The sequence below is a fragment of the Myotis myotis genome, unplaced genomic scaffold, assembly GCF_014108235.1.
Source record: "Myotis myotis isolate mMyoMyo1 unplaced genomic scaffold, mMyoMyo1.p scaffold_m19_p_7, whole genome shotgun sequence".
NCBI classification, from domain to species: Eukaryota; Metazoa; Chordata; class Mammalia; order Chiroptera; family Vespertilionidae; genus Myotis; species Myotis myotis.
The window spans coordinates 91,552,198-91,690,981 of NW_023416379.1; the positions used below are offsets into that span (position 1 = coordinate 91,552,198).

The 138,784-nt window shown below is 57.1% G+C and overlaps 2 protein-coding genes and 1 long non-coding RNA gene across 4 annotated transcripts; 1 reads left to right on the forward strand and 2 right to left on the reverse strand.

Moving 5' to 3' along the window:
• Positions 1 to 9,438: 9,438 nt before the first annotated feature.
• On the forward strand, positions 9,439 to 94,630 carry CPNE5 (copine 5). Of its 2 annotated transcripts, none has more exons than XM_036317588.1 (22): positions 9,439 to 9,684; positions 23,990 to 24,030; positions 24,773 to 24,819; positions 44,668 to 44,771; positions 45,241 to 45,280; positions 45,491 to 45,567; positions 47,231 to 47,290; positions 49,254 to 49,298; positions 49,606 to 49,669; positions 60,277 to 60,380; positions 64,624 to 64,728; positions 72,607 to 72,648; positions 74,441 to 74,516; positions 79,849 to 79,902; positions 83,839 to 83,900; positions 88,109 to 88,155; positions 89,651 to 89,886; positions 90,643 to 90,770; positions 90,975 to 91,077; positions 91,647 to 91,704; positions 92,072 to 92,145; positions 93,036 to 94,630. In XM_036317588.1, the coding sequence occupies exons 1-22, from the start codon at positions 9,590 to 9,592 to the stop codon at positions 93,264 to 93,266; spliced, it is 1,893 nt and encodes a 630-aa protein (XP_036173481.1). In that variant the 5' UTR covers positions 9,439 to 9,589; the 3' UTR covers positions 93,267 to 94,630. The 2 variants fall into 2 exon arrangements, with proteins under 2 accessions (XP_036173481.1, XP_036173483.1); XM_036317590.1 differs by having other exon boundaries at positions 9,444 to 9,684; positions 89,705 to 89,886.
• Positions 73,849 to 80,148, reverse strand: LOC118660333. The gene is made up of 4 exons (XR_004968871.1): positions 79,826 to 80,148; positions 78,124 to 78,888; positions 75,325 to 77,285; positions 73,849 to 74,644 (listed from the first exon to the last, which is right to left on the reverse strand). It is a non-coding gene; the product is annotated as an uncharacterized LOC118660333 (long non-coding RNA).
• A 6,138-nt stretch (positions 94,631 to 100,768) lies between the features above and the next one.
• On the reverse strand, positions 100,769 to 130,833 carry RAB44 (RAB44, member RAS oncogene family). Its single transcript, XM_036317963.1, has 15 exons — positions 130,433 to 130,833; positions 121,690 to 121,801; positions 120,112 to 120,286; positions 118,311 to 118,454; positions 117,576 to 117,666; positions 117,116 to 117,211; positions 115,315 to 115,499; positions 113,538 to 114,320; positions 113,437 to 113,446; positions 110,272 to 110,959; positions 107,707 to 107,788; positions 106,578 to 106,692; positions 105,442 to 105,543; positions 103,054 to 103,130; positions 100,769 to 101,494 (listed from the first exon to the last, which is right to left on the reverse strand). The coding sequence occupies exons 1-15, from the start codon at positions 130,718 to 130,720 to the stop codon at positions 101,404 to 101,406; spliced, it is 3,039 nt and encodes a 1,012-aa protein (XP_036173856.1). The 5' UTR covers positions 130,721 to 130,833; the 3' UTR covers positions 100,769 to 101,403.
• Positions 130,834 to 138,784: the final 7,951 nt, after the last annotated feature.

Genomic DNA, 138,784 nt, shown 5'->3' on the forward strand with positions numbered 1-138,784 from the left:
TAACCCTAAATTTCTAAATCTAGGTCATTCTGAGAAGATTCCTTCAGCTGCCAAGTCTCCATTTAGGATGGCATTTTGGAAATTGGCCACTAGAGGCCACTGTGAATACAGTTTGGCCTTACAGCTTCTTCAAAAGGCAGAAGTCTAGCCTGGCCTTCCATGATGCTAAGCCAGGCCTGCCACCCTAGGAGGCAGAAAACCAGCCACTCAGACTTCTTCTGGCCAGAATTGAGGAGGTGCTCTCTGTCAGGAGGCCGGCCAGCACCCCTTCCTGGGTACTGGATCGGGTGGTGGAGAAGTCCCGTTCATGGAGGGGTGGGGTGAGCCCGTGCGACCAGGCCTGATTCTGTAGCATGCCTCATCATAAAGGGACAATTCCCCCCAAGCACTTAATGTTCCACTTCACAGTTGAATTCAGTTGAATTCCTTTATTCAACAACTTTATTCAACAACGCACAAAATTTGTGCAAGAGTAGGCCTTCCTTCCCCTGGCTGCTGGCACCGGCTTCCCTCCAGCACCCGGGATCCGGGCTTCCCTCGCAGCCCTGGCTTTGTCTGTTAGCCTATTAGGTTTTTATTGTTATAGATAACTCCGGAGCCCCTCTTTTGTGCCCAGCAACAGCCCATGTTTTCATGGAACCAGAGAAAGTCAGCCAGAAGGAAACTTATAAGAAAACAAGTTATTGTTGCCCTTTCTCTGTTCCATGGTTCATAGAACCTTCTTATATATATATTTTTTCTCTTAATCCTCCAAACCACCCTCTGAGGTTGGCAGGTGAGCAAGCTGAGGACCAGAAGCAAGTGGCACAGAGCCTTGTACAGGGCTGCTTAGCTAGTAAAAGGCACCCCAAGTTCAGCCCCTGTATCTCCTCCTTCGATATAGGGAGGAAAATGTGCAGAGGAAGAATGATCCGGTGGTGGGGCCGGGGTTAGAATTGAATCTCCTGCCTCGCAGGCTGGGCTGGCAGACCAACTGCTCTGTCCCAGGCGTCCCGAGGCCAAGCCGCTGGGAGGCCCCAGCTTAGGCTGTTCCCAGGCGCTTTCAAGCAGAGCCTGCACCAGGCCTGCCCTGGCCCCGCCGGACGGAGCGGGGAGGGAGGGAGCACAAATGACCCTAATCAGTGTGTTTATTGGATCATAACTATTAGCCTCACCACTCAGCTAATCGCATAGAAATCACTTTCCTCTCCGGGAGGATCTGGCCGCAGCTCCATTAGAAGCTGCTCGCCCCGTACCTGCGAGGAAGCTGCACGGCAGAGGCGGCGGGGGAGGGAGAAGCAATATTTCTGCTTCCTCATTACGCTGACGGGGAAAATGGCCATTTCACATTCACCGTATAAGAAAGGCCCCCAAGGGGAAGGGAATCCGAGGCCCACAATTGTCTTTTGGCAACATTCGGCTCTAAGAGAAAATGATTTTCTTTGTGACTCCCTTTTTGAAAGCATTTGTGATGCTATTAAAGATAAAACAAGAAAAGGGAAGGAACTGGAGACTGGGGAGCACACCGGCTGCCAGGCTGGGCCGTGTATTCCTCTTGGTCCTCTCCGACGGCCTGTGAACAGGCAGCACAGTGTCCGTTTCATGAAGGCTCCCGGGGCAGGGCTGAGCTTCGAGCTCGGGGCCTGCTGTCATCCTGTCATTCCCTGAACTCCCACCAGAGCGGTTTCCTTACCTTTCTTTGCTGCCCCCTCCAGCCCAGAAAATATGGAAACTGGTTTTCAAGCCAGATCACTGTTTGACCTTCACAACCTTTCCCAAGTATCCGTCCGTTCTTCCATCTGCAGAATGAGGGGCCCAGACAAGAGGGATCCCTCTGGTCTACACTTGGATGATTTCCTGCCCGGCCAGTATGGCTCAGTGGTTGAGCATCAACCTATGAACCAGGAGGTCACAGTTCAATTCCCAGGTCAGGGTTGTGGGCTTGGTCCCAACTGTGCAGGAGGCAGCCGGCCAATGGTTCTCATCGTTAATGATTCTCTCTCTCTCTCTCTCCCTCTCCCTTCCTCTCTGAAAGCAATAAAAATATATTTTAAAAATGTGTATATTTAAACTTGGACAATTTCCTAATGCTATTTTTCTTCCACGTAACTCCCAGCACACCTGCATCTCATACCACTTGGAGGGGATGGTGGTATGGGTATTATTATCCCCATTTTAAAGCTGGGGGAAGCTGAGGAGCAGAAATACAATGAGGGGTTCAAGGTCACTACATGAGCGGAAAGACAACCGCAGCCTTTTGCCCCCGGGCAGGCGGGCAGGCGGGCAGGCGGGCAGGCGGCCCTGAGGCTGTCAGCAGCAGCTCCCACAGCCCAACCCTGACCTTGCCCTGGCTCCTTCCTGATAGATTATCAGAGAACTGGGGACACATGCTTCCGTAATCAGGGCAATTTTCCTTAGCCAGGGGTGGAGGAGGCCATATGTGAAGTGTGTCTGATGAGCTCCCGTTCCAGTGCGGGGGCCCAGAGGTAAGAAAGCCAGGAAGTCACGGCCGGCTGAGACGCAGGCGCTCGGGGGCAGGGCAGGCAGCTTGGCATGAACATGATGTTAGAGCTTAAAACGTGTTTCAGCCCTGGCCGGCGGCTCAGATGGTGGGGCGTTGTTTCCAACACCAACAGGTTGCGGGTTTGATTCCTGGTCAAGGTACATACCTAGGTTGCAGGTTTGATCCCCTATCGGGGCGCATGCAGGAGTCAACTGATCAATGTTTCTCTCTCACCCTCTCTCCCCACTTCCCATCTAAATAAACCAATAAAAACATGTCCTTGGGTGAGGATTAGGAGAAAAAAGTGTTTCACCCACAGTGGCTTTCTGGGCTGCCCCAGTGCAGGTGCAGCCAGGAGAGATGCTAAGGATCAGCAATGACAGAATCTGAGGGCTGGGGTGACCCCCGACTCCCACCCATCAGCCCAGGTGGGGAGGGGCAGGAAGTCTGGAGACCTAGGCCTCCCAGCACCTGTGGCAGGGGAGGAAAGGGAGGGGCTTCTGGGACTAGAATTGGTCAAGGCCTCCCAGGTGAAGTCAGCTCTCCATCGCACCCAGGCCTGAGCAGGCCAATCAGGGAGGCGGCAAGTGTGTTGGTGGAGGCTGGGCCTTCAGGGAGGGACTCTGCTTTTACGCTCCTAAGGAAATGTGAGGACTTATCCTCTCCTATATTTCCCAAGATGCCCAAACAAGAGGAAATGGGCTTACATCAAGTGGAGAGAGAGAGAGTTCAGGAGGCCCAAGAGCAGACTGGCTGACTGGGGGGTAATTATTCAGATGTAATGAAATCTGGCTACAAGAGAGGGGGGCTGAGGCCTGGGAAGGGCCAGGCTTTGCAGGACCAAGGTCTTCAGGGTACACCCCTGGTGGGGGGAAGAGAAATCTACCTAAGAGAAGTGTTTGGGGGATTCAGTGGAAGCAGAAACACAGTCAGTTGGGAGAATTCAGACTAGCTTCTTGGAAGAGACGGTACCTGGGAGATGGGTGGGATTGGGGCCCGGCAGTGAGAAGTGGCAGGAGGAAAGGCCAGGCAACCAGCGTGGCTGGTGCCCGCTGGTGAGAAGCCGGCAGTGGGGGTGGGGAGCTGTATAGGCACCTCGGCGCTGACTGGAAGGCCCAGAGGTGGCACAGCAGAAATTTAAGGGGGCCCACCCCTTGAAAGAGCTGCAGAGCAGAAAGGATCCAGAGGCTGCTTTAATTAGAGCTCCTGTTTGTTTTTATCTGTAACGGGGCAGATTTCTCTCCCTCTTTAGGACTCCGTTTCCAGATCTATGGAATCCAGGTGAGCTGATTATCTTTAAAGTCCTCGGCAGCACGGAGGTTCCTAATCCCACAGCTAACAACGCCCAGCTAAATGCTGGGTTAAATGCGGGGTGTCGTGTGTATGTGTGTGGGGCGGGGGGTGGTGGTGGTGGTGACAGACTGTGACCTCCATGTTGGACATAGTGCCAAGTGGAAGGTCAAGGCACTGAGCACAGATCACAGGGTGCTGGCCTGGGCCCTGTGGACTTGTGAGGGTCGGGGCCTGGGCCTTAATGGCGGACACTGAGGCTCCTGGACAGGCCCTGAGTGAGGACTGGAAGGAGCAGCAAGGTACCGGTCACCACCAGCGGCCTTGGGCCCGCAGAGTCCTGGTTTGCATCCCATCACTGCCACTTACCTGTGCGGGCCGGACAAGTTAAGGTACTGAACTACTTCCCACGTTTAAGATGGAGCAGACAACACCCATTATCTACACATTCCTAGGAGATAAACAAAGCCAGTGCTGCACCCCCAGTGGACAGTGCGGGGCAGAGGAAGACGGGATTAAGTGAGAGAGGTCAGGGAAAGAGCGAGACGGGAGCCAGGGAGGGTCTCGGGCATGGGAGTGGCACAGCCTGCCCTGGTCCGTGTGAAGATTCCAGCAGCCGATGTAAGGGCAGGGAGGCCTCGCCGTCTTGGAAAAACATGAGTTGCCGGAAGGCAAAAGGCGGGCATGAGAGGTGAGAGAGGAAGCCAGTGGCCACTGGGCCTCAGACAGATGCGAGAGTGGGCGAGGGTGGGAGAGGCAGATACCAGAAGTAGGAAGGGCTTCCCTCTGTCCAGATGAGGCATGGACCGAGCTGGCTGGTGCTCTGATCTGGAAGAAGAGGAAGGGAAGGGCCGTGTGGGGCTCCAGTTGGGATGGTGGGGCACCTGGCAGCGAGACTGCCCCCTCCAGGAGGAATGGGGCCCAGGTGTGTGGAGAGCCCTGTGGTCGGCTGTTGGCTCTTCCTCTACCCAACAGCACATGGCTTCTCCCACACCTGTCCGTCCTCACTGCTCTGGGTACCTGACCTGCTGCTATTAGTGGAGTTTCTTATCAAGGGAAGAGTCGGGTGATCTTGAGTGCATCGCTCTAAGCTTTTTAGTAAAAGAACGGGGTTAGTCAGATGGTCTCCAACCAAGCCCCTTCTAGCATTTCTGCTAATGGGCGGAATCAGACACTGCATCTCACCACTTCCCACTATCGGGTGGTTTCAGGTTCCGTCGTGCCCTCTGTCTTTCCTGCTCTCTGGGACTGACATGGATGGTGTGCAGGGTGCTCACAGCACAAGGACGACTGCCCAGGGAGCAAGGGGAGGCCCCATTCCAGCCCGCACTCTGCCCCACAAGTTGCATTTACCCAGAGCAAAGAACACCTTCTTCTAGTTTGTTCTAAGGTGCAGTATGGGCAGCCCCCACGCCCCTGTCCCATCTACATTCCTTCCTCTCTTCTGTGTCCCTTTCCACTTGCCGTCCCCTGCCTCCGACAGGACCCGAGGGCAGCGTGCACAGGGCGCCTGGCGGGAGGCAGCAGCTGCTGCGGGGGCCTGGTGCTTTTCCTCTCCTTAGCGATGCGGAGAGCGGCCTCTCCAAATTGCTCCGCCGTCATTAACACCGCGGTCAGGTCAGATGAGAGCGTGTTTGCATCTTGGAGGCAAAGGCAAAACGCTGATGCTGATTATTCCAGATCTTCTGGGCATGGGCCATTCCGTGCTCCCAGTTCTTAATCAGGGGGGACAGTGCTGACCATGTGGCGGGGTGGGCCAAGGCCCTGCTTAGTTCTAATCTGGACGAGCACCTGCTGGCCTGCCTGGACATCGCAGGTGACCTCAGTTATATCCCTCGAAGGAGAAATGACCCCCCCCAGTGGCAATGCCATGGGCTGCTTTCCAACCAGGAGCGTTTTGCCTGGGCCTGACCAGCAAGTTGTGTTCCGGGCTCACTGGGTGGCCATGTAGTTGAGTATCTTTGAGAACAGCCCTCCTCCAGTGTCCCCTTCCGAGAAGCCTCTGTGCCTGAAGGAGACCAAGGCCTGCGGCCTGCAGCATGGCCCTCACCTCTTGGCCTCCTATTCTCCCTCTGTGACCTCACCCTGTGCTCCAGCCACACCAGGGTCCCCAAACCCAGCTCTCCAGCCCTCCATCTGCTGGTTCTCCGCCAGGAGAGCCTGTGCAGCCTTATCCTCCAGCAGAAGTCTATCTCTGCAGCAGCCAGCGTCCTGTCGCTGCCTCGCCTTGGCCTCTGCAGTGCATCCTAGCCCCACACCCACCTGCCAGCGCCCGCGTGTCCTTACCGGAAGTTTCCACTGGCTTCTGGAACCTAATGGCCACTCTGTGCTGGTCAGACCGGAAGTGCCAGGGAATGGCCCTCCGGAAGCAGCCCTTGGCCACTGAGCCAGTGCCTGACATCAGTTGATGCCTGCACCCCCTGCTCCCTCGCCCTCTGGCGGGTTAAGATTGAGACAGTTCTCATCTTCGTGGGGATGAGCCCTGGTGCCCACAGCGCTAACTGGCTGCTAAACCACCACACTGGCTGCCTTCCCCGTCTCACCTCCCCACTCCCCACATAGCATGTCCTGAGTCTCCCCAATAAACTGCCCACATTCAAATCTTTCTCTCAGGGTCTGCTTCTCAGGGAACCAAACAGACATCATCTTCAATGCCCTCCTCAATATCCATTTTGTAGTTTACCCTGACACCCGCTGTTCCCACTCCTGGGAGAGTCATTGGTCACGCTTCTCTACTCTGAGGGCCCTTGACACCTCAACGGCACTCCTCATGCTGCACCGAGGCTGACCTGCATGCGTGTCCTGGACCCCACAGGGAATTCTTTGGAGACAGTTACTGCTCTTTTCCCGTCTTTATTCTCTGAGCCTAGGACGGTGCCTGACACAGAGCAGGCACCTAATACACTTTTCACCAAAGAGCCAGCAGTGGGAATGCAATGACTGAGAGGGACTGGAGAGAGAGACATGTCCAGAATCTTTCTAGAAAGAGACCCAGGGGCTGCTACCCCAGATCTGTCGCATTTCAAGGTTATGTGGTAGAACTTCAGGTTCCCCAACTACCTGCTGAGCAACCCGCAGTGGCTCCCTATTTTTGTCCTCCCCAACAGGGCTAATGTCATAGATGGCTTTTAAGACCTCCATTACCTGGCCCCATCCAAAGAGGCACTCAAGTCTCCTGTTCAGAGTCCGGCTTTGGTCTCAATGGCCTGAGTTCAAATTCTCACTCTGCCAAGTTCCCAGGTGGGTGGTCGTGGTCAAGCTATGTAGCCTCTCTGGGCACTGGCTGCCTTACTTATTAAATGTAGGTAGTAATACCGCATACCTGTCATTATTTTGAGAATTTAACAGTGAATACTAAAACCCACTGAACTGTATGCATATTTTATTTTATTAACACATATTTTTATTGATTTCAGAGAGGGAGGGAGAGGAAGAGAGATAGAAACATAAATAATAAGAGAGAATCATTGATCAGCTGCCTCCTGCACACCCCACACTGGGGATCAAGCCCACAACCCAGGCATATGCCCAGACTGGAAATCAAACCATGACCTCCTGGTTCATAGGTCAATGCTCAATCACTGGCCACGCCGGCCAGCCCAAACTGTACACTTTAAAATAGTGAATTTTATGTTATGTGAATAATATCTTTTAAAAAAAATTAAGATTGGTGTCTGGCCCAGGGTAGCCTCTTTGAAAATATAGGGGTGGACAAAAGGAGGTTTACTGTTGTGAGTATGGAAACACAGAGTTTATTCTTGTATTACTTATTAATTATCATATTATTTCTTTGTATTACAACTGTAAACCTACTTTTGCCCACCCCTGCATGATAGTGGTTATCATTGTTCTCAAGGAAGTGTCTCAGGTGGCCCTGGCACAGGCCAGGAACGCAGCAGACACTCAGGAAATACTAGAGGGTGAGTGCATGACGCATTCCACAGCGTGTTTGGTCTCGGATGGGTGGGTGGGATAAAGGTGGACAGAGAGGTTCCATGCCCAGTTCGTATCCCTCAGGAAAAGGCCCAAATCATTCCCCAGGTAGAGAGGGCCTCAGGCCCAAACCGCAGCGGGGCCCTCCCACCCAGCTGTGCCCACTGCCCTGGGAATGCCAGGCCTCTGCCCCTCGCTGTCGGCGCAGGTGGCTGAACTGAGTCCAGCCGACAACGTGCCATGCGAAGGCAAACACTTAACCCAGGCCGAGGAAAGTCTTCTTACGTGTATGTCTGACTCTGTATCTGATGTTGGGGGAACTGACTTCAAACAGAATCTCCACGAACCAGTTAAGGCCCTGCTGCCAAAGCCAAGGCCTTTCGGGGTCCAGCCTGGTCTCCTGGACTCCCCAGCAGCTGCCCTGCCCGGCACAGAGGGCGTGGGGCCAAGCGCTCCATCCCCGGTGGTCGCGGAGGAGGCCTCTCCATCTCTGCAAAGCCCAGGCCCCGCTGCGGAGGGGCTGCGAGGGCTTTTTCTGGAGACCGTCCCCGGGCATGGCCACAGCGCTGCGACCCAGGGACCCAGTCCGGGCAGGGAGAGCCGGGCGGGGGCGCTGAGCGGTGCCTCCGCGGCCCGCGCTCCCAGGGCAGGGGTCAGAGCCGGTCCACAGGCGCGAGCTGGCGGCCTAGAAGCCCCGGAGCCCGACCCGTTCCCCCCGCCCCCCCACCCCCCCTCCCCACCCGCAATCTGGTGAGGAAGCTTCTAGACCCGGGCGGCTCAGCCTGTGGTCACGACCGGCCAGGGGTGGGGAGGGCGCTGGCGCGTGGCTTAGTGGTGGGGAAGGGGGCAAGGGGCGAGGGGGGGCAGCCGGGCACCGACCCCTCCTAGGCCTACCGCCCTCACTAGAAAACGAGGCGGCTCCTCGGGCTCAGGGCACCCCTATACCCTCCCCAGGAGAGGCAGAGAGCCCCCCACCTCCCTGGTCTCTTTGCACATACCCCCCCTCCCCGCGCGCCTTGTGCAGCCCCTCCTCAAACAGGTGCCCCGGGGTTCACCCTCCTCCCCTGCCCCGTGGGTGGAGGCCCCGAGGGGGTGGAGGTGGGGCGGCGCAGATGGAGACGCGCACCGCCAGGACCGTCTCGGGCTGTCCCCCCCAGGCGCCCAGCATCTGGAGCCGCGTCCCCACGCCCGCCACGCGCGCACACGGACACGCTCACACCGACACGGCCCGCGCGCAGACCCCGCCCCGGCCCCGCCCCGGCCCCTGCGGGAGCCCCCTCCGGCGCTCCCCGCCCCGGCAGCCCGGCGCGGGGCGGGAGGCGGCGGCTCGGGCAGATTTGATTTTCCCGCAGCCCGGGCGCCCCGCAGCCGGAGGGGGAGCCGAGGGGGTGCGCTCGCCGCCGCGTCCCCAGCCCCGCCGCCGCCCGCGCTGGACCCAGCCAGAGGCGGTCCGCTCCGGCGCCCCGGGCTCCACGCCGCCCGCGCCCCACCGGCCCCCACGCCCCTCTCTCTCCTGCACCCCTTCTGCCCCCGCCCCAGGCTGCACGCGCCCCTCCCGGCGCCCTCACCCCGCGCCCCTGCGCCTCGCCCCGCTGCGCCCCAGTTCCCTGGGCACCTCACCCCACCCCGCGGCGCCCCCAGCCTCTTTGTCGCGGCCCCCTCACCCCTCCCGGGTCCGCGGCCCCCGCTCCCTCCGCCCCCTTCCCTCTCTCACTTCCCACGCCCCCTCTTCGCGCTCCTCTCTTCTCCTCCTTTGCCGCCAGCCTCGGCTCCGGCTCCGGCTCCGTAGTTGGGCAGAGCCCGGGGTTTCAGTTGCTCCCGGGAAGCGCGCAGCGCGCAGGGACTGACCAGTTTGGGGCGGAGGGGGTGGGGGGCCGGTGGGCAATGGAGCAACCCGAGGACATGACGTCGCTGAGCGAGTTCGACTCCTTGGCGGGCAGCATCCCGGCCACCAAGGTGGAGATCACCGTGTCCTGCAGGTGAGCCTCCCGCCTGGCGGGGTCCCCCTGTCCCGCCCCTGGACCCGGAGCCCGGAGCCCGTGGTCCGTGGTCCGCGTTCCTCGCCTCGGGGATGCCCCCTCCTCCCCAGCCCCGTCCTATCCGGCGAGAGCCCCGGCCCAGCCGCGGTGGCGACGTGGAATGGAAGCCAGGCTTGGGGTCGTGTTCCTGAAAGTTTGCGCTCTGGGCTGTTGCTGCGTGGAGACGTGAAGACGCAGGAACAGGGGTCCGCGCCGGAGGGGGAGAGGGAACGGGTGGCAGGCTGTTCCGGGGTCTTTGAGCAGGTCATCTCTGAGCAACTGCTCCCCAAATCTAGAAGAGAGAGGTCTGCCAACCTCCCAGGCGGCCCAGCCCCTGCCTCCGGCCTCCTTTCCTCTCTTCTGCCCCTACTCCCTCCCCCCCCCCCCCCCCCCACCCACCGCCTGCGACCCAGGATGCTAGGCCTTTCTTCACCTCCAGCAACCACACTGACTCCCGGAGAAGAATCCCAGTGACTCCCCCCGTCACAGAGGTGTGGCTGCTGACGACAGTTTCAGTGGGACATTAAAAAAACAATAACTTGGGTACGAAATCTTAGGCCAAAGGGCTATAGCATTGGATGTGTGATTTAGAGTCCAGCAGGGGGGGACGTGTTTTGGGGGGCTCCTACCCCAAAGTCCTCACACAGGCTTTGGGGTAACTTCTCCATCTCAGAGCTGGTCTCTGCCAGGTTCTCCTGTGAGGGGAAGGCTCCCCCAGGCAGTGAGGGGGTGCAGTGGAGATGGGGGGCCTTCTTCCTAGTGCAGTCACCCTGTGGCTGGCCTCGGGCCACTGCCTTGCTGCCACTGAGAGGGGCACCGGCCCAGGCATAGCCCGCCTTGAGGTCCCCTGAGATGCCACTCTCCCTGTCCCCCATGACTTGAGTCCTGGCTTTTCCCTTGTCCCAAATCCCCCACCCCATCTTCTTAGGGCCCCTCTGTGGTCAGACCTTTTACCCACCCTCATGGCCCCCACCCCTGTATTCCAGGCAGTGGGGAGGTAGAGATGGAGCCAGAGGGCCTGAGCTGGCATGTCAAGAGAAGGATTGGGGGCGGGGAGTTGAGGTTGGTGAGGATGGTGAGTGAGGGTTGATGTGGAACACAGCTGCCCCCCTGTGCCAAGCTCCCCTGATAACTCCCGTATGTCTCTCCCGTGGTCCCACACACAGTGCGCTCAGACCGTCTCCAGCGCCATTTGCATTTTGCCAGTTACTCTTCTGGGAGAATCCTGATGGCCCATTAGCTTCAGGCTCACCTCCTCAGCCACCGACAGCTGCCACAGCCCGCCCTCCCTTTCCAGCAGGTCACCCTCCCTGTGCCTGACTCCCCTCCAGCCTTCAATCATGCCTGTGTCAGCGCTGTCTCCAGATCCTCCCACCTCCAAGCCCAGGAACAATCCATTCCCCACCCAGAGCTCACCCCTCCGTCACCTCAGCCGATTCATGCCCCGCATCCTGAAAAAGCCTGGCCTCCCGCCTCCACTTCCAGCCACGAGACACGCAGCCCTCATCACTGTCTTCTGTGTCCCCTGGGCCCTGGGTCCTCAGCTTGGGCCATGGGGTCGCTCACATCCTGAGCACTCAGCCTCTGAAGACACCTCAGGTGTGCACTTCATCCTCCTGCCCCAGAGTCACTGTCTGAGCACTGGAGGGCCGAGATCCCCGCCCTGACTCAGACCCACGGGCCCTCTGCTCCAGGGGAGGGGAGAGCAGAGGAGAGGAGGCAGCGGGCAGCGGCACCGTGGCTTTGGAGTCAGACACGTTGGCATGGAGTCTGCTCCGCCGTTGGGGCTGCCTGTAGCCTAGGCTTCCTCCGTTTGCCAAGTGCAGCGAGAAGCCTCCTTTGCCGAGTAGCTCACGTGCTGGAAGAGTGGCTGGCATGTCGCAGCAGGTCCTCGCCAAATACTGTTGGAGGAATTAACTTACAGGAGTAGAGGATGGTGAAGTGCCCAACACACTACTTGGCACTTACTTGGCCACAGTTGGTGCTAAATAAGTAGCTACAGTGATGACAGCGAGGCAGTAGTGCTTGGTCCCTCCTGCTTGCTCTCTCCAAGTAGAGGTGTCAGACCTTTTGCCTAAAAGGTACCCAGGGATGCATTTGCGATCTTGGGGGATGTGGTTCTGGGATCAACCCTTATGTCCACTCCTTCTCAGGACACATGGTCTACCGGCCTGAGGAGGGCCTGCCCAGGCCCTGTTCCTGATCTGAAAGCCAGAGGGTGCAAAGTGGGTTTTGGTAGGAAGGCGTGAGGAGCGGGGGAGACACCTGAACAGAGGGGAGGAGGGAAACAATATAGGTGAGCTTGAAATTGTAAATCCATCTCTTTCCCTCAACCAGGTCCAGCTCTCCAGGCTCTAGAAGAAAGAGGAGGTGGGGGGAGGAGAGGGGGGGAGGGCGAAAAGGAGGAGGATGGGGAGGAGGGAGAGCTGCACAGAATGGCTCTCCAGTATATTCTGTACTTCGTAGTCTCCAGTGAATGGGAGTCAAGTCCTGCTCCCTGCACCTCAAGGTCCACACTCACTGGGCCCCAGGAGGAGGCTATGGGGTACCCCTGTCCTGGGCATCTAGGTGACACTTGCTGGTGGGCAGGGAACAGTAGGGCAGGCAGAGGGGTTGGTGGGGTGAGAACTCCAGAGGGCTTCAGAAGGAGCTGCTGAGGTCGAGGGAGGCCAGTGTTTCAGGGAACTGGAATCTAGCATCCGCGGGCCGGTTCCTTCTCCTCTCTGCTCTTTAGGAAGGTCCCTGCCACCTCCCACAGTTCTAGGAGCTCCTGTTCCTGCCCGGGGTACGATCCCAACCCCTGCCATGCCGCCCCTGGCCACTCCCAGCCAAGCAAAGTGCCTGGTACAGGGGCACGTCTGCGCCGCAGCCCAGGACCACAGCAGAGGCCAAGCAGGCCTCCACGGAAGGCGGGTCACGCTGTGGGGTGATGTTCGGGCCCCCCCTGTCGGTAGGGTATCTCTCCGGCGAATCCAAGTCCATTCCCAAGTAATTGTTTCTTACCAGCTTCGGTGAACTTAGGGCCACAGATTATAAAGTGCCCGGCTGTTTGGCTCAGGGGCTAAGAACATGGGCTGTGGGATCTGTCCACCTGGGTCCAGATCCCAGTTCTCTCCCCGTGACATCGGGTGAACTCCCGAGCCCCCGCGTCCTTATCTCTAAAGGAAGCACAGTAACCCTTATCATCGGAGGATTGGCCCAGGAAGGGTAATTTGTGTCGCCTATTACTTGACACCTGAAAGTAAATAAAACCCAGGCTCTCTAGCCGAGTCCCAGGGTCTGTGGAGGTCCCGGAGATCTGGTCCACGTAGAGATTCTTCCCCTCTCCCAGCTTTATTGACATCTATTTGCCATTTAGGGATTCTGAGTGAGTAGGGTAGATGGTGTATGGAACCGGATACCAGCAGGCATCGTAGGAAGTGTGAGCCACAGCTTCTCTCTCCTCTGGTGGTCTTTTCCAGACCTTTCCTGCCCTCGTTAGCCTCCCTGCAGACCCAATCGAAACTCACCTGTCCAGCGTCCCATGCCCCACGGGCCACACTGCTTTTCTGGTTTCTGTGCGTCATCTGCCGCAGCGAACAGGACCAGCCTGCTGGTTAGAAAAGAGCGATTTGCATTTTTTATGTAACAGGAAACCTTTGCACTTCCGCAGGGTCCGGTGGGAGAAGCACAGCACATTTCAGCGGTGGGGCTCCCAGGCCCCCAGGGAAGGGGGGGTGGAGTCCAGAGGCTGGCATGGGGCCGGTGAGCAGCAGCTGCCTCTGCCCCAGCGGTTTTCTGCTGTCTGTTCGGGCTGGTGTTTTGCTGCCGGGGGCAGGAGAGGCAGTCGGCTCAGGAGCTGTCCCTGGGCCTCTCAGAAGGCGGTGAATGGGCTCCGAAGGCTCCCGTCTGACCGGCAGGGAGGGCGGCTCTGGGGCAGGAGGGCCTGGGGGCAGGGGCAGCTGTCAAAGCCAGTGCTAGGAAAAGGAGGTCGTCAGCCGTTGAGTAGCCCAGGCATTCTCCAGCGGAGCAGGGGAATAGTAACTGGGTTTGCTGAGCACTTACTACGTGCCAGGCACCTCACATCTGTATGAGTCCGTGCCACGTGCAATTGCCTGTGCTCAACTGTGTTGACCCACTCAAACAGCCATTTGGTCCAAACTAAGATTATTATACTGGTTTTCAATCCTGTGTAACAAGTTGCCACAGACCTAGCGGCTTAAAGCAACAGCCATCTGTTATCTCTCTGTGTCTCTAGGTGAGAGCGCATACCTCACTGCTCCTCTCTCAGGGTCTCTAAGACCAGGCACCCGAAGGGGCTGTGATCTCCTCCGAGGCTGGGCGTCCATGTCTCGCTCATTTAGGTTGTGGGCAGAACGCAGTGTCTTGCAGCTGGGAGATTAAAGTCCTGTTTTATTGCTGACTGTTGGATCCGAGTGGCGCTTAGCTCCCGGGGGGCCACCCGCAGCTCCTAGCAGGACAGCTTATTCTTCGAAGCCTGCAGAGGGTCCTCCCCCGTCCGCTGGACAATCTTAGATGAGGTAACAGTAGTCGCAGGAGTGCGGACCCCATCCTACTCCCAGGCCCCACCCGCACTCAGGGGAGGGGGCTGAGCAGGCTTGTGCACAGGGGCCGGAGTCTAGAGCCGCCTTAGACCCCTCCCTACCTCACTATGTATCTTCCTAGTCTTACAGCAATCCTGTGAGGTCGCTAGCAGTTCCCTTTTTGCTGATTGGGAAACCAGGGCTTAGAGGGATAAAGGCACCTGCTGGGGTTACACATTTAGTATGTTTCGGAAAGGGGCGTGCAAATTCAGTTTCCTCAAATCTCACAGCTTCACGGCTGGAATGGGGTCTCCAAGAGGACCATGGTAGGGGCCTGGGTCCCAACCATGTGACCAAGAATTAGGTGTTTTCTTTCCAGGGTTGGGAGAGTTTTTTCTTGCTCAAGAATGCCTCTGGCTCTGGGACACAAACCTAGACCTGGAGGATCTCCGAGGAGCAGAGACCGGAGAGTCACGGGGTGGCAGCCTGCCTTCCAGGCACCCGACACTCTCCTTCCCCAGCCCTCAGACCTCCCTGCTCAGAACCACGGCCAGCGCTGGAGATGGCCTGCCATTGGGAAGAGAGGGTGGGAGGAGGTGAGGAGAAGGCTGTAAAGCCACAGGGCACAGAGGAGTCAGGTTCGGTTAGGAATACGTAGGCTGTAGGTAACAGGAAGTTTAATAGTGATTCAAACCCTGAGTACATTTATTTTGCTCAGATCACAGTGAGTCTGGAGGGAGGTTATCTGATGGTTTGTTGGCTCACTTTGCCAGCAAGGACCCAGCTGTCTTTGTACTCGACCATTATCCAACTGCTGTGCCTCGTTATTGCAAAAAGGCTGCCTGTCCCAGGCATCACAGCCACATCCAAAGACAGGAAGCAAGACATCGGGCCAAAGGCCTCTCTTTGAAAAGTTCTTTTGATCTGGTAAGCACAATCCCTCCCAAAATATCTCAGCAGACTTCCTCTTCCATTTCCATGGCCAAAGCTGGGTCTCATGGACACCCCTAGACGAGTATATTAGTCAATTCGGGCTGCCATAACAAAATGCCATAGATGGCGTGGCTCAAACAACAGAAATGTATTTATCACAAACCTGCGAACGGACATCCAAGATGGTGGGCTGGGTCGCCAGCACGGTCGGGTCCTGGGGAACATGCTCTTCCCGGCCTCAGGTGGCCGCCTTCCTGCTGTGTTCTCACATGGCAGAGAGAGAAGGGACAGCACGCTCTCCGCTCTCCGGTGTGTCTTTTTAAGGGCACTAATCCCATCGTAATCCCACCCGACGACCTCAAATAACCCTAATTACCTTCCAAAGGCTCATCTCTGAACACCATCTCATTGGGGGTTAGTGTTTTAATATATAAACTGGCGGGGGGTGCCGGGGGGAAAGTACACAATACCTGAAGCGATGGGGGTTCTGTCAGCAGGAGGAGAGAGGAATGCTGCTGCCGACAGCCATGGACTCTGCCACAAGGAGGTGGTCCACGTGACTCACAGGCTGCTTGGGCTCCTGGGGTTCAGGGGCCTAGGGGGCCTCTGGGACTGGCTCCTTGGATTTCCCTCGGTCAGTGGAAGCCAGTGTTAGGTGACCGACGGATGATCCAGCTCAGCTTAGCTGGAACCCTGACTACCTCTCTTCCTGCCAGTTTCCTGGGCAAGAAAAAATGACTTAGTGGGATTTCAAAACATTGCAAGGGGCCTCTGTCCCCTAATGTTATTCACCTCTGCTGGCCTAACCGTAGTGCCTGAAGGTGCCAATAGAATAGCTTTATGCCCTTCGGGCCTGAAGAATTCTGGGCAGGACACTGGAAGTCAATGCAATTTTCTCATTTGCCTTCTCTGAAACCTCGGCCTGGTCGTTTAAGTTCTCTACCTCAGTCTCTCCATCTGTAAAATGGGGGAAATACTGGTCCTGTTAACTTCCTGTAGGATTGTTATGAAGACAACAGAGATTGTGTTTGTGAAGTCCTGTATAAAGTGGAATGTGCTCACTAAACTCAATAACGATGATGGGTAGCAATAACTGATCGCTATTGACACATCCATTCTTTCGATAATTGATATGAATCCTCATTTGCTACTGAGAGGCTTCTCTGTGCCGAGCACAGTTCAAAGTGCTGAGGATATAGTGTGAACAAGATAGACAAGCTCTCTCCTCTCAGAACTCACATTGGCGTTGGTGGTGGGGAATATAAGCAAATACACACATTTAAAAAATATTTTTATTGATTTTAGAGAAGAAGGGAGGGAGGGAGGGAGGGAGGGAGGGAGAGAGAGAGAGAGAGAGAGAGAGGGGAGAGAGAGAGAGAGAGAGAGAGAGAGACATCAATGATGAAAGAGAATCACTAATTAACCGCCTCCTGCATGCCCCCCACTGGGGATTGAGCCTGCAACCTGGGCATGTGCCCTGACAGGAATTGAACTGTGACCTCCTGGTTCATAGGTTGCTGCTCAAACCTCTGAGCCACACTGGCTGGGATATACACATTTTTTTTTTTTTATGAAATAATGTCTGATAGGGATAAGTGCTCTGCAAATAAGTTTGTGGTTGTTGGGGATGCTTTAGACAGGATGGGCAGGTGACACTGAGCGAAGAGCCAGTGGGTGAGACAGCCACCTGGAGGAGGATCTGGAGAGAGGGTGGTTCAGATAGAGAGACAGCAAGTGCAAAGGCCCAGTGGCAGCAAAGACCTTGGCATCCTTGCAAAACCGCAGGAGGGTAGTGTGGCTGGAGCAGTGTGATCCCCCAGAGAGGAGTGGAAGAGGACGAGGTCAGAGCGGAAATGGGGGGTGCAGATCCATACTAAGGAGTTTGGTTTATTATCCTAATAATAATGGAATAATTGTTATTATTCTGGTTGGGGCGGGGTTAAACAGGAGTAATGTGTTCTGATGGGCCTTCTAAAGATGTCCTCTGGGAAGCCTCAGGGAATTGACCGGAGGAGAGAGGGGAGGCAGGGATTGAAGCACAGGGCGAGGCAGGAGGCCTCTGGAGGGTCCAGGTGAGAGACCACGGTGCTGTGGGTGAGGAAGAGTGGGCGGATTTGGGATGCGCTTTTGAAGTAGAAACCTTAAAGACGTGATGAATGGGACCGGGAGAGGAATCGCGCACGCTCCCTATATTTCTGTTTTAAACGCTTGGCTCCCCCACAGCTGCGCAGGGCGGGTAGGTGACCCCAGCACAGGTGAGGAGACTGAGGCCGAGCCCCTCGCCCAGGGGCACCGAGTCACCACGTGGCCCCGGAGACTGCAGCGTGGCTGCGTCTGAGGCCTCCTTGGCCATGCAGCACGGGAGGGACAATTACGACAATAATTAATAATTATAGAAATGCAGATAGCCCGGGAAGGAGCGCTCGCCAAGCCACGGGGAAATTGCCTTTTGGACCTTGGTGCGGAGACTTGGCAGGGAGACAGAGCGTACGTGAGGGCGGGATCTGAAAGGGGAGATGGGCCGGTGCCAGGGGCTGGCTGCCAAGGGCCCTCCCCTCCGGCTCCCTCAGAGCCTTGCCTCGGACTCCTGCCTGCGAGGACAGGAGCGGGGTGGGGGTGGGGCGGCGGGAGGAGGTGGGAGCCTCCGGTTCTGGTTCTGGTTCTCTTCCTTGGGAGCAGCCCTGAGGAGGCCGGGGCAGGAGCGGGGAAGTGAGGAGCGCTGCTGGCCGGGGGGCCGGGGGAGACCTGGGGTTGGTAACACGGTCGCTCCCCAAATGGCCTTGGGCTTCAGAGTTCCATCCGTGGCGCCTGGGAAGCTGGTGAACTGGGCACGACTGAGCCCCAAATGTCTTGCCTGTAGCAGGGGTGACATCCGCCTCCTGGCACTGGTGTGTAGGGTGAGTAGGGGGTCCCCGATCACGTGCCCAGCAGAGGATTTGGTGCAGGTTAGGTCCTGCCTCTGCCATCCTCTTTGCCTGCCGCGGGGGCTGGCCAGATGCTTGGTGTTGGACTGCTCCATAGAGGAATGGGGTGTTGCTTGTGGGCCCCTCAGGCTCAGGGGTCTCTGTGGGCCTCCTGGCTCACCTGTCCCGTCCGCTCAGCCAGCAGGAAGGCGGCACCGCCAGCTGGGCATGTGGGCATGGGCACCTGCACCAGCCCGGCTTAGGGGGCAGGGGGAGCACATGGGCCACTTGGTCCCCGTGGGCCTTTAGCGAGACTTCCTGTGAGCGGGACGCTGCTCCAGCTCTTTTGCAAACATGAACTCTCTTCTCAGAAAACCCCTAGGAGAGGACTGTTATTCCCCCGCTTTACAGATGGGGATACCGAGGCACAGAGGATCGAGGGAGGTCCTTACAGCTAGTAATGGGCAGGGCTGGGTTTGGGACCCAGCCTGAGGCTGCAAGTCTGTGCTCTCAGCATCCCCACCTCTTCTCGGCGGTTGGCGGGGTGCTGAGGGGGGGTGCCGTTGGGAAGAAGATAAACATGTTTTCTTAATTTTCTAGGCTGAGGAACCTTGTTGGGAATATGACGAAAGCCCTCCAAAAAGAACGCACCCAGCGGCACCCGTCTGCTGCACTGTGCTTAGTGTCAGGGGTCCCACGCACCCTGTTAAGGATCCACCTGTGGCCGGGAGCTGCGGGCTGCGCTCTTCCCGCGCCTCTTCCTGCGGGAGCCGGGGGCCCTGCTCAGCAGCCCGCGGGGGCCGCAGACACACACAGGGATGTGCGATGGTTCCCCCGCCACTCAGCCCAGGAGCAAATGGGTCTCCGACGGGGCTCCCTGAGGGCAGAGCCGTGTCCCCCTCAGACGGGGGCTCCCTGAGGACAGGGCTGTGTCCCCCTCAGACTGGGGCTCCCTGAGGGCAGAGCCGTGTCCCCCTCAGACTGGGGCTCCCTGAGGGCAGAGCCGTGTCCCCCTCAGACAGGGGCTCCCTGAGGACAGGACTCTCTTCCCCTCTCTGTTCGCTCCTACTCTCAACATTTCGGATGTCCCGGAAGGGAGGGTGGCACACAGGCTCCCTTTGCTGGGACTGTGACCTCGCAGGCAGCCGGGTCCTTGCTCCAGGCCCTGGAAGGGCTTCCTGGGGGAGATCAGAGAGGCCGGGCCCAGCGCTGCTTCCCTGGCCTTGATCTGAGGAACAAAAGAAGCCAATTTCCAGGCTGCGAGCGGACAGCTGAGGGTTTCATGCTCTTTGGGGGAAATACATTTGCCTGTTGGACAATATCTCTTTGAGCTCCCAGAGGCCGAAGGTGGAGAAAACGCGCTCGGGGTCTGCCTGTGCCCGGGGCCCGGGGCCTGCCTGGGTGGAGAGCCTGGTGCCCCCCCCAGCTTCTCCCTGCTGCTGCCTGTGGGCACGTCCCTCCCCCTCCCTGAGCCTCAGGGGCCCCCGTGGATCAGGGGAGGCTGTGTGAGAGGAGGATGTTGTTGCCGTGGGGAAACCGAGGCCCAAAGACCAAGAGTCCTGACATATGGTATCTGGACTGGTTATCGGGACCGTGTGCGTGCGCATGTGCATGTGTGTGCATGTGTGTGCATGTGTGCATGTGGATGTGTGCATGTGTGTGTGTGTGCATGTGTCTTATTTAAACATGGTTTCTGGGGCCCTGCCCAGACCTACACAATCAGACTCCAGAAATGGGCCCAAGAATCTGCCTTCTGATAGTGGGAGAGGGAGGAGGCCCAAGAATTGAGAGGCCCACTGGCGGACGGTGTGGATGAGGTGAGGGGTCACAGAGGCCTGGAGGGTCCCCCAGAAAGAGAGGCCAAGGGGACGCCCGAGGCTGGGGTGACGGGGAGGTCCCAGCCAGTGGGGCACTCCAGCCACTGCACAGGGGGCCGGGACTGTGTGTGCACATTGGGGGTGGGCTCCTGGGGCTGGTGAGGTGGAGGTGGCTCTGTCAGCCGTCCTGTCTCTCCTTGGTCCCCAAGTGAGCCCAAGCACCCACATGGGCGTGACTGCTCTGCTCAGCACCTGGCCCAGCATGACTGACATCGGACAAGCCTCACTGCCCACAGCTGTCCTGAGGGAGGAACTGCTTTTAGCCCCACTTTACAGATGGGGAAACCGAGGCACAAGGAAGGCAAGGAACTTGTCCAGATCTGGGATGTGGACCCAGCATGTCTGGCTGCAGCCCATGCACTTAACCATTAGGCTCTTGAGCTAAGAGGAGGCATTGGGGCTCCGCTGCGCATGGCCAGGCGCCTCGCTGGTCAGGAGACAAGGGCCTCGCTCACCCATCTGGCTGTGGTCTGCCTTCATCCACCCCGTTCGCCAGGCCCCTGCTCTGTGTTGGGGCTGGGCTGGCCCGAGGCAGAGGCGGGGTCGCTGTCCTGGAGGAGTGCACACCAGCGGGAGAGGCAGGTGAGCCCTGCTGTGCAGCCCGGGACGTGCTGAGTCCCAGCCAGAGGCTGCACAGCACAGCCAGAGAGCTCAGGGCAGGAGAGGAGCCGGCTGCTGGTCATGCGCAGGGGAAGCCCCAGGACAGGCTCCGGCGAGCAGGAAGGATAGGGGTGGGTCTGGAAGGATGACCTCAGCAGCGTGGAGGGCAGAGCTTGGCATTACTCTTGGCTGCGTGGCCCAGGGTGCAGTGAGAGGCCTGAAGCACTGGGCAGGGAGCCACCGAAGCTGGGTGGCTGGATCCTATTTCTTAGCCCAGCTGTGTGCCTCTCACCCAGCTGGGAGGGTGGGCAGAGCCCATCTACTTCTCCTCTTTGAAGATAAGGTGCTCTTTCTCTCCCCCCCCCCCCGCCCCCCCTCCCCTAGGCTGAGATCCAGGATCTCGCTGTCTTTCTTACTAGCCTAGACATGACTACATCTGAGTTCCAGACCAGACTCAGAGGGGACCCAGGCCTTGGAGAAGCCACTTGGCCTCTCTCTGAGCCTACATTCCTGATTTATAGAGGGACTGGAAAAGCCGACCGCTGCACCCCTTCCAGCTGGACCATTCTAGGGTTTATATAATTACTAGAGGCCCAGCGTGCACGAAATCATGCACAAGTAGCTCAGGTGGCTGCCTCGCCCATCGCTGCTAGTAGCTCGCTGCCCCGCCTTCTGCGGCTCATAGGTCTCCACCACTAGTAGCTTATGCCCCGCCCTGCCCCCCCCCCCCCCCCCCCCCAGAGAGCTGCTGCTCGTTTGGTCTTGAAGGCCTGACGGCCACAAGCCTTTTAAATAAGAGACAGAGCTTCATGACAGCATTCAAAGAGGAACCTCAGCACGCGCTCCGGGAGAGAAGTCCCGGCCCCAGCCCCCTTCTCACTTTCCCACTCCTCACCCTGCCCCGGGTTCCACCACCGTGGAGCCCTCTTCGGGGCTAAGGCATGGTGTCTCTGGTTTAAATCAAGAGGGACGCTCCTGCCTCCAAGCCCAGCACACTGCAGGGGAGCAAGGTCAGCCCGGGGACAGGCCCGCCCGCCTCGGAGGGGTGAGCATCTGCAGTGGTCTCTGACCTGCAGCCCCTGCTACCTACCTTTCAGAGCTGCCTCGCCTATCACTTCCTCTGGTGCTCACTGCCAGGGCTGGGGGCTTTGTCAGACGGTTGCCAGAGTGACAGCTGGCTGGGAGCAGGTTGGTGGAGGGGCGGTGGGGCCAGCAGAGGGGTTGTGTGCCACTGGGGAGAGACTGGAGCGGAGGGTGGGGATTTGGGGATCCCTCTCAGAGACATCTCTGGGAATCTGTGAGGACTGGAGCTGAGTGACTCATGAGCACAATCTGGGGCCGCCCCAGGCAGCGGGGGATGCCATGTGCTCGTGCCAGGTTGCTACTACAGCTGTCTGTCTGTCTGTCTGTCTGTCAGTAGGCCTTTGGCTCCCAAGTCAGGGCGATTGAGTTGAGTGTGGGGTCAAGTTGCCCAGACAAGCTGTCGCTCCTGGTGGTTCTGGCGATGCGGACGCAGGGTCAGAGCTTCTAGACCAGTGGTTCTTAACCTGTGGGTCGCGCCCCCTTTGGCGGTCGAACGTCCCTTTCACAGGGGTCGCCTAAGACCATCCTGCATATCAGATATTTACATTATGATTCATAACAGTAGCAACATTACAGTTATGAAGTAGCAACGAAAATAATTTTATGGTTGGGTCACAACAAGAGGAACTGTACTTAAAGGGCCAGAACAGTGGTTGGCAAACTGCGGCTCGGCAAACTGCAGCTCGCGAGCCACATGCGGCTCTTTGGCCCCTTGAGTGTGGCTCTTCCACAAATTACCGACTTCTGCACATGGGCCACTAAGTATCAATCCCAGTGTACGTGCGTGCCCACACGTGGTATTTTGTGGAGGAGCCACACTCAAGGGGCCAAAGAGCCGCATGTGGCTCGCGAGCTGCAGTTTGCCGACCACGGGGCCAGAAGGTTGAGAACCAGTGTTCTAGACCTTTCTGTCTCTCCCACTGCTTGCTGTGGGGAGTGGCCACTCCCTGCCCTGGGCCCCTGCTCCCTCCTCAGGGCCATCAGCTCTGACATTTGGGGCTGGCTGTTAGGAAGCCACACAAACCCGTGCTGAGTGTTTCTCCTCTTTGGGAAAGGGGTGGAGGGGGCACGGAGGCCCTGGGGGAGTGTGGGAATGGAGAGGAGACACGGGAGGTGACCCCGGGCATCTGGGAGGGAGGGGGGACAGGCTGAGATGGCTGGCCGGGTCAGAGCTTACCGTTAGGGCAGTGTGAAAAGCAGGGCGGGGGTGGGGGGACAGCTCCAGCAGGCAGGGGGGCTTCAGGGATAGGGCGTGGGGGCTCTGTATGAGCAGGTTTCCTGGGCTCTGGGAGACTGGAGCATGCCTCAGGGGTGGATGTGGGGAGGAGAGTGAGGAAGCCAGTGTTTATGTCCCAACTCCTGCGCGCCATTGGTTGAGGGCTGCCCTCGGAGCGAAAACTTCCTGGTGTTTGCAGCCCCCCAGCCAGAGAAGGCCCCGGAGAGTGGCAGGAGGAAACCATGTGTGGGTGCAGGGCCAGGGACGGCTGAGAAGGCAGCCCAGGGCAGCCACCACCTTGGAGACTGGCACTTGTCTGCATTGTACAAGTGAGGAAACAGCTCGGAGGGTTCGAGGGACTTCCTGCGTTGCTTTCTGCCAGCTGCAGGTCACTGAACTCGGCACACAGATGTGCAGGACAGGCCCTTGCCCGATCCCTCCGCTTCCACATCTGTAAGATGGGAGGATGCCTGCCCAGGACTGACCCTGAGGGCAGCTGCTGCCTGCAGAGCACTTAGCACAGTGCCTGGCCCGACACCTGGCCCATCCCCTGCGGCTCTGTGAGCCGGAGCTGAGTGCACAGAGGCAGGCAGGAGGGCTCACACCTGTCAAAGGCCTCTCACTCCCCCAGCGCGGTCCATCGTCTGGCTGAATGCCTTCAACCTGATTAGCAGGGTCGTGTGTCAGCTGTGGCCTTGACCAGATGGGTCTGCATCCCTGGGAGGGATAGTTCATTAATCCGTCAGCACAGAGGAGATGGCGGAATCAACTGGCTGTAAGTAGGGCCCTGAGAGAATAGGACCCTGGATGGATGCGTTTTGACAGCTTGATTTTATTTGTTGAGAGACAGAGATGCGGTAAGAGGAGCTTCTAGTCCAGGCCAAGACATTGGGCAAAGAGCAATGTGGCCCAAGAACGAGGGGCTGAGGGACCCAGGGCGCCAGCGTGTGTGAAAGGTGGGGTGGGTGGTGGGGAGCCACACCCGTAGGCAGCTGAGCCGAGGACCCCCCTGCTCGCCTGTGGGCTGCAATGAGCCAAACAAACGGAGGCGGCTTCGGGCCTCAAGAGGCCCTGATCCCCCAAAGCCCCCTCCTGGGCTCTGCTAACTCCTCCTCTCTCCCCTTCTTGCAGGAACCTTTTGGACAAAGACATGTTTTCCAAGTCTGACCCACGTAAGTCCTGCTCTGACAATAGTAACAGTGGCAACGGCATTGTGGCGATGGCAGCGGCCAGCCCCTGAGTCCTCGCTGAGCGTCAGGTGTGGTGGAGGGTGGTGGGTCCCGGTGCTGGTCCAGGCTGCTCTCACGAACACTGTCTGAGAAAGGACTGGGCGGCTGGCCCTCCCAACCCCCACACTTATGAAGCCTCAACACAGCGTTTCAGGGCCCAAAGTTTCCAGAACCAGGGAAACCAGTACGTTTAAGAGCCCCAGTTGGCTGTGGTCCAGGGGACCGAGCCCTGATTTTGGAGCCCAGGGTTCTAGCCCAGAGAAGTGCCACTCAAGTATGTGGCCTCACGCAGGCCATGGGCCTCCTCCGAGCCCATCGGTGAGGGGGCTGGTGACAGTGACAGGGTGCCCTGAGCCCTAGGGATGATGGGGGTTTCAGGTGCTCTCCTGCCCCACCTCTGCCACCAAGTCACCCCTCATGCCCACCTGTCTGCCTGCTGCACACTTGCTCAGGCTGAGATGCCAACGGCCCTGACCCCCTCCCCGGAGGGCCCTCCTCCCAGGCACACGGATGTTCTAGGCCCCCTTCTCCAAGCTGAGGATGCCCAGACCCCACCCTGCCACCCAGGCCCACTCTCCCGAGGCCCCGCCCCCGAGGCCCTGCCCCTTCAGGGCCCTCTGCACAGGGACACCCCTTCTCTTGGCCTGTGTGGCTTGTTAACCCTTTTTCCCTCCTCTCCCCACAGTGTGCGTCATGTATACTCAAGGGATGGAGAACAAGCAGTGGAGGGAGGTAGGTCCCGCCCCTTCCCCACCCAGACACCAGCCTGGCCCTGGTGGGAGTCTGCTTGTCCCTGACGGCAGTCACCTGACTCTGGAGACAGCCCCCCCATGCTCATAACTGCAGCCTCTGAGCCTGAGAGAAGACGAGTGAGGTGTGCAGAGGGGGTACTCGTCCCCGCTGCTGCAGGAAGAGTCCAGGAGAGGACTGGAAAGTCCCTGCCCTCGGGGAGCCCCCGTCTGAGGGGGAAAAAGCCCTGTCCTCGGGGAGCCCCCGTTTGAGGGGACACAGCCCTGTCCTCAGGGACCCCCATCTGAGAGGGACACAGCCACCTCAGAAGAAGTGATCTGGTGCCCTGACAGCCGTGGGCATGGCCGGCAGCACCGTGTCCCTCCCTGGCAGCCGTCCGGGTCCTGACCAGTGTGAGCGGTCCGTCAGGTGAACCCCCTGCCCACTAATCTTCATGCCTCCCCTCTGCTCTGAATCAAGTCCCAGCCCCTCAGCCTGGCTTCAGGCTCTGCCAGAACTGGGGAGTCCCTCCCTGATGACATGGTGAGGGGGAGACCAGCCAGGAAACTTCAGGACCTCAGGCCTTGTCCCCACCCTCATCCTCATGGGTGGGCGGCCAGGGCCCCTCCTCCCTGCCCCGGCCTCCACCCCCACCCCAGGTGTGGCAGGAGCAAGTGGCCGAAGGGCTGCCATTCACCGGCAGTGTCTGGGAAATGCCTGCAAGGTGGTGGGGGGTGTTGGGCTGTTTACTCTTTCACTCTCTCCAAGACCACGCCAATTAGAGCGTGGACCCCATCACGGGGAAGCCGTGATCCGGTTTAAAGGGACTAATTACTTCTGAGGCCTTCGGGCCAAGCTTCACAGAAAGCGGGTAATTCATTCAGGAAAGGGGGGGCGGCGCTTCCGAATGGTACTCCTCCAGCCTGGCCAGTGTCCACTCGGGGCTGGTCTGGGGCTGGGCTGGGGCTGGTCTGGGGCTGGGGCTGGGGCTAGGGCTGGGCTGGGGCTGGGCCTGGGGCTGGGGCTGGGGCTGGGGCTGGGCTGGGCTGGGCTGGGGCTGGGCTGGGCTGGGCTGGGGCTGGGGCTGGGCTGGGGCTGGGCTGGGGCTGGGCTGGCTGGGCTGGGGCTGGGCTGGGCTGGGGCTGGGGCTGGGCTGGGCTGGGCTGGGGCTGGGCTGGGCTGGGGCTGGGCTGGGCTGGGCTGGGCTGGGCTGGGCTGGGCTGGGCTGGGGCTGGGCTGGGGCTGGGCTGGGCTGGGCTGGGGCTGGGGCTGGGGCTGGGCTGGGGCTGGGCTGGGCTGGGGCTGGGCTGGGCTGGCTGGGGCTGGGCTGGGCTGGGGCTGGGGCTGGGGCTGGGGCTGGGGCTGGGGCTGGGGCTGGGGCTGGGGCTGGGCTGGGGCTGGGGCTGGGGCTGGGCTGGGGCTGGGGCTGGGCTGGGCTGGGGCTGGGGCTGGGCTGGGCTGGGCCTGGGGCTGGGCTGGGGCTGGGGCTGGGCTGGGGCTGGGGCTGGGCTGGGGCTGGGGCTGGGGCTGGGCTGGGGCTGGGGCTGGGGCTGGGGCTGGGCTGGGGCTGGGGCTGGGGCTGGGCTGGGGCTGGGCTGGGGCTGGGGCTGGGGCTGGGCTGGGGCTGGGGCTGGGGCTGGGGCTGGGCTGGGGCTGGGGCTGGGGCTGGGGCTGGGGCTGGAGCTGGGCTGGGGCTGGGGCTGGGGCTGGGGCTGGGCTGGGGCTGGGGCTGGCTGTGGCACGGGCACCGCAGAGGGCAGATGGGGGGCTTGTGTCAGCTGCACCTGCGCTGTGATCCTGGCTCCAGCCTGTTCTGGAGGTGGGGCCTCAGGCAAGGGGCTTAGCCTGTCTGTGCCTCAGTTTCCGCACGTGTAACATGGGGTTAGCAGCACCTACCCTGCAGGCCTGTGGCGGGAATGGAACAAGATGGGGCGTGGCATCCTGGGCGTAGTCCCTACTCGGTAAATATCATTGAGCAGCATCGTCCGGAGCCTTGCCGGGCACAGCCCTGTCTCAGTCAATATTTGCAGCAGGAGGCATTGATGGGGTGCCGGGCAACAGCCCAGGTGCGGGTGGCGGGAGAGGGAGCCGGGCAGGGAGCGTCACAGGCGCGAATAATCCTGCCAGGAAGCGTGAGCGGTATCGGTGCAGAGAGAGCGGGAGTTCGGAGGGGAGAGTTACAGCCGTGTTAATAGCTCACTGGGTTTTTTAAATGGGACTTGATTGAACACAGCCCTCTGGCTAAGGAGTGCGCGATGTAGAGAAGGGGAGGATGTAGGTCAGAGGGAACTTCAGGGATCAACCTCCTCATTCCCTGAGGGACAGGATGGGGCCTCCGGGGGCTGAGCCAGGGCGCTAGACCCCGCTGCAGTGGGAGTGTCCCCTGGGGAGCTGGGCTTCAGTGGAGCTGGGGATGCGGGGTCGGGGGAAGTGGGGGGGACACAGCACAGGGGCCCTACAGCAACGGTTCGGGAGGTGGCTGGAGTGAGAGGCCAGTCCCGGTTTGGGGTAGCTGGGGATGGATGTTATAAAACAGTGGGCAGGTTTTAGGGAAGCCGTGGGGGTGATGAATCATGAGGCGGCAGCAGTGGACAGCCTGAGGGGTAAGGGGGCTTCAGGGCAGAAGCAGGAGCCCCCAGTGGAGGGACAAGGTCAGCCAGGAGCCTCACTCCCTTCCCACCTCTGCTCTCTGCCTGCGCCCATTGGTGGACCCACAGGCAGGCCTCAGGGTGGGGAACGTTGATGCGGTAGACACTGGTCAGCCTCCGGGCACAGATCAGGGTGGAGAGGGCAGGGGTGGGTCCAGAGGGGTGAGTGGAGACACCCAAGCAGACATGGAGCAGGTGAGCGAGGCTGGCATTCGGGGTGTGGGCTGAACGATACAGGAAGAGGTGGGGGCCCTGGGGTCAGAGTTCAGAGCAGGAGGGTCTCCATAGGTCAAGGAGACTGACCCCGTGTCCGAGAGGCCGTCAGCACCATGTCCAGCCTTCAGGGGTAAGTGGCAGGGCTCAGCCACAGGTACTGTTGTGGGGGGGAGGGGAGAAACCCTCCCCCCGCCCCGCCCCCCCTTCTTGAGTTTTTGGACTCCCAATAAAATTGGCACAAGACCAGATGAGCAGGAGAAATACCGACTTGACGTGTGTGCATGGCAGGCCGTAAAAGATGACGCGCTCCGAAATGATGAACCAGCCGTCTTTTTACATTTTTTAGGCAAAGAAACAAGACATTTGTGAGGAAATGGCAGGACTAAGACATTTAGGTTTGGGCGCTCATCCCTGAGGAACCTAACACTATCTGGGCTTGGGTTGTAAGTTGGGAAAGCAGGACAAGCTTCCTTGGGCAAGCTTTTCAGCCCTGGATTCCCTGACTCTGGTGATAAGGGCGTCTCTCAGCCGCCCTGCAGCCAGGGGGCACTTTTAATGGAAGAGAATTCTTTCCCACAATGGCTGCTTGTCAAGTAAGTTTAATTCCAAGTCACCGATATGTCACTATGGGGCATTTGGGGTGGCGGCAGTCCCCCCCCTTCCCTCCCCCCCCGCCCCCCCAATGCAGGCTTCACGCTGTTTGGGAAGAGAAGATGCACTCACACTCATCGAGGTCCTACTTCTTGCCGATTCTCTGTGACCCCAGAGGAAAGCCTCAGGAATGGAGAACGTAGAGAAAAATCCGGGCCCCTCCCTATGGACTGGCCCCGGGATGGAAGGCCGCCCTTGCGGGCAAACAGAAAGCCGTCGCCACCACGTGCTCATTGCAAGCAAGCGTCTGCACCTGGGCGATGCACCCCATGGCCAGCGGGGTCAAGTGCGGCCCAGGGTTCCCCCAGGCAGGGCCTGACCCCGGCTTGGCTCGCACAGGCCGCAGAAGGATGAGAGCTCTTCTCGCAGCCCCTGGCTGCCGGGTTCAGCTGATTTTAACCATTTAGGTCATTTTAATGCCTTCTGAGAAAGCTCCATCTTCCCAGCACCTAAATCTGTCACCACATTTTATGAAAATTGACTCGAGATGTGATTTTAGCCCAGGAAGTCGAGCACTATTTGCATCAAGGCTTGGCAGGGCCCCCGCTGTCCGGGGGGAAGCAGGGTGGGGAGGGTCCCAGGAAAAGTGTGTGTGTGGAGGGGTGATCCTGGCCTCTCCCCTGCCGGTGGCTGTCCTGGCCGAGGGCCCCTGGGTAAGGAGGAGACGGGTAACGGGGTGTCCCGCTGATGGGCCCCTACCACCTGCAGGGCATGTGGCCCAACCGGCCGGCCCACACATCCCGCCAGAGCGCTCAGTCTATTTCTGAGCACCTCAGCCCCCTGGACATTTAACACCGCGAGGATGACGGCTCATCGCTAAGCACTGGGAATAATCTCCCCGGAGCACCTTGCTGTGTGCCTTCACGTCACTGTGACTCCGTGAGCCTGTGCTGGCACCTGCTGAGTGGCAGGGAGGACGCTGGGCACACGGAGGGCACCGGTCACTGTTCACAGCCAGCAGGGCCCGCTCTCAATCGGGGAAACAATACAGCAGCAGCAGAGCTGGCAGCAGTCGCTTCTGGAGCGGTAGGTGCCGGGCTCCGCTCCGAGCATGCCCACAGTCTCTCACTGAATCCTCGCCGCCGCCCTGGGAAGGCGGTAGTATTATGGTTACTCACTATTATTATTGGTCCCATTTCCCGGGGGAGGAAACTGAAGCACAGAGAGGTTAGTGTGAAAGAGGCTCTAACCATGACGTTGTTGAAACGGTAAAAGTTACACGCAAAGGGCACCATTCCGCTCGTTCCGCGTTCTGCCCCCTTCGATGGACACCGTTAAGTTGGTTTTCTCTTCCACGTGTCCTTTCCCTCAATATTTGAAGACTGCTCACAGGCCCTGCCAGTCTGCTTGGCAGCAGACGTAGACTGGGGCCTTTTCTATCAGTAGTTCCTGTTTATACCACTGTCTTTTGCCCCTTTGCCAATCCAGGCACCCCCCCCCCCCAAGCACACCCGTTTATTCTTCATTGTCCTTTCCCAAGTGTGTGTCCCGTGCTGTCCACTTGTCCAGCCCAGAGCATCATGGCCGCCCCTCCTCAGGGGCTTGAGCTAGACAGTCACACTCCTCCCCACGTCTCTGCATTCTGCATCTTTCTCGGGCTGTCACTGTCCGTGTGTCCAGTAGCCCCCCTGCCTCTGTGACAGAGTCTCCACTCCCGCAGGGCTGTCACTGCCCGTGTGTCCAGTAGCCCCCCTGCCCCTGTGACGGAGTCTCCCACTCCCTCAGGGCTGTCACTGTCCCTGTGTCCAGTAGCCCCCCTGCCTCTGTGACAGAGTCTCCACTCCCGCAGGGCTGTCACTGTCCGTGTGTCCAGTAGCCCACCTGCCCCTGTGACAGAGTCTCCCACTCCCTCAGGGCTGTCACTGTCCATGTGTCCAGTAGCCCCCTGCCCCTGTGACGGAGTTGGCTGTCACTGTCCGTGTGTCCAATAGCCCCCCTGCCCCTGTGACAGAGTCTCCCACTCCCTCAGGCTGTCACTGCCCGTGTGTCCAGTAGCCCCCCTGCCCCTGTGACGGAGTCTCCCACTCCCTCAGGGCTGTCACTGTCCGTGTGTCCAGTAGCCCCCCTGCCCCTGTGACGGAGTCTCCCACTCCCTCAGGGCTGTCACTGTCCCTGTGTCCAGTAGCCCCCCTGCCTCTGTGACAGAGTCTCCACTCCCTCAGGGCTGTCACTGTCTGTGTGTCCAGTAGCCCCCCTGCCCCTGTGACAGATTCCCCCACTCCCTCAGGGCTGTCACTGTCCGTGTGTCCAGTAGCCCACCTGCCCCTGTGACGGAGTCTCCACTCCCTCAGGGCTGTCACTGTCCGTGTGTCCAGTAGCCCCCCTGCCCCTGTGACAGAGTCCCCCACTCCCTCAGGGCTGTGCACTGCCCGTGTGTCCAGTAGCCCCCCTGCCCCTGTAACGGATTCCCCCACTCCCTCAGGGCTGTGCACTGCCCGTGTGTCCAGTAGCCCCCCTGCCCCTGTGACAGATTCCCCCACTCCCTCAGGGCTGTGCACTGCCCGTGTGTCCAGTAGCCCCCCTGCCCCTGTAACGGATTCCCCCACTCCCTCAGGGCTATCACTGTCCATGTGTCCAGTAGCCCACCTGCCCCTGTGACGGAGTCTCCACTCCCTCAGGGCTGTCACTGTCCGTGTGTCCAGTAGCCCCCCTGCCCCTGTGACGGATTCCCCCACTCCCTCAGGGCTGTCACTGTCCGTGTGTCCAGTAGCCCACCTGCCCCTGTGACAGATTTCCCCACTCCCTCAGGGCTGTCACTGTCCGTGTGTCCGGTAGCCCCCCTGCCCCTGTGACAGATTCCCCGACTCCCTCAGGGCTGTCACTGTCCGTGTGTCCAGTAGCCCCCCTGCCCCTGTAACGGATTCCCCCGCTCCCTCAGGGCTGTCACTGTCCGTGTGTCCAGTAGCCCCCCTGCCCCTGTGACGGATTCCCCCACTCCCTCAGGGCTGTCACTGTCCGTGTGTCCAGTAGCCCACCTGCCTCTGTGACAGTTGTCTCCGGCTTCATATGGAGTTGGGGGCAGCTGTGTCTTTCTCAAATGAGCTGCTGGTTCACAGAGGATTCAGCTCAGACTTGGAAATTGAGTTTTTGAATCTAAATGGGATTTACATTTACCTCCATCGTGGATCCTTTGGTAGATTCAGTCTATTGTGTGGTCTGTGAAGATCATGTTGAGTTTCAGTTGTGCGTCCGGCATCTTGGCTCTGTCCCCTGGTCCAGGGGTGGCTGCCATGGCCACCTAGCAGCTGCATGGCCTGGAGTCTGTGGTCCTCCCTCAGACCTCTCCCCAGACTGACCTTAGTTCTCTAGGTGACCTTTGTCCAGCCACTGGGATCTACACAACTGGCGACCCATCCCCTTTTCTCCATCTGGTCCCTAAGCACATGGTGAATAACAGTCAAATGCCTTGTCAGAGGAAGCCCTGAATGTGATGTCCCAAACCTGTTCCCCTCCCAGTTGATATTTACTGTGACCTGCGTGAGGTATTGACTCTCTCCCAGTCTCAGAGTTCTCACCTGTAAGATGGGGCTCGGAGACCGTGGGAAGAGAATGCTCTGACAACGCCTGGAAATGTCCGTGGCAACGCAGTGTTGCCTGGCCTGAGCACATGGGCGCTCCGTCACCGCGGAAGTGGCCACACTCGAGGTCCTGTGGCCTACGCCAAGCCTGCCCTCAGGAGGGGCTCAGAGCGCCAGGCAGCACTCCTAACACTCAGGTTTCCTGTAGAACCCCGGGCTGTGTGTCCTGTGCCGTCCACTTGTCCAGCCCAGAGGGAAAGAGGGGCTGCAGGGAAGTAGCCCAACCCTGTGTGGGGAGGGATGCTCACCAGGGGCTCTGGCGGGACCGGCTGGACCCAGGGACGCTGTCATCGCTGTCATGCCCAACAGAGCGTTGCACTTTGGCGCCGTGGCTGCCAGGATGGGTGGCCGCCGATAGTGCGGGAACCCCATTCCCTGCCTCTCCGGGGCCGCCGTCCCCTCCTGGTGGGCTTTGGGGCATCTCCTCTCAGCCTGCCCATGGGACTTGCCTCTGGGTGGTGGCCTTTCTGGCTCCTGCCCTCTCCAGACCTCACGTGCTCCCTGCTCTGGCTCTGAAGGTCACCCTCCCCCTCCTCTCTCCCCCACTCCCCCCGGGGCAGGCATCGTCCCTTCCCTCCCTCTCCCTCTAGTTCCTTCTGCCCAGAAAAGGCTTTCCCTGGCTCCAGTGGCTCCCAAACCACAGCTCAGGGCTTCACCTCGAGATGAGTCAACTCCCTAGCCTGGTGTGAGAACCTTCCCCACTTGGGGACCCTCACAGAGGCCATTAGGAAGGAACCCCTCACTTGGCCCCTGCTGCGTGCTCTGCTGGCTCATGCTGATGCTGCGGTGGCCTGAGGGGAGGTGGTTGGCCCGGGTCACAGGCGGAAACTGAGGCTGGGGAAGTTGAAGCGACTTGTGCGAGGGCACGCAGCTCAGGGCAGGGTTGGGAGTCACACCGGTTAGGAAGCCATCTAGCCCCTTTGGCTGCCCACAGGGGCCGGGCCTTCAGGGCGATGCCAGCAGCCACCACGGTCAGAGGTGGCACAGGCACAGCTCTGCTCCGCACAGCCTCACACCGGGCCAGCAGGTTAGGGGGAACCACACGGACCTGCAGGTTGAAAATGTTGGCGATTTCACGTGGTCTAATGGTTAGGTCAGGCTCTAATCTGAGCAAGTGGCTCCAGTCACACTCCTGTCCTCATAAGCTCAGTGAGGTCCCAGCCTGCCTCTTGCCCAGCGTCCGTGAGGATCAGGCTGCCCCAGCCTCGTGCGAGGGACACCCAGGGCGTCCGCAGCCCAGACACACTCCCAAGGCGTGAGGCCGCGCACGGTGTCTGCAGGTTCTCACGCCCTGCTGTGCGAGTGCTGAGTGCTTGTTCACGCTTCTGGCCGTCCGTGTCTCTCCACCCTTCCCGCGGGCTGTGAAAAATCATCGCTCGCTTCCCTCTGTTAACAGGGTTCTCCAGTGCCCACGAGGTCACGAATTGAGGTGAGGCCTCCCAGTTAGCGTCTTTCAAATGTAACTCGCATGCCTAGGATGAACGAAACTCACTTAAAAAATAATTTAAAAGGATATAAACAATAAAACAAGACCCACGCTATTGGCTCCAGGCTTTCCCTGCCTGCCTCCGGCGCTGTTCCCCGCCCCTTCCCTCGCCCTGTCCCTCCACTGCGTCCAGGCAGTGCTCAGTTCCTGCAGAGGAAAGCCTCCCGCCCCGTCCGGCCTTCGTCCCACTGCTGTCTCCAGCTCTCTGAGCCCCCGACACCCTCGCCCAGCAGCCGAGATGGCTCTCAGTGACTCCGCTTGCTTAAGAATCAGAGCCAAACAAGATGTTCTGCTCTGTAACAACAGGCATCTTTTACTGGTGCCTGCCGTGTGCCTGGCATCTCCTACCCATCGTCCCGAATCCTTATGGCAGCTCTGTGTCCAGGTACAGGTTATCCTCAGACTCAGACAAGCGAAGAAACTGGCCCAGGCGACATGGCTGGGAAGCCAGGGTTCTCTCCCCCTTGAGCCAGAGGATGGCCGCGTCTTGGGCAGCTCTTGGGAGTCAGACAAGCCTGCCTGATAGAGGTTGTGTCGGGACCTTGGTACTGAGAGCTGTGTTGCCTGGGACTAGACACGTACCCTCTCTGAGCCTCACATGTGAAGTGGGCAGTGAGCAATATCTACCTGCTGGATTGCCTACGGATGAGAGATAACACAGGATAAGCTGGAGGAGCCAGCACTTGATAAAAGACAGCTCATGTTAATAGTATCACTGATGGGCCCTGGGCGCAGACAATGTACCAGGCAGTTTACACACTTTATCTCCGGCAACCCATTCTATGGATAGGAGCATTGAGGCCAAGAGAAGAGAAGTAACTTGAATAAGACACTTATCTTCCAGGGTGTTCCCTGGAGTTCCCTGCCCTCAGGGACCTTATGGGGAGCTGGGGAGACCACTCTCAGACATAGAAGGATTTAAAAGCCTCGATTTCTTCATCTTGATAAGTGTATTAGAACAGATCCTCTAGGAAGCCCCAAGTTTCAGACCAGGGGCCAGCCTGGTATAGAGGTGAATTCTCGGTGCTTCACAGCAGGGAGAGGTCCAGGCAGGCTGGGGAGGCTCCCTGGAGGAGGTGGCACTTGGAGGATAGTGGGAGAAAGAAAGGGCACTGCAGGAATGGGGCCTGACATGCGCAAAGCGCAGAGGTGAGAATGCCCTGTGTGCCCACGAGCTGGGAGACTCAATCGGACTGTGGCCCAGAGTGTTGGAAGGAGGGGAGAGGTCGGCTCAGGAGGGCCATATAGGTTGAGTGGTGTGAGGAGCGAAGACGGTGGGTGATGTGGTCACAGAGGTTGGCAGGGGCGGATCCTATAGGGCGTCACAGGCCGTGTCGGAGCTCAGACGCTGTGCTAAGTGTGACGGGAAGCTACTTGAGGGTTTTGAGCAGGGGCGTGGTGCAGCCTAGTTTGTGTCTCAGAAAGAAACCGCTGGCCACTGTGTGTGGAGTGGATTGCAGGGGTAAGGCAGCAGTAGAAAGACAGTGTGGTCTTGTGCAGATCCTGGCATGAGACCTGGGTGGGCAAGGGCAGGGGGGATCCAGCTTGTCCAATGGCCAAGAGTTTGAAATAAAATGACCCTCTGCCCACCAGACTGTGAGCCCAATTTAGGGTCCCGGATGAACAGCACAGGGCCTGGGTCCAGCCGTGCGACCTTTATCAAAATGTTCACGGCAACGAATGGGCCGTTGTTATGGCTAAAGCCCAAAGCGGGAGACGGGGCGCACTCCACGGAGCGCGTGGTCGGCTTCGGGACTCCCCCCGTTCTGCAGAGAGGAGTCCGGAGCCCCCGTACAGTGGCCCCTCTTCAGCCGTGGCTCCCGTGGGAGCCTTTAGGGGCCTTTGCTCTCATCATGCAGCTGAATCTTCAGGGCCCTGACTCTCCGTCCTCAGGAGCCCGAAGTCAAGGCCTGGCTTGGGGAGCAAATGGGTCTGGGCACCTATTCTTAATGCTGGGGCTTTAGAACCTGCGGTGGCACAGTGAGGCCACTGTCCCGTGTCCCTTCAAACCCTTCTCTGCCCCTTCCCTTAACCGCTCTGAGCCTTAGTTTTTTGTTTTTTTTTTAAAATATGTTTTTTATTTATTTTAGAAAAAGAGGAAGAGAGGGATGATAGAAACATTGATGAGAGAGAAACATCGATTGGCTGCCTCCTGCATGCCTCCCACTGGGGATCGAGCCTGCAACCTGGGCATGTGGCCTGCCTGGGAATCGAACCATGACCTCCTGACTCGTGGGTTAACGCTCAGCCACCGAACCACACCAGCCAGGCTGAGCCTTCGTTTTCCTCAGTAAAATGGGCTCCAATGCCTGCTCTTTGGGCTGTGGGGGACTAAATGACAGTCAGCACGGCCTGGCTCTGCCCAGTGCGGGTAAGGAGTGTGACTGTTCTACCACCAGACAAAGTGGGGAGGCAATGTCCCCTGAGCCACGCTCCTCCGGTAGGAGGGCAGCTGACATTCCTCCCACCCTGTGCTCCCCTCACATCAGCAGCACCCCTCTCCCTGCTCCCCCGCTCGCCGCCCCTCCCCCTCCCGCCTCCCCACGCCCTAGGAGAGGAAGCAGAGGCTCAAAGGGGTCTTTGCTTTCTTTGCCCAGTGACTCCGCTAGAAAGCAGCAGGGCTGGGTGTGAGGTGGTCTGGTTCGGGCTCCTCCCATCGCCCAGGCCTGGACTTCCAGAGTGGCCTTTCCCAGCTCCAAGTTGGATGTGGTGCCTCAGGGTCAGCTGTGGATGTGCGACTCCTGCCGCCCCGCCCCCTTCGGCCAGAGGCGTTTGCTGCTTGTGGGCAGAACATTAGAGGAACCGGAGACTCCCGTCTGGAGGAAGGCGTGTGCTGTCCTAGTAACCCTGAGGTTCCAGGCCAGGTCCCTCGCCGCCGATGAGTCTATTTACTCCTTCGTGGCAGCGTCCAGCGCACGTCACCGTGTGGCTGAGCTGTTGAGAGCGTGGGCTCCAAAGCCAAGGTGATGGGTCCAAATCCAGCTGCCGCCTACCCAGTTGGAGCTTTGGGGCAAGTGCGCAGGCTTAGGACCTGCGGGAGGAGATGACTCCTTCATGGACAGTGCCCGGCACAGACAACGCTCAACAATGGCGCTTCTTATAAGAAGCCCGAGCCAGCCCTGGCCGTGGCTCAGCTGTCTGGGGCGACGTCCTGTACACCAAAGGGTTGTGCGTGTGATTCCCGGTCAGCGTGTGTACCTAGGTTTCGGGTAACATCCTCAGTAGGAGCATGTTTGGCAGGCAACTGATGGATGTTCCTCACATTGCTCTTCCTCTCCCCCTCCCCCTCCCCGTCTCTCTCCTCCTCCCTTCCCCTCCCCCTCCCATCCTCTATCTATAATCAATAAAAACATATCCTGGGGTGACGATGAAAAAGAAAAGAAAGGAAAGGAAGGGAAGGGAAGGGAAGGGAAGGGAAGGGAAGGGAAGGGAAGGGAAGGGAAGGGAAGGGAAGGGAAGGGAAGGGAAGGGAAGGGAAGGGAAAAGGAGCCCTGAGTGAGAAGCCAGCGCCTTCCCAGGAGGAAGGAACCACTGGTGGTATCAGACATCCTGGGGTCCTTGTTGGGAGCTAGAGACTTTTAGGGGTGCCTTTAGGGAGGGGCTTGCTCAGGGCCCTCCCCCCATATCTGCAGCCAGACCCAGGGCTCAGCGGTGCAGCCACCAGGGGAACCAGGGGACGGCTGGTGGAGGGAGTTTGCCAGCAGCGCGGCAGCCAGGCTCCTTGGTAAAAGGGTTCTTTCCCCAGGAGCTGAGATCTGACAGATTATCCGGAACAAAGGCTAATTAGGAACAGGCTTTCAGGCAGGAAGTCTTTCATCATGAGCTTGGTAAGTTTTCACCGGCTGCTGCTGGCGTCGGGCAGAGGGAACCTCCTCCGTCCAGGGTCCAGGGCCGGGCGCTGGGCAGGTCTCACCGATGCCCGTCCTCACCCGAGGCCTAAGGCAACGGCTGGTCTGGGAGGCCGCAGGCCAGCGAGCCTGCTCTCCCTGTGCCCCTCTGGGCGAGCCCTTCCTCACCCGCCGGTTTCCCCACTCTACAAAGGGGGCTACAGGATCCCGGGAGAACTTTCTAGACCCAAGTGGTGGCAGCCCTGGCACGGAAACAAACAGGCCCTGGCACGGAAGCAGGCCCTCTGGGCCCTCGCCAAGGAGTAAAATTAAGCCAGCAGTAGTAGGAGACACGGCCCTCCTTCCAGCTGCCCAGACCTCGGCCTCCTCCTCCCCACCCGGGCACCCACCGGCCCTGTTCCTAGAGCAAGCACATGCCCTCTTCCTGTCTAAGTTGGTGGCTTTCTGGCCTTTGATTTTAATCTCGACGAACATGATTTAGAGTCCCAGCGACGGCGCCGTCAATAGTATATGACAGGGCGCTCGCCGGGAAGCGTGGCAGCTGCGCGGTGCAGAGCCCTCAGTCCTCCCACCTCCAGCTGGGCCGGCACAGCCACAGCCACAGGTGCTTTGCCTGGCAGGAGGTCTCCAAAGCTTCACCAGCTGTAATTGGTAAGAGGGCAGAGCGTCATCCTGTACACCAAAAAGGCACGTTAGGTCAGGCTTGCAGAGCCACCACTCATGACTGAGCGGGGACCGGGTGACTGTCACTCTGGGCAGCCTGGCCCCGCCCCCACCCCTGGGGCGCTGGCAGGTCCTCCCTCTGGAGCTCTGCTCCTTTGTCTGTAAGGGGGCGGGAATGGCAATAATATGGGTGCACCAGGTCAGTGGGGATTAAATGAGATCACGGATGAGTGAAGTATTTCAAAGAGGAGAAGTGGTGGTACAAAGGAGGAGGAGGAGGAGGGGGAGGGGGAGGGGAGAGGGAGGAGGGGGAGGGGGAGAGGGAGCGGGAGGAGGAGGGCGAGGGGGGTTTGATGGAAGGAAGAACCTGAGGCAGCCTTGACAGGCTTCGGGGAGAGCAGGGCGCTGCTGCCACCTCAGCTCTGTCACAGCCTTTTCCCAATTAGCCGTGTGACCTCGTCAGAACCCCCGACCCCCGTTCCCCTGCCTCTCTTTTCTCATTGGTTGAGAGGATTTGGTTCCTTCGGCTCTGAGATCTCTAGGCTGAAGGCAACTTGTTAATCAATGAATGTTTATGGAAATCACTGGAGGGACCAGGACTGTGTGTGTGTGTGTGTGTGTGTGTGTGTGTGTGTGTGTGTGTTTAGGGGTTGGAGGTGGATGGTGGTGAGCCGAGGGTCAGGTCAGGGACACGCACCTGTGCCACCTGAGCTGGAGAGCCACCCCGACCCCACAGGAAGAGACAACAAGGTGGAAGGCACAGCAGGCACCGAGGAAGTTCAGAGGCTGGGCAGTCTCCTACTATCCGTGAGACTGGCTGGGGCAGAGCTCCAGCCTCATGCGTAGCATTAGCCTCTTCTTGGTGAGGGACCACCTCAGCTCCTCCTTGATCGGGAGCCAGATCTGCCTGCGCTCACACCCTCTCCCTGCCACCCACTTGCTGTGTGACCTTGGGCAAGTCCCTCCATGTCTCTGAGTTTTATCTTAGTTAATTTATCTGTGAAATGGAATAATAATAGTACAGCCTCATAGGATTGTTGTGAAGATTAAACGAGTTAATATATGGGAAACACGTGGTGGCTGGCACACAGTAGGGCGGCTATTACCGGTTATTACAGGTACTGGAGGCCTCCTCTGCAGCAGACGCGGCACAGGGCTCCGGGCACATGCCCTTCCCCCTCCCTCGGGAGCAGGGGTGGTTTGCTCTGTCAGCGATGAGGACATGCAGCCTCTCAGGGTTCCACGTTGTCTCACGTAGATAATGAGCAACAGACCGTGGGCCGTGGGGGTCCCGGGGCCCTGGCCGGGCTACCCCCCTGCACCACCCTGGCTCTGGGCATTGGCGGGCGTTGAGACGGATGTTGGGAGACCTCCGGGTTCCTTGTGGCCGCTTGCCTCACTTGCCTGACCTGGGTTCTCTCTCAGCCCTGCACCAGCCCTTGTCCCAGGGCAGTTCGGAAGGACAGCTGCCCTCCAGCCCCCATAATCCCCAACACCTGTGTGAGGCGGTGCTCCCGGGAGCCATTTAATTTAGTTCTCAGAGAAGTTTCAAGTCTGCCTCCCCTTCGTGGGTCTGGCTGGAGCCGATGACATGTAACTAATGCTGCTTAATTGCTATTCCCCGGGCTTAGTCAGGAGGTTCCAGGAGCCCTCGGAGCATGTCAGGGGCTCCCACTGGGTTTCGTTGCCCCGGACAAGAAGTGAGCTTCTCAGAGGGCGAAAATCCTGATTTCCAGGCTCTTTTCTCATTTGTGTTTTCTTTCTTCCTCCCCCTGGGGGGCTGCCCCGGGTCCCCTTAGGTCAGGGAGGCCCCCACACCTCCTGGATTGCACAGTCCCTTCCCCAATTACGCACACAGACCCTAGGGCCCTCTGCACCAGACTCACTTGGTAAAACAAAGATTTGGGGGCTTCTCTTCGGCTTTGTTGGTCTGAGAGTTCCTGTGCTATGGGGTTTGGTGGCCTGTGCCCCAGACTGTGGGCCGTGTGAGGCCCCTCATATCCTCAGACCCCGGAGTGTGGACAGGGGCTCAGAAAGGACCGGGTGTTTCTGAGCTGGGAGTGTTCTGGGCTAGCTCGGCTCTGCTCACAGGTGGCGAGGGGTTCACCCACCGGCCCCTCCTTCCCAAGTACACAGACCTCATGCCTTTGTGTGCTCCCCACTGCTAACACCTCCTTGCTCCAAGCCCTTCCTGCTGGAAAACTCAACACTTCTGTGTAGGATGAAATAAGCCGCACTGATTTTTTTAACATCAGTTCAGTTGTGTTCCTACCAGCATTAATAGGGGTGTAAATTGGGCCTGACAGGGACCCGGTGGCTTCCTGGAATTTTAAAAATCCAGGTTTTCGCATGTATTTCCTTTGTTATTAGCTCAAGTAATGAAAGCTGTAAACCATCTTTAGTAAGTCCCCGGGTTGTAGGCTGCACAGGCCTTTGTGCCAGGGCACATGTTAATTACCCCTGCGTCCTGGTAATTCATCACTGCCCGCCCGGCTCACCACCCCCTTTCCCGCTCTAGGAGACATGGGGGCCCCGGAGTCCCCCTCCCTGTCCTGTTTCCAGGGGAACTCCATTTTCTCCTCCAGCAGCAGATCCATCTCCAGGGAATTCCCCTCTGTTGCAGCTTCAAGTGCCATTTTAAAAGCATCTGTCATCTCCCCTAATGGGTGTTTTCCTTGCTGGCGGAAAGAGGGGTACGCAAAGAATGCTGTCTCCGCCTGCACTGGGCTTTCTCCAGAGTCCTGCTTGGGGGTGGGAGTGGGGGTACAGGTGTCTGAGGGAGGAGGCGATGCACTGAGGGAGAGGAATGGCCCAGTTTAACGGAGGATTCTCTTGAAACAGGGTGTTTACCTGGAAGATTCTGCCTTCAGGAGAAATTTTCCTTTTGTCTGAAGACAGGCGGTGTGAAGAATTAGAAAGAGCAGGAGAGGCAAATGCAGGAGCTCTTTTGGAACACGGGTCAGACATGATAAGGTTTAGACTGAATTTAGGCGATGGGGCAGGAACCCAGTCTTATTCAACTCAAAGTCCCCCCGTTGCCTTGCACACAGTGGGGCTTCTATAAGTACCTGTGAAGTAAAACTCATCTTTGATTTTTATAATGCTTAAAGGCTCCGGCCAGTTAGATGAAATAAAAAAAAACACAGGGGTGGGCCAAAGTAGGGTTACAGTTGTTCCTGTAGAAAATGATACAATAATTAATAAATAATCATACAACAATAAACTGTTTCATGGACTCGCAACTGTAACCCTACTTTGGCCCACCCCGTGCAATGGCCTTTGGCGTTAGACATACCTGGCTCTCGAGCCCAGCTCTGCCTGTGTGTGTGGACGTGGGCGAGTCACTACACCTCTGCGTCTCCGTTTCCTCGCTTGTGCAGTGGGGACAATTCGGGGTCTTTGTGGGAACCAAATAGGATAATGCCCTGCTTGTCTACGGAGCTTCAGTGGGGGCTCAGTCAACGTTCGTTTTCTTCCTTCCTCCCGCACTGGGCCTCAGCTCCATCTGCACGTGAGAATCACCTAGGAAACTTTAAAACACAGTCACTCAGGCCCCGCCCGTGGAGATCTGGGTTTAATCTGTGTGTGTGGGGGGGGGGGGGGGGGGGCAGGGGGGGCGGAGCTTGAGTATGGGTGTTTTTAAAAAGCTCCTATTAAAGGATACATTTTTAAAAGGTAAAATCATTAATCCCATACAAATATAAAATGAACACATGGCAAAGATTTAACTTGTTAATTAATGAGGGAACCAGTAAGAGTTGCAACTAGTTCAAATACAGCAGGTCCTCAACTGAGGTCCCTTTTCAATGTCATTTTGTGATAATTTTGATGAGGTGCCATGGGAACGTAACTCTTGTTTACACCCATTAGCCTGTGGTAAAATTAGTTTCATTATACGTCACTTTTCTTAAAGTCACAGGACCCACCGGTGACGTTCAGTGAGGACTTACTGTAATCCAAATAACACACACATATGGCCAATCAGGAATGCTGAAAAGAATTTATAAATACATGCAAAGCTGGTCAATAGCCAGAGGGTAATAATCAAATAAGCAGTTGCATACCACCTTACTGCATTTATTTGTTTTTCTTCGGACAAGAATCATTTGCATTACTCTACGCCAGTGGTTCTCAACCTTGGCTGCACATTGGAATCACCTGGGAATCTTTTTAAAATCCTGATTTCTGGGCCTCATCCTCCGCAAATTCTGTTTCTTTGTTACTAATGTTGTGGCCTCACCCCATAACAAAGAAACAGAATTTGCGGAGGATGAGGCCCAGAAATCAGGATTTTAAAAAAAGATTCCCAGGTGATTCTAACGTGCAGCCAAGGTTGAGAACCACTGCTCTACGCCTTCCACAATTCACAGAGCTGTAAGGCCTCTCATAGATGATGGAAGGTGCGGACCTCTGCGAAGTCAGACAACTGGACTAGTGTGTGACGAGGAGCACCCAGCAATCTGCTTTTCCGCACGTTTCCATATCTCACACGTCCCCAGCGATTCTCATGTGCAGCCACAGGGGAGGACCCTGCCGTAGACCCTGTATGCAGCGGTTAGCACCGTTAGCACTCTGTATTGGAGGTGTTTGTTTATGAGTCGTCCCACCAATAATATAGAAGCCCCTCAGTACAGGGTTCACGTTCCGTTTACGTTTTTAGCTCAGCACCCAGCACACTGCCTGGGCCATAACAAGTGCATCACAACTGTTCATTCAATTAATAACTGAATTGATCGGATAACTTTAAGAAGTAAGCCAGACAAGTAGTATTCTCCGTCTTCTGCTGAGGAAGCAGGCTCTCAAAGGCTCTGACCAAGTCACACAATTAGCTTATGATGAAGTCAGGACTCAAGCCCACTCATCCATTTCCTCACTCAGCCTCACTGCATTCGACAGTTCCTGAGTGCCTACTGTGTGCCAGCCGCCGGAGCAGTGCGCTCCTGCTGCCCTTGCCCCGTAGCGAAATGTGGCTTAGAGCATGGCCAGAAGGCCTGTGCTGGCGCCTTGAAGTCAGCGATCATTAGCTGTGTGACCCTGGACATAGAGGTGGAAAGAGCCTCCGTAGATTCTCGTCAGGGCATGTGGTGAGTGCAGCAATAGGACGTGAGGAAGATCATGGGAGCAGAGGGGAGGGGTGGGAGTTGGAGAGCAGGACTTCCGGGATCTGAGTCTTCAAACCTCAGCCATTGGCCCCCATGGTGACCAACGAGGAGGCAGTGGTCAAGAGGAGAAAACGGCGAGTCCTGTCCACTGCCACAGCACAGGAGAGTTAGCTGATGGGATTGACAGGGCAGGAGAGTGGTTAGACCGAGGGGGTAAAGCTGCCAATCTAGTGCCCCTCAGAGGGCCCACCCTGCCTTGGGGGCGGTTCTCTTTGCAGGTTCCTAACTCCTCTCAGGGTAGAAGGGGACACTAGGCTCTGCCCCGATAGCGGGGACCTTGCCCACCACACGTGAGAGGGGCCCACTGCTGGCATTTTCCTGGGCGGCAGAGCCCCATCATCAAGGAGGACAAGCACTCAGGATTGAGTTTTTCATTTTGGTAATTACTGCCCAAGTCAGACAACAAGTTTATATGTTAAGAAAGATTAAGCTATTTAAAATATTTATTGTGCATCTGCCCGCTGTGCACTTTGGAGAATACTGTGCCCTCCTGTCGTGGAGGGCAGAGTATGGGCTCCTGCGCTTTATCTTTATCCATGTCTCTTTTTGAAACAAAATCTCACAAAAAATGTCCAGTGACTGAGCAGATGTAAGACAGCTGCTTTGATGGAATTGGTGGCCTGGGGTCAGCCCACACTGCCCCTCCTCCCAGGCCTGGAAGACCCCTGGGAACTCAGGGCCCCGTGAACCACAGTGTCACTCTCCAGGGTTCTCAAAGGGCGGTGCCTGCACCCGCAGTGGCAGCATCACCTGCATTTTTTTAGAAATGCAGATTCTCAGGCATCACCCTGAACCGATTGAATCGGAGCCTCTGGGAGTGAGGCCTGACTCTCGTTTTAACAAACGCTCCAAGTGATTCAGATGCCCAGAAATGGGGAGGGAAGGGGATTCAATTATTGTCTCATGTGTGAAAAATTCTAGAGTATATGCTGCAGGGGACACCAAGAAAGTCAAGTCTGTGTATTAGTTATCTACCGCCGCGTAACAAACTAGCCCAGGGTTTAGCCACTGAAGCAATAGGGTCATGAATCTGGAGGCAGCTTTGTGGGATCCCCTACCTCACAAGGCCATAGTCGAGGGTGTTGGCCAGAGCCTCGATCATTGCCAGGTTCAGCTGGGGCAGGGTCCACGTCTAAGTGGTCAGTGGTTGTTGGTAGGATTCCGATTCTTAGGGGTGGGCTGGCTGTCCTTAGTTCCTTATCACATGGGCCTCTCCATTGGGCAGCTCACAGCACAGCAGCTGCCTTCATAAAGGTGAGCCAGCTAGAGAGAAGAGGGTGCCCGAGACGGAAGTCATAGTCCTTTATAACATAATCTTGGAAGTGACCTGTACTCTAGTCTGTTCATTAGAAGTGAGCCACGAGGTCCAGCCCACATTTAAGGGGAGGGATTGCGCAAGGGCGTGGATGCCAGGAGGCGGGACCTGACCCCACTGTCCCTGTCTCTGCCCTTGCACTTACATGGGGGCGTCAAATAAGGACACACCTAGGGAAGGAGGGTGGTCACAGGGCAGCACGGGGCCAGGTCCGAGGCCCCGAGCCCAGGGCTCCCTGCGCCGCCAGCCTGGCCCCGAGGTCCACGCCCCGTCTCCTCTTGCAGTTCGGACGCACCGAGGTCATCGACAACACTCTCAACCCCGACTTCGTGCGCAAATTCATTGTGGATTACTTCTTCGAGGAGAAGCAGAACCTCCGTTTCGACCTGTAAGTGGAAGCTGGTGCCGAGGATGGAGCTGGGGAGGAAGCAGTGTTGGGAGGTGCGGCCACAGGACCTATGGTTGGGCAGGGGGTCCCCTTTCCAGGGAAGGGGGGCAGTGGTGTTAGAGGAAGCCCAGGTTGGCCTGGGATAAAGGTGACTATTAGCTGGAGTCCAGCCTCATTGGGAGAGGAAGGGAGGTGGGAGAGGGGACAAAGCACCCCCATTGTTCTCAGTTAAGTGGGAGGCACTGAGCAGCCACCTGACTTGGCGGGGTACTGGGGGTTGAGGAGAGATCTTGGGGACAAGTCTAGCTCCAGCTCTGGCAGCCCTTTTCTCCCCAGGTGACAGGGAGGACCCCATTGGCCTCTCCCCGGTCCAAGCTTTCCTGGTATCAGAGCCCGTGTTTTGGGAGCTGGGGTCCTGACTGGGACTGGGTTGGGCAGGACCCCTTCACCACCTCTGTGTTTTCTGCAGATACGACGTTGACTCGAAGAGCCCTGACTTATCCAAACACGTGAGTCCCACCTGTCACTGCCCAGCAATTCTACCAGTTTCTTAAATGCCAGTCCGAGCCAGCCTTGCTTCCCTGTGACCGAGTGTGTGTGTCCGATGCGGGTCCTGTCGTTTCAGAGCCATCACACTTCCGGGGGGTGGGGGGGTGGGGGTGCTGGATGGCTGTGAGCAGAGTGGGCGACACTGGTCTTTTCTGTACTCCGATGTGCAGGATTTCCTGGGCCAGGCCTTCTGCACCCTCGGAGAGATTGTGGGGTCCCCCGGGAGCCGCCTGGAGAAGCCCCTCACGTAAGTGTAGAGGAGAGTGGGCCTGTCTGGGTTCCTTCTTCAGTGATGGGCCAACTTCCTGCCCAGCCCTGCAGAGGGCAGGCTGCGAGGAGGGGTGAGGAGTAAGAGACCCCATGGGCCCTCCCCTTGCAGGGCTTTTAACCAATTACCTTGGAGGAACCCCAGCTGGTTATTAGAGCCCCATATTGCTAGGACGGCCCTGGGATGCTATCTCATCCCCCAGCCCTTTCCTTGTAGAGGGGAAGAACCCAAAGGCCAGAGAGGGGAAGTAACTTGTCCAAGGCCACACAGCTAGGAAGTGGGAGAGCTGGGGTTTGTTGAATGGAGGGTTCTACTCACATTGCACGTGCTCAGATTGTTCACCCTCGGTGTGGGCCGGAGCGGGTACAGTGAGGCCCTCCCCATCTCACGCTGCCCCTGACGGCCCGCATTAAAGGGTGTTAAGTGCTTGCAGGGGGAAGCCGTTATTCTGAGCAGGCTCTGGGATGGAGACCCAAGGCTTCTCACGGCGCAGTCTGAGGGTGACCAGGTGGTGGGGGTGACCTCTCTTGTCCCCATTTCTCAGGAAACGCCAGGAGCCAAGCCCAGGCAAGAGAGGCCTGAAAACTGGCATAAGCACCCAGGTCCTGGGCAGGGTGGGCAGGAGAGAGGGATCAGGCTGGGTGGGGCACACCCCCAACTTGCCTCTGCCAAGTCCACACTGGCTGCTGTCCCCTCACATGATCAGTAATTGCAGAACCTGTTATTATGAGTGTGTGTAGGGGGTGGGGGGGTCTCTCTCCAAGGCCCTGTCTCTGACTCCCTAGTAACTGTGAGTAACTTCAGGGCCCCCAGAAAGGCCTCCCTGTCCCCCAAAAGGTCACCACCTCCGGGCTCACAGAAAATAATGATAACAGCTATCATTTGTTGAAAACAGGGAGCAAACTCAGGTTAGGGGGGCTCTGAAGCATAGAATGTGGGAACCCAGGAGTGAGTGTGTGTCTGCCCCTCTCAGCTCCCAACTGCCTGGGTCAAAAGCCCATGAGCCACTTGCGTCAGGTTTCTACCCGCTGTCACCTGGTGCCCCTTGGGGGGATCGAGGGAGACCTGGGTAGGAGGGGCCTGGGGAGCTGTGCCTTCAGGGGAAGCAGATCTAAACCGTGGGGGCTGGGAGATGTTCGGTGTTGCTGGAGGAGGGGACCTCTTCTGTCCACTGAAGGGTCCAGTGCCTCAGGGCAGTGGTGGTCTTGGCCTGGCCTGTGGGCAGCTCCGATCACCAGGCCTCTGCTCTGGGCCAGACAGCTTTGCTTCTGTGACCCCGTGGGATCCCTCCGCACTTCCCCACTCCGCAGCCTGGGCCCAAGGCTCAGAGAGGTGCAGTGGTTCTCAGGCTGCAGGGGCCTCACACCCCCTGGAGGGCTTGGTAAACAAAGATGGTGGGGCCTTTCTAGCATATTCCCAGGCGGTACAGATGCCGCTGGCCCGGAACCCCTCTTTGAGAACCCCTGAGGTAGCGTCACCCAGGACTTTACAACCAGGTTTTGGGAGAAGACCTGTGCCTTTTGGTCCTACCTTGATGTTTGATCCAGGACAGAAACCTGTCTCCACGAATCCAGAAGCCATTGCTCTGCCCTCTCAGGACAGGGAGCTTAGCTCACGACCCGCTCTCTTCCTCTCCGCACAGGATAGGAGCGTTCAGCCTGAACTCCAGGACGGGCAAACCCATGCCGGCTGTGTCCAGCGGGTAGGTCCCCAGACATCTCTGGCTGGAGTCCTCAGACCCTCCGCCAGCTCTGCAGAGGGGCCTCGAGTCCTGGCCCTGTCCCACTCCCGCCACCGTGCGTCCAGCCTGGCCGGGGACAGAGGGCCCGGTCCCTCCGCAAGGGCTCAGGCACTTTGGGGCACTCTGCATGTAGCTGACCCCGCCCCCATCCAGGCTGGAGCCCCAGTGGCTCCCGGGACTTTGTGAGCAGCGTGGGGCCTAGAGGTAGGGGCTGTTAACAGGAGTCAGAGGGACTGGGCACTTTCCCTTCCCTTCCTCTGTCTGGCCTGGTTTCCTCTCGCCACTCACCCTCCTCTGTCCCCCTCTGCCTCCCTTCTCCCCTCCCCTCACCCCCTTCCCCTCCACGGTTCCCACTGCTGGATGTCGGCCTCCTCTCAGCCTCCTCAGAGTAGCTTTAGCGAATCCTCACTTTCTGCGTTTGCTCACCAGCTGCAGCGGCCGGCCTCCAGCCCCCGCTCTGGCCTCTGCTTTCGGCTGGCCTCACGCAGACCCTCCCCACTCCTCCCCTCTCCTCTCCTGGTAGGAGGGAGGGTCCTTACCCACCGGGCAGGGGAGGGAGCTGGGCTTGGGGTCCAGCCGGAGGTGCTTCCGGATGATGATGGCCAGGCTGAGTGAGCAGAGCTTGCGGAGGGCTCCCAGGGGCTGGGGTCCCAGCAGCTGGTAACCACCAGACCAGCTGGGTGTGGGAGAGGGGCCTCCGGGACCGGGCGGCTCACAGCCCAGGAGGGGTGGATGCTGATTGACCTGGGAGTAGAGAAGCAGCAATTAGAAAGAGAGCCGGAGTCAGAGAGAGAAAGAGAGAGGGAGGGAGAGGTGTGTGAGAAAGACCAGAGGGGAGGGGGGAGAGAGACAGAAAGGAAGGCCGAGCAGGTGGAGCAGGGCTGGGGAGGGGAAGGGAAGATGGGCAATAGAAGAGGGGCTCAGAGGCAGAGAGGGCAGATGGAGAGGTGCTGGGTGAGGAGGCTGGTGTGAGGGTTTTATCACCTGGTCCACAAATCATTTCTCTACTACCAGGAAGGGCCAGACAGGGGGGCACCCAGTTCAGCTGCCCCTGTCTAAGGGGACAAGCTGGCAGGCCCTGCCACCTACCTGTGACAGGGGAACCTCCAGAAGTGGCCCCTGCTCCCCTGATACAGAGAGATCTAGGCCTGCTGATCAGACCCACTCCCCTGCCTCCCCTGCCTCCCCTGCCTCCCCTGCCTCCCTGTGCGAAGGCCCCTTCCTCTGAGAATTGGTGTGAGGAAGAGCTCCATCCGTGGTTCTCAAAGTGTGTTCCACAGTCAGCATGCTGGTGACTCTGAGGCTGGCCTGAAGTGTGGGGCCACCAGCATGCTGTCTGTGGAACACACTTTGAGAACCACAGATATAAAGGAAAGGGGGCAGGGAGGGAAATGATGCTCCTTGAGGGTCTTCTCTGTGCCAGGCCTATGTGTGCATATTCACTAGTAAAACGGATGCTATAATCATACCCATTTTATGGGTAAGGAAACTGAGGCTCAGAGAGTCTCAGCCCAAAGTCATGCAGCTGCTGGACACTGTGACATTTTCTTCTAGCTCCCAAGGGCCCCTGGCCGCACTGGGACCCCTGTTAGTCCCAAACATTGGCGTGGGATCAACTGGTTCTGGTGGGAGGGGTTCCTCCCGAATAAGAGAAGAGGCGGTGCAGGTCAAGTTCCCTGGGAACTTGCTCTCCTGGTGGAGATTCCCTGGGTGGGCCGACCTCCCTGAGGAGTTGGTCCAGGGGAGGTAGGCATGGGAGAAAGGCTGGGCACGCTCCCCCAAGGGTATGCCAGCCCTTCTGTGTTACTCCCTGTTGCTGCTCTGCTGAGATGAATCAGAGCGGCTCAGGGCTGGAACGTTCTGGGACTCTGGGGTCAGCTGCGTGCAAGGTGGGATGGCTGCCCACAAGGTCTTTTGCCCACAGAAGTGGTCTTTGGATGGACAGAACCACAGGCCTGGAAGCCTCTGGGTGAGTCTGGATGCTTCTCTGATTCTAGGACTTGCAGTGCAGACGCTGCCTCTCCTGGTGGGAGCAGGGGCGGCAGCTCCAGGCCGGGGCTGGCCCAGCAAGCAGTGCCCTAAGCCGCCCTGCACCGTGTTTCTGGAGACTGTCTTCAGGGGGTGGGGGGTGGGGGTGGGGGGCGGAGGGGGTTGGGGGATCTGGCAGATCTGCTGGGGGGTGGGGGTGGGAGGATGAGGAGGGCTGGTTCAGGGAGGGTTCAGGCTTTGGCTTCTGTCTGGCTGGCTCTCCATCCTTTCACCTTCTTCTCTCCCAGCGGTGTCCCAGGGAAGAAATGCGGCACCATCATCCTGTCCGCCGAGGAGCTCAGCAACTGTCGGGTGAGTGGCAGAGGGACCGCGGGGCAGGCCTGGTGGGGGTGGGGTGGGTGGTATGGAGGGGAGGCTGGCCTCCCTGTGGCCCTGGGACCCTGTGGTCCTGGGAGGGGACAGGAAGACAGGGCTCCTCAGTCGTCCCTCTCCCAGAATTCCCTAACACGGAGCTGGAAGGCGAATGCCTTTCCTTGCTTAGCTCACGGAGGCCGTCAGCAGCAGCGCCCTGCCCCCTGGCTCCCGCAGGCCTCCTCCACTCCCCGTCGTGGCACCACTCGCTGTCCTGAGCCAGCACTGCCTTGGCACCAACCCTGCAGCAGGGGGGCCTTTTCACTCTTGGAGCCTGGGCGCTTGGCATTTACTGTCATTTTTCACTTTTAGCTCTAGAGTAGGGTGACACCCTGCATGGAATGAGAGAGCGAGGGCGTGTGGTAGGCGTGTATGTGTGAGAGTGCGTGCGCGTGTGTGGTTGTGCATGCATGTGTACGTGTGTGTGTGTGTGTGTGTGTGTGTGTGTGTGTGTGCGCCCGCGCACTAGGAAGCAGAGTCTCAGTGCCAGGCAGCCTTGATTTTGTTCTGTGCGACTGTGAGAAGCAGTGGACGGGCGCAGCTGGAGGGGCTCTGGGGACCCGATGGCTGATGATGATGGTAAAACAGGACTTACTTGTCAGGTGATGGGTATTTTACACAAGTTATCGCTACTCCTGAAACAGTTCCAGTTTTAGATACTGTGTTATTCCCATTTTATGGATGAGGAAATGGAGGCTCAGAAAGGCTAAGCCACCTGATGAAGGGCAAAAAGGGGTAGAGTCAGGGTTCATATCCAGGTCAGCCTGACTCTAAAACCCGGGCTCACTGCCCCAAACCACCCGGCCGGCATGCCTTTAGGGTAATTAGGAGCCCGGGTAGGAGCTTGGGTCCCGGGAGGAAAGGTGGGGGCAGCAAGAGCGTGAGCACCAGACCAAGCCTGGGGTCACCTGAGGAGCCAGTGCCCTGGGCGGTTAGGGGCCTGCGCGGGATGCGGAGAGACAAGGTTTCCTGACCTCCGTGCAAGTGGGTGCAACTCCTGTGTCTGTTAGCTCTCGACATTCATTTAAGATTAGAAACAATTTAAATGATGTATTCATGTATTTAAGAATAGCACTAGTTTACCCCGCTGCTGGTTAACATGAATAACATCTTGTTTGAAAAATAGCTGTATTTCCAAAACAAAAGTCATCTAGTGAGAGGAGTGGCCTTGTTTTAATTCCTGTGCATCTCTTCAATCCGCCCGACACGAGGACTGCATCCGCACGTCTGCTCTGCAGGCAGGTGTTGTGGCACCACCGTCGTGTGACTTCTAGAAAATTCCATGTCTTGTCAGCATTATTATGAACATAGTTTCTGCCTCATGGACCCAGGGGTGGGGGGGTGGGGTGTGTCCTGGTCCATACTTTGGGAACTCCTGGTATGGAGGTGTAAATTGTTAGCCGATATTAATTGAGGGATTATCCTGAACCACACACTGTGCTAAGTGGTTACATGTATCGACTTGTTGATCTCATGTATTATAATATGTAATGTAATGTGTAGTATGACATTATAATTTCTGATGTATTATGGTCCTCATTTTGCAGAGAACCTGTGACCTGCCCAAGGTCACATGGCCACTGAGTAGATTGAACGCAGGCAGTCCAGTTCTAGGGCCGGGTCTTTAACCACCAGGCTGTGGGGTCCCAAACCGCTTGCAGTGGGAGAATGAGGTGCAATGGATAAGAGGGCACTACAGTAAGAACCACGTCCATGCACACGCCCCTGCTGGCTCTGGTCTGTCCACTGCTCTGCGGCCCTCAGTGGGTCTGGAGGAGCTTGACAGAGGCCTCAACCTCCCCAGTGTCTCCACCAGCAGAGAGCTGGGCGCACAGTAGGTGCTCACAATGACCTATCACAACCTGTGACTGAATGAGCAGGAAGCACAGCAGCAGGTGAGGATGAAACCGCACCTGTGTATGGGAGGAACCCAGCTGACACGGAAGATAGCTTCTGGTCAAGCTTCCGGAGCCTCAGTTTCCCCACTTGTATGCCAGAGGGTTGCTGTGAGGTTAGAGATGGACTGTGCCTAACTGGCTTCTACAGGGCGCCTGGGAAAGACTGGATTCCTTGCGGCCTCCCCTCAGTTTGCCCCCAAGCTTCTAGCTCAGCCAGTGACATCCTCCCTAGTTTATAATTAAATAAGGTCAGGAAAGTGAAAGTGCTTCCTAAAGAAATTCTAAAGCTCTAGAAAATGCTGGGTGCTGTTATTTGGTCTAGTTTTCTGGGATTGCTGAACCGTCTGAATGAAATACCTATTAGACGCCCCCTCCGCCCCTCCCCCTCCCGGCTGCATCCAGGAATGGCAGCGGTTTCCTGGATGTAAGCTCTTCCAGCACAGGGGCCTCCCTCCCTGAAGCCGGCAGCTCCTTTCTTTGGGCCGTCTTTGGCTGAGTCTGTCTTTCCCTAGAAGACTTGCGAGGAAAAGAGACTAATTCCCAGCATCTGGCTGAATTAAAATAATTACATCTGCGCGGCTTTGCCTCCGCTGTTTCAGCTCCCGATTCCGTGGGAGGATCAAAGGAAGAGGGTGGAGTGGAGAGATGGGTTCCCACCAGAGCAGAGCTTCCTGCTCCAGTGAATGCATTCTGCCGAGGCAGACAAACCCTCCTCCTCCCGGGGATGCGTGGGCGGCGGGACTGCGAAGGATTCGCGTGGCCTCCGCAGTGACCAGCATGCTTCCCAGCACACTTCGATAGGTTGCAGGAAAGCCTTGCTCATCTAGAATCAAAATACCAAGAAAGTTCCAACAATCAGCATTTGGTTTTTAAAATGGTCCGTGATACTTGATGTTGACAATGATGAGCTTAAGCTCCTGAATGAATCACCGTTCAATTATGCTCAGCAGGAAAGCCCAGTATTATTCCGTGTAACTGACCAAGATTGCATCGTCCTCACAAGAAGACCAGGACTCCCGGTTTACAGTCTGTTTTGGTTCCCACTACAGGCTGGGTAGACGTGCTGACCCCAGTTTACAGACACAGAGAGGTGGAAGTGGCCTAAGATCGCAGGATTCTACCCAGAATCCCCAGGGAGTCTTCCCTTCCCCCACAGTGACGCCATGGGCCTCCACGGTCCATGAACAGCTATGGGCGTTGTGGGCTTTGTGGGGCCACTAGCCTTGAGCAGCCTGGCGAGTGGGGGCCTCTGCAGAGGCAGGGGTGCTGCGGCCCAGGGAGCAGGCAGCTCCTTGCTCTCACCTTCTGGGACCCTAGCTCCCCCTAGGCCTGCGGGGCACCCAGATCTTAGTTCCAGGCCAGTGAGCATGTCCTCGCTGCCTCCCAGTCAGGTCCCCGCACACACGGGCAAGTGTGACTCACCTCTCGGACCTGCTCATGTACTCATTCATTCCATTTCAGCAGATATGCTTGCACTCAGTCCTCGCCCTCCCAGAGTTTCCAATTTAGCGCGAGAGACAGAAATGCCAGCTAGCCATCACAGTACAGCAGTCGTCCTCAGCCCTGCCAGACCGTGACCCCTTTTATCACAGATGTTTATGGCATTCTGTACTACTCTGAAGGAAAGTTCATGGATAGCACTATGTAATGCCAACATACTAGTACATGCAGGACAGGGAAGGAGCCCTCACAGCCACCTGGGGGAAGATGGGTGGGTCAGGCAAGAATAACAGCTTGTGCTCAGACCCTGGGGCAGGGAGAGACCAGGTCAGAGAGGCAAGGGTGCAGGTGGGATGGAGGCCAGGGTGTGCAGGACCTGTAGCAGGGGAGCCTGGCAGCCTCGAATCCTGAAAAAGTCAGAACTCTCATTGTTCTCAAGACAGACCTCAGGGAGCCAGCGTCTCCCTGTGGGAAGAGCCCTGGGAGGAAAGGAGAAAGATCAGAAGAAAGAGGAAGAGGAAGTCAGGGACGCGGGGCAGGTTTCCCGGGAGTCTGCAGGTTGGTGTTTAGGAGATGTGTGTGCTGTGCTAGCACAGCTATGTGTTCTGCATGGGGAGTGACCAGCATTCAACCATCACCCTTTCAAAGTTCGTTTGTGATTTTTAAATTTTTTTTGGTCTTAGAAGTCATTAGTTAAAAAAAAAAAAGAAAGAAAGAAAACCAAACACATTTTTCCTGAAGCTAAAAAAATAACATGTTCATATGGACAAGTTGGAAGATACAAAGAAGAGAAAACCACCCAGAGATAATCGCTGCTGACATTTGACAATCGCCTGCAGGGTTTTTTTCTGTGTGTTCGTGTATGTGGCTTTTCCCTTATAATTAGTAGAATGTAGGACCCGGTTTTCTTCGATTCGTCAGTACAATATGGTGTCCAGATTGTCCCCTGTCATTAGATATTCTTGGAGAACATGCACTTGCTAGCTGCGTATTATTCCCCTACTGTACGGATGGGTCACTGACTATTCTCTTATGGGCAACAATATAATTAATACTGCAGTGAACATCCTCATAGCTGAATATTTTTTTCTTTTAAACTTTAATGGATGAATTTCAGTTCATATCCCAGACACACAGCTCAATGAGTGGGAAGGAAGATGGGTCAGTCTAGGTTTTCAGTCTCTGGATGATCTAATCAACAGATGCACAATGGGTTGAATTGTTTGTAAAGTCGGTTGTTAAGTTGGATGAGAGAAGCCAGCCTGACCTCAGTGTGGTTATGACAGTCGATGCGTAAGACAGGCCAGGCTCCTTGACCAACGTCACCCACCATCGGTGTTCGAATGACTGGTCTATGGGGTCTTCGCTGATGTCCCTGCCCCTGCTCTCCTGCTTCTGCAGCCTTACCCTGGCAGGCTGGGCTCTGGGGCCCTGGGCCCCTCTGGGAACACAGCCGCCCTCCCAAATCAGCCCCAAGTCTGGGTTGTACCTCCTCCTGCTGGAGTCCTGAGTTTCAGAGTGGTGGCTAATGTTCAGGTATTGTTTTTAATCGACGTCTTCTTTTCTTCTGACTAAAAAAGACAATGAACTAATTTTAGGGAAACCCATCACGTTCTAAAGGGAAGACAAATGTCACCATGGTCTGCCATCGATTTGAAAGTGCTTCTCAGGGTAGCGTGTGAGCAGTAGGGCCAAATGGTTAAGAACCTGGGCTCTGGACCCAGACAAAATGTCATTGCTCACCCGCGGTGTGATGCTGGGCAAGTTACCTGAGCTTTCTGTGCCTCGGTTTCTTCCCTTGTAAAATGGCTTTATGTAAATTTTTGATATTTTATTTATCATCAGTTTTTGCATTGGTTGTGACTTTTTAATCTAGCACATTAAAATCTTGTTTTGGTTACTGAGATTTGGGGTACCCTGAATTAAATTTTGCACTGGCCTCATTCCTGTTCGGGCCCTAGGGGCTGCCAGCAAGACCCAGGCCAGAGCGGCCTGCTGTTCTCCCCTCTCCCCGCCGTGGGCCCACGCGCTGCCCTCTGCCCTCTTCTGGCTCAGGGAGGGCTGACTGCCAGAGTAGGCCCGGCCACCCAGGAGAGAAAGGCTGTTTGCTCTGCTCCCTCCAGCAGCTTCATTAACATGCAGAAAGATGCAAATTGAGGCAATCCTGCTGTTTAAGAAGAACTTAATATGGTTTTTAAAAAGATAGGGTGAAAAGGCAGAAATTGCAGGAAATTATGTATTGCAGGAGCTGCTCTATCTTCTCCACAGTCGGCTCCAAGGAGGCTTCTGCTTTGGGAGCAGCATTTCCTGTGCTGAGATCCCCTCCCGCAGGGGGAGAGCGAGGGCCAGGGCCAGGGCCAGGGCCAGGGCCAGGCTGAGGCTCTCACAGCGGGACTCTGGTCCTCAGACAGGCTTCAGCTCCTAACCCTGCTGCCCAGGCCTCCTTACTCCCCTTCCCAGCCTCCCCCCCGGGCTCACACACGTATCCAGGATCGATCCGTTCACTCGCCCTCGCAAGGGGAGCAGTTGAGGCCTGGTTCATATGACTGTTGACATGAGTCAGAGCCACCTTCAGAAGCACAGTCCCCAGACAACGGACCGGGTGCTAGCCTCAAGGACTCCCCGTGGGTGTGCACCCATTGGGGGAGCTTGCCTTGGTTCCAGCCTAGAAATCTCTGAAGGTCTGACGCATCCCATGGATCTGACAGTAGCACAGCAATACAGATGGTCATAGTGGCTTCTGGCGAATGTGACCACTGTTCCGGGTCAAGATTGGGTTAGGGAGGGCCGACCGGGTTGGGCAGCAAGATAAGCCCCCACAGCGCGGCTGGGGTTTGCCGTCAGCGGGGACTGATGAGGTGAGGCTCACTGTGGAGTTTTCCAGGGAGCTGAGTCTCAGAGCCAGTCTTTTCTTTTTCTTTTTCTTTTTTTTTTTTAATTTTAACTAGTTTGCACGGAGGAGGCCTTTCTAAAATGGATTTCACACTTCTCTGACTTCTCAAACTGAGGCTACAGAACATAATTAAACTTATCTTGGAGAATCAGGCCCATCATCTGGAATCTGTTATTAATCTCTGGAGCCAGACTGTCTTGTTCCAATCCCAGCCTCTCTTCTCCCTCTCTGTGCGGCTTCCTGCCTCAGTTCCCCCTCCTCTGAAATGGGAATAGTCCTAGTGGGTTTGGCTCAGTGGATAGGGCATCGGCCTTCAGACCTAAGGATCCCAGGTTCGATTCTGGTCAAGGGCACGTACCTCATACCTCGGTGGCAGGCTCCGCCCCGGCCCAGGCCCTGGTCGGGGCTTGTGCAGGAGGTGACCAATTGATGTGTTTCTCTCACATCTATATTTCTCTCTTTCTTTCCCTCTCTCTTCCACTCTCTCTAAAAACCAGTGGAAAAATATCCTTGGGTAAGGATTAAAAAAATAAAAAAGAAATGGGAATAATAACTACACCTACCTCGTGGGGCTGTTGAGGAGATGGGATGAGCTAACAGGTGTAAAAGTAGTGCCCGGCAGATAAGCGGTAGGACTGTACCACCTGGCCATTTCCAGGTGAACGACAGTGGACATGGGCCGCTTCGTGTGGCTTGGCCCGGTGCAAAGTGGCACTCAGGGGCTGGCTCCTGTTCCTATAGATGCTCTGTGCTGGGCACGGTGCTCTGGCACTTGGCGTTTGCCCTCTCCTTTATTCTCCACAGGCTCACAGGGGCGTTAGGACTCCACTAGTCAGAGGATAACATCATGACTTAGGCTGAGGTGCTGGCCCCAGCTGCTCAGCGGGTAGGTGCCGCGCTGGGGTCCCAGCAGGAGGCCTGGGCCCCTTTGTACCGTCCTCTCTGTCGGGTGCTGGGCGGGGCCAGTGGCCCCCCAGGGAGCACTGAGTGGTCCTGGGGCCTCGTACTAAGTCCTGCATTCATTTTTCTCGAATACTCTACCCCCTTCCTGAGCTGGCAGGCCCCGAGCGTTCTCCTAGGAGCACAGTAAGAGCCCTTGCCCCTGGATTTTGTGGCACCAGCTGCAGTTGTTTCAGATGCTGTGTATGTATTTATGTGACAGAGCGGGTCGCTGATGTGCGTTCAGGTGTCGCACAGGTGACCTCCAGATGGGGGGGTCGCGTCAGGACACACGGAGCTGTGGCCTGGGGAGGCTGGAGGAGCCTGGGGTCCCAGGCTGTCCCCAGCTGCCGCCCTCCCCCCGCTGCGCGTCCCAGTGCGCTCCCCATGGCATCAGCACTGACACTGCACCTCCCGGCTTGAAGGGACTGTGGCAGGCATCCTGTTGAGCACGTCACTTTACAGATGAGGAAACTGAGGCTCAGAGAGCTGGAGGAACTGCGGGGACCAACTGGAACGCAGAACCCTGGTTCCCCGTGGGACTGTCCCCCCCCCCCCCTCCTTAGCAAGGGCTGGTCTTCTCTCCCTGTCTCTGATGCCACCGCGGGGTGTCTCCGAGGGGAGGAGCCAGGGCCGGGTGGCCTGTGCAGGCACACAGGGCCTGTGCTTGGTCTCATGCTCTGTGGTCGCTGTCCTGAAATCTCTTAATACCTCTTGAACAAAGGACCCCACAATGCCTCTTTCCACTGGGCCACACAGTTATCCCCTTGGTGCTGGAAGGAGCCCTGGGCCCTGGGCTGCCTCCTTTTCCTGGGGCAGGTTGGGGCGGGCTGGGAGGGGGGGTGTCGGGGCGGGGGAGCTCCCCGGGAGGCATGACCAGGCCACTCTGCCCTGCAGGGCGGGAGTGGAGCCTCCTCCCGGGGACAGGCAGGGCCTGCTGGGATGGGCTTAGGGAGCGGGATCTCTAGGACAGTGAGGGGCAAGTCCTGAAGCCGGCCGCCTGGGGCACCCTGAGTGGCCTTGGGCATTTGACAGCCTGAAAAGCCTTTCTCATCGGTAGAAGGAGAGCAGAGGAGCTCTCGGTGCAGCTATGAGGACTCAGTGAGTACCGTGCCGCAGTAATGTATGAAGAATGATGTCCTTGTTAGCGCTGCCCAGAAAGTGCTCCGTGAGGCAGCCACCCTCCTGCCCCAGGGCCGAGCCCAGGCTTCCTGGGGGGCTCTGGGACTCCGTGGGCTTCTAGGCTGGGGAGCCCCGGCCAAGCCTCTTTCTCCCTCTCAGGTGGCAACATGAGGGACATGGAAGAGCCGTCATTCCCGGGCCCCTCCGTGCTGGCCTGGCCGTGTTTCAGCCCCCGAGGGCCAGGGCAGGCAGGGAAGCACCGCGTGAGCGGTAATGTGCTCTCTGGAGGCGGAGGGTGCCGGAAGGGGCCTGGGCTTGACATCAGTTGGACTCGTGGAAGTTCTGCTCTGCAGTGTCAGCCGGTGGCCGGGGCAGATTACTTAGCACCCCTGACCCCCAGCTTCCTCCTCCGTAAAAAGTGACGAAGGATTATCTTGAGGCGAAATGTGATAAGGCTGTGAAGCACCCAGCTCAGTGACTGGCCCACACAGACAGTGTCTGATGAATGTTTGTTGAGTGGATGAATGAATGAGTGAGCGAATGAGTGAGTGAGTGGAGGGATGCTCTGTGTTTGCTGTTGTCAGATGTCCTGGAAGGAAGGCGTGTGAGGTGGTGGGAGTGGAGGAGGGGCAGGGACAGAGGCCACACACACACACACACACACACACACTGTATCGAGGGGAGAGGAGAAGTGTTCAGATCATCAGAATCGCTTGCAGGCACATAGCACTGAGCATGCTCCATACACTGTTCTCAGCACTGTACTCACATGAGGTAGGACTGCCAGTACCCCCATTTTATAGATGAAACTGAGCACAGAGAGGGTACCTTGCCGCAGGTCACACAGCCAGTGAGGGATGGAGCTGAAGCAGGCAGCTTGTCTGCATGACCATGTGCCTACCTTCATTCCCTACCCAGCCCAACCTTGACCGTACCCTTTAAGCCAGAGGTCCTCAAACTCTTTAAACAGGGGGCCAGTTCACTGTCCCTCAGGCATTCCACACATGCGCACTGCGGGCCCGGAACAAGTCGGCTGCTAAGCAGGACAGGCAGCGGCGGCAAAAACACCCGGCGGGCCGGATAAATCCCGCGGGCCGTAGTTTGAGGACCCCTGCTGTGGAGGCTGCACCTTCCCCTCTGCCACCAGTGTGGTCCTCGCTGGCTGTAGGACACTGATTTCAAGGGCGGGGCCTCCTTTTCACTCAGAGGAGGGGGCAGCGTGAGAAAGCTGGGTGGCTTCCTGACAGGCCCAGCCCTCGAGGGCAGGCCAGGCCCCAGGTATGGGATAGGGCCCCAGCTCTGGCCACTGGACAGCTGAGTAGTCGGATGCGAAGCTTTCAGGTGGGAGAGGCCACATGGGGATGGGTGGGGAGGAGGGAGGAGGCATCTTTGCCCAGAGCCCTGCCGGCCACAGTGAGCGAAGGGGCCGGTCACCATGTGAGGGGCGGGTCCTGCGGCCCAACCAGGGCCTGAGTACCGTCTTTGCACTCGGGAGGAGGCTTGGGTCTGACAGGGCCGTGAACTGGCCACGGGAGTCAGAAACCCCGGGCTCTGCCTGGTGGACTTGGGGAGTCCTCCCTGCTCTGGGCCTCAGGCCACATCTACCTTAGAGTGACTTGGGTGTGAAAGTGACGCGGAAGCTTACGTGTCTTCTAGGAACCGCACAGATGTGTGAGGGAGCGAGGCCTGGGCAGAGCATGGGCGTTGGGGGTGGCAGGCCCAGCTCAGAGTGGCCTTGGGTCAGTCATCTCATCTCTCAAAGCCACTCAGTAAAACAGTGAGATTGTATGTTAACACTGGCCGTGTGGGTGTGACTGCCTGCTCTCTGCTGAGCACTTCACACCCTTCACCTCATCAGTCTCACAACAGCCCTTTGGGGTGTGTACTGTGATCGGCCCATGTGAGAGGGGAAACTGAGGCTCCAAGAGGTACCCCCCTTGCCTGAGGTCTCCCAGCTAGAAAGTGGCAGAGCCAGGATTCACCCCGGGGCAGCTCGCCCCAGAATCCACCTGCTTCAGGGCAGACGGCACCTCTGCCAGACCTGACAGTGGGGGGTCGCCTGGAGATGAAATGAGACCCTGGAAGTGTTATCCCAGGGCTTGGCCCTTAGTCGGTGCCGGGCAATGGAAGATGCTGCCCTTTCTAACAGCTGGTGCCTGGGGTCCTCCTGCTTCCAGGGCCTGGGGCTACGTTCCCACAGGGATCGGGGTGCCTCCAGCCTTCTCTTCCTCACACCCCTGCTCCCCTCCCATCAGGATGTGGCCACAATGCAGTTCTGTGCCAACAAGCTGGACAAGAAAGATTTCTTTGGGAAGTCCGACCCGTTCCTGGTGTTCTACAGAAGCAACGAGGATGGAACGTGAGTCCCCAGCGACACGGCACCCCTTCTGGGGTCGGGGCGGGCGGGCTTGCGTCCACCTCCTCCCTGTGCTGCCTGGGCTCCTGCTCCAGAGGGGATGGAGGTCAGGGCTCCAGGGGTGCCTGGCCACGTGGATGGGCTGGTGGGGCTGGGGCAGCCTCCAAGCCAGCAGTGCCCCTCTGGGGGCCTCCGCAGCGGCGGGTGGTGATGTGTGGGAGGTGGGGGAGTGGGTAAACGCAGGGCGAGGGCGAGAATAAGGGTCTCCTCTGATAGTCCCTTCCTTCTTCCACACCAATCAGTCCATATACCCAAGCCCAGTTCTCCACCCACTGCCCTCTGAACACCCCACTGCCACGTCTCCCCGACGGCTGCACCCCCAGATGGCAAATCTGGGCCCTCTCCCCGCCCAGACCCACACCTCACCGTAGGCTTCATTCAAAACTCTACACGTCTTCCTCTCCTGTCCCTGATCCAGAAGCCACCACAACCGACAGGAACACACACACACACACACACACACACACACACACACACATTGGCAAATGTAGGTCAGCTATGCACAGAGGGACAGATTCTAGGTGGGCGTTCTGGGGGCCCAGGGCCTCCCCCCAACCGGCTGTGTAACTAACCCCAGGCAAGTCATGCCCCTCTCTGGGCCTGCTTTCTCACCAGTTGGATGAGGTGGTCTCCGCGGCCCCTTTAAGCAGCACAGGGCAGGGAGGCCGAGGCCACTTAGGCTGGCGTTCTGCGGAGCCAGGAAGCCGTGGGCCAGGGAGGTTAATTGGAAAAGCGCTGCTGGAGCAGGGCAGGGACGCGGGGTTTGAAGAAGAGGAAGAAAATGGGTCCGCGGGGAGGCGCCGGGAAGCACAGGCCAGAGGAAAGGCCTGCGCAGGGCAAGTGCCCGGAGCAGAGGCAGGAAGGCCTCGCCAAGTTCTCGTGGATCCTGAAATTCTTGGTGTGCCCGTGTGTGCCCGTGTGCGTGTGTGTGTGTGTGTGTGTGTGTGTGTTGGGGGCAGGAACATGGCAGGGAGGAGCTGTGTTGCCGTTCAAGGGAAAATGGATTTTTAAATCTGAACGTACAAAACAAGGGAAATTAGGTGTGACATTTGCATAACAAAAGGATTCTTTGTCTCACCAGAGGACTCCCAGCAGAAGGTCTTTAAATAATTCTGTTGACTTTGACTTGACTTGGCGGAGGGAGGAGAAGGCCCAGTGGTGTTCTAGGGCCACAGCATGTCCACCCGGGTGCCCTGCAGCGAGGCCAGGCCGGCCACACGGGCTGTCTCAGAGGCGGGCGGCCGACCAGGAGGAGGGAGGGATTTGGGTTTGGGAGCAGGAAAGGGGTGTGTTGCAGAGTGTTTTCCAAAGATTGTTCCAGCAGAGCAGATGTGTAGGATGGATGGGGAGGGGCGGGAAAGAGGAAGAGACTCGTGACTGACACGTGAGCAGGTGCTCAGCACCCGGCAGGCTGTGCTGGGGAAGTGCCGGGGCGGCGGGGGTGGAAGGACAGGGCAAAAGGACAGCCTGGGCACCTGTCAGCAAACTTGGGGGGGAGGGGCCTGAAGTCACAGCCCCGCCCTGGCAGTGAGCTGCGGGGGGCGGGAGGGCTGAAGGTGGCAGCTGGTCAGACGGGGGGGAGGCCATGGGAGCTTAGTGGGGGTGAGTTTCAGCTGAAGCAGGGGCTAGGTGTGTCCTTGGGGACACCCAGGTGGCTGGAGAAACCCACCCCGAGGCCCCTGAGAGGTGGGCTAGTCTGCAAGCACCTGGGAAGATGCTGAACTGATGAGAGCAGGGTGGTTCTCCCCCTACCCCCCCTCCCCGGTTTGAGGAGGGGAGAGTGGAAGGCTTGGGAGACACCCCGTTAGGAGGATGGGCGGAAGGTCAGTGAGGGGCCCAGGGAGTGAGATGTCACACCTGCCACCCCAGGAGGGACAGGGAAGGAGGCATCTACCGAGCGCCCTGTGCTCCCAGCCCTGTACCTGCCGTCTTACTCATCCCATCACTCGTCTGGTTGCAAGAATGTAACCAGGAGAACGGCCCCCCCACCAGGCTGCCTTCGCCAGCCTGGCGCTGCCTGTGGTCAGCTGTGTGACTTTAGGCAAGTCTAACCCACTGGGACTTTCCAGGAGAAGGACAAGTGCTGTATCTCGCTGTCTAGTATGGTCGCCATCAGGCACCTGGAGCTGTTGAGCGCTTGAAGTGGGCCTGATGCTATGGCAGAACTGAGTTTTAAATTTCATTTCATTTTAGTTCATTGAATGGAAGTGGTCACATGCACTGTGGCCGCCATTCTGGGCAGTGCAGCTCTAACTCGGTGTGTCCACGGGGCGAATCCTAGCAGCACGCAGGGCTGCTGTGAGGATTGATGAGTTAACACGTGTGATTAGAGCAGGGCCCGGCAGCTCCTGTTCTGTCCCCATGTTACAATGAGAGGGGAGCTCAGAGAGGGAGAGTGGTCTGCCTGGGGCTGCACAGCTGGTGGCAGTGGCCCTGGGACTGTCTGCTCCACCACCCACTGAGCAGAAAATGAATTGAGTGGTGACATGACTGCAGGGACCGCAGGGAGTCGAGGGGCCTGTGGATTTGGTGGGGATAGGGGATTCGGGCAAGAGTCAGAAGCAGAAAGCAGACTGCACAGGGCTCGGGAAGAACCAGCTGGGAGGGAATCAGGCTGACTGCTCAGAGCCCGGTCTGGAAGTTTGGCTGGCCGGGGAGGCGGCCGGGGAGGCAGTGGCTCCAAAGGACGGGAGGCTGGAGGGTCCACGCAGGCTAGTGCAATCAGGGCTTCTGCACAGCAAACCTCCCTCCCTTCACGCCCATTATGCTCCTGCCCCTCCCTCCTGCCTTCTCCCCCACCCCCCACCCAGCCTCCTCTTCCTGCTGCCCCAGCCACGGCAGCTGTGGCCCCTCCTTCCTCCGTGCCATTCCTGTCGTCAGCAGCAGCTCTGTGTGTGGGGAGGTCTCCCACGTGTATCTCCACACTCCAGCGGGTGGGCGAGAGGAGCGGAGAAGAGAAACGCTGAGCCTTGGTGACAGAAATGACATTTTGACTTGAAAACTGCCAAGAAGAAATGGCACAGGCTGTGTGGGCACGGGCGGGGCCCAGGCACCTTCCTGAGAGGCCTTTCCAGCCGGGAGGTCGCTGGGACGGATGCTGGGAAGTCTCGGGGGGCCCGCCCCTGGCCCAGCTCCACTGGCCCTCGGCTGCCCCCCCCCCCCCCGCTCCCCCCCTCCGCCCCGGCCGGGCAGGCTTCCGGATGGGGCCAGCGGGCGTGTGTGGGGAGCGGGCAGGGACGCTGCTTTGCGGCTCAGATGGGATACGCCAATCCTGCATTTTTAGTTGCAAAGCAAGCTCATGGATTCAGAGCTGAAAGGGTCTTAGAGATCATCTCAGCCAGAGCTTTCATCCTCTGGCTTGAAATGCCAGCAAAAACGATGGAAATTCTCCTCTAGGAAATACATTCATTCATTCACTCATTCCAGAAAATACTTGGTGAGCATTTACTACGTGCCAGGTGCCGGCCGGGGGCACTGGAGACGTACCAGTGGTCAAAGAAGACAAAACCCTTGCTCTTACCGAGCATTCAGTCTAGTGACAGACCATAACATGAATAAGCAGAAAATCAGACTGTGCCGAATGTCGAATGGTGACAGGTGGGATGGGAGAACAGCGTGGCCGGGGCCTGGGGTGGCAGGGTCAGGGCCAGGGGTGTACATTTCAGATACGGCACTCATGGCAGGTACTCGTGTCAAGGAGGTGACATTTGAGTAAAGACCTGAAGGGAGTGAGGAGGTGAGCCATGAACATGGAAATTGGGGTTTGGGGGGGTGGGGGGCAGGAAAGCAGCAAGCATGTGAAGCCCAGACCCCGCTTCACTGACAGTTTCCGGGTTCACAGGCCCCCAAAGCCCATGCGCAGATCCTTCCGTGGGTCTCAGTTGAAGAACGTCTGATAGCGGCCAAGTCCCTGGAAACAGAGGCCAGAGAGGAAAGGGCATGCTCAAGGTCACACAGAGAGCAGGGCCAGAGCCCGCATCCCCCAGGAACCCTCTCTGTGGCATCACCAGGAAACGGCCGTCCAGTTTCTACCTGGATGCCGCTGGTGACGGTCAGCTCATCCCTTCACAAAGCCACGGTCCTTACTGGCTGGCAACCGTAGAGCTTAACCAGCTGGTCCCTCAGTTGACCTGGACTCTGCCTTCCTTGGGTTGGGGTCTGACACCTTCCCTCTCTTCTTTGCCAGGTTCACCATCTGCCACAAGACCGAGGTCATGAAGAACACCCTAAACCCAGTGTGGCAAACTTTCTCCATTCCGGTGAGAGCCCTCTGCAACGGGGACTATGATCGGTGAGCTGGGAAAACGTCCCTCCCGTCCCGGCTGCGGGAGGCCTGGTTCCCGCGGATGGGGGTGGTCCCTCTATGTGAGCAGAGACCCCTGGGGCTGTGCACAGATGGCCCTGCACAGGGAGGGACTCCAGAGCCTCGCCACCCGCCACTCCCCTCGCTGGGGCAGTGTCTTCATCTCCTCACAGTCCTCCCTGCACCCTGAGTCTTTCCTCCTGTCAGGGGTCCCCACTGGTGCCTGGGATTCCAGGGAAGCCCGATGGGTGTTGGGGTGACCTGGCCTGGAGCTGCCCTGCTTTTCATTGTTCCCATTAGAGGGGCAGATGGGGGCCAGACAGGGCTCAAGATACACAGAGGAAGCCTGGTCCCCCAGCCCCAGCTCTTGGCAGGTGGATTCAGGGAGTCAGGGTCCCAAGATACTCTCTGCCAGCCAAGTTGCTGAAAGTGGGGGTGAGGGACGGGACACAGAGCTCATGGAGCTCCCTGATGCAACACAGCCTACTGCTATCACATGTTAGCTATCATCATCATCATCATCATCATCGTCATCATCGTCCCACGAGTGCAGATTGTTGAGTGTGGATACACCTGGTTTCTAATCGGCTGTGTGACTCAAATGGACCGTCAGTCTGGGCAAACTTTGACCTTTCTTTCTTTCTCCTTCTTCTTTCTTAAACTTTGACTTTTTTGAGCCTCAGTTTCCTTATCTGTAAAATGGGTATTTGAACGTGTACTTACCTTACAGGGCTGCTTTGAGGCTCACGTGACACAGCCTACACAGAAAGGCTTTGGTGTGCGTCAGATACCAAATTCAGCATTCAGTCCTCAAGTGTTTATTGACTCCCCACCAGGTGCCGGGCCCTGCACTAGAGGCTGGGAAGTCAGCAGGGAACAAACACACAGTCTTCACCCTTCAGCCAGGCTCGTGGAGTTTACATCTCGTGGGGGAGGCAGACATTATCCAATAATCACACAAAGAAACCTGTAATTGCAAACTGTGCTAAGTGCCGGGGAGCTGAGGTGGTGCTGGCCTGTGTGAAGGTCATGCGAACCCAGCCTGGTTTCCTGGTGATGGCTGACGCTGTGGGGAGCTGGCAGGGGTTCACGGGCCTGGACCCCTGCTGGCCACTCGGACAGGAACGCGGGGGTCCTGGCTGGTGGCATTCGCATGGGCTCGCTGGGACCCCGCTCACAGTGGCTACTGACTGGCTATGTGTGGTGGATGAGAGGGGCCTCCAGGAACCCCGTCTCCTTCTAAGTTAGGCTGCTGATCCGGGAGGTGAGGTGGCACCTTTTCCTGCTTCTTGGTTGGGACAGAAAAGCTACCATCTGTTTCACAGGTGGTCATGAGCACCTACTCTGTGCTCAGCATGCCTCCAGCTGTGCGGCATTCAAGGGGATGGAGCCTCATCTCCATCTTCAGGGAGCTTAGAGTCTGACCACAGGGAGCTCAGGTGTGCACACGAGTGTATCAGTCAATGAAGTAATTGTGCAAAATGAGGCCGGAGACAAAGTAGGCCTTCGAGCCACACAAACCCATTAGGTGTCTGGGCAGGTCCTGGGCTCCTAGGATGGGAGGACAGTGGTTGGAGCATGGGGTCTACAGGAGGCTCAGAGAAGGTGCAAGGTTGCGGGGGTGGGGGGGCGGGGTAGGGGAAGAATGGTTGGGATGGAGAGAGATGGAGGGGAAGCGAAGGGAAATTCAAGGCTGGAGAATGGGAGAGCATGCCAATTCAAGTCTCATGGGGTGGAAGGAATCAGGGTCTTTAGCCCACTGCCCAGAGGTTTTGGGGATCCAGCTGACCGCCTCCCCCCACAACTTCTGCATTCCTAGGAAGGGACTCCCAGGGTCTCAGAACCCAGCTTGTTGGGATGGTGAGGAGGGCAGTGAGGCTCAGTGGCTTGGGCGCTCCGTCCAGCCATTGGAGGAGGTGAAGGTGCGGGGGCGGAGGGGAAGGGGGTGCTGGTCACGGGGAAACCCAGGCAGGCTCCCATCTCCCTCCCTGGCTGAGCCCCGACTCTGCCCCCAGGGTGGCGGGCAGCTGGGGCCCTGCTCCACAGCCGGGAATAGATCGACCGAGACATGATTGACAGCAGTATTAATGGAGGGGCCAGGCATGTCACACTGCTGGGCGAAAGTGAGCAGGCTGCTGGGCCCAGCCCTAGGGTAACCCATGTACCAACAGCCACTGGGGCACACAGGCGTCTGGGAGGCCCTCTCAGGGCGGGGGAACCTCTTTAAAGCCTCACAGACGCATTCGCATTCGGGCGAATCCAGCAGCTGCGTCTCCCGCACCAGCCTGGCACAGAGCACCGTGCTGGGGGCCATGGGCGCCCTGAGCTGCCAGACCCATGCCTCCCTCTCAGGTTGCTCCCGGGCCAGGGCAGGAGACAGACGGGTAATAATAATAACAGCAAAGGCCCCTGTAGCAAAGGCGGGAAGTGTGGCAGGGAGCAGAGTCGTGGCTGCTGGACAGCACGGGGGTGCTCTGCTGAGGAGAGGGGACCGAGGTCTGGGAGTCCCCTGGAGGCCCTGGGGGCAGGGCCGCCGCAGTGGTCAGAGACAGGAGGCGACCAGGAGGAGGGCGGCCGTGGCCAGGGAGCTGAGAGGGGGGTTCAGGCAGAAGTGCCAGCTACTGTGGTGAGAAGAGCGCCCGGAGGGTGGGGACCAAGGGTCCTGGAGAAGGGGCGTTCCTGGGAATGATGGGGGTCGGGAGACAGTTACTATTGTTGTGATTACAGAGTCTTTAGGGCATGGACCAGATTGTGTCCTGATTGGCTGCAATACATGATCTGATTTGTGAGTTAGATTTCACAGTACCCCGGAAGGTGGGTGCTGGTGACCCCCGTTTCACAGACGGGGCGGGGAGGACCGGAGATTATGGAACTGGCAGGGCACGGAGACGGGACAGTTCTCCTTCCAGAGCTACCTCCGGGCTGGCCCTGGGGTTTGGGGCCCCCCTCTGCTTGTCTCCAGTCCACACGAGGCCGAACTCAAGTGCCCCAGCCGAGCAGGGCTGGCGGCAGAGGCCGTGGCAGGAGGGTCAGGGCCCGTCCAGCCTCCAGCGGGTGAAGTGGGTGATGACAGGAGGCACTTCCCTGCCTTCCCAGAGCCCCCTCCTCTCTCCTAGAACATTCTGTGACTTGAGCGTTTGTCCTCATTAAACCAGACTCCCCTGGTTGGCTGCTGTCATTCACTCACACCTGGATTTGAATGAGTGATTTTAAGAGGGTGCAGAGGGGGAGGTGGGGGCGCTCACATCTCTGGAGCGTCACACTCTGTCTGCCCCCTGAAGAACCAGCGGCTTCTCCTTTGAACCCACCACCCGCTGAGCGCCGGGAGGGGCCAGGCCAGCCCGGTGACCTCCGTTGGGAGTGTGTCATCCTGCCATCACCCCCGCCCCCCGCACACACACCCGCAGAGGCTAACCTTGGACAGAGGCACCTTGCCGTCCCCCGCCATCCGGTCTCGCTGCCTGCCCAGTGGGCACCCCCACTCCTCGTCTGCCCTGGAACCTCTCTGATTGTCAGTTTAGGGCAAACCCCTCGGGGCCTGTCAGCCCGGGGCCTGTCAGCCCGGGGCCTTGTAAGCAGCAGTAGGATGTACATCCTGGTGCCCGGAGAGGCCTATTAGGAGGCAGGTCTGTGCGGCTCCTGGGAGACTATAGATAGAGCTGCTGGGTGAGCCGGGGGAGGCTGGGCGTCTCTACCGTGTCCCTCACCCTCTGTCCTGCCGAGGCTCACGCATGCCCAGCTCTGGCACTCCGCCCCAGGCGTCCCGGGACCCACAGGCACTGGCTCCCACGCGGGCCTGGTGCTGCTGCTGACAGGCTGCCTGCTGCGGGGAAAGCCGCTCACTTGGGCCTCCCCTGTGGTTCCGGGGAGGGAGGGCCCACCTCACCAGGGGATAGAAGTTCTCAGAGGGCAGGTATGGCATTTAATCAGACCACGTATGTCCCCTCGTATGTGCGAGGCGCTGGTCCCGGGGCTGAGGGTGCAGCAGCGAACCTGGCCGGGTGGAGCTGGCAGCTTCGTGTGAATGGGAGCTTTTTGGGAGACAGGAGCTTGGGGAAAAGGCTGGATGTTTCAGAACCACAGGTGTCCGGTGCTGCCGCGAGGAGAACGTAGCTGACTTCTCACAGCAACCCCCAGTGGCTGTGATACCATTTCACAGAGGCGTAAACAGAGTCTCCGAGGCTAAGCCAGTTGGGCACTGCCACCCAGCTCTTGGCTGGAGAGCTGGGGTTGCCACCAGAGCTGCAGTCCTCCCTGCCCACCTGCTCCATCTCTCAGACCAGGGCTCTGTGTCCGGAGCCCTTTTTGCTAAATCAGATGTTCGTGTGTGGGCAGCAGAGGCCCATTTCCTTGTCCCACACCCACATCTCTGGGGTGCTGTCCCCAGAAGTCACAGTTGGTCCGACACAAGCCTTTGTTGGACCTGAGCTAAGGGGTTGGGAGCCAAGGCTGCAGCCCTAAGGGGGCATGTGAGGTGACTTGTGTGGCCCAGCCAGGGCTGGACAGCGACAGAGCTGTCAGCAGAGTAGTCACAGCTGTATCCAGCTTGTGCCTGCTTTCTCTGTCCCTGGGCAGCGTTTCTCTCACTTCCTTCTCCCCCTCGCCTGGAGTTTGCAGCCTCCCAGATAATCGGACCCTGGGCTGCATGCGCTGTCCCTGGAGCCTCGATTGCACAGGAATCTCACACTCAGTGTCTCCACCTCAGCTACAAGTTCAAATCCCCAGAGGAGCTTTAAGCAAGTCCCCTGCCAGGTGCACCCAGATCCTTTGATTCTGAGTCTCGGGGGGTGGGTGTTGGGGGGAGGTATGGGCATCTGAGGCATCTGCATGGATTGCTAAAGCTCTCAGGCACCCAATGTGCAATCCAGGTTGAAACCAGGGAGGTCAGGGGCTCTGGCTGAACAGCATCAGCCAGGGGACTTCTCAAGCTCCCCGTGCCTGAGTCCTATCTAGGCTAATTCAGGCCCGCTGGCCCTGCGATTATTAAAAAATCTCCCCAGTGATATGTGGGTGTCCCAGCTGTGGCCGTGACCGGGGTCCTCCTACAGCCTCGGAGCACGTGGCTGTCACTGCTCCCTCACCTGAGAGGCTGGTGTGAGTGATCCGAGGAGAGGCACTCTTTCCTGGGGTCCCTGAGTCCCCCCCCCCCCCCGTCCCCCGCAGAGCTGGAGGGCTCTAGGGAAGGACTGGGAAACTGTGGGGCAGGGTCCTGGCTCAGACCCTCCGGTGCCCTGCCCGGAGCTGCTGAGAACGGGGCCTGGGGTCTGTGTGTCTGAAAAGCTCCTGTGACCTATCAGGCGGGCAGGCGTGGGTGCCACTAAGGTCACTTCCAGCCTTGTCATCCAGGAACCAGAAGGTGCAGGTCAGGTACCCAGGTTTGGGTGTCCCTGATCTAAGTAAATTTCATATGAAAATGACTCGCATATGGCCGCATGCTCCAGGGGAGAGAAGGGGCCTTTTTATAGCGCCCAATGCGTGCCAGGCAGGTTCCACCAGCGTGTCTTTGCAGCTCTTCTGTGAGAACATGATTATCCCTGCTTTAACACGCGGGCTCGTGGCTCACAGAGGTTGAGTGACAGCCCCGGGCCCCCAGCTAGCAGCCTACACCCAGTCCTCCCCCAGCCTCTTCCCACTCTTTCCGCTCACCCGCCCACCTCCAGGGGCTTCGTTTATTTTCTTTCCACGATAATTCACCTCAGAGAGACATTGTTCTTGCTTCTCACAAGAATTTACAGGGTTCCTTTAAATGGGGGGCTTCTGTGCCCCCCGCCCTCATTTTGCATCTTAGTAACAGAAACCCAATGGATGCACAACCTACGGGCATTCCTTCATTCCAGCGCAGTGTCTGCCCCAGCAGGGAATCCGCAGCCTGCCCCTACACACCCACGGAGGCTCATCCGAAGGCACACAGCGCCTCCTTCTGGGCTTGTGGAGCCCCGAGGCTGAGTCCTCAGAGACCCCAGGAGACGGCCACAGCCATGCGTGGCGAGATGATGAGATGCTAATGGAAAGCAGGCCCCGGCAGCCGCCTCTGCGTGCCCCACTTAGAACTGACGGCTGGAGACCTCCCCAGACCCTGACCCTGCAGTGGGACCCCGGCGGCTCCCCCTCCCTGGGCATCCCTGGAGGACCACTGGCACCAAGGGTTAACCTGCAGCCTTCCACCTCCCTCCTCTGCCTCTGGTCCGCTAACCTGCTGCCATGGAAACAGGCTAAAAATAAAATGGGCTTCCAGAGCCCAGCCCCATGCACAGGAGTCAAAACAAACTAATTAAAGCAGCCGGGCGAAAATGTGAAGATAATTACACCCTCACTCAGGAGCCAGTCGTGGCATGGAACTGCTCAGCAGGCCATCCCGAGCCGGGCCCTGGGCCCCTCCCTGGCACGCAGGCTGCCTCCCACCACTCAGCCCCCACGGCCCTGAGCCCTGCTGCAGGAGAGCTCACCCCTGCTTAGGCCTGAGATCAGGGAGCAGCACCCCCCACTACGACGGCCCCGCCCCTCATACATTCATTGTGCGGTTTCCTGCTGGGACTTGTGCCCAATCTGGGATGGGCACGCAGAAGGCAGGGGGAACTGAAGTCTGAGATGTTTTTCCATATCCTCCCTGACATTCGGGAAAGTCCCTGCACAGCTCTGGGGCTGCCTCTGTCCCTAAGACTTTTGCTAAAAGGACTCAAGATAGTTCCTTTGTGTCTCGGGCTGCTGCCTCTCACTGAAGGCCCAGAGTGTGAGAAGGGCCCCATCTTCTGGTGGATGTCCCCCCATCCTCTCTGCCCAGGAGCATGAGACGGGCCCCGTCTTCTGGTGGATGTCCCAGCATCCTCTCTGACCCGGGAGCATGAGAAGGGCCCTGTCTTTCTGGTGGATGTCCAGCATCCTCTCTGACCCGGGAGCATGAGAAGGGCCCCGTCTTCTGGTGGATGTCCCAGCATCCTCTCTGGCCCGGGAGCATGAGAAGGGCCCTGTCTTTCTGGTGGATGTCCCAGCATCCTCTCTGGCCTGGGAGCATGAGAAGGGCCCTGTCTTTCTGGTGGATGTCCAGCATCCTCTCTGGCCCGGAGCATGAGAAGGACCCTGTCTTTCTGGTGGATGTCCCAGCATCCTCTCTGACCCGGAGCATGAGAAGGGCCCTGTCTTTCTGGTGGATGTCCCAGCATCCTCTCTGGCCTGGAGCATGAGACGGGCCCCGTCTTCTGGTGGATGTCCCAGCATCCTCTCTGACCCGGGAGCATGAGAAGGGCCCTGTCTTTCTGGTGGATGTCCCAGCATCCTCTCTGGCCTGGAGCATGAGACGGGCCCCGTCTTCTGGTGGATGTCCCAGCATCCTCTCTGACCCGGGAGCATGAGAAGGGCCCCATCTTCTGGTGGATGTCCCCCCATCCTCTCTGGCCCGGAGCATGAGAAGGGCCCTGTCTTTCTGGTGGATGTCCAGCATCCTCTCTGACCCGGGAGCATGAGAAGGGCCCCATCTTCTGGTGGATGTCCCCCCATCCTCTCTGGCCCGGAGCATGAGAAGGGCCCTGTCTTTCTGGTGGATGTCCCAGCACCCTCCCTGGCCTGGAGTGTGAGAAGAGCCCTGTCTTCTGGTGGATGTCCCAGCATCCTCTCTGGCCTGGAGCATGAGACGGGCCCCGTCTTCTGGTGGATGTCCCAGCATCCTGTCTGGCCCGGGAGCATGAGAAGGGCCCTGTCTTTCTGGTGGATGTCCCCCCATCCTCTTTGGCCCGGGAGCATGAGAAGGGCCCTGTCTTCTGGTGGATGTCCCAGCATCCTCTCTGGCCCGGGAGCATGAGACGGGCCCCGTCCTCAGGTGACGTGGATGTTGGGTCAAGCCCATCCCACCACGGACCCTTTGTCCCACAGGACCATCAAGGTGGAGGTGTACGACTGGGATCGAGATGGCAGGTAAGCAGGCCGAAGGGCAAAGGGGAACAAGGATGGGGCAGCCACAGGGGAGGATGGGCCCCGCCCTCACCTGGGACTGAGGCCTGGGTTTTCCTGAGGGCCGTCCACTGCCCCGTGACGGCCCCGGCCCGGCTCCCCGGACACCAGAGGACCTTGGTCCCGCGGGGCACGGTGCGAAGGACATGAGGGGCCTCTTTTCCTCAGACAGCTGCGGGCAGGTGCCTAACACCTCCCCCAGCGGGAGGCCCTGGGGTTTCTGAAACGTGCCTGTCGTGAGGTCTAGAGAAAGGTGCCCGGAGCCCTGGGACTCATCCCCTGGGAGCTCAGCCTTGTGGGGGGACCGAGCGTGGAGGAGGAGCTCGGCAGTGGGGAGGGAAGCTGGCCGCACAGGGAGGGACCTGAGCAGCGAGGCGGTGCCTGGGGAGGGCCCAGCCTGGCCAGTGCAGGGCGGTTCCCTCCCCTTCTCTCTCCCCAAGGAGCAGGGTCGCTGGGAAGTCACAGACAGGACACGAAGGCTTCCGTCCAGAACCCTCACCGGCTCCTCCTTGTCTATTGATCCAAATCCAGGCACCGCCCCCCCACCTTTGTGGCCCCTCCATTCTCAGGCAGTAGCGGGGCAGAGAGGGGCTTTACACCCCGTGTCTCCGCTGGTCCTCTCAAGTCTGTGGTGTGGACAGGGGCGTGGCACAGGCTGTGCAAACGCAGCTCTAAGTCAGGCCCAAGCCCCTTCCCAGGAGCTTACCTTCCCCTGAGACCTTCCTGTAGAGCCGGCTGGTGCCTACACCCCCCAGGGAACTCCCATGGGCCACGCCCGTCCTCTTTAACCACATCACAGGCCAGTCGGCTTCCTATTTGCTCCCATGATTTATCTCATCTTACCCTGGAGTTCTCCCTACTTCTCTTTTACTGAGAAAGCAGGGGACAGCCACCAGATGCCATTGGTTCCCACCACCAAGGAGCTCACAGTCTGCATGGGGAGAGCTGTAAATCTGTAGGGAAAATACGGTGTGTGCTCACGGCGGGGCAGGGCACCTCCCGGCATCACCCTCCAGCAGGCAGCCCAGGCCAGCACGTGAAGGTCAAAGGCAGCCAGCCACAGCGGGGGTCGCAGTTCCGCTTTGTACGAGGTTTTGCTGCACTTAATATAAACGCCCACACAGGGCCCCCGACGGTGCAGACACTGCAGAAAACACCGCCAGGGCCTCCATGGACAGAGGGCTAAGTGTCCTTTCAACAAGTGTTATTGGAGAAGTGACAAATCTCCAGAAAACTAGAGAAGAGCTTAATGAACACTGTTAAGCCTATCACCTGAACCTAACAAGTGTGACACGTTGCCATGTTTGCTTTATTTGTGTTTTGTTGATGTAATTTAAATTCTAGACATCACGGCATTTTTATCTCTAAATATCTCATTGGGAATGTCTAAAAAAATGAGGGCATTTCCTACGTAACTATGAATGCCATTATCACACCTGACACTTTGAACAGTAAGTCTTGAATACCTTCTAATATTCATTTCCTATTCACATTTCCCTAGTTGTCACCCAAATACCGTTTGTTGCTGGTTTGTTCAAACAGGAATCCAAGTAGAAATGGGTCCCGTCCCCTGGGGCCCTGCCCTCTGCTCCTTGACCGTTGGATGTTTGCTCCGTGGGTGACACTGGACTCCTCCCCAGGGACCCAGCCTCCCAGCTGGCATGTGCCCTGGAGAAGAGGCCTGGGCGGGATGGAGAGCCAGGGGGCACGCGAGAGGTGGGGTGGGCACAGGTCTCAGCAGAGCCTTCCTTTGCAGCCACGACTTCATCGGGGAGTTCACCACCAGCTACCGGGAGCTGGCCCGCGGGCAGAGCCAGTTCAACATCTACGAGGTGAGGCGGGCGCCCGAAGCCTGGGGTGTGCCCGATGTTACGTAGCTCCCAGCCACTGAGGCCTCAGGGAGCATGTGCAGGGCTGGGTTTCGCAGGTTCTCCTGTGAGATGGGTGTTCTTGTCTCATCCTACAGTTAAGGAGACTCAGTCTCAGCAAAGTCAGGGGACTTGCCCAAAGGCACATTTCAGTAGATGGCGGAATCCAGGGGCAAACAGCCGACCAGTGGTCAGCAAACTCATTAGCCAACAGAGCCAAATAGCAACAGTACAACGATTGAAATTTCTTGTGAGAGCCAAATTTTTTAAACTTAAACTATATAGGTAGATACATTGTTATTCACTTAATTAGGGTACTCCTAAGGCTTAGGAAGAGCCACACTCAAGGGGCCAAAGAGCCGCATGTGGCTCGCGAGCCACAGTTTGCCGACCACTGGCCTAGGCTGATCTGACTTCAAATCTCTGAGCTAGAGTGCCCCCCAAAATGAGTACTCCCAACAAGGTGTGGGATGGAAGTGGGGGTGAGGCAGAAGGTGGGGGACAGTATCAGAGGGTTCCAGGCCTGAGAGCCGAGGTCCTGAGGTCAAGATGGCCCTCTGCCTTCGATGAGAGCAGGTCCAGGCCTTTTCTGGAGGGAGGGCTCAGAGGAACAGGAGCCAGGGTGCCCCTGGCAGGGCTGGAGAGCCTGGGGCGAGGCACCATCTCTCTGGAGAAAATGGAGTTTGCCCTCGAAGGCCAGTGCCCGCGGCTGAACCCTTGCTAGTGTGTGTGCTCCCTCTGGGGGGCCCTCCCACCTTCCAGTCCAGCTCACCTCCTGCTCCAGTGCTGGCTTCCCGTCCGAGCTGCTGCTGGAGCTCGTAGCCTGGCTCTGCCTCACATGGGCCTGTGAGCTTGGCCAGGCTCCTGAAGCACTCTGCAAGGCCTCGGAGAATTAAATGAGCTACCAGAACAAGGCCGGCCGAGTGGGCATGACGTCAGCGCTGTCTCCCAGCGTCCTGGGCGCCAGGAGATGGGCATCTCACAACCACCCCACGAGCGGGCTCTCACCTCACGTTAGCAGCGCTCGGCTGGGGAGGCTGCAGAGCTGGCTTCGACTCCCGTCACCGAATCTGAGTCCTCCATCCTCCCCCTCCCCCTGCATCTCTGTTCTGAGCGGGCAGGTCTTGTGTTCCAACTGCCCCGAAGCCCCCCAAGGGCAGGTGATAGCCCTCTTGGCTGCCTCTCTCCACGGTCGTCTGGCCACTGCTGGGCACACAGTAGGTGCTTCTTAGACGTCCACACACTGGCTTCAGTTGAACAAGGCCATTATGAAGATGGAGTGGGCGGGGGGGGAGGGGGGATTCCTTTGAATTCTTCACAGGGAAGGCTTCGTTCTCTGCCCATCTCCCACCCAGACAGAGAAGCAGGCTCTGTCTCTCTCTGGCTTCCTTTAGGGAGATTTTTAGGGATGGGAAGGGAATGGAAGAGAAGGGGAGGGGAGGGAAGGGAACAGATCAGTGGGAGTCTGGCTTCTAAGGGAGCTTGACAGACAGAAGGGGCATGGTCTCCCAGTTAGCAGAAAGGTTGGGTGACTTGTTTTCTTGGTCGAGGATCCCTGCTCCCTTGTCATCGACCAGATGAACTGGGCGCTGTTCCCGTTGAAAGGCCGTCAGGCAGAAAGGAATGGCCTCAGGCGGCCGCGGAGGGTCCTTGCACTGCGGGGTGTCACTGGGAGGCCTGAAGACAGCACAGGCCTCTTCGGGGGGGACCGTCGTCTGGGGCCCCAGCGTGACCCGGTCCAACTTGTACGTCCAGCTGTCTGCGGGCCGCTCCGCGGACTCGGCCTTCCCAAACCCAACGCAGCGGCCACAGCCTCCCCGCGGCCCTCCCGCCCCTGGCCAGCCTGTGCCGCCACCACGGGGGCCACAGCACCTGGAGCCCCCTTGACGACTGTGGCCCCTCGCCATCCATGGCTGCACCCTACTTCCAACCAGCGGAATATGCCGATATTTGTTCCCGTCCTTCCCGTCCACCCCACTGTCATCTCCCCTCAGTAGGTTTTGCAACGGCCCCTAACGGCCTTCCTGCCTCCTTCCATCCACTCAGTAACCTGAGTGCTCCTCCAACATGGTCACCTGACCACATCGCTGCCGCTTCAAGCCTGGTTGTAAGTCCCACCCCCCACCCCCCACCGCAGCCTGGTTCACTGGCGCTGGGGACGGGAGGAGATTCAGAAAGACGCCCACCCCAGCCGAGGCCCTACAGGGGCAAAGTCCCAGCTCCTCCAACTGTGCCCTGCCGCAGCGACCTGCAATCTGTGGGCGCACATATCACCCCACGAGGCCCCTAGGGTCTGGCCCCAGCCCTTCCCTCTGCCCACCCGCTTTGAGTCCACTGGGCCATCGATGCTCTCTGGCCCTGCTTGCTGGCTGGGCCTCGTGGATTCATCCACGCAGGGGCTGCCTCTGGGTGCGGGCGGTGTCTCATTCACTGTCGTCTCCCCAGAGCCAGAGCATCTCCTGGCTCCTGGGAGCCACTCCCTGACCCCTGGTACAGGAGGGCAGACTCCAGATGGGCGCTGGGGGCCCTGGGGACTCAGGGTGTGAAGAGAGGGAGAGGAATAGGCAGGCTTAGAACTCCAGCCCAGAGCTTGGGAGGTTCCTGGCCTGACCCGTAGGGGGCGCTGGTCCCCCTCATGGAACCTGAGGGCGGGTGAGGCTGGTACATGGGTGGGGAGTGCACGAAACCTCAGGATAAACAGGGCGTCTCTTCAGGGCCACTTCGCAGGAAGATCTGAGAACAAAACGTTGCTTTAATATTAAAACAGTTATAATTAGAGAGTGGTAATGTGGAATAGTGGCCAATTTAAAGAAAACACAGAAGACTTCAAAGAAATGTGCTTATGGCCTGATCTCGGGGTGACGCCCAGATCCCCAGGAGTCCATGTCTGCTCTTCAGCTGGGAGGGTTACTTTGGAGTAAAAGCTTGAGAGGCACTCAGTTCTCAAACTTCCACACCCTCCTGGGACAGATGGGGAAACTGAGGCACGGGGCAGCATTGGAGCTGCGACTGCGCCCTCATCTGAACACGGAGGCTGCTTCCCAAGACGGTGGGCACCGTGCCACCACCCGGCTTTCCTGCCTGGGGAGGATTGGGGTCGTCCTGGGCTTCGCTCCCTGACTCGCACTTGCCACCTGCACAGCCTGCTGGCCCTCCCACCTGAACGTCCCTCCTGCACCCCAAATCCAGCTCTTCCTTCTGTGTCTTCCTGGGGGCCCGACCCCTCCTCCTCTCCTTCCCCCACAGCCATGCCCGGGGCCAAGATCCGTGGTCACTTCCTGATGGCGCTCCTTTGCCATAGCTCATTACCTGGTCCAGCGCCCAGAAGCCCTCAGACCAGTCACCTGGACTGGGGGTGGGCGTAGTAAGTAGAAGTAATAAAACATAACAGCAGCCTTCACGCCCACAGAACTTACTGCATTCCAGACCCTGTCCTGAGCACCCGCCTTGCATTGACCCATTTAGTCCCTACATCTCTCCATGAGGTAGCTGCCTTTTATTCCCACGTTGCAGATGAGGAAACATCTGTAGACACCCCCCTGGGTGTCCTTCCTCCTCCCCTCGCACTCACCTCCACCAGGCCCCGGCATCCCAGAGCCTGCTGTGACCTCGTCCCCCATCAGCTCAGAGGTCGTCAGAGTCCCTGCTCGCTGCTGGGTGGTGGTCCGGCATTTCAGGTGGCATTGGAGGTTCTCTTCCAGCCCGCCCCCTTTATTCTCTTCCACCCTGTGGCTCCCCAGTCTTGCGCTCCTTTCCCCCCAATATCTCCTGACTGGGATGCCTCCCTCCACCTCTCCACGCCCAGGTCCTTCCTGTCTCTCCGCATCTGCCTGCGGTGCCTCCAGCACAGGGAGCCCCCGCGATGCTCCCCCCGGAATGGTCCTTCCTTCGAACAGCGCCTTCATGTTTCCGACTCCCCGGTCTTGGTGGCCCTCGTCCCCTCTCTGAGGACATACCTTCTTTCTCCAACTGGAGTAAAGATTCTAGAGGAGAGGAACTGCCACCCCATCCCACCCCACCTGGCAAACATTTGTGAAGGAATGTGTTGGCATTTCTTATCGAGGGGCCTGAGGCAGGAACCTGGCTCCTAATTCTGTCACTACCCAGACCAGCTCCGTGCCCTTTGGCAAAGCACTTGGTGTCTCTGTGCCTGAGTTTCCTTGTCTCCAAGCTTACACGGGAAGAACAGTTCAGGAGGTCCTAAGTGGCTCTCAGCATCCTCCAGGCAGAAGAGACCCCAGGAGGAAGGACAGGAGAGGGGGAAGAGGGAAGGACAGCAGGTGGGGAGGCCATCTTGCTTTGCTCAGTCGGAGGTTAGGGAAGGGCTGGGCCTAGACTTGCACAGAAAAAACACAAAAGAGCTGGTGAGGCTCAGGTTAGGTACCAAGGTGCACAGGCGATGCCTCCGGAGGGCTGCCAGGCCAGGTGCCCCAGCAGCCAGGGCCTCCGCCTCACACCGCTGCCATCTCACACTCAGGACTTTGCTGTGGGGAGCTGTCCCACGGGGCGCAGGGTGTTTGGCAGTCTCCTTTGTCTCTGCCTACTCTCCTAGTCGTGACAACCACAAATATTTCCAGACGTTGCCAGATCTCTCCAAGGGTGGGGTGGGCCCCCAGTTAAGACCATCGAGTTAACCCACCAAGAAATGTTTGTTTAGCACCGACTGTATGCCTAGCTAGGGCTGAGGTATCTCCTCTGATGATGGGTTGGGTTTGGAATGAAAGTTTACACGCGAAGAACGGTTAAGGAGGTTCTAAGTGCAGTGTGAGGGCGGGGGGTGGGGGGTGGGGGGGCGGGAGGGAGCTCACAGGCCCCAGGGATCCCTAAGGCTGGGTCTCCAGGGAGGCGCAGGGCGGGCTGTGGGGGGCGGGTTCCCGCTGAGAGATCAGCCTGCGCGGGCTCAGGGCAGGCATGGGCAGGGCCCCTTTGCAACATCGAGCTCCTCTGGCTGCATAGGGTGCAGGGTGTGTTGGGAAGTAGTGGGAAAGGAGGTTAAGTAAATATTATTCTTGGTGTGTTTGCTTATGGGACACTGTGTCCAATCGGGGAGCCTGGTTGCGTAAGTCTAGATGCCAGGCTCTCTCAATCTAAATGCCTGGGCCTCCTCTCGGGATGGCTGATCTTCTCAGCCTTCTCTGCTTCCAGGGTCTGGGCCACACCCTGGCTCTTCCCCCCACCCCCACCCCTCCCCCCTCAACCCCCCCACCCCCATCCCTACCCCCACCTGGAAGCCCCAGGGGTCCAGTCTGTCAGTTTGGAAGCCTCTTTCTTACCTGGTAACTGTTTTTTCCTGCAGGTGGTAAACCCCAAAAAGAAAATGAAGAAAAAGAAATATGTGAATTCTGGCACCGTGAGTAGCCAGGCCTCCGCTGTGCCGCTGGGTAGACGCTGAGCCCGGAGCGGGGCCTGGTGTCAGGAGTCACGAGTGTTTGTGTGCCCCTGCGGTGTGGGAACTAGACCTGGAGAGTGGGGGGCGGAGAGGGGTGGGGCCCCGGAGCCACCGCCCAGGGGGAAGGCGCGCTTAAGGCTGTAGCACAGCAGGCTCTGTGATTCAGACTGAGAAAGCCCAGAGAGAAACTCCCATGGGACTTCCTGCGGCGGGAAGAGGAAAGGAGGCACAGTGATTGGGCCCTGACTCCGGGAAATTCCCAACTGAGGTGCTTTTCGCAGGTTGTTTCCTTGGGAGGCAGTGTTATCATCCCCTGTCATGACGGAGGAAACCAAGGCTGCAGGCAGGGAAGTGACTCAGCGAAGGTCACGGGCTGGAAAGGGGGGTGGCAGTCAGCACCCAAGTTACCTTCAGAGCCTGCGGCTGCTACGGGCTGGGCGCTGCTTGCCTGCGACCATCCTGGGGTCACGCTGGCCCAGCGGCTTCTGGGGACTGATCTTCATGCATTTATCAATAAATGGAAGTCCTGGCCCTACTGGCATTTATATTCTAGTGGGAGGAAGCAGAAACAAGTAAATATACTTGTTTATTTATGACACCACAGGTGTCAGGTGGTTATGAGTGCTGTGGGGAAAAGCAAAGTGAAGGGATAGGGATGCCAGTGACAAAACTACTATCCTCCTTCCTTCCTATATAATAAAAGCCTAATATGCAAATCAACTGAACAGTTGCTATGAGGCGCACTGACCACCAGGGGGGCAGACACTCAGTGTAGGAGCTGCCCACAGCCCACAGGCCTCAAGCCAGGCAAAGCGGGTGCCAGCGGGGGGCCCCCATCACCCCACCAGTCACCCCGCAGAGGGAGGTGACTGCTGGCAGCAGGGGGTGAGGCTAGCAAGTGGGTGGTGCCAGCCTGGCCAAGGCGGGTGCCAGAGGGCGGCCTCCCAACCGCCCCACAGGTCAGCCCTGATCACTGGCCAGGCCTAGGGACCCCCCCACCCCCATGCACGAATTTCATGCACTGAGCCTCTAGTTTAATATAAAGTAGTCAAGGAAAGCTTCTCTCAGGTGACATTTGAGCTGAGATTCAAAGAAGGTGAGGAAGCAAGTATTGAGGATATTGGGGAAAAAGAATTCTAGTAGGAATCAGCATGTGCAAAGGCCCTGGGGTAGAGCCCACAATGCATTTACAGAATAAGCCAGTATCTTTGCAGGGCAAACATGCCCAAGTTCTACCCTTCATGGCCCTTCCCACTCCAGAGGGCCATACATCAGCGAATGCAGCGAAACTTAGTCATTTGAGTCAGGCAGACTGCAACCCTAAACCCAGAAGAGGCCCTAGTCAGGGGTTCTGGGGGTCCTCTGAGGACCCTCATTTTCTCCATCTGTAAAATGGGGCTGATAAGTTATTCCTACTCTGCTTATTGCACAGCGTGGCAATGACAGACACAGGGGAGATGCAGGCCTAAAAATGGCACAGTGGTTTGCTTATCCACAGGGGGCGACCCCCGGCTTCTCTGATTGTAACTTTCACAGACAGGCGTGGAGTAATACAGGGTGGGGCAAAAGTAGGTTTACAATTGTTCATTTGGAAAACAACACAATAATAAATAAATAAACAGTACAAGAATCAACTGTTTCTCACGCTCTCGACTGTAAACCTGCTTCTGCCCCACCCTGAATTTCCTTTGCCCAAAGCCGCAGGGTTTCTCAGTGGGATGCTGTCGGCGTTATAGGCAGGACCATTCTTCATCTCACAGGACTTCCCCTACGTTGTGGGGTGCACCCCAGGCCTCAGCCCATAGCTGCCGACGGAGCCCCAGTCATTTCGAGACCCCCTGAATTCTCCCACACGTTCCCAGGTGCCTCTCTGGGAGGCAGCTGAGAAATATTGGGTGTACAGTGTTAAAAAGGTTTGACAACCACTGACCTCATCCAGCTTTCTTACTTAGAGGCTCAGAGAGGGGACGTGCTGTCTTAGGTCACACGGTGAGTTAAGGGCAGCGCAGGGCTGTGCCCAGGTCTCCTGACTTCCCTTTGCTGCAGCATTTCCCAGTCTTCATCTTAAAAAGAACCACCCAGTCTGCTTTCTAAAATGCAGATTCCCAGGCAAGTTCCCTGGGCTCCAGGTTGGGCCCAGCCATCTGTGCTTAGTGCTTCTCAGACCCTACCTACCACGAGAGAATCTCCTGGGATCTTGTTAAAATGCCAAGAAGCTGCATTTCTGCCATATATATATATATATATATATATATATATATATATATATTCGATTTCAGAGAGGAAGGGAGAAGGAGAGAGAGATAGAAACATCAATGATGAGAGAGAATCATTGATCAGCTGCCTCCTGCATGCCCTCTACTGGGGATCAAGCCTGTAACCCAGGCATGTGTGCCCTTGACCGGAATCCAACCTGGGACCCTTCAGTCCACAGGCCGACACTCTATCCACTGAGTCAAACTAGCTAGGGCCATTTCTGCATTTTTTACTAGTAACGCGGTGATTCTGACCATGCTGGTCCAGGGACCCCACTTTGAGTAGCAAGTCTCTGGGTGAATCCACGGGCTGGCAAGTTAGGGAATTAGTTCATCCCGGGGCCTGGATGTTCAGCTCTGGCTGCAGGTTTATTTAGACTCTTGTGAGGAGCTAAGCAGCGGTTCTCAACCTGTGGGTCGAGACCCCTTTGGCGGTCAAACGACCCTTTCACAGGGGTCGCCTAAGACCATCCTGCATATCAGATATTTACATAACAATTCATAACAGTAGCAACATTACAGTTATGAAGTAGCAACGAAAATAATTTTATGGTTGGGTCACAACATGAGGAACTATAAAGGGCCAGAAGGTTGAGAACCACTGAGCTAAAGTAAGATCCAGGGCCAGAGCCCTGCCCCAGAAACCCTGATGCCATTGGTGTGAGGGCCTCCCCGGGCTACAAGATGTTTTAAAAGCTCCCCAAGGGGTCTCCTAATTGTCAGCATAGAGGCCACTGCCCTAGTCCATTCCTCGTGAAAGGAGGCTTTGTCCAGGTGCCTCAGGCTGTGATCACCGTGGGTGGGGGTCTCTGAGGCCCAGCTCAGCATTCGCAGACCCCCTCATTTTGGGGACGAATGGCTCATCAGCTTTGTCAAGCAGAGGCCCTACGGACCCACCTAGTGAGTTGATGAAGATGGCTGAATGGAGCAGGGAGCGAGCAGGGAGCTCCCCAAATCCTAGAGTGGAGGTCTGTGATGCAGGGAAATGGCCCCTCCCCCGCCTGCCTCATTTAATGGGTTTCAGCTGCCAGGCTTTCCCTGGTCTCCCAGATCCCAAGTCATCATCATGACCCGCTGCCAGTGGCTGCCTGTCTCGGCGAAGCTGATGCCAAAGCCGCCAGAGGGCGTAGATCAAGAGGCCTCTGCTTGGGAGAGGGGGTCCTGGGTGGCCAGCCCCCTCCCCCCCCCCCGCCCGAGAGACAGGCTGCTTACGAGGGTTGAGGGTTGAGGGTAGGGCTGGAGAGACGCCAGAGGGAGGGGACAGGTAAGGCTGAAGATAAGTGTGGATCAGAGAGGCACGTTTGAGGATGACTAGTATGGAAGCGTGGAGCTGGCCAGCCTGGCGGGTGTTAGGACTGTGTCAGGAAGACGCTTGCCCTCCACACTCCGCTCCACATGGGGTCTGCAGTTTGGCGCTGAGGTCAAGATGGCAAGCTCAGACAGGCCTGGTTCCCGTCTCACCTGGCCACGTGCGGGCAGCGTCCTTGGGCACATTGCATCACCTTGTTGAGCCTCAGTTTCGTTGGGGATAAATGGGGATAATGACAGCCCTTCCTGGGGCTGCTGTGAGCCCCGATTGCAGCGATGAAGGCGCATGGCACGTGCTGAGGCTCCCGCTGACCAGCTCCCTTTTGTTTTCAAGGTCACGCTGCTGTCCTTTGCCGTGGAGTCAGAGTGCACATTTCTCGACTACATCAAAGGAGGGTGAGAAGACGTGCAGCCCCGTTTCCGTGGCCTCGGGGAGAGGGAAGGGGCCTCAAACAAGGGCAGGAGCAGCTCTGGCCCCACCCTGGCCTCCGCGAGGCCCTGGCTGGAGTCTGTGATCCTGGGCTCCAGGCTGCCTTCCCAGAGCTCTGCCTGCCCTGGAGGCCAGCTGGCTGCAGAGGGCGTTCCTGGGCCATGCAGCCAGCCGGGCAGGCCAGGTCCCTGTGCCCAGATGAGCCCGGAGGTGGTGGGGACTCCATGCTAGAGTCCCAAGGGCTTGGGGAGGTGGAAAGAGCCCTGGACGAGGAGTCATGAGGCCCAGGCTCCAGACCCCCTTCGCCCTGAGTTTGCTGGATTCCTCTGGCAGGTCACTGTCCCTCCCAGGGAATCGGTTTCCTCCTGGGAGCACAAGAGGTTGGAGTTTGGTGAATTCTAAGATTCCTTCCTGCTCTGAGCTTCTGATACCCCTGGTGTGTCTGCGTGGCAGCGATGAGCCTGCCTGGTGTCGTGGGGGACACATAAAGGGCAGGAGAGAGTGGGGGATGGGCCAGGGAGTAGTCCCAGGACCAGCAGTTGGTCAAACACGAATTTAAGGAGCAGGAAGAGCCAGAGGTGTCAGGGTCCGGGCCAAGGCAGCCAGGGAAGCCTGGAGGCTCCAGCCAGCAGCTCATGGAAAAGGTGCCGACTCTGCCAAGGACAGGTGCCAGGCCAGGGTGTGGGTAGCCAAGAGCCCACAGGTGCAGGCAGGTGAGTAACTACACCTGTTTGGAAAGGAGACAGGTAGGGCAGCTGCCAAAGGCTCATCCCAGCCAAGTGGGCACTGGGCTGCCTGGTTCTCCAGGGCAGAGGCGAAGGCAGGGCCTGGGAAGCCACGCCCGCTCTCCCTGCCACGGCTCCCGCGGCTGGAACCGCCGTCTCAGGTGGGAGCTCTCCTTACCCACTGAGCACACACCCTCCCACAGTCCCCCGGAGGCCTCCTGTCCCCCCTCCCCCCCCTCAGCCTGCTCCCCACCCTGCCCTTGCTCCCTTCCCTCGTCAAAACCATTCTGTTCTCCATCCACTAAGCAGCCACCCGGTACATTCCGCAGCACCTGGTAATTTCCAGTCCTACTTATCCTCTTTATCCTTCTCATTTGCATAATACCACCAAGGTACAGAGCACAATGGGCAGGGCAACGAGGATCTTCATTTTATTTTTTAATTTTATTTTTTATCTTTATTGTTGAAATTATTGCATATGTCCCCTTTTCCCCCATCGACCCCCTCCAGCAGATCTTCACTTTATATAACTTTCCCGAGGCCGCGGGCCTAGTGGCAAGGTGCCTCCTGTCATGACTGCTGCCTTTCTTCCACAGTCGTGACTCCCTGCCTGCCTCCGGCGCCCAGGTGGGGTGGGTGCAGGTGGGGTGGGTGCAGGTGGGGTGGGTGCAGGTGGGGTGGGTGCAGGTGGGGTGGGTGCAGGTGGGGTGGGTTCAGGTGGGGTGGGTGCAGGTGGTGTGGGTGCAGGTGGGGTGGGTGCAGGTGGGGTGGGTGCAGGTGGTGTGGGTGCAGGTGGGGTGGGTGCAGGTGGGGTGGGTGCAGGTGGAGACGGCCGAGTTAAAGGGCTGGGCACTGTGACGTCTCCTGGAGCCGCAGCAGTGGGCGGCTGCTGCGCAAAGCTGGCGCCTGGAGTACCGGGCAAGTTAGAACACCGAGCCGCCCTAGCCCTCCCCTCCTGCACCCGCCCCACGCCTCTCTGCACTCGCTGGAGAGCCTGAGAGGCTGGCTCCAGGCGGCGAGAGCCCGCATGCATGTCCGGGCAGGCAGCTGATGGCGACATGTGTCTAGGGATCCTCTCCTCCCTGCCCGCCCTCCCCTGCCCACCTGGAGGGGTGGGGGAGAGAATGGGCACCTCTGCCCCATGTCAGAGATGGAGCTGGTTGCTCAGCAGTCTGCGTTCTGCCCTGCTGTGCCCTTAGGCAGGAGAGGTGAGCCTGCAGGGAGGAACTTTCCCATCGATACAGCATTCCAGTCCCTTCATTCCCTGAGTCATTTCAGAACCCAGAGCAGGGAAAACTGCTTAAGGAGCAAGGCCTGCCTGTGCCCTCAGCTGCAGTCCTGCAGGCCAGAACCACCCTACCAAGGGCAGCCCAGGGGGCCAGGCTCTTACCCGCCAATGTGTCCCCTCTTCCAATGAAGACATAGCCTCTGTATTCCACCTGAGAGGTGACAAGGAACAGCAGGTGAATAGAGTCAACTGCTATAACAAATAATTCTCCAACCTCAAGGCTTAGTACAAATAAAAGCTTATGTTTCATTCTTGGGGTGGCAGGGATGGCTGGGGAGATGCTCCACAGTCACTCAGGGACCCAGGCTCTTGCCATCTTGTGGCTCCTTCTCCCTCAGAGCTTAGAGTCCATTAGATGCTCTGGCCCCAGGCAGCAGACCAGGGCGAAGTAATGTGGGGAGAACTGTTTCTGGCCAGCAGATCCTGGCTTGGGTCTCCTGCTACCCATGTCCTTCATGCTTCCTGGGGGACAAAGGGTCCATGAGCAGTAGCCCAGCTGTGACTAGGTGGAGAGAGGGCTGTGGTTCTGATAGGGACCATCTTCTAAATGCAGGTGAGGTGAGCCCTGTCTCATCTTACATCATCCCTGGCCCCAACTTGGAACCACCATAACAGTTTCCCCACGTGTGATCCCAGTCAGTGCCAAACTTTGCACTTCTCAGCATCCTGGATGAGGCCAGAGGGTGTTCATTAAAGAAGCAGATTCTGGTCCCATCTCAGACCAGCTGGATTGGCATTCCCGGGAGAGGTGCCTTGGGATCTTCCTTTTAAATACGCTCCCTTGATGTCTGTGCTCATTCAGCGTGTGAACCGTGAGACTAGACTCTGTCAAGGGCTCATGTCTTGTCAGCTTTGTTCTGTTAGCACCCAGCACAGAACCCGGAACAGCCAAACCCTCAGCAGTTTCAGCCCTGAATCTGAAGCCTCAAAACCTAACCTTTTTTATTACGGAAAAATCCCAAACACGTTCAAAAGTACAGGGGACATATCATGACTCCCAGGTGCCCTTCGCCCAGATTCTGCCATTACCAGCTCCTGGCCAATCTTGCTCCACCCCCTCTCCCTTCCATGCAGTCATTTTGAAGCAAATCCTAGACATAGTTCATTCCCCCGACTACTTCAGGGTGTGCTCTGAAACTTAAGGACTCTCTCTGTCAAATATAACCAAGTATCATAATCACACCTGACAACTGAAAGTTCCTAAATATCTAGTCAGTGTTCAGATTTCCCCAGTTGAGTTCTAAAGTTTTTAATTGGCTTCTTTGAACCCCAAATCCAGGCAAGAGCCATATACAGGGGTGGGCAAAAGTAGGTTTACAGTTATAATACAAATAAACAATAAAATAATTAACAAACAATGATATAAGAATAAACTGTGTTTCATGTACTCACAACTTTTGCCCACCCCTGTATTGGGGTTAGTTGATTTGTCTCTTAATTCTCTTTTCTTCTATCAGTTCCCTGCCCCCACGACCCCGCACCTGGAGGGGGCTTGCTAAGAGCTTCCTACCCTGCAGACAGTTTCTGATTCATGGGTCTGCAGGAGACTTAGGGTCCTCCGCGTTCCCAGGTGATCCGCTCCTGCTGGTCCCTAGGCAGGTGTTCCAGAACGTGCCAGGGACTGGCCTTTGCTGGCCGCACCCCCCGCGGTGCCCTCTGTCCCTGTGCTTCCTGTGAACAACTGGTAGATGCTCTGAGGCTCAGTCCGATTCAGGTTCACTGGGGGCAAGTCAACTTCATGGGTGATGTTTGTTCTTCCCTCCGGAGATGGACAATGTCTATTTGTCTCCTTTTTTTTGTCAAATAAGTTTTAACCCTGAATCTGACTTCAAATTTGAACACAGTGAGACTCTACTTCGCGGCCTCAGGGGGCCCAGGGGCAGGGTTTGGGGAGCAAATAACTGGGCTTAATCACTTGCCCACACAGAGCATCTGTTGTCTTCAAAGAGCTTCACACCGCCTGGCTCTTGTGATGCTCACATCAGCCCTTTTGGGGGTGGGGGGAGGGGAGGCTGGCGTTACATCCCAGCTTTCCAGATGGAAAGACCACACACCGGCCAGCAGCAGGCTGATGGGCCCAGGCTTCCGGCTCTCCAGCCCTGCTCCCCTCCCCCAGCCCCGCCTCTGTCCAGGTAACGCCCTGCTGTTCTCCTTCCTCTAGGACCCAGATCAACTTCACAGTGGCCATCGACTTCACGGCCTCCAATGGTGAGTGGGGGGTGGCAGAGGCGCTGGATGGGGTGGGGGTGGGGGGAGGGGAGGCTTCTTGGGGCTGTGGTGGTTGCCCTCGCTGGCAGCCAGGTCTTCCATACGCTCTGGCCTCGTCCTCCCTGAAGAAGAGGTGCTTAGGCCCCGAGAGCCAAAGATGGAACCACCGTCCTAACAGGTCTGGGCACTGAGCCACAGGCTTATCCTTGAGGGCACCCGGTCTCCCTGGGGGACTAGGACCAGCTGCTCTGGGCCCTGGAGAGCCCTGGAGCGGAGCTGCTTGCTCACGGGATTGAATCCCACACCCTCTGCAGTGCAGCCCCGGGCTGGAGGGGAGACTAGAGTCAGGCCTGAGCGCGTGGTCCTCCGTGAGGGCAGACACGCAGCCCAGGAACCCCGGCCCTCTCCGTGCTGGGGCTGCCCCACTTCCTCGCCTCCTCTGACCGTGTCCAATGTCGGTCGGGCTGGGACAGAGCCTCCAGGAGCAATCAGGGCCAGGCCTTACGCTGTTAGAAACATCACCACCTTCTTTGGAGTCTGGACCCCATTAGCGGTGCTCAATGCTCATTTTTGTGCCAATCAGAAGATACCCGGGTCTCACTGCACAGGTGTGTCAGAAACCCCAGGCCCCACGGAGGGTGGTAGGATGTCAGAGCTGGGAGGGGCCTCCGTGCTAATAACAATGAGGTGAGTTACCATAACGCCTCTGTAATCCTCACAACAGCCCTAGGAGGTGGGCACTGCTATCCCCATTCTACGGATGAGGAGACTGAGGCTGAGAGCTTAGGGAACTCACCCAAGATCATTCAGCTGGTAGGAGGTAGAGACGGGGTTGGTACCTTTGCAGCCTGTGCTTACTGCCTCTCATTAAGAAGTAAAATATGGACAATATTTAGTGGTGATAAAGGCAATGGAGAAACGTCAAATGAGGGAGAGGGGTAGAGAGGGAGGACGGGGGAGCTGTGACTTTCATGGGCGGCTGGGAAGACCACACTGAGAAGGTGAAACCTGAAGAGGTGGGGGAGCGAGCCACGTGCACACCCGCGGAAAGTGTCCCAGCGCAGGGGGGGCAGCCATTGCCAAGGCCCCGAGGTGGACTGAGTGAGTGGCAGGGAGGGTGTAGGAGGCGAGGACAGGAGTAACTGGAGGCTAGTCATGCGGGACTTGTGAGGAATTTGGGTTTAACTCTGGGTGAGATGGGAGCCTCAGAGCCCTTTGAGCAGAGAAGAGGCGACATCCGGCGGCCGCAGATTGAGGGCTCGCCGGCTGGTGTGCTGAGCGCGGGCGGCAGGCACAGGGCGGGGAGGCAGGGGAGTCAGGAGGCCGCCGCTGGCCCGCAGGCCAGGGCACCGCGGGATCCTGGGACTTGGATATTCTTTGAGGGTTTAGCAACTGGGCTTTGCTCCAGGATGGAATGTGCAGTAAGACAGAACGGCATCGAGGGTAAATAAGCAAAAGCGAGGGGTGCCGTTGGACACCCCTTCCGATTCTGCAGCCGAGGAGGCTTGGCGTGTGCACGCCGGCACGTGTCCCGCACCCTGTGTCGCAGGAAACCCCTCGCAGTCCACGTCCCTGCACTACATGAGCCCCTACCAGCTGAATGCCTACGCGCTGGCGCTGACCGCCGTCGGGGAGATCATCCAGCACTACGACAGCGACAAGATGTTCCCCGCCCTCGGCTTCGGGGCCAAGCTGCCCCCCGACGGCAGGGTGTCCCACGAGTTCCCGCTGGTAGGAGGCCCGAGAAAGGGCTGGGCTGACCCCTGGGGGTAGTGGTGACAAGCCCGGGGTGGGGGCACTTCCCCTCTTATTCGCCTAGGGCCTTCAGGGGCTGCCTTTGTGGGGGGTGGGGGGGCTGCCTGCTGTGTGCAGGGGGTCTTGTCGCTGGGCCTCCAGAAACCCCCTCCCCACCTTGCTCACAAAGACTCCCATCACGTCTGAGGCCACCCTCAGTGGTTCTGACTTTTTCCTGACAAGACCAGGAGGTGGAGGGGGCACGTGGCCATACTTTCCCCCAAGGCCCCAGAAATGAGGAGGCGGGTGTGGGTTGGGTACAGGCAACTGCGGGGAATTCCAGGAGCTACCTGGGCTGGTGCTGATGGGGGCCACCTCCTCCCCTCCCTGCCATGAGCTGGGGATGCTGAGTTGGTCCCTGGGTCACTCACAGCAAATGTCCCTCACAGCCCACGAAGTGCCAGCCCGGTGCTGGGCACAGGGCGAAGGAGTGGGGTCAGCCCTTGCAGAGCTGCTTGGACCCTGCAGCCACTTTCCAGCTGGGCAGGTGCAGGGGGTGGGGTGAGGAGCATGTGCTCCCCTTCAGGGTGGGCCCCCACACGCCCTCCTCCCCTGTCCCCCCACCAGGGAAGAGTGTAGGAGAGCCCAGGCCTGCTGGCCACTGCCCCCTGCTCCTGTCGCCCTCCGCCTTCCCGCCCCTCCTTCCTCCCTGGGCTCAGCCTCCTGGGCTCAGCCTCCATCCTCTGCCCCCAGAACGGCAACCAGGACAACCCGTCGTGCTGCGGCATCGACGGCATCCTGGAGGCCTACCACCAGAGCCTGCGCACGGTGCAGCTCTACGGCCCCACCAACTTCGCCCCCGTCGTCACCCACGTGGCCAGGTGAGCCGGTCACTAGACCCCGCCCCAGCAGCTCACAGGCGTTTGTCTCCACTCCTGTCCCCTTGCCTTTCAGGGAGCCCTGACCCTAGGAGACCCCCTCCAGCCAAAGAACTGTCCCCACCAAAGTGTTAAGGAACCCTGTGTGTGTGTGTGGTGGGGGGTGACATGCCCACAGCCTCCCAGACAGACTGCGCCCCACCCCAGGAATGCGGCCGAGGTGCAGGACGGCTCCCAGTACTCCGTGCTGCTCATCATCACCGACGGGGTCATCTCGGACATGGCGCAGACCAAGGAGGCGATCGTCAACGTGAGCTGGGGGACGGGAACCCGCGGGCGCACCTTCCCACTCCTTTAGGGAGACGCTTGGCCTGGCTTCTCCGCTCCCCGCCCTGGGTGGGACCCTGCTGGCTTCGGGCTGCAGCATCTGGAGGGCCTGGCCCTGGGGTGGGGGGGCATCGGTCCCAGTGGTCCCACCGGTGAGCTCCCCACCACCTCTTAGCCATGCTGGGTGGTCCGCTCCCTCCGGCCACCTCTGGCTCCCTCATTAGCTGCCCTGGGAACTCAGCCTGGCCAGGTAGAGAACTGGGAGGTCCAGGCCACACAAAAGATGCCTCAGTGATGGAGGCCCGGAGGCAGAGGAGGGGTGGGCGTCTGGCAGAAGTAGACCTGGGTCCCTGGGTCTGTAGCCCTGGCTGCCTTATCCCTCTCCCCTGCTTTTCTGGGTTTCTCTGTGTCTCCATCCTTCTCCCTTCCATTTCTTCCCTGTCCTCCTGACTTCCTTCTTTGATCTATCCTCTGTCCTAACACGATCTCCTCCTCCTTTTAACTGGCCCCTCGGCTGGGTCCCAAACACCCCCACCTCCCGCTGTCTCACAGGCTGCCAAACTGCCCATGTCCATCATCATCATCGGCGTGGGCCAGGCGGAGTTCGATGGTGAGTTCACCACCCCTGCCCCCACCCCCACCCCCCACCCCCGCCATGCTCCCCAAGGCTCTGGGCCCCTGGGCGTGGCCCTATCCACAGCAAGGCTCACACCTGGTGTGTGATCAGCTGGGTCAGCTGGCAGCGTGCAGGTGTTTGTTTGCACAGGGGCCTGTGTGTCAGGGTGTGCGCCCCACGCCCACACCCCAAGGCAGTGGAGAGGAGGCCAATGACTCCTCCCTCCTCCCACCCTGGGAGCCTGGGAGCGGGGAGCTGGAGGCTGGGCTAGAACTTAGGACTCACTGGGTGGGCTTCCCTGTGAGATTGGCCCCTGACTTGCCCCCGCTCCATGCCTGCCCCCACCCCCCCACCCCCACAGCCATGGTGGAGCTGGACGGCGACGAGGTGCGGATCTCCTCCCGGGGGAAGCTGGCTGAGCGGGACATTGTCCAGGTGAAGCCCTGCTGCCCCCCAGCTGGCTGGCCTCACACTCCCTGGGGGTTTTCTGGAAAGGCTAGAGGGCGGCGCTGGGAGCCCAGGTGGCCTCAGCTCCCAGCCGCGCCCGAGACTCACCCCGAACGTCGCCCGCCCAGCCCTCCCTGCACCCCAGGCCTCCGTGGGCTCCTCCAGAGCACGGCGCCTGGTTATGGCACCTTCTGTGTTCTGCCGGCGCCTCCCCACCCCCCGCAGCTGGCAGCCCCTGGAGGGAAGCTGCCCTCAGCTCGGTGACAGTGTCCTGAGTCTCCGTGTAGGATGCAGTGTACCGAGCAGACAGGCCCTCACGTGCACCTCAGCCGGCAGCCCCTCCCCGCAGCCCCTGCGGACAGAGGCCCACTGCTTAGGAGATTCGGAATGAAAAGCACATTCTCCATACCCTGGGGTGGGAGGGGTCGTTCCAGGTGTGGCGGCCAGATGGGGGGCTAGAAACCCGAGCAAGCCTGGGAGGGGGCACCGTGGGTGCGAAGGCCTGGGGGACACCCCTGGAGGAAGCAGAGGGGCCTGACCTAGGAGAGAGGGCTCTCCCGGGAGGGGGGCTACCTGAGGGCCCAACTCCCGGAAGCCAGGGGTCCATTCAGCATTCCCTAAGTGCCTGCTAAGTGCCCGGTGCCCAGACCTCGGCCCGAGGAACCGCGTTGAGCACCCTGGCGTGGGCTAGGTGCTCAGGAGGTGTTTGCGTGACGGAGAGAGTGGTGACATGATGACAGCTTCCCTGGAGAGCTCACCGTGGGGGAGGGAAGAGGGACGTGGGCAGAGGTTGGGAGGAGGGGCAGGATCTCTGCCAGGAGATGGGGGGGCTGGGCCCAGCAGAGACCTGGCCTAACCCTGCCTCCCCCGCCGGCCAGTTCGTGCCCTTCAGGGACTACGTGGACCGCACGGGCAACCACGTGCTGAGCATGGCGCGCCTGGCCCGGGACGTGCTGGCCGAGATCCCCGACCAGCTGGTGTCCTACATGAAGGCCAAGGGCATCCGCCCGCGCCCCGCACCTGAGGCCCCCGCCAGCTCACCCTCCCAGTCCCCAGCCCGCACGCCCCCCGCCTCCCCCTCCCCCTCCCCCGTGCACACGCACATCTGAGCCTGGCCCGTGGCAGGTGGCTGGGGCCTGGGGAGGCGGGGGAAGGGTGCCCCGGGTCCCTGGAGCCCCCCCAGTCCGCCCGGCCCGTGTGGAACCCGTGTGGCGGAGGGAGGGCCTCTGGCGACGCCCTCCCAGTTTCCTGGCCTCGCTTATGGCCCAAACCCAGGGAGGTGGGGTACAGGTGGGAGAGGCGGGCTCCGGGCCCTGCTCTTCTCCTCCTCCCCTGACACTCGGCTCTAGTCCAGCCAGGAAGGTGTTAGCAGTCAGGCTGATGGGGCCCCTCAGCACCCTGGACCGTCCCGTCTGCTCCTCTCGCCGCTGAAGCCGGGGCTGGGCCTCCCTCCTCCAGGCCCCCTCGCCCTCCCCTCCTCCTGCGCTGTCCACTCCGCTACCTGGCCCTGACCCCCACCCCAGCACCTACCCTGTCCCTGTTCCCAGTGAGCCCCCGGAGGCTGACGGGTTGGCAGGAGGCCTGGACATGGGGCCCTCCCAGGGACACTGGCTTGCAGTGGGGACCCCGCAGCTCCACGAAGGGGCAGCTGTGATGTGGACCGTAGGCCGCCCTATGGGCCAGCCACGGAGGCTTTTCAGGTGCAAGGTCTTTTCCATGCCCCCCAGCCCAGCGTGACACTGGTTCTAGACACAGAGCCACAGGCCTCTCTCTGGCCTGTGACCTGTGGGCACCGCAGTTGACTCTGAACTCCAGGCACCCCTACCTCCCCCCAGAGGCCGCCCAGGGTCCTTGGTGCCCACTCCTCTGCTGCCCACCTAGAGGCCTGGGCCAGGAGCAGCCCAGCCCCGCACTCCCACACGGCCCCTTCCCCCCCCAGACAGGAGCCAGGGTCCTGGGCTCAGGCCCTGCTGCAGCCCCTGCCTGCTGTGGGAGCCTCGGTATCCACATCTGTAAAGCAAGGGGGTTGACCAGATGGTCTCAGGGTGGCCTTCCGCTCTGAGGCTCCCATGGCCGGCCTCCCCATCCCGCCCCCACCAGTGCACCCTCCTACCCCAGGCCGCCTTGGCTTAGGGTCGCCCTGTTCCATCCTTGGGCTCTGCCACCTGGGCCGGAGCCCCTGCCTCGGCCATGGGAAAGGCGAGGAAGGTGATCTCACCCCTGGGCGCACCCACTGCCCAGCCTCTCCCCACCTGGGAGCAGGTCATGCATGCCGGTCCCTCCTGCCGCATGGGGCTCCGCAGCCCGCTGAACGTCCTGTGCCTGGGCGCGACCGGGCCCCACCCTGTCTGTGCCCGGCACCGCTCCCTTCCTGTCATGCATGATGGTGGAGTTTCTACACTGTCTGGTCCTGTGCCTGTGTCTGAGAGTCTGTGTGGAATTTGCCTTAAACTGAAGTAAATTTGGTTCTTTTACTAAAGTTCCTTGTTTTCCTTTCTCCCAAGACAAATAGCACAGGGGTTGCTGTGAGACAGAGTCCAGGTTCTCGTCTCTCTCTCTCTTTCATTCTTTTGTTCAACAAGGATTTATTGAGCAACTGGTATGTGCCAGGGTCTGTGCTGAGCACTGGGATGCAGCAATGAACCAAGCACAGACCCCGTCTCCGCATGGAGCTTACAACAGACACAGATAGGACAGGAAATGTCGTAAGCACGCAAACACATAGGCAGGAAACGTAATTTCGGGTAGTGATAAGTTACAAACAAAATTTTGAGAGAATAAGGGGAGAGAGAGTAACAGGATGATCTTTTATTTTATTAATCCTCACCCGAGGATATTTTTCCATTGATTTTTAGAGAGAGTGGAAGGGACGGGGAGAGACACAGAGAAAGAAGCATCACTGTGAGAGAGACACATCGACTGGTTGCCTCCTGCATGCGCCCTGACCAGGGCCAGGGATCGAATCTGCAAGCTAGGTACATGCCCTTGACCAGAATCGAACCCGGGACCCTTCCGTCCACAGGCTGAGGCTCTATCCACTGAGCCAAACCAGCCAGGGCCAGGGTGATATTTTAGATGAAGTCGTCAGTGAGGGCCTCTCTGAGGAGGTGCAGTTGAAGTGAGTCCTAAAGAAATGAGAGAGGGAGGCAAGGGGAACAGCAGGTGTAAAGGCCCTGAGGCGGGAGCCTGCTGGTGCGATTGGAGGACAGCAAGGAGGCCAGTGTGGTTGGAGCTGCAGTAGGAGGGCTAGGGTAGGAGACCCGGTCAGGGAGCTGAAGAACAGGACGCATGGTGAGGCCTCAGCGTGACTCTCACCGGAGGTGAAAGAGGTACCATGACCAGATTGTTCTCTAAAACAAGTGGGAAAACAAACAAAAAACAACAAGGACTTTATTTAGACGTTAACATGTCCCCTTCCCCCAAATCGTAGCTCTATCTTAAAAATAAGTAAAGTAAAACAAGTGAGTCACTTCACTGCACTTGGTCATTCATTCACTCATCTTTCAACAGCTATTGACTGAGCGTTAGTGTGAAGCCCCACTCAGGGCGGGGACCCTGACTCACACAGTTGCACCCTCAGGCCGCTGCCCTTGCTCGGGAGCAGTGGGCAAGGGCCTCCTCCTCCCTGGGGTCCTGATGCCAAGCCAGTGGGCGGGCCAGGGTCTGTGGGCACCGAGGACCACTCACAGGCCCTGTGCCAGGATGAGTTACTGCTCCTCCGTGCAATGGCACCATCGCTCCTCCCTCCCAGGGTTAGGGTGTGGCCCGACGGGTGATATGTAGATATGCACACAGGGAACGTGTGCAGGGCACAGGACCTGCTGCGCTGTAGGTACAAACAGACACCTTTTCCTCCTGTCCCTCTCCACATATAAATCCCCGAGGCCATCGGGGACCAGTCTGCTCTCAGATTAGGCCTCCAGAGAGCCGTTCCCGATCTGCACATCACAAGAAGTTTGGTACGAATTCTACCAAAGTGTGGGACTTGTTCACTTCTTAGGATCTCGTAGTAACGTAGCTCATCCTGGCTGTCCCTGTAATTAGCTGCTCCTCTGACTTGCGTTCCTTTATGCTTGGGTGGGAACTGGGCGGGGTCACAGCTTGGGTAGAGGGGCGTTCCCATAACCAGAGGCCCATTTTACCTCTCCTTGGGCGCTTTGGAGGAGATGCGCACCTGGCAGGGGAACTGAGGCTCAGAGCCACGGCCTCAGGGTGCCGAAAGCATCTTTACTGTGCTCAACACTTAACTCCTCCCCTGGGCTCTTTCCCAGGGTGTGTTCCATGGGACACTGGTTCCCTAGCATGGATTTTAGGAGGCTGCCAGCTCTGAGCACCTCTCAGAAAATCCAAGTGGCCTTTAGGGTATTCAAGGCTCTGATAAGTCCTGCAGCAAAGAGACCAGTTTGACTTGGTTCAACCCAGTGTTTTTGACCGTGGAGTCAGTGTGTGTGTGCACGCACATGTGCAGGGGTGTGTGCTTAGCTGTAGCACTATTACCAAGCAGACCAAGTTGTCTGGGAATTTCAGTGGAGACAATATCCCCGGTTCCCAGGCCAACACACAAGCCTGAGGCTTGCTCTCAGGAGGCCAGAGAGAGTGTGTAGATACAGGGGAGGAGAGATGGAGGCCTCTATTTGCTCTGGAGAGAAGGAAGGGCCTCGAAAGGGGCCCCTACCCCAGCCATGCAGGGAAGAGAACCATAGAGGAAAAAGAAGGGTGTTCAAAATTCACAGGCCCAGATTCATGGCTCCGTGGTTGACCGTATTTGTGTCCCCTTATTGGGCTGAGAGGTTTGTGTGTGACAGCTGGGGAAGGGCAGGCAGAGGAGGGAGAGGCTGTTAGGGTGAGGAGCAGGCAGGGTCGGGTGGGAGTACCTGGGCCCTGGCCCACCACCAGCAGCATGAGCCCATTGGCCAGCAGCCCCACCAGCAGGCTGAGGCCTAAGAGCCTGGTAAAGTCGCTCAGGTGTGGCTGTGAGCCTGGCGGTGACTGCAGCATTGGGCTCTGTTCTGCTCCAGACCCGTAAGGACGCATAGAAACCAGCCCGCGGGCCGCCTCCCTCTTCCCCCTGTTGAGCCCCACTCTTTCCACAGACCCCTGCGTACAGGGGACACCCTGACATGCATTAGCCCTTTAGACCTCACAGCAACTTGGTGGGACGGCTCCACCAGCGCCTGGGGCCCCAGCCCGACGCTGCTCCTTGGGAGTCGCAGGCCCTTGGGAAGTTACCTCGTGTTTCTCTACCTCCGTTTCCTCAACTGTAGGAAGTGAGGAAATAAGGAAAATAAAACGATGTCAACAGTAACTGTCACTAAAGGGCGAGATTCAGGTAACTTTCATTTTTTTCTTTTTAATTTCTTATTTCTAAAATGTCTTCATTGAGTACAAATGGGATCTGATAAATATAGAGATAGAGATGGAGATGAAGAGAGAGAGAGAGATGGAGATGGAGATGGAGATGGAGATGGAGATGGAAAGATAGAGCTAGAGCTAAAGCTAGAGCTAGAGATGGAGAGATGGAGATGGAGATGGAGATGGAGATGGAAAGATAGAGCTAGAGCTAAAGCTAGAGCTAGAGATGGAGAGATGGAGATGGAGATGGAGATGGAGATGGAGATGGAGATGGAGATGGAGATGGAAAGATAGAGCTAGAGCTAAAGCTAGAGCTAGAGATGGAGAGATAGAGATGGAGATGGAGATGAGATGGAGATGGAGATGGAGATGGAGATGGAGATGGAGATGGAGATGGAGAAGATGTATGCTTTCTTTTTTAAGCAAAAAGACCTTGACCTTGAAACAGGGATATTTTAACCTGAGCTTTAAGTATGAAAGTGGATGCCCAGAGCTTTGAGAAGGTGTGGAGTCCTGACCACCGGTCCCCAAATTGCCTGCACATTGGAGGCACTTGAGGCTTTGAAAATACTACTGCACGGATCCTACCCCAGAGACACGACTTACTGGTCTGGGCTTCGGCGGCCACTTAGAGCCTCTGCGGGTGGGGTGGGGGTGCTGCGTCCCAGCTGTTATCTCCCTCCTCACCCCACTCCACCCACGTGCTGAGGGCGGGGAGCGCCTGACTGAGGGACTCAGCCTGGGAGATGGGGTGTAGACCCAGAGTCAGCCCACGGCTGATGTCGCCGCCTGCTGCCTTGCAGGGCAGGATGGGCGCCCTCCCACCTGTAGTGGGGAGATGCTGGCCCGTAACTCAACAAATAAATATTTCCGGAGTGTCAACCCTGAGCCAGGTGCTGGGGATCCAGCAACAACAAGACAGCGCAGTGGGGTCCTCATTCCAGTTCCCACCCCCTTCTCCTCCAGTGGGGACAGGCCTGGAGACCCTCTCCAGCTGGCTCAGCAGGGCTGCAGGTCCCCGACCCCCTGCAGAGCCTGCCTAAGAACCTGCTTGGTCCTACCCTCCTTTTCTTTCTTTCTTTTTTAAAAATTAATTTTTATTGAGTTTTAGAGAGGGGCGGGGAGAAAGAGAGAAACATTGTGAGAAAGAAGCACTGATTGGTTGCCTTCCACATGCACCCCGACTGGGGATTGAACCCAAAACCTAGACGTGTGCCTGACTGGGAATCGAACCAGAAACTCTTCGGTGAACGGGACGATGCTCAGCCACCTGAGCCACATGGGCAGGGGCCCACCCTTCTTTCCTTAATCAGCCTCAAGCTAAGCTGTGACCTGAGCCCCCTTGGCTGACATGCGCTGAGAGCTCACGGCTTGTCTGAGAGTCCACTCTGCAGTCCCCGCAGCGTCCCTCCTGCTGCTGTCCCCGCAGCGTCCCTCCTGCTGCTGTCCCCGCAGCGTCCCTCCTGCTGCTGTCCCCGCAGCGTCCCTCCTGCTGCTGTCCACGCAGCGTCCCTCCTGCTGCTGTCCACGCAGCGTCCCTCCTGCTGCTGTCCCCGCTGCCTCGTGCTGCTCCGGGCTGCTGGGCTCTGCTCGCTGACTTGGAACCTGTGACACCGGGAGGCCAGGCCTCCACAGTGTGCTCTGCACAGAAGCTGGACCCAGCGGAGGAAGCCAAGGGGGTTCCAGGCAGGAGTGCAGGCCCTTCCAGCACCATCTCTAGGGAGCTCCAGGCAGCTGCCTGAGCCGGGGCAGAGCCGAGAGAGGAGGGGCAGGCCCGGGCCACTTGTGCACTGGGTCCCCCAAAGGACGGGGCTCTGTCTGCTCTCCTGGCCCCCCAGGAGTCACACCCTGCCTGCCTCCTTAGCTCACTGACCCTCAGGACAGATGTCGCTGCCTGCCAGCACCCTGGACCCCAGAGAAGGAGCCATTAGCCAGAGCAGGACTTGCCCACCGCTGTCCAGGGCCAGGCATCCCTCACTTCAGCCCAGCTCTCTGTGGGTCTTGCTCTGAGCACTACAGCCAAGACCAGTGATGGCGAACCTATGACACGTGTGTCAGGTGACACGCGAACTCATTTTTTTGGTTGATTTTTCTTTGTTAAATGGCATTGAAATATATAAAATAAATATCAAAAATATAAGTCTTTGTTTTACTATGGTTGCAAATATCAAAAAATTTCTATATGTGACACGGCACCAGAGTTAAGTTAGGGTTTTTCAAAATGCTGACACGCCGAGTTCAAAAGGTTCGCCATCACTGGCCTAGAGACTGCTCAGAGTGGCAGGCCAGCCGGTGGGCTGACTCAGAGGACCCAGGCGGGGCGGGGGTGGGAGAGGATCAGCGAGGGCCGGTGACAGAACAGGCTGGGCCACAGAGTCAGCCTGCATACAGGCTAGAGGTCGAAAGAGGTCCGTCAAGGGCACCTGGTCCAAGCTTGGCGGCTTCTGATGCCTGAATTTCTCCACCTCACAAGTGTCACCTGGCTTCGGCTTCTGTGCCTCTGTGGCTGGCCTGAGGCCTCCCTTTCAGAATGGAGCAGCAGGACGGGCAGGCGGGACGGTGATTAAACAGCAGGAAGGCGCCGCCGCTTTCTCCTCTCTGTGCCGCTGTCTCTCGAAGTGTCTGTGCTTGTCTCTCTGTGAAACTGGGGTTTCCTCTGATTCAGCTGAGGAATTCACCGACTGATCGCAAAGTACCAGCTCGGTGCCCTGCACGCTGCCTGCAGCGCCGTGAGCATTGCTGTGGTTACCAGAGGGGGGGGGGGGGGGGGCACAGAACAGCGGCAGCAAGCAGATGGCACAAGATATCCAACCCGGGCAGAAGACCCTGCCAGGAGGCCAGTGGGGAGACTGTGGGAACTCCCACAGACGCTCTACCCAATCAAGCCAGTCTCCCCAGCTGCTCCCTGGCCCCCCTCACACCCCAGCTGTGCCTCCGGGGCATCCAGAGGTTGACGCCTCGGGGCAGAGGGCTGCACCAGGGGGCACCTGGCCTTGGGGCAGGGGCGGGATCCCGAATGTGAGCCCTTAGGGGCAGATCTTGTGGAAAGGGCTGGGGCTCAGGGAAAAGGGGGGGGGGGGTGCGTGGCTATCAGGGACCATGAAGACATTGCTCTTCCCAGGAATCTATTCTTCTCAGAGGAAACGCCAAGCCTGCAAACAGCTACGTGAGCGCGGAACAGGGGATGGCTTTAACGAGCAGAGGACTTTGTCGTTACGGGCCATGCCGGTTAGGAATCAGCACCACAGCAAGACCGTTGAACAGTTTCTTCCCGACCTCAACATGCATTTTTATTTCTGACTATATAGGAACACCCAGTCGCCGTAGAAGACCCAAAAAGACAAACACGTATAAAAGGAAGATACCGCCCCCACATTCACCCTATAATTTTACTGCCCAGAGATGGGTGGCTAATATTGTGGTGTATTTTCCTTAAGCTGTTTCTCTAGACCCGTGGCGGCAAACTGCGGCTCGCGAGCCACATGCGGCTCTTTGGCCCCTTGAGTGTGGCTCTTCCTAAGCCTGAGGAGTACCCTAATTAAGTTAATAACAATGTACCTACCTATATAGTTTAAGTTTAAAAAATTTGGCTCTCAAAAGAAATTTCAATCCTTGTACTGTTGATATTTGGCTCTGTTGACTAATGAGTTTGCCGACGACTGGCCTAGACTTTTCCTTTCTTTAAAGAGTCGCCCACCCCAAGGTTATTTGCTCAGCAAAGTCCTTCTTCCGGGAGCTGGAGCGAAGGGCAGCGCTAGTGCAGCCCCGGCCCTGGGATCCGAGCCCTGACCCGGGAGGATTCTCTGGATCTTCCGAGCTGGGCCTCCGATGCTGCTGTCGAGGCAGGTGGGACCGGGAGCCGGAGTGGGGCTGTCTCCCAGCCAGGCCAGCTGGTCACGAGCAGCAGCCAGCTTTCTTCGGCGGCCTCTCCGGGGCCACCTCCACCAGTGAGCCCTTCAGGAGGTCTTCTTGCCTCTTGAGCGACCTGCACGACCACCCCCAGGCATCAGTCCTCTCTCTCAGCTCCCGGGGCTGCAGGGAGGGACCCGTGGGTGCAGCTGGGGGACCGGGGAGCTGGGCCCCTGAGCTGCCTCTCTCCTCCCGGCTCTGCCCCTGCCCTACATGCCACAGGCACCGGAAACACGGGGCCATGGAGACGGTGAGTTCCGTCCCTTTTCTGGCGTTCTTTCCAGCCTGCTACGTGCCGGGCTCTGTGCCAGGGACTCCAACTGTGACAGTGACGCCAGCGTGTCCTGGCCTTGGGTAGTGAGGGAGGCGGAGGAGACCGGTGGATCAGAACCCGGATAGCGAAGCGCCCAGAGGGACTTCACAGCAGGTCCTGGGGGATTAGGAGGAAGGAGGCAGTGTCCGGCTGAGACGCAGCAGTGGACAAAGGTTTGCCAGCAGAAAAGGGGTAGAATCCGGGGAGAGGGCAAAGGCTCTGTGTTAAGAGAGAACTTGGGGGTTGAGAAAGCAAAAAATGCCCATTTGTGTTCATTCACTCATTCATTCATTCATTCATAATATGTTTACGGCCCATCAATGATTCTCTCTCATCATTGATGTTTCTGTCTCTCTCTCCCTCTCCCTTCCTCTCTGAAACCAATAAAAATATATTTTAAAAACTACAACACACAATATATTTGCTATGTGCTGGGCCCTTTGCTAAATCCCAGAGCTGAGGACGGAATGGCCAGAGGAAGCCTCAGAGGCAGCCGGGCTCGGGTTCTGTGGGCCTGGACGCAATGGGCTGCCATCCGAGAGCAAAGGGAAGCCATGGCGCGTTTCTGGCCGGAGGGCATCAGGCTGCCCGGGTTACAGATTAGCAAGTCGCTGTAGTCACTTTGTCAGAGAAGGGGCTTAGAGGTCATCTGGTCTGATACTCCTGCCGCTGACTCCTTCATTCATTTATGGAGCACCCAGCATTTGCCAGGTCCCAGGTGTGGGGGGAGGGGCTAAACAAATAGAGCCATGGCCTCCAGGACCTATCGCCTGGGGCAATGAGAAAACAGACAAATGCTCCTGTAATTCTAATTTGTCCCCAAGGGCTTTGAAGGACAGAGACCTGAGTCCAGCATAGTGGTGGGAGGGGGTGGTCAGGGAGGGCCCCCTGAGGGGCTGAAGCTTGGTGTGTGTGTGTGTGTGTGTGTGTGTGTGTGTATGTATGTGTACGTGTGTGTGTCTGTGTCTGTGTGTATGTGTGTGTATGTGTGTGTGTGTGTGTGTGTGTGTGTGTGTGTGCAGGGAGATGGCCCTGGAGACAATGCAGGATGCCGTGAGGCATTGGCATTGTATTCTAAATCCAGTGGGAGTCACTAGAAGGTTGGGAACACTTTGCCAATGAGTAAACTGAGGCTCAGAGGCCAGATGTGGCTCTGGGAGGTGAGGCAGCTAGTGGGCTGGTAGAGCTGGCAGCTCTGCACACAGCACTCTCTCCACGCTGTGCTCTCTCCACACTGGGGAGCCCTGTGGTTTCTGAGCTGCTTCCCGCCCAAGCTGGCTGAGGGCTGCCCAGGGTACAGGGTGGGAATCGGGGGCACTCACCTGGCCAGGTTCACCATGGGCTCCAGGATGTTGTGACCCAGGGCCGCGCTGCATTCTCCAAAGGAGAGCCCCAGCTCCTGCAGGCCAGACAGATGGGTGTGGGTGCCCTGGCGGAGACCACTGGAATCCAGGAGGCAGCCCACCCCCAACAGCCTGGCCCCAGGCAGAGTCCCGCCCAGTCGGTTCCTAGGCCAACCACAGAGGGCGAGGCAGCCCCATCTCTGTGTCTCCAAGGTCCCCAGCCTCGCCCCTCTGCCCACTGCCCCTCCCCCTGGCTGGGCAGGTGTCAGTGACACCCTGGAAACAGCCTACAGCCTGTGTCCTGTCTTGGAGAAATGTCCGTGATGTTTTTAAATGGTTAGTTATGTTGTTTATTTCAATAATACTTAATTGGGGGGAATATTAGAAAAGACAGCATAAAAAAGTATAAAATATAAACCACTCCTGTTGGCATAGACACTGAGTGGCCAGATTATTATGACCACAGACGTTTGTAGGCAAATTAGCTATAATTTCACGCTGAAGTTGCTAGAGGGCCAGATCATTACAAACATCTGAATAGCACAACATACTAAGTATCGTTGCTGACCAAGTTCATCCTATCATGTTGATGGCATATCCCAATGGAGATGGCTTCTTCCAACAAGACAATGTGCTATGCCACGGTGCTTATATTGTGCGGGAGTGGTTTCAAGAACATGAGGGAGACTTAACCTGCTTAGGTGGCCCCCACAATCACCAGATCTCAATCCAATTGAGTATTTGTGGGATGAAGTTAAAAGCCATCAGGCAGCTGGTTCCACCACCATCAAATCTCCCAGAACTGGACAGTGCTATTCATCAGGCATGGTGTCAGATTCCTCGCATCACCTTTCAACATCTCGTGGAGTCAATGCCAGGAAGAATCGCAGCAGTATTGAAGGCGAAAGGTGGCCCAGCGAAGTACTGAGGGGGTGGTCATAATAATCTGGCCACTCAGTGTATATTTCCATTCTGTTTTATATAACCCTTTTATTGGGGTGGGGGCTAAATGTCATTATACCATTAGATTAAGCCAACGAAACTGCTGTCTTGTAGGCTCCAAACAGTCAGATATCAGCAATCTCATAGGGGTCGACCCAACCTGTACCCAGATTTGCAGCTGCTGTTCTGACGTCACATTATGGTGGAAGCACTTCTTCCACACCCTTCACTATTGTCCCCGGGGCAGGGCTCCTGACGGCAAATGCTAGCCTCTCATAGGAACTCCACAGCTTAACTACCGGCTGCTGCCCAGTGCTTTCCCTTGTAAATACCACTGTGAAGACCATCCTCCTGTAAGCATGTCTGATTACACATTGCACATGGGGGGCCATCTCATTCTTCTCTAGGGGTTGTTATTTCTGCTTCTTTTAGGGTAAATTGCTAGAGGAGGAATTACTGTGTCAGAGAGATGACCTACTACTTCTAGTTAAGAGAAAAACATTCCCACCCCGCAGGCACCACAGCCATGAGCTCAGGAGCAGGAGGGACGGAGAGGAGAGAGAGACGGGAGGGAGACGCAGTGTGGCTGCTGGCAGGGGTGGGGCAGAGGTGGGGCAAGGAGTGGCTTCTTTTTATTTTTTTTATGTTTTCGGTATTATTCTCCAGATTTTCTGGAACCTAGTCAACTTCTATTCATAAATAAATAGTAACCACTGTCTGGTGGTGGGGCTTTTGATGTTAATCTTCCTGGGGAAGAATTTGAGTCTTAAAATAGAATAAATTAGAAGGAACGTTACGTTAATTAGAGACCAGAGATAAAATTAAGATTCGATCGGGAATTTTAAGTGAAGCTTTTAAAACCTTTTTTACTCTGAAGCTATTTTTTACGTAGGTCAGGGCATTGGGTGTGGATCTGCTAGTTCAGCAGTGAGGTTCCATGCCGTGCCCACCATTACTCGCGTTTGGGTCTAAGGCTGGGCTGGGTGGGAGGCAGAGGTGGCCGGGCTGCTGTCCACTCTGACCTGGCCTTTGGCCGGGCAGGGGCAGAAATGATCAGTGGATCCTTCTCTCTGAAGAAAAACATTTTTTTTTATTGATTTCAGAGAGGAAGGAAGAGAGAGAGAGAGAGAGAGAGAGAGAGAGAGAGAGAGAGAGAGAGAGAAACATCAATGATGAGAGAGAATCATTGACTGGCTGCCTCCTGCACGCTCCACACTGGGGATCAAGCCTGCAACCCCAGCATGTGCCTTGACCGGGAATCAAACCGTGACCTCCTGGTTCATAGATCGATGATCAACCACTGAGCCACGCCAGCCGGGCAATGGGGCCTTCTTGGATGCCCAGGCCAGGGTGACCTACTCACCGTCCTCCAGGGAGGGGTCTGCCCGGTCCAGGCTGGGGAGAGACCGACACTCAGGTGCTCACCTGGGCCAGTTGCTGCCCAGCCTCGGTGGACACCTGCCGCTCCTCTTCACAGTCCATCTTGTTTCCCAGGAGAAGAACGACCACTCCAGCACCCCCCGCGTCCTGCACACAGAGCACATTCCCTCAGACACACATGCTGAGCGCCTGCTGTGTGCCAGGCCCTGGGTGGACGTGGCCCTGACCTCCGGGAAGCTGGTAGTGTGCCTCCTCCCCACACAGACACCTACCTTTCCCTGTCACCCTCACTCCACAACCTTCCCACCTGGGCAATTCCCCTCCATCTGCAGTGAGGCTGCCCCTCCTATCTGCCTGCAAACATGTCACCCATTTTCCAGGGCCAACCTCAAAGCTCCCTCCCCCAGGCAGCCTTCATGGATTGATCCTACCCATGCCCCTCTCTTCCTGCCTGTGCTCAACAGCCCAGTGCTCGCTGACACAGGGTGTCTTGGTTCTTTTCCTAATTGTTTCATGGATAATAATAATAACAGCTTTTATTTACGGAGTGCTTACTATCTGCCAAGTGCTGTGCTGAACGCAATGGTGTCAGTTAACCCTCACAAGTCTATGAGAGAAGCCGGGAAAGTGAAGTTCAGAGAGGCTGTCACTGAGTTGGGGTGGGATCGTTGGGTCCGGTCTGACCCCAGAGCCCAGCTGCCTTTGTATCTGACCTTATCTTACTTTTTTTGCATCTCTTCAACTAGAAACTCCTAGAAAGAAGGCTACATGTCTTCCTTCATATCCCTCTGTTGTGCTGGCACATACTGCAAAATTTCAACATGTATGTATGAATTAAGTACATGAGGGAAGAACTAGAGATGTGTGGACAGAGGAAGTACCACCTAAAGTGGTACGAGAATTGCATCATCCCCAGGGGTTAAGGAGACCTCGCAGAGCTGCTGTCTGTAAGAAAGAAATGTTCATAGGACCGAGGAAGAAGTTCGTTTTGGAAGCTGTACTGTGTGGTTGTGGCTCCCTGATACGACTCCCAGGCCACCCAGTCACATGCCCTCCGTGGGCTGCATCACCTGCATGTCTATTGTAGCAACTGTAATCCCGGGAGAAAGGGAGAGTGGGCAGGATACACATTCCCTCTTGACTCCAGAAACTGGGGCCAGCCTCCGCCACCACCTGCTTACCTGGAGACAGTCCAGCCAGTAGCGCACGTGGGCAAAGCTCTCCTGGGATGTGACGTCATACATGAGCACCACACCATCAGCCTTCCGGAGCAGCTGCCGCGTCACGCTGTGGTACCTGCCCGGGGAGTCTGCGTGAGGCCAGGCCTGCTGGCTGACCCCGGCCCCGGCCTCTCCAGGCCTCAGCCACTCCGTCGGCAACGAGGGAGAATTAACGTTCCTGCTTCTCATTGCTTCCCACGAGAGTGTGCACATGCTGGCTTCTCACACTGTAGTTCTTGTGCATAGTTAACAGTTCTCATGGCTCAAGTTCAAAAGGTACCAAAGGGCACCCCGTGAGAGATCTCCCACCCCCACTCTGCAGCCACCCGGTCCCCCTCTCCAGAGGCAGCCAGGGTCACCAGCTTCTTAGATATTTTCCCAGAGGCACTTTATGCATATTCATAAATGTACATGCATACACATACCTGTGCACACGCACATGCACCTGCCCTTTGCCCTTGTTAACACGGTACAGTGTAAAACACTCACATACTCATTCATATTCAGAACCCCTGCCTGGTTTTTCTAGTCAAGAGAAGGCTTGGAGGTGTTTCGCTTTTGGCCACAGTGAGGGCCCTGGGTCTTTCTGTGGCTTCATAATATTCTATCATGTGGATAGACCCCAGCCTGTCTTGCTGGCCACCACCCATGGCATTTGGGTTGTGTCCAGTGCTTTGCAATATAAACGCTGCTGTGAACAGCCTCGGTCCCTTTGATACCATCATGTGAGTTACCGGAAGCATGAGTTTCCAGACGTGAAACCACTGGGCAGAGAGAAGTGCTTTAAAGTCTGATCACTGTGGCCCAACCAGCAAGTGGACGGCCAGTGTTTGCAGGCTAGCGGTCGGGTGCTGGCCCTGAGGGCCGAGCTGGGGTGATCCTCACAGAAGCCTGGCCAGGCCCAGGGGCCTCTGGGCCACCCCGTCTTCTCCACTGGGCCTTTGCTCTCCTCCCCAACCTCCTGACTCCCCCAGGGGTGATGTCTCTTTTGCACTGGGTGGCCTCTTGCCCACCTTGGCCTCCTCTGGGCGGGGCTGCCTCCACCCGGCACCCAGGCTCCGCACAGGTCTCCGTGGAGACAGGGCCCTACCTCTCCTGGCCAGCCGTGTCCCAGAGCTGCAGCGCATAGTACTTGTTGTCCACCAGCAGTTTTTTGACCCGAAAATCCACTCCTAGGGCACAGAGAGGGTGAGGCCTACTCTCCAGTCACCACCCAGCACGTCTAGCCAAGGCCGGCCCAAGTGCCCAACCCCGGCCCCAGGGGGCGGGAACCTGCGGCTGCTGGCCTTCCCTCTGCTCCCCAAATCCCATCCACACTCAAGGGCCCAGGTCTCCCAAGAAGCCTTCCCCGACCCCCAGCCACAGGCTCACTGCCCCCGCTGCTCTCCGTGCCCACGTAGGGAACCTTGCATTGTTTTGACCTCTGTGAACACAGCGATGTGTGTTCCTTAGTCCACTCAGGAAAACCTGCTTCATTGTTTTATTTTATAATTCTCATTTCATATCCCAGTTACGGCCTGCATCCTCCCTTCGACCAGACAGCCAGGGGCGCGGAAGGAGCTCTGACTTCAGAGGTGACCAACCGATGGGCTGTGAGTTGTCCGCCCTCTGCCGCTGTACCTGCTGTGTGACCTGAAGCAAGTCACTCGGCCTCTCTGAGCCTCCCTCCTCATCGCACCGCACAGGGCGACTGGGAGGAGTCAATGACTTATGTTCAAGGTTTAGCCCAGATTCTGGGAGGGGGAGGTGCCTGAGAGGTGGTAATTGTTATTATTCATTCTCATCTCTCTGACCCCAGCCCGTTGGATTTTACAGCCCTACTCCTGCCTGCCTGAGGTCATGGCTTCAGACCCTTTTTGGAAATATGGAGGTAAGTGAAATCTCGGGGAAGTTTGGAGTCTTTGGGGTACAACTTCCTGCCAACCCCTACTTCCCAAAGGAAAGCAGGTGGGGGGGGGGAATGATGGAGAGGGCTTCTTTTTATTTATTTATTTATTTTTTGGTTAATCCTCACCTGATGATATTTTTTCCATTGATTTTTAGAGAGAGTAGAAAGGAAGGGGGGAGACAGAGAGAGAGAGAAACATCAATGTGAGAGAGACACATCGATTAGCTGCCTCCCGCATGCACCCCGACCAGGGTCGGGGATCAAGGCTACAACCGAGGTACGTGCTCTTGACCAGAATCAAACAGGACCCTTCAGTCTGTGGGCTGACGCTCTATCCCTGAGCTAAGGCATCAATCTGTGTTCTTCTTGATGGAATTTTCTGGAAGCCTCTTACTACATGATAATGAGGGGAGAATCGGTTATTACGGGGGCGGCGGCTGTTGTAAGATGCCTGGTGCATTGGAGGTGCCCTTGGCTTAGGAGGTCACTAAGGGTGGCCCTGCAGGCCTGCGACCCTGCTCAACCCCAGGCCGGACCTGCCATGGGTCCCATTCCCCAGGACGCTGCATCGTTAACTGGCTCCCAGGTGAGGATCCTTAAGCAGAGAAAAGCCTGAGGCCTTGTCCTGGGGCCTCTCTTGGATGTGGGCTGTCATTATCCACATGGTCCCAGTCACATGCACCCTGACAGACAAAGATCGGCTCACTCCCTCTTCGTCCCGAGTGGTCATAACGCTGGCCTTCCGTGGGCCAACACAACACCCAGTGCCACACATCCCGGTCCTAGAGCAGTGGTTCTCAACCTCCTGGCCCTTTAAATACAGCTCCTCATGTTGTGACCCAACCATAAAATTATTTTCGTTGCTACTTCATAACTGTAATGTTGCTACTGTTATGAATCGTAATGTAAATATCTGATATGCAGGATGGTCTTAGGCGACCCCTGTGAAAGGGGCGTTCGACCGCCAAAGGGGTCGCAACCCACAGGTTGAGAACCGCTGTTCTAGGGAGAGGAAGCTTTGTGCTTCGGGACATTTCATTGGCAGGAGCCACTGAATGAGACATCATCTAATACTTATAATAATAACAATAAAAATAATATTGATTAGCACGATGTGCCAGTTATTATTCTAACAGCTTGATGCGTACTAATGAGCTAATCCTTACAACCACGCTAGCAAGCCAGCACTCCCGCTGTCCCCATTGTGCAGGTGAGGGTTTGGGGCCTTAAGGGGCTTAAATCATTTGTCCAAGTTCATATGGCTAGTAAGTGGCAGGACGAGATATGAACTCAGGCACCCAGCTTCCTAGCGTATCACACCCCACAAACACATTCTATATAAAACATTCAACTTGCCCAAGGCAACTTCCCCCCAGAGCTGGGCTGGCTGGCAGGGGCTAGTCCTGACTACATCCAACCTGTGCGACCCTGCCGAGCCCTGCCTTCCCCCGCAGCCATGTGGGTGGGACTCGCTTGTTTTCACCATCAGTCAGCACTGGCACCTAAATTGCAGGGTGCTTTGTTGATGTGGCACATTATAAGCTAATCTGATCAATGCAGGAAAAGCAAATTACCTGTAATTAGAGATGATTAGTAAAATAGTAAGAGCATCCCATATAAAGTCTGTCTAGAGCAGGGCCTGGGCCAGGACAGACTGCAGTTTCCCCAGGGGTGCTCACTCCAGCCTGCTCGGGCTTGCTGGCCAGGGCCCTGGGCCTCCCCCTCTCCCCCCCCCCCGCCCCCCCCCCCGCCAGGATAGGCGCTTACCCACAGTGGCTGTCAGCCCAGAGGCGAAGGTGTTCTGGTGCAGCAGGTGCAAGAAGGATGTTTTGCCCACGTTCGAGTCTCCCAGGAAGATGATGTGGTAGATGTAATCAGGGTCGGCTGGAGCCTCGCTGCCCATGGGATCCCCTGGGGAGGGGGTCAGCCCAGCCTCCCCGGAGCCTGTTCCTGTGTCTTGAGGCCTGTTCTCTGCCCCAGGCTCACGGGGTGGTGGGGGGCCTTGTTCTCTCTCCGCTTGAGCGGCTGTGGGTGACGGCCTGGGTTGGGCTTCCAGCGTAGCCTCCGAGCTGGGCAGGGTGTTCGTGGGCGGCCGGGGCCCTGCCCCACCCCCAGGCTGAGCCCCCCGAGGGGGAGAGTCCCTTGGAGGGGACGGTCTTCCAGGAGCAGGGCCTTCTGCCTCAGCCTGAGCCTGCGCTGTGTCAGGTGGGAGAGGGGCGGGCAGGGAACTTCGCTGGGGGCGTTCCGAGGGCACGGTCCTCAGGCCCCGAGCCTCAGAGGGCTGCTCTGAACTGAGGCCTGGCCTGCCCTGGCCCCCCTGTTTCCCATCCTCCTCCCTGGGTTCCTCCTCCAGACTCTGCTGAGGGAGGGCAGGCAGCCTGCTCAGCTGGACCTGGCCAGGAGCTTCCCTTAGCCCCCCGGAACGGCCCTCCAGCACATCTGGGCCCAGCTTACCCTGCTGCGCCACTCCCTTTGTGGGGGCCTCAGCCACAGCCTCCAGACTCCCTGAGGGCTCAGCCAGGGGAGCCTGACCCACAGCCTCAAGACCCTCTGAGGGCTCAGCCAGGGGAGCCTCAGCTACACCCTCCAGAGCCTCTGAGGGCTCAGCCAGGGGAGCCTGACCCACAGCCTCAAGACCCTCTGAGGGCTCAGCCAGGGGAGCCTCAGCTACACCCTCCAGAGCCTCTGAGGGCTCAGCCAGGGGAGCCTGACCCACAACCTCCAGACCCTCTGAGGGCTCAGCCAGGGGAGCCTCAGCTACACCCTCCAGACCCTCTGAGGGCTCAGCCAGGGAAGCCTCAGCTACACCCTCCAGACCCTCTGAGGGCTCAGCCAGGGGAGCCTGACCCACAACCTCCAGACCCTCTGAGGGCTCAGCCAGGGAAGCCTCAGTCACAGCCTCCAGACCCACTGAGGTCTCAGCCAGGGGAGCCTCAGTCACACCCTCCAGACCCTCTGAGGGCTCAGCCAGGGGAGCCTCAGCTACACCCTCCAGAGCCTCTGAGGGCTCAGCCAGGGGAGCCTGACCCACACCCTCCAGACCCTCTGAGGGCTCAGCCAGGGAAGCCTCAGCTACACCCTCCAGACCATCTGAGGACTCAGCCAGGGGAGCCTTACCCACAGCCTCCAGACCCACTGAGGTCTCAGCCAGGGGAGCCTGACCCACACCCTCCAGACCCTCTGAGGACTCAGCCAGGGAAGCCTCAGCTACACCCTCCAGACCCTCTGAGGGCTCAGCCAGGGGAGCCTTACCCACAGCCTCCAGACCCACTGAGGTCTCAGCCAGGGGAGCCTGACCCACAGCCTCCAGACCCTCTGAGGTCTCAGCCAGGGGAGCCTCAGCTACACCCTCCAGACCCTCTGAGGACTCAGCCAGGGGAGCCTGACCCACAGCCTCCAGACCCTCTGAGGACTCAGCCAGGGGAGCCTCAGCTACACCCTCCAGACCCTCTAAGGGCTCATCCAGGGAAGCCTCAGCTACACCCTCCAGACCCACTGAGGTCTCAGCCAGGGGAGCCTGACCCACAGCCTCCAGACCCTCTGAGGACTCAGCCAGGGAAGCCTCAGCTACACCCTCCAGACCCTCTGAGGTCTCAGCCAGGGAGGCCTCAGCTACACCCTCCAGACCCTCTGAGGTCTCAGCCAGGGAAGCCTCAGCTATACCCTCCAGACCCTCTGAGGGCTCAGCCAGGGGAGCCTGACCCACAACCTCCAGACCCTCTGAGGGCTCAGCCAGGGAAGCCTCAGCTATACCCTCCAGACCCTCTGAGGGCTCAGCCAGGGGAGCCTCAGCTACACCCTCCAGACCCTCTGAGGGCTCAGCCAGGGGAGCCTCAGTCACACCCTCCAGACCTTCTGAGGACTCAGCCAGGGAAGCCTCAGTCACACCCTCCAGACCTTCTGAGGACTCAGCCAGGGGAGCCTTACCCACAGCCTCCAGACCCTCTGAGGACTCAGCCAGGGGAGCCTGACCCACAGCCTCCAGACCCTCTGAGGACTCAGCTAGGGGAGCCTCAGCTACACCCTCCAGACCCTCTTAGGGCTCATCCAGGGAAGCCTCAGCTACACCCTCCAGACCCACTGAGGTCTCAGCTAGGGGAGCCTGACCCACAGCCTCCAGACCCTCTGAGGACTCAGCCAGGGAAGCCTCAGCTACACCCTCCAGACCCTCTGAGGGCTCATCCAGGGAGGCCTCAGCTACACCCTCCAGACCCTCTGAGGGCTCAGCCAGGGAAGCCTCAGCTATACCCTCCAGACCCTCTGAGGGCTCAGCCAGGGGAGCCTCAGCTACACCCTCCAGACCCTCTGAGGGCTCAGCCAGGGGAGCCTCAGTCACACCCTCCAGACCCTCTGAGGACATAGCCAGGGGAGCCTGACCCACAACCTCCAGACCCTCTGAGGGCTCAGCCAGGGGAGCCTCAGCTACACCCTCCAGACCCTCTGAGGACTCAGCCAGGGAAGCCTCAGTCACACCCTCCAGACCCTCTGAGGACTCAGCCAGGGGAGCCTTACCCACACCCTCCAGACCCTCTGAGGTCTCAGCCAGGGAGGCCTCAGCTACACCCTCCAGACCCTCTGAGGGCTCATCCAGGGAAGCCTTAGTCACACCCTCCAGACCCTCTGAGGGCTCAGCCAGGGAAGCCTCAGCTACACCCTCCAGACCCTCTGAGGACTCAGCCAGGGGAGCCTCAGCTACACCCTCCAGACCCTCTGAGGGCTCAGCCAGGGGAGCCTCAGCTACACCCTCCAGACCCTCTGAGGGCTCAGCCAGGGGAGCCTCAGCTACACCCTCCAGACCCTCTGAGGGCTCAGCCAGGGGAGCCTCAGTCACAGCCTCCAGACCCACTGAGGTCTCAGCCAGGGGAGCCTGACCCACACCCTCCCAACCCTCTGAGGTCTCAGCCAGGGGAGCCTCAGTCACACCCTCCAGACCCACTGAGGTCTCAGCCAGGGGAGCCTGACCCACACCCTCCAGACCCTCTGAGGACTCAGCCAGGGGAGCCTCAGTCACTCCCTCCAGACCCTCTGAGGACTCAGCCAGGGGAGCCTTACCCTCAGCCTCCAGACTTTTCGAGGGCTCAGCCAGCCCTGCTGGGAGGACTCTGGCTCCTCTGGGCTCCAGTCCCGGTGCGGAGCCCGCAGTATGAGGGCCCTGGTGGAGGGCCTCCCTCTGCCTGGGTGGCTTGGCTGGGACAGGCCTCATCCAGGAGTCCCTATCATCTGCGTCTGAGGTCTGGAAGTGTGTGCTGGGTCCAGCTGGGGACTGGGCAGGGGGAGAAGTCCCCTGGGGAGGGGGGCCAGCCCCCAGAGGAACAAGCACTTTGAGTGCAGCTGCCACCAGGCCCCCTGACTCTCCAGCTGGAGCCGCGGGGAGAAATGACTCCCCAAAGAAGTGGGTCTCAGGGCCAGGCCCGGGCCCTCCCTGAGGGTGCGCGCTGCGACGCTCCGGGGGCCGCTCTGCACTGAGGTCCTGCCCAGCTGGGTCCACTGCTCTCCCTTCCTCGGGCCTGGCAGTCACCCCGGGGGGGCTCCTTGGGGCCCCATTGGCATCTGAAGATGGCTCCCGACCAAACAGCAGATCGTGCTGCTCTGAGATGGAGATCTGCCTGACCACCCGGGGTGTCTGGGGGGCTGAGGGGGATGTGGGGGTCGCTGGCGGGCTCCACAGTAGCTGTGGGGTTCTGTGCCAGGGGCTGTTGAAGCTACTCAGGAGCCGGTCCCAGTCGTCATTGTCCTCGAACAGTCCCGGCAGGGCCGCCTCCTCAGAGGAGACTGCCTGAGGGTCGGGAGCCTTGTCCTCACCTGCTCTGGGGACACTGGAAAGGGGTGGGAGCTCAGGTCAGGAAGGCAGGCAGACGCACACCAGTCCCGCCTGCAGCCCTCACACAGCTGACACCTCAGTTGCACACGAGACCTGTGAGTGTGATTGTGCGTGTGCATGTGTGTGTGTGCATGTGTGTGAGTGTGTGCATGTGTGTGTGTGAGTGTGTGAATATGTGTGTGTGTGTGAGTGCGTGAATGTATGAGTGTGTGAGTGTGTGTGTGTGTATGAGTGTGTGTGTGTGAGTACGTGAGTGCGTGTGTATGAGTGTGTGAGTGCGTGAGTGTGAGTGCGTGTGTCCATATGTGTGTGTGTGTGAGTGTGTGTTTGTGTGTGTGCATGTGTGTGTGTGAGTGAGTGTGTCTGTGAGTGCACGTGTGTGTATGTGAGTGCACGTGTGTGTGTGTACATGAGTGTGTGTTGAGTGTGTGTGTGAGTGCGTGAGTGCGTGTGTGTGCATGTGTGTGAGTGCGTGTGTGTGTGACTGTGTGAGTGCGCGTGTGAGTGTATGTGAGTGAGTGTGTGTGAGTGTGACTGTGTGTGAGTGCGCGTGTGAGTGTGTGTGTGTGAGTGCGCGTGTGGGTGTGTGAGTGCGCGTGTGTGTGTATGTGAGTGTGAGTGTGTGTGTGTTAGTGTGTGTGAGTGAGTGTGTATGAGTGTGTGTGAGTGCGCGTGTGTGTGTGTGTGTGTGTGTGTGAGTGAGTGAGTATGAGTGTGAGTGAGTGTGTGTGAGTGTGTGTGTGTGTTAGTGTGAGTGAGTGTGTATGAGTGTGAGTGAGTGTGTGTGAGTGTGTGTGTCCAAATCCCAGGTGTGGCCTTGGGCACATGACTCTCGCTCTGCCCTTCAGTTTCCTTGTCTGGGGAATGGGCCTGACAGTGTCGTGGGGTCTATGAGGGGCCGTGTGTGCTGTGCTGACAGCTGGAGCTCAGCCCCTCCCTCCTCCAGGAAGCCCCTGGTCCCCACCCCAGCCTGGGCGGCAGCCACCTGCCTCGGCTCCTCCACCTGCCAGGACACGCGGCTCCTGGCGAAGTTCAGGTGCCCCTGGGTCATCTGCAGCTGCTCCTGCACCTGCTCCAGCCGCCCAGCCAGATCCCGCTGGGCCTCCCGAAGCTGCAGCTTTTCGGAGCCGGCCTCCCGGTGTGCGCTGCTGAGGCGCTGGAGCTCGGCCTCCAGCTGCAGGAGGGGGACAGGGGCGCGGTGGTGAGGGGACAAAAGCCAGCTGCCCTCCAGGACAACCGACAGCCCCCCAGGCCATTGTGGGGCACAGGCTCCAGGTCCCCAAGGCCCAGCTCAAAGCAGGACTGGAGGGGTGACCCTCCTTCCTAACTGACTTCATGATCTCCCAGCGGGAGGGAGGTCTGAGTTGCTGGTGGAGAGGCCACAGGGAACTGCAGAAACACAGACTGCCATCGCCAGGAGGCCGGCCTGTGGGGCCACGCCCTCCATCTGTCTGCGGGGAGCTCCTGGCCCAGCAGCAGGTCCCACGACTGGGAGACGGAGAGCTGCTGCCCATGCAGGGGGAGGCAAAGCCCTCCAATGGCCCAGGGCCCTGCACAGCACACCCCCCCCCCTTACATCTCTGACCTCCTCTCCCACTGCCACTCCCCGCCCTGTTCCAGCCACAGGTCTCCTTGCTGTTCCTTGAACACTCACAGCGCCTGGGCCTTTGCAATCACAGTTCCCTCTGCCTGGCTGCTCTTCCCCGCTCCTCGCATGGCCCACCCCTCACCTTCTTCAGTCCAATGTCTTTACTCCAATGTCTTCATCAATCAAAACCCTCTGTCCACGGCCCAGCTTCACTTTATTCTCCTCCGCACTTGGTTATCTGATATGTTATAGGTTTTCCTCCCTTGTTTTACCCTCCGTCTCCCTGACCAGACAATAGCTCCGTGGGCAGAGGCTGTGTCTGTCATGTCCCTCAGAACCTAGGCCTGCCCGGCACATAGTAGGTGCGTCCTAACTAGCTGCTGGGTGAGGGGATGAAGGGCCTGGGGCAGAGCTTCAGGGGGGACAGGACACTATGGCCCCACGCGGAGGGCCTGCTGCCTCGGGGGCACCTGGGCACCAGCCAAGGCAGCGCTGGGAGAGCAGCCGAAGGGATGCTGGTGTCCGACAGCACAGAGTTACTGCGGTCGGTGGTTTAGAAGTTAAAGGGCGAGACCATGGGGCGGGGTCTCAGGCCAAAGGCTCAGCCACAAGGCGACCAGGAAGTGACCATCAGCTACCAGACCTGGGGTCAGGGCAGCAGATCCTCTGCCCGGGAGCCAGTCAGATTCAGAGACAGGAACAGCCATGATGGGTAAAGCACCGGGCACCTCGCCGGGTTTTCTAAGGCAAGAGTTCTGAACCCCACTTCTCGGGGAGGACGTTAGAAACCTGCCAAGGCGGCTCAGCTGCCCACGGAGACGAGCGCTGGACACCACCTCCGGCCCAGCCTCCCCAGCAGCGAGGCCTGGGGTTTGCCCTGCGCTTCCCTGCTCCACAGCGCTTTCCACTTATTGCCTCGTGTTACACACCAGCCTGGGAGATGCAATAGATGTGGCCAGTCCCATTGCACAGGCGAAAAAACTAAGGCCGGGCTAGCCAAGGTATTTCCTCAGATTTGCACCGGAACCACAGGGATTTGAACCCACCCCTTCTGGTTCCTGTCCCCGTGCTCCCGCTGCCCTACCTGGCTCACCTCAGAAAGGGCCACCACGCCTTTCCCAGGGGCCACTCTCATGCATCCTCAGACAGGGGTACCAGAGACTGAGTCCTCAGAGACTGGGCTCCGGGCCGCCCGCACTCACCTCCCTCTGGCCCTCAGCCAGCTGCTGCACCTCGCGCTCCTTGGCCTCCAGGACCTCCTGCATCTGGGAGCTGAGGGCCAGGTCCCGGGAGTCACTCTGAGGAGAGAGAGGCCTCAGGCCCTGGGCGGCAGCGTCTAAAACCCAGCCAGGCTCCACCTCCCCCTGGGCCTGGGGCGCAGGGTCCCAGCGGAAGGGGTCTCAGGACAACTGCCCTGGCTCAGGCCTGGATTGTGGCAACAAGGACACCGAGGCCCAGAGACGGGGACCGGCCCCTAGGGACAGAGTGAGGCCCACAGAGAGGGGACAGGGCTCAGCACTCCCCACCCCATCTCCTGGTCAGGGGTGTGAGAGGACCCACTCCCAGCCACCTCCTGCTACCCCACACTGGCCAGGCACCGGCCCCACGTCTGGGCCAACAGAGGGGTCCAGGGCAGGGGAGGGCAGGCTGCCGGGGGCCCACCTTGGCCTGCAGCTGCTGCTTCTGCCGGCCGATCTGCTGCTCCATCTCCTCGTACAGCTGCTGCACCTCGCGTTGGTGGTCAGAGTCCCGCCTGGAAGGGGTGGGAGGTGGGCCCGGCAGCGCTTCAGCGGCCCCCGGGCCCTGCTGCCGCCAGAGGCAGCCCGGACCTGGTTTGGAGTCCATCTACTGCTCAGCCCGCTTGGTTAGGGATCCCCGACCCTCGTTACCCTGGAAACAGTTATCCCAATAGCAGCCCCTGACCCCACGCACCCCTGATGTTGGTCATGCTATCCCATTACCTGACTCCTGTAGCCATCGCCACATGGCCCTGTCACATGGTCCCCATCACTTCACACCCTGTCCCCACATCCCTCTGTCACCATCCCCCTGCCTCCATAGCTCAGACCCCCTGCAGAGCTGTGCCCATGCCAACCCCAGGGCTGCCGCATGCATTGCCATCTACATGAGTGGCACTCCCAGAGTTGGCTGCCACAGTGGCCCTGCACCAACACACACTTGGCATCCCACTCTGGACAAAGGCCAAACTCTGTCCTCCCCACACCCCCAAAGCCAGCCCTTCCTCCAGCTTCGCTCTGCCCATCCCAGCTTCCAGGCCCTGCGTGGCCTTGGCCTCCATCCTTCTGCAGCCGAGGGACTCCCATTAACATTCAGCCACTACATGCAGAGCTCCCACTACATGCAGACACCCAGTGGGCGCGAACCCCACCCACTCACTTCCTCAGGGTCAGCTCCAGAGCCTCCTTGTCGGCCCGTGCCTCCTGCAGCCGGCTGGTCATCTGCGCCAGGAAGCCCTCCAGGTTGCCCGCCAGCTGGGGCTCCTCCTGCCTCAGCTTCCCCCACAGCTGCCAGATCTCCTGCCTGGGGAGGGGGGAGCCAGAGATTAGACCTGAGGAGGCCCAGGAAGCAGAGGGGGGGCCCGTTCTCCATGTGAATGGCAACACTCCAAGAGACTGGGGTGCCTGGGCTACAAAAACCTATTGACCTCTGCAGGTGCAGCCAAATGCCCCGCCCTCCAGGAGTCTCTCCCAGGTGTGCCCAGGGAGAGGCCCTTCTTTTTTTGAATCCTCCCCCAGGGATATTTTTCCATTGGTTTTTAGACAGAGTGGAAGGGAGGGAAAAGGAGAGGGAGAGACAGCGAGAGAAACATCAGTGTGAGAGAGACATTGATGGGTTGTCTCCCACACCCACCCCAACCTGGGTCTAGAACAGGGGTGGGCAAACTTTTTGACTCGAGGGCCACAATGGGTTCTTAAACTGGACCGGAGGGCGGGAACAAAAGCATGGATGGAGTGTTTGTGTGAACTAATATAAATTCAAAGTAAACATCATTACATAAAAGGGTATGGTCTTTTTTTTCAATAGTTTTATTCATTTCAAACGGGCCCAGATCCGGCCCGCAGGCCGTAGTTTGGCCACGGCTGATCTAGGATCAAGCCTGCCACTGAGGTACGTGCCCTTGACCGGAATCGAACCCGGGACCCTTCAGTCCGAGGGTTGATGCTCTAGCCACTGAGCCAAACTGGTTAGGGCTGCCCTCTCCCTTCTTGAACCCCCACAGTACCTTGGTTCTCTGTGGTTTGGTGATTAAGTGTGGGGAGGGGGACTTGGGAGCCTGACGGCCCAGGGCCTCAGCTGCCTTCTCTCTTCCCCCACTCCCTAGCTGTGTGATCTTTGGCCAATGCCATGCCCTCTCTGGGCTTGCTTGTAAAATAGGGAGGCTGACACCTGCCCAGCAAGTTCTCCAGAGAGTGAGACACGCCCAGTGAAAGCACCCGCTTGGGCCTGGCACATGGTTGGCACTTGCCATATGTGAAGACAGATGCCAGCGAGCTGAGAGCAGGCCAAGCTGCCAAGGAGGTGAATGGCTCCCACCACGCCTGGCCCTGCAGCCTGTACCCTATGTCCCACCCTGCCTGCCCCACAACCCTGGGCCTGCCCTCTGAGAGCCGTTCCCACAGCCCTGTGGGGCAGGAGACCCCCTTGCTGGCTCTGACACCCCGTGGCAGATGGGGGTGTGGGAGGGGCATTTTTAGGTAGGGCCCCCCTTCTTTGAGCGAGTAAACCCCAAGAGCCCCGAACCAGAGCCAGTTAGGAGGGAACGCCCTGTCTCCAAATCTCCCAACCCAGGGCATCACCGTCCTCACACGGCTCAAGTGGGGACCCTCTTTTTGGGTTAAGAAAGGCGCCCTCAGCATGGGAGGGCCCTTGGGAGGCTGCCCCAGCCTGGTAACCCTCCGGGGGAGAGATTCTAGGGCGGGACAGGCAGGGGCGGGGCCAGGGCTTATCGTCTCCCCAAAGCTCTACCTCACTCCGCAGCCAGGGAAAGCAGGTCAGAGGGTAGGCCACCTGCCCCGAGTCACACAGCTAACCAGTGGCCAAACCAGAATTTGCACCCAGCTCTCACCCACTTTCACACTGTGTCCAGGTGAGGCCTCGCCTACGCGGACTGGCAGCACCCGCCCCCCCCCCCCCAACGCCCCCCCCCCCCGACACACACACACTGCGCTGGCCTTACTCAGGAAGTGAGTGGTCACCCCCCAGCTGCTCCATGAAGGCAAGAAACGCCTCCTTCTCCTCGGCGTCCGCCTCCTCCAGCACCGGGAAGCTGATGGCCGCGGACCCTCGCTTGGACGACAGTGGCCTCCTTCCGCGGACCCTCTGGGTGCTCGGGCTGGAGCCAAAGATACTCTCTGTGGACAGAGGGGGACAGAAAGGAGGGGAGTGGGGTTGGGCTCAGCCCCTGACCCCTCACCTTGCCCTGCTCCAGCCTTGGGGGAATAATTATATCCGTTCTGGTCACATTTCTACAGGGCCATGTTCATCGTTCCTCATGTCAGCCTGGGGAGGCTACTGACGGCAGCACTGTGCCCATTTTACAGATGAACACGCCAGGCCCAGAGAGGCCAAAGAGCTGCTGGAAGTCACACAGCGGCTCCATTCTGTGAAGGTGGCCAACACATTCTTCGTTCACACAGAATATTTATTGAGCACAGAATAGTTATGTGCTGGGGACAAAAATGGCCCAAATCCTTGTCCTAGTAAACTGACATTGCAGTGAGTACTGCAAAGGACACATTTTTTAAAAAGCAAATTTGCTAAGTGAGCTAAAGGAATAAACAGGACCATTTCCATTGCTACTGGGGGCTACTTTAGAGCGAGTGGTTAGGTGTGCCCTGAAGACGTTGAACCGAGATGAGAGTAGCAAGAAGAAGCAAGTCATGTGGCTTCCTCGGGAAGTGTACTCCAGGCAGAGAGAACAGCACGTGCAAAGGCCTGTGGTAGGAAACAGACTGGCACACCAGAGGAGGCGAGTGGCACTGAGTGAGCCGAGAGGTTGGCAGAGTCTGGCTGGTGCTGCCCTGTGGGCCCAGGAAGGGGTGCAGATTGCGTTGCACAGGCAGGGGCAGTCCCTGGGCTCAAAGGACACCACACCTCCCACTCCCTGGGCCAGTCTCACCCCCAGAGAAGGGGGAGTATCGTTCCCTGCTGGTCTTGGTCTCCCTAGGTCCTTTGGGGCCTGTCTGGAGAAGCGGGGGTGGAAGTAGCCCTGCTCAGTGAGGACTAAAGGCCTGGGAAGCCCCACCCCCTAAATATCACCCTTTGCTGCCCCCTGGGACCTAAATTCCCTTCACCAAAGCCGGGCTGTGAACTTCCTCAGAGGGAAACAAGGCTGTGGTCTCAAGAATGGGGGTGTGTGCTTAACTTCTTGCTCCAGGGAAGCCTTTTGTTGGGGAGAAGGCAGGGAGACATCAGAAAGCAAGCCTGGCAGCCTCTCTAAAGAAGGGGGTGCTGAGGGGACCCCAAGCTGAGAACGGCTCTGGCCAGTGGGAGAGGAAGCGATCCCATCTCCTGGGCTAGAGTCTTAAGGCTCAAACCACCTGCCTTCCCACCGGCTGAGTGTCCTCGTCTCCACAGTCACCAGGATTGTCTTCCACACCCTGAGCTCCCTCGGGGGCGCTGGGAGGGTCCCCTGGTTGCTAAGGTGGCACTGTTGCCTGTCTGGCAGCCCAGCCTTGCCCCGTGCTGGGCTCACTGCAGAGATGCCTGCCCGTGCTGCCAGCCCCCATAGCGCCTCCTCCCGGGATGGACATACTCAGCCCAGAGCTGAACTCTTCCAGGGAGAGGTGTCCCTTCCGCTCCACATCCACCCAGTCAAAGATCATCTCCGGCTCCTCCTCGCTGCCCAGGAAGCTGAACTTGGCCACCTGGAGGAGAGGGTAGATTGGGTGCTGTTCCCACTGGGCCACCCTCAAAATATAGAGGCGTCTGTCTTCAGCCATCCCCACCTTCCCTCTCCCCAGTTTTGGAGTCCCACGGCCTGCTGAGCCTGAGCCAGAGCCAGCCTGAGCCAGAGCCTGCCCTGAGGCTCCCGGACCCGGACCCTGTCCGAGGCGGCCTCAGCAGAGCCTTGAACTTCTCCACACCTTCCCCATCCTCCCTCCTACGTCAGCATTTGCCTGTCCTGAGTCTCCTCCCTTAAGGACCCTAATAAAGGACAGTAGGGAATCCGCCCCAGATTGTGTTTATCGGAGTCCAAAAATTAATCTGGAACTTGAAAATAAGTCCCCGGGGTGGACAGCATGTCCCTTGGGGGCAAAAGACCCCGAGCATCTTCTAGAGCAGTGATGGCGAGCCTATGACACGCGTGTCAGGTGACACGCGAACTCATTTTTTTGGTTGATTTTTCTTTGTTAAATGGCATTGAAATATATAAAATAAATATCAAAAATATAAGTCTTTGCTTTACTATGGTTGCAAATATCAAAAAATTTCTTATGTGACACGGCACCAGAGTTAGGTTAGGGTTTTCAAAATGCTGACACGCCGAGCTCAAAAGGTTCGCCATCACTGGCCTAGAGGAAGGTACAGGATTCGGCTCATGGAGCTGATGAAAGGGCCCAGACTAGAGAAAGTCACGGGTTACCTTGTAGGTTTCGTCTGATAGAGATGTAAGTCATTTCTGTCCAATGGAACAGATGACCCCAAAGATTTACGGCCTATTGGACATTATCCAGCTTTTAAAACTCCAACTCAGCATTTCTAACATCTCTTTGTTAAATTACCTAGCTTTTTAAATGCTCTTTCGACCATTCATAACCTCTCTCAATTGATGAGTTAAATAAATCTTTGATGATTCATCTTGGTTTTTGCCTAAGGGGCATGAGTGTACCTTCCTAGAAGTTACGTTTGGACAGTTTCGGAGGTTCCATGGAGGTGCCCAATGGACTCGGCTGTCGGAACCAAGGAAGCTGCTTTGCTGGGGAAGTGAGCAGGCCCTTCGGGCGCGTGGAGGGAGTCCTGAGTGTGATAGAGCTTTAAGTTCGCTGACTCTGTGTCTCTAGTTTTCTTTTTGCGGAATTTGCGTTTTTTATCTGGTGGCAGCGATGGTGGGGAAGACAACAGAAAGTCGGATTTGCTCATCTTCTGTGGGTGCTGGTAGCGTTTGCTTTTCTACGTGTGACCGCCCATTAGTTAGGAGCTGTGTTCCCGCTGGGAGGGAGAGCCGCTTTTTGAGACCTGGCCTGGTGAGTTTTTCTGTCTCTGTGCTGACTTTTGACCTGTGGCTGGAGTCGTAAAAATAAAGTCAGACTCCCTCTATGTTTTTGTGTCTACTTGTCTGTAATCAGAGAGGCATTAACTCTTACTGTGGGTGTGAAATAGCTTCCTACCTCTGGAGGTATTAATAGCTTAGAGTCCGGGGGTTCTGTGTTAATTGGTTTGTAGAGACAACTAAGTGCCTACATAAATCTAACGTTTCCCGAAGTCAGAGGAAATAAAGAAACCAAATTTCTATGCTTTAGATGTGCTCAGCTTTTTTTTTAAGTCCCTCATACAAGAAGTTGTTAGCTCAGAAAACTTTTAAGGAGCCAGGTTCAATAATTAAGGTGAATCTTTGGACAAATGAGATTAGTTTTAAAATCTGGGTTACAAGACACAGATAATAGTTATATCTGTGTTTTCTCTGCTTTATATTAAATACTAGAGGCCCAGTGCACGAAATTCATGCACGGAGGGAGGGTTCCCTCAGCCCAGCCTGCACCCATTCCAATCGGGACCCCTTGGGGAGGGGGGGTATCAGACCGCTGGTGGGATCAGGCCTAAACTGGTGGTCGGACACCCCTCTCATAATCTGGGACCACTGTCTCCTAACAATTCATCTGCCTGCCTGCCTGATCACCCCTAACCTCTCTGCCTGCCTGCCTGATCGCCCCTAACTGCCCTCCCCTGCCAGCCAATTTGGTTCTGATTGGTCAGTTTCTATGCCAGTCAGCGTCTCTAGGCCTATCAATGGGGCCTGATCAGAAAGGCTGGGCTGATCAGCAGCCCTGGTGGAGGCCTGGAGAGAAATGGAGGCAGGGCTGCTGGCCAGGCAGGGAGAGAAAGAGAGGCAAGTTCTGATCAACAGCTGCCACAGAGGCTACGGATCAGACCCTGCCTCTCTCTCTGTAGGCCTCTCTCTGGTCCTGATCCGCAGCCCCCTAGGCAGTCAGTGCTGGGTCAGGGTGCCTGCAGTGGCCACAGTCAGTGCTGGGTCGCCAGGCAACCCAGCACTGACTTCCCGTCTGGTCGAAGTCCCAATGGTTGTTACAACCCTGGCTCTTTATTATATAGATAATACAAGTATATATTATATTTTTTTAAGGCCTGGATTTATTTTTTTGTGAAGAAACTAGTTCATCTGAATGTCCTGCATTTCTTATTTTGTCTTACTGATTTTGTCTTAAGCTAACATTATCTGTACATAATGTTTAGGGTTATAAAAATGTTAGAATTGCACACCTGAAACCTATATAATTTTATTAACCAATGTCACCCAATAAATTCAATAAAAATAAACAAGTACATGCCCTGGCCAGTGTGGCTTGGTTGGTTGACCATTGTCACGTGCACCAAAAGGTCACTGGTTTGATTCCCGGTCAGGGCACATGCCCAGGTTATACATTTGGTCCCTGATGGGGGTGCATGCAGAAGGCAACTGATCAATGTTTCTCTCTCACTCTCCTCTCTCTTTAAAATCAACAAAAATACATTTAAAAATTAAACAAATAAACAAGTACATAAAAAAGAAAATCTGTTAAAGAGAGAAAAATTAAACCCAGTTGTGCACATCTGAAGAAAAAGATTATAACAATTTAAATTTGTGTTCAACTAAATTGATTAATTATTCTAACAAATTTTATATCAACAGTAATTATATTTTGTAGTATGTCATTTTAAACATACTTTCCAAGATTTTTAGTGGCATGAAAAACTTGAATGAATATTAAATTAATTAAGAAAATGTAATACTAAAAGTTTAATGCTAAGCATAATTGTAAGCTGCCGGGAGCCGGTCCATCCTTGCTGTTTCAAGGGACCTGGCATATATGGCATACTGTTCTTAATATGTTTGCTCACCTTCTTGGCACTATGTGTTTTAACCAAGGTCACCTCTCTGAGAAAGGTTGTTTCCCCAGGTAGGGATTTTCCCCTGAAGTTAGGGAGGGAATAAAACCCCTTAACTAAGTGCCAGGCGGGTAATTAATCACTTTAACTATGAACAATCATGCTTAAGCTACATAATCTTTACTCCCTGGAATGGAGATAAGAAATGCCCTAACCTTTGGAATCGAGATTGATAGGATTGGAATCAACTGGTATAAATACAGATGTAACAAGACAACAGGACACAGAACCTAGACACAGAACCTACACAGAATCTAGAGACAGAAGAACTTCGCTGGAGAGAACATGGCAAAAGATCCTGGACAGAAACTGGAGACAGAACCTAGAGACAGAACCTAGCGAGAGAACCTGGCTGAAGAACCTAGAGACAGAACCTGGTTACAGAACCTGGATAGAACATGGCAAGAGAACCTGACTAGAACCTGGTGACTGAACCTGGCTGGAGAACCTGGCGAACCTGGCTGGAGAACCTAGCAAGAGAACATGGACACAGAACCTGGCTGGAGATCCTGACCAGAACTTGGCTAGAGATCCTGGCTAGGCTGCTGATCAGCTGAACGCTGCCTCTGTGTCATTCCTTCTTCGCCGACCCCGTCCACACCTTTGGGGACCCCTGGACCTGCTGGGGTCAAGCTTGTGTCATTTTACGTCTTACTTTTATGTGCTGGAGAGCAGCTATATCTTTGGGTCATGTTAATGAGTGAATTCATTTCTGACACTTTAGGTAGCTGTGCAAGAGAAAGCAGGGACTCAAGTAGACATTTGTACACCTATATTCAGAGCAACAGTATTCACAATAGCTTAAAGACGGAAGCAACTCAAATGTCTACCAAGGGGCAAACGGATACATGAAATGTGGTGGGTACATACAATGGAATATTATTCAGCCGTAAAAGGGAAGAAAATTCTGCAATATGCTACAACGTGAATGAACCTTGAAGACAATCACTGTATGAGTCCACTTATATGAGGGACCTACCGTAGTCAAATCACAGAGGTAGGAAGTAGAATTGGGGAGTGGGAGAATGGGAGTTAGTGTTGAATGGCCCAGAGTTTCAACTGGGGGAGAAGAGTTTCTGGAGATGGGTGGTGATAATTGCACAACAATGTGAATTACTTAATATTACTGAAATGGTAAGTTTTACGTTAGGTGTATTTTATCACAATTTTTTTTAAAGTTGTGCAAGGGACATGTGTGACTGCAGAAAGTCGTGTTAGGTGTCCTTGTGAGTTTTGCTAGTCTGCTGAAATGCTTGTATAATCTCAATTACTTACCCCCAATTCATTCTGAGGTTAATTACTTTGGTTAAAAGTTGTAGTCACTACGGGTGTTTGAGACTATACTAAAAATGTTAGGGACAGAGAAATCCACTGTGTCTGCAAGGAAAATGGGCTGTTTTTTGTCTTGAAGAGATAAAGGAAGTGGTTTTTGTCTTAATGTGTCCGGTTGTTCCAGAACATGAAAAAATATAAAGGCCACAACCTGAATGGATAGAGTCGTAGAAGGTTTACTAAACGGGAGTCTTTCTGCCTTGATTTATAATACCTGAGTCTGAAAATTAGCTATGAAATATGTTAACATTTTGCCAAATTTGCCTCAGTTTTGATGGGTTTAAAAATAAATTAAGTCCTAGCTGGTTTGGCTCAGTGGATAGAGCATCAGCCTGCAGACTGAAGGGTCCTGGGTTCGATTTGGTCAAGGGCGCATGCTCTTGTGGGCTCCATCCCCAGTAGGGAGCACGCAGGAAGCAATCAATCAATGATTCTCTCTCATCATTGATGTTTCTATCTCTCTCCCTCTTCTTTCCTCTCAGAAATCAATAAAAATATATTATAAATGAATAAATAAACAAATAAATAACAAAACTTGTGAAACTCCCTTGTGTTACATCAATGCAAAACTAGAATTGGGCTCCATCTCTATTAAAATTATAAATTGAGCCCCTAGCAAGGGTTAGAAAGAGGTTACTATTTATCTTCTGTGTAAGTTGCCCAGATAATTGATTCCACTTCTCGGCAGAAAAAATCCCCTCTGCTATGTTTGGCTTTATCATATTCTAATTTTTTAAAAAACAAGAACCTAAGGCACCTCTCTTACGAAAGAGCTCAACACCCTTGCAATTGTGTCACCTTCTTCTATGTTTATTCCAAAAGATGGTGTTTTCTCGTCACTTTGATTAAACAGATAACCAAGTAGTACTATTTCTCAGGCTCCCATGAGCCTGCCTTAAACTAGTGGCCACATTTCTCTGATAGCTTTTTTGATTTTGCCTTCTGATATCAGATCCTACATTTAGAAAAAAAGGAACTTCAGGATATCTTTCCATACATTTATTAAATACTTCTCCACTCTTCTAAGAGCATGATGGGCAAGAAATAACGAGTGTTGGCGAGGCCGTGGGGAAAGGAAACCCTGTGAGGCATGGTGGGAACGTAATTGGTGCAGCCACTATGGAAAACAATAGAGAGGGCCCTCAAAAACTGAAAATAGAGCTCGGCCAGGTGGCTCAGTTGGTTGGAGCGTCATCCCACATATCAAAAGAGTGCAGGTTCAATTCCGGGTCAGGGTACATACCTAGGTCTTTGTTCGATGCCCAGTCAGGGCGCATGTGGCAGGCAACCCATTGCTGTTTCTCTCTCACATCAATGTTTCTTGCTCTCTCCTCTCTCTCTCTCTCTCTCTCTCTCTCTCTCTCTCTCTCTCTCTCGTCTTTCTCTCTCTCAAATCAATAAACATATCCTCAAGTAAGGATTAAAAACAAAAAACTATTTAAAAATTTTTAAAATAGAACTACCATATCATCCAGCAATTCCACTTCTGGGTATTTATCTGAAGAAAATAAAAACTTTAATTCGAAAAGATAAATGCTCCCTGTGTTCACTGCAGCATGTTTACAGCAGCCAAGACATGGTACAACCCAAGCGCCCCTCATGGGCAAATGGATGGAGAAGATGTGGTGATATATATATATATGTTTTAAGTTCATTAAGATTAATTAATACAATTGCGTTTAACACCTGCTTCTAAAAGATAAGCTGATCATGATCAATAAAAAATATTGTAATCTTTGTTGCCTGTAGAAGAACATGAAAACTGAGGCTTTAACCTGTAACAAAATCTGGTATTAAACGTGGCTTGTGTGCAAAACAGAAGAGCATTGTAGGAAGAACATCAACTCAGAAGAGATGGTGGCCTCTCCTGGGCTGTTTATGGAGGTAAATGCCACTAACAACTATTTCAGAAGTTGCATGCTGTACCGGAAGGCCATGGAGATTGTTCAACGCCGTCGCTACCTCAGGGGAAACGCTGGTCAGCCCTTACGCATAGCTCTGTCCCCAGTAGAGAGCTTGGCTCTCGTCTACTCTGATATTATTAGTTCCTGTAACAGATAACCACAGCCGCTCCTAAGTAAGCTTGTGCGTTGCCCGGCTCAGTGAACAGCTGCAGCCACAGTCTGTGCTCCCGCAGGACAGACCTGAAGCTGGGGGAGGGACTGCGCCCGGTTCTCCGAGCTGAGGGCGCTCCCCTGGGGCCGGGACGCCAAGCCACCCAGTAGCAGCCGGCTCTCCAAGGTCCACCAGAACAAGAAGGAACCTAGTGAAGGGTCCAGGGAAATCTGGTCGTGGTATTTGTTGGGAACATCGTTGGTATTATTTTTATGGACCTATGAGAAAGTCCTGTTTCTGGAGCTGTCTCTAACCTTCAGTTTAGTAGATGATGGCTTTTATAAACTGAAATTAAACTTATTAAATGGTATCTGAATCTCACGGGCCCCTCCTGATTTAGAAACCAGTACTTTTACTTGCCACGCCACATCGTCCTGTACACAGGTGCAGTAGGAACCTGTCCTCCTTTGGCGGAGCTAGATTAGATTGATCAGTTGCGTAACTGTCGTGTCACATTGCAGGGTGATTGGCATCCAATCAGGTGTGACGAGTCCACTGTGAGGAAGATGGAGCCAACGCCTGCCAAGTCCTCCTAGGAGCCAGGTGATAAGGAAGGCCATCTGGGCAGGAGGGGGACCCTAGAAAAGTTGGGGACGCCAAGAAGAAAGCCCTTCACATTTATAGAGCCTGCAGGTGAAAGCTGGTGGAAAGAGAGTCTTGGGTTGGTTTCTTGGCCTTAGGAGAGACATCGGGTGGCGAGCTTCAGCCCGGGAAGGGCCACATCCCTGGTACCCGCCAGCCCCGGGCAAACTGGGGCAGATGGTCACGCTAGACAGCAGAGCCACGAACAGAGGCTGTAAAAGCCTGAAACTTGGGAATAAGGTAGACAGCGCATTGTACAGACCAGAGGAATGCACTTATTTCATCTCATTGTTTACCTTTAATTCAAAGTCCCAGACTTCTGGTTACTTGTTAACTTGTAGGTTTTTGTCCGGGAGAGATGGGAATCATTCTGCCCAGCAGAACAGATGTCCCCAAAGACTGATGGCTGTTGGACAGGAGCCATTTTTAAAACTGAACTCAGCAATTTTATCATAACGCTCCTCTGTCAAATTGCCTATAAATATCGCAAAAATCAAAAGAGCTCCTCAAATGCTCTTTGAACCCACTGGGATATCTTACTGGCTCCCTTATTAAAATTAGTAACAATAATTAATTAGGTAAGACCTTTGATAAGTGTTGATTTTTATATTTACTTCAAAGTCTTTTTTGTTATCCTTTTGAAAATTATATTTGAACATCGGCCATTCTGACCTTGCTGTGGGCCTGAGGCTGGGGGACAGGAAGGGCAGTTTGCTGGGGGAAGGACAAAGTCTGGAGCAGGGAGCAGCAGCCCACAGAGGCCCCTTTGCAAGGAGTGAGGAAAATCCAAAGAAAAATCTGTCCTTGCCCTGACCGGTTTGGCTCAGTGGATAGAGCGTCAGCCTGCGGACTGAAGGGTCCCAAGTTCGATTCCGGTCAAGGGCATGTACCCAGTAGGGGGTGTGCCGGAGGCAGCTGATCGATGTTTCTCACTCTCTATCCCTCTCCCTTCCTTTCTGTAAAAAATCAATAAAATATATATTTTTTAAAAATCTGTCCATCTGGTCTAAGACTCCTCACCGGCCATGACTGACCTTATGTTTCATTCAAGTTTCCGATCATCGGCAAGGTTTGATTTCCAGGCCTCTAAGCTAGACTTCCCTGCTCAGTCGGCCTAAAGTTACATCATTTGCAAGTTAGTTCTTTGGCTTAAAGTCCTTCCCTTTGTCAAAATGTAAATGTTTCTGAAAGAGGGTAACACACGGAGCCTTATCAGTCGTTTGCACATTAATATAAACAAATTCCTAGCCTTTTCTGAGGTCAAAGTTCAGAGGAGAGAAAGGGAAAGAGCAGGCGAGCCCTGCGGTCCTGGGTGGCGGAGCCTTGGAAAGGGGTCAGGGAGGGACGGGGCTCTGACTCACCGCCAGGTCCTCGCGGGTGACAAAGCCCCTCTCCGCGGCCCCGCTGGCCTGGAAGAAGCCCTGCAGCTCCTCCGCCGCCTGGGAGGGCCAGGACCCTGGGGCCACAGGGCCATCCTGGCCAGCAGCGGGCTCCCGTGTCTGCCGCCGCCGGCTGGAGCCCAGTTTCCGGCCTTTTCGGGCAGCTCTGTGCCCAGCCTCCATGCTGCTCTGGCCTGGGGACAGAGAATGGCGAGGGGTCACAGCGGCTGCAATCCCTCCCTGGCTCCCGTTAGCCCTGGAGAGAACCATGGGTGATGCCGCCCTGCCTGCGGCCTCGTGGCCTCCAGCACGGCCTGCCCAGGCCCTGCCCGTCCCGCTCCCTCCGCCTGGAATGCTCTGCCCGCACCCCCGTCTTCAGATCTCTGCTCAACGGTCCGGGGCCTTCCCCGGCTGTTGAATAAGGAGGCCCCGTGCGGGACAGGTTCCGGCTTAGGCCTTGGGGTGACTACACAGGCTCATCCCGAGTCCCCCGTCTGAAGGGCCAGCAGCACCCGGTGAGCCGTCTCTCCCACGGCTCCTGCAGCTCACTTCCTCCCCCCTCCCAGAGGGGAGGGACCCCCCACAGCTGCCTCCTCCCTCTCAGTCACCTGCCTCCAGCCTTGCTTTCTCCTCAACACCATTTCTCTGCTCTTCCCACACGCCCACCAAGGAATCAGAATGTGCCCCCCCTTCACTCCCCGCCCTCACCCCGCGCAGTCCACAGCACCCCTCCGAACACTCCCCACTCCCCACTCCCAGGAGGCCAGGTTCCCTCCCACCCTTGGTCCCTGTGCCCCATCCTCCAGACTCTCGTACCCCCTCACCTAGCTGACACCTCTTCCTCCCTCTGCTTCCTCCAAGAAGCCTTCCCTGCGGCCACCCCCAACTTCAAGTAGGGTTCAGTACCCCCCTGTCTGTGGCCCCACGATGCCCTGGGCTCCCCTATGGATGTCGTTGTGCACCTTGTTCCGCATTGTCCTCAGCCCCTTAGCACATAGTAGGTGTCAAGTAAGGGCGTCCAATTCATTCATCAGGGTCCGTGCTTCTGTCATTGAAGGTCTCAGGTCAGTCAGTCAGTTAATAAGGATTTTGATGGATAAGGCTTTGTCCACGTGCGGCCCCAGGGCAGGAGAAAGGGGGGCTGGGGTGTGGAAGGGGTAGTTGGGGGCCTGCCCAGGAGGGAATAAGTCCGGGGCACATAAATGTATGGGGTGAGAGGGATTGATGTGCGAATGGCCAGGCAGCTTCCTGTGGGCCGTGGGGCTTGGCCAGACTCTGAGGAGGTGCGTGGGGTTTAGGAGCAGTGAGCAGCAAGTGCAGAGAAACTGAGGCAGCAGGAGCCACCCCTCCGGGCTTTGCCTGTTGGGGCCAAAGGTCACAGACAGGCTGAGCGAGGGTCGGGGAGCGCTGCCTCAGGGAAGATGGGCTCCTTCCAGGGGCCGGGAGCCACTGGCCCAGCGCCCGTGGGCGGATTTCCTCACACGGGGTGCACAGGACGTGGATGAGGCAATCCTCACCCCCGGAGGCCCCCAAGCTTTAGCGAAGTCGTCTCCGTCTCTTCCTGTCTGTGTGTCTCCATCTGTGTCGCTCCTCTCCCCGTCTCTCTGCCCGCCACTCTCGGGCCTGCAAAGTCTGTTTCCGGTCATGGATGTCAAGCTGCAGTGGTGCTGGGCCGGGCTCGGCGCCGTGAGCCCATCGGGGCACCTCTGCCTGCCCCCGGGCTGGGAAGCGGCCACTGTGGGAGCATCGGCTCCATGCGGACTGGCCAAGGGGACCAGTCCCCCCCGAGCAGTGACAGCACCTCCTCTGAGACCCCCCTGCCCAGCCCCCGCCCCAGAGCCAGCACGCACTGCGCTGGGGTGACCAGACCCGGCAGGTGGCGAGCAGGCGGGGAGCGAGGAGCAGTGCACCCCTCTGACCCCTGGATGTGGGGAAGGGGCCCGGCAGGAGGCGAGGAGGCCGCTGCTCTGGAGTCAGGGTCCGCTCTCCGTCCTGCCGCCGGCCAGCGTGACCCGGGCAAGCCACCTGCCTCCTGTACCTCAGTTTCCCCACGGGAACGTGAGAGGAGCCGTGTTTACCATGGGGCTGCGGTGAGGACTAGGTGAGATCCTTAGAGGTGAGTCACCACCCCTTCTGGCTTCACTTTCTCTGAGCACTTGTCACCTTCCCAGAGAGTCTTTTATCCGATTTTGTGTCATTTCCATCTCCTCTCAGGAAAGCCCCCTGTGAGTCGGAAGTTTACCCTTTTGTTCTCTGCTCTATCCCAACCGCCAGGCCGAGCCTCACCTCGGTCGGCATCCGGTGACATTGTCCCATCTGTGACCCAGGAGAAGGCCACCGCCGCCCAGCCCACAGTGACGGCTGGTGACGCGGCAACGGCGACGGTGCTGACAGCATGGAGAGGGTGACATCCCATCTGAGCCTCACAGAAGCCGGGTGCTGTACAGGCACGATTTATACCCACTTGACAGATGAGGAAACTGAGGGAGGGAGGGAGGGAGGGAGGGAGGGAGGGAGGGAGGGAGGAGGGAGGGAGGGAAGGAGGGAGGGAGGGAGGCTGCAAGCCTCAGAGCCTGGTCCAAGCCTTGACGTCAGTAGCAGAACCAGCGCCAGGCCCGCTCCCCTGGGTGGTCATGGGACGGCCTTCCCTCACGACCACTTCCCGACAGATGCCTCTGGGTGGCAGGAGGCCCATCTGTGAGTCACAGGCGCCCACGGAGCAGCCGCGGGCGTGACAGCCCCATGGGCGGGCAGAGGGGCGGCTTTACTCGCGGTTGTGGGATTTGGAAACTCGAGTTTCACACCCACTTCCTTTGAAGGAGATACAGGCAGATGATAACATTCCCACTGCGGAAGCTTCTAGAACCGCAGTGCTGGGGGAAGAGTCTCTGTGATGTGGGGCCACAGCGCGGAGCCTGTCAGCTCCATACGTCAGGGAAGGTGGGATCCTGAAGTCCATTCCCTGCGGCCACTTTCCAGGACACAGGACGCTCTTAACGTCCTTTGGGGGCAGTTCCCAGCTGCACCGCCCCGGCCGCTCCCAGCTCCCAGCTCCCAGCTCCCAGCTCCCAGCTCCCAGCTCCCAGCTCCCAGCTCCCAGCTCCCAGCGGGCGTTTGGTGTGAAAGCAGCGCCCAGCCCTGTCGGCCGCCTCAGCACCAGCCCTGGGAGCCGGTCTGCCCTCCCTCCCGGGAGCCACGCCGCCTCCTTGTCTGTCAGGATCCTGGGCAGAGGGACAGCAGGTGCCCTGCAGCCAGCACTGCCCAGAGCACCAGTGGCACCGGCAGAGCAGTGTCCCCCCAGGAGCCTCCGGCCCCCGCCAGGAGCGGTCTGTGCCCCTCAGGGCCAGGCACAGCCATCAGAGGCAGGAGGACACCCTCGGTCACCTCACCGGCACATGCTCACCCTCCCTCAGCAGCTCCCACCAGCCAGCCAGCCTGGTGCTCACCACAGCCCCTCAGCCCTCGCAGCCCCGGGCAAAGGTCCCTGCCCTTCGGTCGCTCAGAACCAGAGGCCTTGGAGTCAGCAGCAGGGGCACCCCCTGAGCACCCCGTCCCCTTCCTGGATCATCGCAACCTCACTCCCTCACTCCCTCACCAGCCAGAAGCCCCCTCGTGACCAGGAACACATCGCACACCCTGCAGCACAGCCCCTCTCCCACACTCCTCGCCCAAGAAATCAGGCAAAGTTTGAAGTCAGCAGCAGAGTCACAAGACAGTGTCTGCAGGTGGCCAGGGCCTCCCCCATCCCCATCACTCTCTCACCAAAGGGGTGAGGGGCTGGGCCCGCGCTCACCCCCTCACGGCAATAACTACAAATGACAGCGAGTCACAGACCCTAACTGTCCAGGCGACGGGTCTGAGAGCCCACCTCGCGCCTTGTTCTGGTCCACTCACCCCTCTTCCCTCCAACCTGATAGAGAAACTGAGGCTCTGAGGAGCCAGGTGAGTTGCCCAGGGTCACATGACATTTAAAGGCAGGCAATGTACCCCATCTCCTGCCCAGGTGCCCTCCATTAGGCCAGGGAGAGAGCCCCACATTCACAAGAAAAGAGGACTCAGCCCTTTGCATCCTTGTCATCGAGCTGGCTGGGGGCCCTGCTGCCTCCCCCATCCTCATCCCTCCAAGAAAAGCATCGCCACGGGGGCAGCTCCCACCTGCAGACTCCCGCCTGCGCCTCCTGCGCCTCCTGCGCCTCCTGGGCCTGCTCCTGGAGCCCGCTGCGCGCGCAGGACTCTTAACAGTCTTGCCTCTTGCTTCATCTCTCTTCCGCTCCCCGAGCTGATCTCCTGTGCTGATCTCTGAGACTTCCTGTAGAAGTGGCCACTGTTACCCTTTCATAATTTGGCCTGGCTCTCCCGAGGCCCCCTTGCTCTAGAATCCTAGGACTTGGAGCAGGCAGAGCGGAGGGAAGTCCATCGAAGTCAGCGGTTCTCAACCTTCCTAATGCCGCGACCCTTTAATACAGTTCCTCATGTTGTGGTGACCCCCAATTTCACTGTTACAAATTAAACATAGTTAAAGCATAGTGATTAATCACAAAAACAATATGTAATTATATATGTGTTTTCCGATGGTCTTAGGCGGCCCCTGTGAAAGGGTCGTTCGACCCCCAAAGGGGTCGCGACCCACAGGTTGAGAACCGCTGATCTAAGTGGAGGCTTGGGACAGTGAGGTGGGCTGCCCGCGGTCACCCAGCCCTCAATGGCCAAGCCAGAGATTGGACCCTACCTCTGTTTGCCACGGTGATGCCATGCCGTATCCCGGCCAGGGTGCTAATGGGCCCAGTGCAGGCCAGTGCTGGCTGTGAAGCCGCACGCCGGGCCCTGCCTCAGGGCCTCACTCTCGGGCAGGGTCATGGAATCCCAGGGGAGGCTTACAGCTAAATCACCTTTCAGAGCAGGGTGGGCAGCGTCCGGCCCGAGGGCCATGTAAGGCCCGCGAAGTCACTGGGCCTGGCCCTGCCCAGGCATTAGGAGTGAGTTAATTAAATGTTTGACAAATAGAGCAGGTTATTTATTTATTTATTTTTATTCTTTAAAGGGAGAGGGAGAGAAGAAGAGAAGCATCAATGATGAGAGAGAATCATTGATCAACTGCCTCCTGCACTCCCCACACTGGGGATCAAGCCCGCAACCTGGGCATGTGCTCTGACCGGGAATCGAACCGTGACCTCTTGGCTCATAAGTCAACGTTCAACCACTGAGCCATGCCGGCCGGGCAGCAGGCTAATTTTTAAGTTGATAATTTTGTATGGCCTGCGAATGATGCTATAAATACCCAAATGGCCCTTGGCAGCAAAAAGGTTCCCCACTCCTGTTTTAGAGAACAGTCTAACCTAATACCAAACTGTATTGTAGAGCTACAACTATCAGAACAGTGTGGTACCAGAGCATGAATAGAAATGGGTGAATCAATGGTACAGAATAAAAAACAGACAGGAATAAACTCAAATATGGACATGGGAATTTAGTGTATAATAAAGGAGCATGTTTCAAATCAGTGAGAAAGATGGTTTATTCAATAAACCATTGGGAGATTGGCTTAGGTATTTGCAAAAGACAAAGTTGGAGTTCTGACTCTAAAATAATTTTATATGGGTTGCTCGGGCAGTGTGGCTCAGTGGTTGAGGGACACGGTTCAATTCCCATGCCCGGGTTGCAGGTTCAATCCCCACCCAGTGTGGGGAGTGCAGGAGGCAGCTGATCAATGATTCTCTTTCATCATTGATGGCTCTCTCTCTCTCTCCCTCTCCCTTCCTCTCTGAAATCAATAATATATATATATATATACACATTAAAAAATAAATAATTTTATATGGGTCAAAATTTTAAGCATTAAAAAATCATACAATTCTGTTGTTTGGGATTTATTTCAAAATAATGAAGGGATGGGGGAATGGTGGGGCACAGATGAAATGACACTGGCCCTGGCCCTGGCCCTGGCCCTGGCCTGCTCCGATTACCGTTGAAGCTGGGGGGAACCGCAGGCTCATTCTATGCTTCTCTCTGCCTTTGAACAAACGCCCTAAGGAACCCTGGGGTGATTTTTAAATAACTTTGGAGCAGGCAAAGCCTTTCCAGGCTTAGCACAAAGCTCTAGACGCCATAGAAGAAAAGACTGAGACATCCAACTACATAGAAATTTTAAAATAAAACAACTCAGACCGTACTTTCAGGGACCACTTTGATAGCTCGTCACTGCAGAAGTTTCTCTGAATGTGCACAGCACCTGAAGCCAGGAGGAGGAGGTGCAGTGTTCTCTCCTGAACAAATAAAATATTTTAAAAATAAAAAATAAAATGACTGAATAGCAAAAAGAAGTCACCGTTGATAACTCAAAAGGCAAACAAACTGTAAAATAAAAACTCACATCACAGAAAATAAACTAATTTCCTCCTTATGAGTCCTTGCAGATCAGTGAAAAACCAGTAATGTGTTAGAGAAATTGGCACCATGTATGAAGAGACAATCCATGGGGGGAAAATATCAGTTGGCTTTTAAACACATGAAAAAATGTTTATCTTGACTTGGAATAAAAGAAAAAAATAAAACTACAGCCCTGGCTGGTGTGGCTCAGTTGGTTGGAGGGCTGACCCACACACCAAAAGGTTGCTGGTTCGAGTCCCAGTCAGGGCACATACCTAGGTTTCGGGTTTGATCCCCGGTTAGGGCACGTATGGGAGGCAACCCATCAAAGTTCCTCTCTCTCTCTCTCTCTCTCTCTCTCTCTCTCTCTCTCTCTCTCTCATCAGTAAAAATAAAACAAATTTTAAATGTTTTAAAAAGTAAATAAAATGAGATATTTTAAGTTATCCAATTGGTAAACTTAAAAAAAAAATAACATGCTGCGTAAAGAGAAACACTTTCCCATCCTTGGTAAGAACATAAACCCTGGCTGGGTGGCTCAGTTGGAGTGTCGTCTCATACACCAAAAGGTTGCAGGTTCAATTCCCAGTCAGGGCACATGTGGAAGGCAACCGTGTGATGTTTCTCTCTCCCTTCCTCTCTCTAAAATCAATAAAAACCTATCCTCAGGGGAGTATTTTAAACATTCAAAAAAAAAAAAAAAGCACATAAACTAGTGTGTCTTTCATGAAAAGAAATGTGGTGAACTCTGCCAACATTTAAAATGCAGAGAACTTTTTACTCAGCAAGTTCCCTTCTAGTCACTGGTCCTACAGGTGCCGTCCACAGGACGACATGAAAGGGTGGTCATGACAACAGTGCCGGCAGCAGCAGGGGGTTGGAACAGCCTGCGTGTCCATCACCAGGGAGCTGGGAGCTGGTTAAACAAGCTTGGATACGCCCAGACAATGGTCCGCTGTGAGGCTGTGAGGAAAATGAGAGAGAGCCAGGTAGACCCAAATGGAATGACCTTCAAAATATACTGTTGAGTGAAAATAGTAAGGTGTGAAACAGTGAGTATGGTATGCTTTGCATGAAAAAAGTGCATGTGTGGGGATAAAATTTATGCCATGGAAATGGACACGCATTCATATATGTTTGTAAATGCATCAGATCTGTCTAACAGACACATAGGCAGCAGTACGGTGATTATCAGGGGCGAGGGGGCAGGGAGTGGTAGGAGAGGGAAAAGGGGAGATAAATGGTGATGGTAAGAGACTTGACTTGGGGTGGTGAACACATAATGCAATATACAGCTGATGTATTGTAGAATTGTACGCCTGAAATATAAAATTTTATTAATCAATGTCACCCTAAAAATTCAATTTAAAAAAAAGGAATATTTCTGACAGAATATACTGGTAGCAGTTGGGCTGAAGAGAAGTGTTGGAATGAAGGAGGGAGAGTTATGTTTCATTGTTTACTTTGAATCATCTTTGTACATTACACATTCAAAAACATATTTAAGAATAATTTTATAGCTATACAGAGAGAGAGTGATGAAGGAACGGTGGTAAAACGTTAATACTGAGGATCTGTTGGTGAAGAGTATATGGGAATTGTTTTTACTATTGTGAAGCTTTTCTGTATGTCTGAGATGATTTCAAAACAAAAGGCTTTAAAAATTAATCAATTTAACTTCTAAATAAATATATATTCTCACAGCCATCCTTTTATCCCTTTTCCACTGAGGAAATTGATACTCAGAGTTTCTGTGGCTTTATCGAAGTAAATAAGGAATTTTTTTAAACAAGTAAATATTTTTTGAGCACCTAATATGTGTCAGACCCAGTGCTAGGCACCGAGGATACAAAAGTGAAACGAAAACAGAAAAAATAAAAAATACCCATGTGTAATACACGGTCTGGTGGCAATAAGTGTCTGAGGGAAAGTAACGCAGAGTAGAGGAAGGAATGGTGGGCGGTGAGC

Bases quoted from the DNA above. Each gene is read 5' to 3' on its own strand.
- CPNE5 (XM_036317588.1), top strand. From the start codon at position 9,590: ATGGAGCAACCCGAGGACATGACGTCGCTGAGCGAGTTCGACTCCTTG. The intron at 60,381-64,623 runs GTGAGTCCCCAG...CTTCTTTGCCAG, and splicing joins AGAAGCAACGAGGATGGAAC to GTTCACCATCTGCCACAAGA. The intron at 91,705-92,071 runs GTGAGTTCACCA...CCACCCCCACAG, and splicing joins GGGCCAGGCGGAGTTCGATG to CCATGGTGGAGCTGGACGGC.
- RAB44 (XM_036317963.1), bottom strand. From the start codon at position 130,720: ATGGTTCTCTCCAGGGCTAACGGGAGCCAGGGAGGGATTGCAGCCGCT. The intron at 121,802-130,432 runs GTGAGTCAGAGC...CCTCTCCTCCAG, and splicing joins TCACCCGCGAGGACCTGGCG to GTGGCCAAGTTCAGCTTCCT. The intron at 114,321-115,314 runs GCAGGTGGCTGC...ACCCCTTTCCAG, and splicing joins TGGCAGGTGGAGGAGCCGAG to TGTCCCCAGAGCAGGTGAGG.